We start from the raw sequence: 144179 nt of genomic DNA, 5'->3' as shown, positions 1-144179 counted from the left end.
TATGAACAGGCTAGAGGGCGGCTAATGATTCTAAAGTTCCTAAAATAGAAATATAGTTCTCTAAGAATAGTCTCTACTTTAAGCAGAAGATGAGTGTCCCGAAAAATTGTAAATAATTTTTGGGGCCGCTGAAAAATAATGTTCCGCTGTCCGTAAACTGGAGAAAATTGTTCATGATACTTTATTATCAAAGTTGAAGGCCAAATTCATGGTGTTGGGAACGCCGTGTGCTAGCCTGCTCAAAAGCCATTATTTCTGCTCTGGTGGGAACATCATATCATTTAGACTCTCGAAAAAGCTGTCAACAGCTTCCTGTGAAAGTTCCATTAACTCGGAAAAAGATGTTACCATGCATTCGTGAGCATGATTGCCTTCATTGATGTTTGGATCAGCATAGCTGACAGAAGGTCGTACCTGATCGATGCTGCTTTCATCTTGAACCTCACTACCCCTTAATCGTAGTGGTGAAGTCTCCACGAATGCCGTCATCAGGATTGGTAGCCGCTGGGGACAGCACAATGCATGAGCCGTGACCGGACCCAACAAAGTTTCTGCATCCATTGGCGCATCCGATTGTAGCGTCAGACAGGTGTCCAACACGCATTCTTCTCCGCATAGCAAGCACCTTAATACAGGTAAAACACAGCTTTGCCACATTGGTCTAAATGAAAGAAACCAAGTCATGTTCAGGTCTCTAAGCCGGGACAGTCCAAGGATTTTAGATATCTGGTCCCGGTATCCAATGGCTAGGATTGTTTCTTCCCTTGTCGCAGGTGTTTTGTCTGTGACACGGTTTGCCATAGCGAAATAACAGGATCAAAAATAGGATTCCTGCTTGAGGTGATGACTGCTGTGACTGGTGTTGCCCTGCGGCCGGAGCCACGACGGTGTCTGTTGAATGTGTGGGAGCCCACTGACTACTCTGTAGCCCAGACCAGATGGGCTACCTTGGGTTACATGATTGCGAAACGGGATATTGCGCAACTCTGGGGCGCATCCAGGCCCCCTGTGGTCTCGAAATGGGAGGACAACATGGACTGGTCCATGTTTCGTGAGAAGTCTGTATATGTGGCTAGGGGCAGACCCGGGGCGTGGACGAGGATTTGGGGCCAGTGGAATGAATATCGTGGGGATATCTGTACCCCTCCCCTTGTAGGCACTACTGATGTTGTCCTATCTCCCTAGGCGAACGTTCCCGGAACCTTTTCATACTGTTTTATGAATTTCCAATTCTCCCCGCTGCCCCCCCCCCCCGACCTTGTTGGAGCCTCAGGGCTCTTGGTATGTTCTCCTGATTGTAGACCATCCCCTCCGTTCTTTGGGCTGACCTTGATTACTATGCATTCGCCTTTTTAGTGTTTGTTTTTCTTTTTGTATAAAACAAAAATTCAATATGCTCTGTGATATGTTGGGAGTAATGCTTGGTACTTGATTTGTGCCTGACCACGGGAGTACATTTCTAATTCATTCCTTGTGCCTTATTATTAGCGGCCAGCCCGTGAGGTTGTAGGCCCATTCTTGTAGTTTTCTATGCTTGCTCAAATAAAGGTTTTTGAAAAAAAAAAAAAAAAATAGGATTCCTGCCACTAGTCCCAAAAGGAGAGGAAGTCCACCAAAGACGGAATGGACAAAGTCTGGAAAAATACCCAGAATGGCTTTAAATGGTGTTAGAGCCCCTGAAAACACTGTCTTAAATACATTTGAGACCCCACTGGTATCAGAAATATTTAAGATTTCGTTCAGGATTTCTGCGAAATGTATGGGGGAATTAGTTCATAACAATGAATGAATCTCTGCCGTTGTCCTTGCAACTTGGAGATCATACGTTTCTTTTGATGACGTGAGCCTGGTCGGCGTCTGAAGGAGCACTGTTTTCATTCTGCTTAAAGTATCGACTCTAATGGAAGAAATTTTCAAATTCGGCCATAACCTTGCCTCCCTGTCTGGCATTGCGCTGGGGAACAATACTCGTTCACAGCACATGACCTTCGCAGTCGTACTTATGAGATAAGCTACTCCGGGCACCAAGCTACAACATCTGCGGTCTACGATTATAATGTAACTCCCGTTCGATAGTCTCCTAAAGAATGGTTCTATTTGTGTCGCAGGTGTGCCTAGCTGGTGACATGAAAGGTTATTTGAGGACCCTTCACAGGCTCCGTGTAAACTAATACCATTACACAGAAGTGTACCGCTTAGTGACATGGCACAATTATTGCCACTAAGAAACACTTTCCGGCCTTTATTACTGACACAAGCATGTGAATAGGGCAAGTTCCATGTTGACTTAATGTACCCTTTACCCAATTTTTCGTACATGCCAGCCTGTATATATTTTTGGCAGTATTGAAACCTGAAAGTAGATATTGGAATATTAATTATTCCATGTATTATCCACTCACTGACAGGTCGTTCTGACATTGTCAATGGTAATCTCTCGAGTTTCTCAATGCTCAGGATTGTATAATCAGCACCCTTCTGTGCCATACTGATTTGTTTATCAGTAAGGTTAAAGATATTGAACAGTGACGTTGTGTTGATTAAACGCCAAGGCACATAGCCTGAACGCAGATTTTGTAACGTCCAGCCAAGTTGTACAATAGAACGCAATTGGGACTGACCGTGTTGTAACAACAGTAAGTCTTGCGATATTATGTCGATTGCTGAAGACACAATGCTGTCCAAAGAGTATATTCTGGAGGACAGAGTCATTAACCCATTGTCCACTACAGAAAGTGATTTTTCCAAATTAATACGGTCAATTTCCCGTATTCTCTCTGATGTTTCAATTTGAGTTATTTTCCAGGCTTCGTTATAAGCTGCATATACAGAGGCTGCTATGAAGCGTTTTTGACGCTGTTTGCGTGGTCCCATATGAAATCACGCAAGTCAGCACCATCAGTAAGTAAAGTTAGGTGTTGCTTAATTTCTGCCAGTGTGGATGTTTGTAGCCATTGAAGGCAGAGCTTGCCCACACTGTACGTGGTAATTATCCCTGGGTGTTGTCTTTGGGAATATCTAGGGTCTGGCCTGGTCAATTTGAACCCCTGGATTTTGTTCAGGAATCTGTCTTGACAGTTATTAGTATCTGTGGGCCAGATCAACCACTTCTTCCAATCTGGATGTGTTCTGTTTTGGCTTAATATATGGTTTACGTCTATCTCCTCATCTGTCGAGCTATTACTGTTTATCGTTGGCTTTGGAATAGACGGTTTGTTTAAATCTTTGATTTTGGCTAGGCCAAGACAGGTAGTTTGTTGAACAGTGTCATTCAAAAATATAATTTGTTCTGGGATCATGCAGGCTCTTAAAAAATGATTCTATACCTTGTACTTGCCATTCCTTTGTACCCCAAACACTTTTTACTTCAACATTTTTGTCCCAGTATTCAAAACCTAACGTACTCATTTGTTCAAAAAACGAGTCTGAATATACCAATTTAGTGTTTGTAAGCATGGTTTTTGTACCTGTCTTGTTTGATAATTTGAAATAAAACGTTTCTGCATTACTTGTGTTGAACCCTGAAAAATATGAATATTTGTCATAAAAGGTTCTTGAGCTACCTTTTGGAGGGGTTGCACAGTGTTCCCATTGATTATAATTTAGAACATTTCTAGGTTGTGCAGATTTATGCAGATAATGATTACTATAGTGATTATAGCAGAACATTTTATCATAATTAGATGAACCCTGCAAATAATCATGTTTTGTAAATTTAGCAGACATCACTATGTCAGACATCATATTATTAATGCTTTCCACGTCCCAATCATCAGCAACTGAGCTTGGTTTTACAAAGTCACTCAATGAGATCTTGATTTGGTGTGGATATTTCAGGATTTCAACCGGACCATAGATTTCATAATCAGTATTGTCCCATGCTACCCCACCGGGTATAGGATTGGCTGTGAAGTTGACTGAAGAAAGTTCTCTTTTCTCGACGTGTGAAGACGTGTGTGGTTTGAGGACCAAGTTGATTTTCTGGCTTGCTGTGTCCATTTTAGCATATTTTCCCTCAATGAAGTGTCCCAAACATAGTACCATGATGAGCCAAAGTATGAGGATAAGTGCACCTAAGGCCACCCAGAATTCAATCCATGGAGAAATCAGATAGGTTTCTTTCAGTTGTTGAAAAAGTTCCTTAGCTTTGTCTTTAAAGGTTTTTGTTGATGTTTGTTCCTTTGATTCACTCAGGTTTTCAGATGAATCGCTGAAGTTGATGAAGTAACCGGATGCCGTTCTGTCTATTGTTCCAATAGTTTCAGGATTGATATTTGCTTTATCCGTGTGTTTTGTTGCAGCAGCATAGTCATTTATTACTTCATTGTAGATTGGTGTGTCTCTGCTAAATGTTTTTATTTGGGTTTGTAGAGGTTTAAGTTCCATAGCATTGTTGCATAGACCTTGTTGTTGTTCTTTTGGCATTTCAAACGTGAGTAGCCTCTTAGATTGAACCTCTGTGTTTGTAGCAAACCTTGGTGTTCTACTACTTATCGGGAGTCCACTTGGCCTACTGTTTGTTATCGGCCACATGATTGTGGTTTAACCAGGTCGATGGATACAACTCGGTTCTCCTTTTTACCAGCAAGGGGCGGTAGTACTACTGATCTTGTCCCGTTGATAGACAAGACAGGAACTGCTTTTCTGTAAGAAGGCCCAAATTCCTTCTTTACCGCGATCTTTTCTCTGACTAGATCCCCGACTTTTGGAATCCAGACAGGTCTTGCTGGGACAGGTGGTTTTTCTTCAGTGGTCGTTGGCTGTTGTTTCAACGTTATGTTGCTCAGGTCTTTCCTTGTTTCGTTTAAGTCCTGTAAAATAGCCAAACGATCTTTGATATCAAAGCTTTTTTCTTTAACCACTGAAGTCTGACTGTCAAGATCTAAGACCATCATTCTAGTTCCAAACAATAGTTCGTACGGACTGAATCCCCTCAGAGAATTTCTTGGCAGGTTATTTAGACTACGTTGGACACTTATTAGATGTTTGACCCACCCAGCTCCCGAACCTAATACCTTCGCTGTTATAGATTGCTTTATGTCACGGTTTTTTCTTTCTACGATTCCGTTTCCCTCGGGATGAAATGGACAAGAATACCGCAATGCAATGCCCATGCTGGTCATGGCCTCCTTATAAGCTCGAGAGCTAAAAGCAGGACCCTGATCAGAATGCAACATGCCAATTGCGTATGTGCCGATAAAGACTCGCAAATCTCTTATAACAGTTCTGGCGTCAGCCGATCGCTGGGGCCACATCCAAATGAATCTCGTGCAGGAATCCACTGCGACCATGATATATTTATAGTTGCCATCCCTTTGTAAGGGACCACAGTGGTCCAGGTAAACACACGCTAATGGTTTATCCGAGACTAGAAGGGGCGTCTGAGCTGGTCGTCTCACTGTTGATACTTTCATTTTTTGACAAATTTCACATTCTATAACATAGTTCCGTGTTTGTCTTCTCATTTGCGGCCACCAGTATCTCTGTTTTAATAATGATACTGTGGCTGAGACGCCAGCATGTACAGAAGCAAGTCCTTCGTCTGCCGCTATGATAAGTCCTAACCTATGTTCCATGTTTGGAATTGCCCTATCCCCCACTCCAGGGATTCGAGCAAACGGAACATTGTTTGTATCAGTTATATATGAATACTTCACTGGAAAGCCTTTCGGGAGTGTTTCTATCGAATCTTTTTCTGTAGCGCTGACAGCTTGTAATATATCGCTGTCTATTTTTGTTTTCGACCGTGTGATGGCAGCTACGGAAGCTGTTTGCACAGCTGCCTTCGCGGCCTCATCAGCCAATGAATTCCCTGCAACGTGAACGCCATCACGTTGATGACTCAGTGTATGTATCACGTGAGTCTTTGGTAGTTCTTTTTGCAAATGAACTACTTGTTCCCAAAGCATTTTATGCTTGATTGTGCCTCCTTTTGCATCCTTAAAACCATTCTGAAGCCAGATCTGCAAGTATTCATTGTAAGACTGAACGCAATAATACGAATCGCACACTATGAGTGTGGGGAATTCTCGATCGGTATTTTCAAGCGCCATCTTGAATGCCAGTAGTTCAGCTCGCTGAGCTGTACAATCTCCTAGAGATTGTGTTTTAGTGACCGCTGGTTTAAATTTCCCTTCGTGCCAGCGACCTTTAACAATCGCGCACGCAGCACTGTAAGCTTGTTTACCCCCCACTGCGGGTTGTGCTGATCCGTCTGTATATATTATACAGCCGTAATGTTCTAGAGGCAGAATTTCGGTCGGCGGGGGACATTCGAAATCATATTGGAGAAATTCTTGTGTTTTTAAATTGGGATCAAATTCGTGTACCACGTCTGTTTGTAAAGATCTCAAAATTTCTGTGTGTTTTTGAGTCCAATTGATTCTTTTAAAATCTGGTTTTATTAGATCATAAAGGGGTTTGATCCTTTCTGCGTAATTTGCAATGTATGTTCTTCCGAAATTTAGGAAGCCTAGAATTGATTGTAAGTTTTTTAGTGTTCTAGGAGCTTGGAGTACTGCACATTTCTCTAGGAAATTGTCAGTCAGGCTTTTGCCTTCACTTGATAATTCATATCCTAAAATCAGGACTGTTAGATGGGCAATTCTTGATTTTTTAAAGTTGAATTTGTAACCCTCTGCTGCGAACCCAAGTATTATGGTGTTCACTCTCTTCAAGTGAGTATCCAAGTCATCATCTGTTAGGTAAATGTCGTCGACATATGATAATGCCTCGTCATCGTATGTTTGTAGTAATTCTGTTACTCTCTTTGAGAATAATCCTGGGCTATTCTTGTGCTCCTGGGGTAAACGGCAGAAACTTTTTTGTGAGCCATTTACCGAGAACGCAGTCAAATATCTGCTTTCTGGTGCTATATTTTGACAAAAGAATCCATTAGAGATGTCTAATGTTGTTTTGTATTTTTTGCGTACTATGTTATTCATTAGTGCAGCACTATGTGAGTTTTGCACTGCAAAAGTTTTGCAACATGAGTTAAGGTGTCTGTAATCCAAAACTAGACGATATGAGTTGTCTGGTTTGGAGACAGGAAACAAAGGATTGTTCATTTGTGAGGTGCAAGTTTCAATCACCCCCTGGTATTCAAGTTGATCTAGGATCTCTTTTACCTGTTTTTTAGCTTCTTGCTTAATTGGGTACTGCCTCTGTGCAGTAGGTTGTGATTTTAACTGGATTTTGTGAGGAGGAGAGTCCTCATCCCATACTACATGATTTTTATATAAAGCAGGAGCTTGAGCTACTGCCCACTTTCTAGCAAGTGTATATTTTTTATGAATTGGAATGTGATTTGAGAAGGCAGGCATAATTATTTCTTCGCCATGAGGGCACTCTCTGACGAACTCGGGTGGCCAGTCTTTTTCAGCTAGAAGGATGTCATAGCCCTGGGAGAGATTATCCCAAAATAGTCCCCCTATTTTTCTAGTCTTATCCCCCTCTATACGCAATGTAATTTCATATATTTTGTGAGGTTTGCTAACTCTGGTGTCGGCAGTTTCCACTTGAATATATTCATTCGTGTCTACTGTCTCCAGATGATTCATAAGGGCTTTGCGAGCTATGCTCACTTCTGCTGCGCTGTCTAGCATTGTCTGAGCCCATTCTCCGTTTTTCAGCTGTGTCCTCAGTATTCTCGGCATCTTTGATTACTTTAATACTGGCTACCTTCTTTTTTGGAAATTGTAACTTTTTATTCGGATAAGCAGGTTCCTTGTTTTTGGACTTGACGTGCTCTTCCCTGTGTTCTGATCGTCCTCTTCTTTCCGATTTCTGCGAGGAAGTCTGAAAAGATTGAGAGGGACGTGTATCATTATCTTGATATCTATCAGGTTTCTTTATATTATCCCTATTTCTAAGGTTGTATTTTTTCCCAGAGGGCTCACTTTGGGGAGACCTGCGTCCTTGGTTCGGAGATCTTTCTCTCTGCCGAGGAGACCTTCCTCTGGACTGGAATCTTTTTTCTTTAGGATTGGATTGTTTGTTTCCATCCCAGCTCTTTTTTTGAGTGTTTAAATTATTTTTAATAAATATCTTTTCAGGACTTTCAATCAGTTGAGGTTTTACCGGTATTCCACCCAGACTATCTCTTCCTAGTTCTTCATAGGATTTCTCTATGATTCTGGCAATTTCAGTTGGTTGGTCTGCTATATCTGTCTCTTTTAACCTTTGGCGGATCGCCACGTTTGCTGCTTCTCCCTTTATGTTGGCTAATAATATTGCAGAGACCTGCTTGAAATCTTTCAGTAGTTTTATACCCAGAGTTAAAGCAGGTTCTGGACCATATTCATCTTGAATTTGTTTTAGCACATCTGGTATTACTGACATGGATGGTACACCATGTGTTTTTGTGTATATGGAAGCAAAGACTGTACCCCAGGTGTCACAGTCCTCCACGTGTGGTGCGATTCCCATTGGAAGACAGATAGTCAGAATCCTGTGTTTTTCTACCGGGGTGGTGTCTGGAAACACCGCCTCTATCTGAGTGATTTTTTGTGCTAGCCAGAAAGGTATTTGTTCCCGTTTTGCGGGTACTTTACCCAGACAGGACTGTATGTTCTGTGGTGTAATTTTATTTGTGTTACCCTGATGAGGGGTCAGCTGTGGAATTTTATTTGCTGGTTGGATTGTTGAAGTCCGCATTACATATTGGACTAATTGTCTATGTATTTTGATTAGTTGTTTTAGCTGTGCTAAAAGATCTGGTGCAGACATTTCTTCAATGTCTGGATGTGGTGTATATCCGGCTAGGTGATGCCTGGTGATGTGATTATTATGTTTTAGGGCGCCATTAAACGAGAGCAGGTGCTCTTGGAATTTGAGTGGTACTTCCACCTCCTCGAAAGGAGTGTAGGTATCCGGTGGTTCCTCTATTTTATAATAGTGGAACTCTTTTGTTACAGCGTTTGCTGCTGGAAAGTTTATCCATGAATAGAATACCTCTGTCTGCCGATATTCGTGTGCCTCAATTACGAATATGACTGTACCACCTCTCGATGTTAGTCCATTTTCTATAAGTTTTAAAGTTATAGATTTTCTTATGTTGACCGGGATGAGTTTTGCCTCCGGGTCATTTTGCAGCAGAGTATTGTCTGCTACTAGGAGTTCAGCTGCTATTCTAACTGTCTCCCTTTCTTCATCACTGTCTATCATTTTACCGACAGGAAGGTTATTCTGTTTGTTCGCAGATCAGGTTTCTATGGAAACAAAGATTAGATGCACAATATTTTGGAACAGTGTATCCTTCAACGTTGAATAAACCAAGAACCATACATAGGAGTCTCCTCCTGCGAGGTTTGGCGGATATGACCTTTTACCCACTCCAGACGTCTTTGGAGTATTATGGGAAAAAAGGGGTTCTGTGTGAAAAAGCACGACTAAGTTACTCTAATGTCTTGCGTTAGTTTTATCGCCTATCCAAACGTTGGGCGCCATGTAGTGTAGTTCCTATTATCCCAATAGGCTCTGCGCATTGGAATAATATCTTCAATAGTATAGATCTAGGGCAGAGGTTAACTAGGTCTTCTACTGACGATATTAGACTTAAAGTTTTTGGTTTTGCCAGCTAGCTCAGAGTTCACTAGAAACTTTCTCGAATAGACAAGGAGGAGTTTAACTTCCCTGGATAGACAAGAAGGGATTTAGTTTCTGACAACCATAGAACATGACAACTTTGCTCTCCCCCAATCAAGAGTGTATCTCTAGAGTCGTGTGAAAACAAAAGACAACTTATTTTACTCAGTCAGTACGTGCATTCTTAGTTTCACCAGTTTGTAGAGAAAAGGAAGGGACGGGCGTGTTCAATAAAAGATGTTATTTATTGATCAGTCTCTTTTCTCGTACAAGAGAAATGAATCGATATTATTGTGATACTTATGGTTAAGTAAAGTGCATACAATAAAAGCAGAAGTATAAAATAATACTGCAGAAGCATTGATATGGTTTCTAAGCCATATGATAGTTAAAATTGATAAAATAGATACATACATATATACATTTGACTAACCGTACTCAACTGGTGCTTCTAACCACGCCTACCCCAGTGTACCTGACCTAAGCCTAATACGTGGGCGGGAGTAGATAAGTAGCAGTTTAAGTTAAGTTTGTTTTGCCAAGTGACTGACTCAAGAATTCTCTGCAAGGGGTTGTTCAGTTCTGTACCTGAGATCTAGAATGGTTGAGGGCTGGTATCTCTCGTCTCTGGTCTTGATATTCCAGCTGCCTGCGAGGGCTGCTTGAAAGCGCCGGAGCTGGATTTCTCGGCAGGAGAAAAGCAGCGTCTCGTTCTCAGCGCGTCAGGAAGGCGGGGCAGCGCGTGTGGGCTTCGCTCTCTGCTGGGCTCCTCAGCGCGTCTCGCTGCTCCGATCTCGTCACCACCGTGTGTGTTTGCTTAAGGCAATGTCGGTAATATTTATACCTGTAAGGTGTCGAGATTGACGTAAGGATGGACATGGATACGTCAATAAGGATGTCATACGAACGGGCTTGTTCGCACATTCTTTTGCTGAAGTTCTCGGTGAAATCAAAACAATGGCCGCAGGGATTTTCCCAGGTTGTCATAGGTTTGATTTGTTTTGAGAACTCCGTATGCCTTATCAGGGGCTGGAGGAATAGTGCTTGTCTAATTAGATGGCATGCGTTATTACCTAATCAGATAACATGTTTCTGTGCCGTGGTGTGGCTTAATCAGATAACGGTTTTGCACCGTGGGTCGGCTGCTAGTTAAGTATTAACCAGAACAGGGCCGGGAATAGGGGAATCGATACAGAACCTATAGGAATACATCACATTCTTAAATTGTATAATAGTGGAGTAGAAATTTGGTAGCACACTCGATCTGAGTGTATCCAGTAGTGAACACTCTTTCTAGGACTGTTTTGCCCTAGAAATCTTCTTCTTTCAGAATCGGTGGTAGGGTGGAACCACCTGACAGGGTGAACACCAACAATGATTAATTTGGGTTTCGAAGTTTACTTTGAAAAGAGTTTAAATGCATCACATCTGTCTTTCTTGCAAAACTTTCTTAAAGTGCCATTTTTATATTTGGGATCAAAACCCCAACTTTACTATTCAATTAGGCTCTTCTCCATGATTCCAAAGATACCAAACATGACATAGCTACCAGCTACCCGTTGGGAATTTTAGTTTATTAAATGTAATAAGAAATCTTCAATGTTATCCTATGGGAGACGTTGGTCTCACAGTAGTTAAAAATTGATTTCGGAGTTTTTCACTACCAGGATATGCAAAACATAAAAATACATGTCCAACCTTTTAATTACACAGCACCCTGCCCTACAAGCTACCTAGAGCCTACCTTAGGGGTGACATACATGTAATAAAAGGGGAGTTTAAGGCTTGGCAACTGAATTTTAATGCCTAATCAACGTGGCAGTTTAAAACTGCATCAGGCTGCAGTAGACATGTCTGGGACATGTTTTATGGTGCTATTTAGGAGGGAGGTACAATAAATGCTGCGGACACACAACTAGCATTTAATTTAGACGCCCTGAGTATGACACTCTACAAGGGACTTACAAGTAAAGTAAATATGCCAATTGGGTGTAAGACAATCAAACCAAGTTTAGGGGAGTGAGAACAAACACTTTATCACTGGTTAGCAGTGGTAAAGTGCACAGAGTCTTAAGGTCAACAAAGATAAGTCCAGCAAAAATGAAAGAGATGAGGCAAAACGTTTGGAGGAATACACCCTAAGGCTGACAAGTAGGGGTGGGCGGAATTTGCATTATCGCGTGATGCAAATCTCTGCAAAAACGCAGAAATTCCGCGAACATGCGGAATTGCTTGTTCGCTATGCTTTTTTACTGTTTGCAATCGCTGTTTGCGTGCTCAGAAGGAAATATCTCGCGAACACGCATTTGCAAACACGAACAAGCAAACAATTTCGCAAAGTTGAGGAACGCAGAATTTTGGGCAATTTCGTGTTCTTCGCGGAACGCGAAATTACTCAAATTCCGCTAGCGGAATGGAAGTTACTGCCCATGCCTACTGAGAAGTCTAACACTCTCCCTCTGATGAGGGAGAACTCAGGGCTTACCTCTATGCCTTCAGCTCCTTCAAAGGACCTCTCCTCCTTCCAGCATATGTTGTTATCCTAAGCCTGGGGTCACATCCAGCAGCACTCCACAGCCCTCAAGGCAAAATACCCTCCCTGCCTGCACATTTCTGGTCCCAAGGCCCTCAAGGGCCACTTGTAGGGCATCAGTTTTTTTTGCAGGAGTCGGGGTGCCACCCTATGATAATGGTTACCCACCTACAGGCCCAGTTCTCAAGTGAGCCCTTCTCCTCTAGGGTCTCCTCAGAAAGTCTCTATTCAGATTGTATGGGGGTGCAACTGGCCCAGGAGAAGTAGATCCACAAAGTTCCATTCAGTCAAAGTCCACGTGTTTCAGCACCTCATACAGGGGTTCGGTCTCTTTCAGGGCCCTGTGAAGTAAAGTTAGGACTCCTAACTTTAGGACTCCTAAATGCCTTCTGTGAATACAGAAACTCTTAAAGTTAGGATTTTTCTCAGTTAAGGAGTCGTAAAGTTAGGAGTCCTAACTTTAGGACTCCTAAATGCCTTCTGTGAATACTGAAAGTCTTAAAGTTAGGATTTTTCTCAGTTTAGGAGTCCTAAAGTTAGGTGTCCTAACTTTACTACTCCTAAACTGAGAAAAATCCTTCAGATATCTCCCCAGTTGAAAGGCTATTCCTGGAAACCTCAGAATGAACCTGCCCCAATATATTCACAAAAGCTGGGCTCTGAAAGAGACAACGCAATGGAATTCTTAAAAGAAACAGTCCTCAATAATAAAGTCTAATTATCCTAATCAACATGAACAAGTACAACTGTCCAGAGGGGAAAATATGGAAGGATAGAGTGCACAATAAACTATACCATGGTGAAAATTCAAAATAGATTTTTAAAAACTTTGGAAAAAAATGATGCAGTGGTTCACTAAATCAGCCTGTATGTTAGAAACCTCATGATGGCTTTGAAAACACCACAATGCCAAATTCTGTGTGTGTAATCTTGACCACTAGGAAATGTCTCCTGTTTCCCACACAAAGGGTTGTGTAATACATCCATGAAAGTATGAGGTTTGAAGAAGTAGATTTATTGATAAGCAGCACAGCAACAGGAGGTAACAGCCAAGCCGTGCAGTCAGTCCAGTATGATAACAGACTTCTCCAGCTATGGAACATTGCAGTTCTAATGGAATCATAGACAACCAAAACATAACAAGATGTATTTAAAGATACAGTAATGCAATTCAATAATGTAAATGTAACACATCTTCCCCAATAGGAGAAAACAAGAAAAGGAGGATAGGAAGAGAATGAGAATAGAGAAAGAAAGTAGTGAATGAGATGAGAAAGAGTACTAAGAAACAAAGTCAGAAAATCTAGTGGGAGCAGTTATAGGGCGAGTAAAGGACTTTACTCTAGAAGCAATAGAATCACAGCATTTATGTAGTGTATGAGGAACAGAGTTATCCTGAACGGAATCATTGTGGGAATCAGGACATTTGGCAATACGTCTAATGTTCCATAATTTACCATCCTGTGTAATCACACTATTTGTAAAAAGTTTAACCACTTTCATGGGCTTACCAAACTTAGGTGAACATTTAGCAAGGAAACCCGGCCTTCTAACTCTGATCCAATCACCTACAGATAGTTTGGAAGCTTTGGCATTCCACTTACTGTCATACAAAACTTTAGATTTGGCTTGTTTATTTGCAACCTTGTGAGCCACATCTTCAATAGCTACTTCAGATACAGGTTTATCAGCACATTTCTCCTTGATCCACCAAGGACAGATATTGGAAGCAGGCTCACGTCCCTTAAGAAGACGAAAAGGACTAATTTCAGTGGTTGAATGTGGTGTTATACGATACAACCAGAGTTTTTCTCTTAAATTATTTTTCCAATCTGACCCAGACTTAACATCAGAAACAAAACCTTTCAAAACCCTGTTGAAGCGCTCAACTAAACCATTTTCATGCGGTTCATAGATTGAGACAGTGTGATGAGAAATATCCTGTTGTTTAAGGAACTCCTCCATTTCTAAAGATGTTAATTGGACCCCATTGTCTGAAACCAGAGTTGAGGGACAACCTTCTCTAGAAAATATTTCTTTAAAGAACTCAATCACACTTGATGTAGAAGCTGAGGAAACAAATTTGACCTCAGGCCACTTAGAGTGATAATCGATGAGCACCAGGGCATAACGTGAGTCAGAAGGTAAACACATAAAAGGGCCAGAAATGTCAAACGCTATTTTTTTCCAAGGAACTGTTGGCCAAGGAGTTGTTTTCAAAGGGGGAACATTAACTTTTAACATTTTTTCACTCCCCATACAGACAGAACATTCTCTGACTTTTCGATCGACCATGCGATCCAAACCTGGCCACCAAAAGTAATTTCTTATTAACCGCTTCATTGCAGACATCCCTGGATGCATCTTGTGAGCTAAATCCAAAATCACAGTTTGCATAGAAAAGGGGGGAACACATTTTCCAGACTTGAAAACAAAATTGTTCTCTAACTCTAATTCATCATACACTTTAAACATAGGCATAAATTCTTCTGCAATATTTTTCTTTTCAGGCCAACCTTCTAAAATATATTTCCTAATGGTCTGTAAAGACAGATCTTGTGCATCAGCAAGTGACCATGATTTCTCCGAAATATCCTCAAAGGTACTCAGCAACACATCTTGCAAAGATGTGACAACATCAGTATCATCAAGGATATCATTTGAGGACACTTGACAAGGAAGACGAGACATAAAATCAGCAATCACATTTTTTTTTCCAGGAACATATTCTGGTGTAAAACAGTATTCTTGTAACCTAGAAGTTAATCTGGCAATGCGTGCAGTTGAATTCCACCCCCCACCTGGAGATAGGATATTAACAAGGGGTTTGTGATCTGTTTTTAAAATAAATTTACTACCCCATATATAGTTTCTGAAATGTTCAATTGCCCAGACACAAGCTAATAGCTCTTTCTCTATGACCGCATATCTGCGTTCAGTATCATTCAGAGTCCGTGAGGCAAAACAAACATTCCATTCTTCTTTCCCAGATCTCTGAGATAGAACAGAACCAATACCATACATGCTGGCATCTACAGTAATAATACAAATTTTGTTTAAACAAAATGGCTTCAGTGTGGGAGCATGTAAAATTTCTAATTTGATGTTTTCAAAAGCAGTTTGTTGTTCAGAACCCCATTCAAACACATTGCTTTGTCTGAGGAGTCTCCTAAGTGGTTCCATTTTTGCTGCGAAATTATTAACAAACTTACTATAATATTCGCACATGCCTGCGAAGGAAAGTAACTGTTCTTTGTTGGATGGAGGGGGGGCATTGGTGATACCCTCAACATTGGATTTTTTTGGTACAACTCCGTCACCCGACAATGTGTGACCAAGATATTCAACGGAATCTTGAAACAGTTTACACTTATTAGACTTAAGTGTGAGACCACTTTTCCTCAGCTTCTCGCACACACAACGGAGATGTACAATATGTTCTTCAGCATTAGTAGAAAAAATGAGAATATCATCTTGGAAACACCTGACAAACTTATCTACATCCCTGAAAATATTAAACATGACTCTTTGAAATACAGAGGCTGCGGATGCCAATCCAAAGGGCATCCTAGTGTATTGATATAAGCCCTGAGGAGTAATGAATGCGGTGAGACTCTTGGAATCCTCAGTTAAGGGGATCTGATGATATGCAGACCTTAAATCAAGGGTGGAAAATACCTTCGCTCCTTTCAACATGGATACAACTTCATTTATGTTAGGAAGCGGATGACAATCCACAACAATGGCAGCATTTAAAGCCCTTAGGTCTACACACATTCTCAAACTTTTGTCATGTTTCCTCACTAAAACAATGGGCGAAACCCATTCTGCTGATTCAATAGGTTCGATGATTCCCTCCAAAACTAAATCATCTAAATTTTTTTTTAGTTCTTCTCTGACATTTATTGGCACGCCTCTTAACTTTTGTTTTACTGGGGATGCCTCTTTTTTGAGTTTTATTTGATGGGAAAATGACTGTATCTTGCCTAATTTGTCAGAAAAAACATCTTCAAATTCTGATTGGATCATGTCAGACTTATCTTGAGACACTACTGAAGAAACATAACTGCCTTCAAACGTGCTATCTAAAGAAATGGGATCCTTAGCACGTGGATTAAGTATTATTCCAAATTTCCACTGGTCCTTCCAACCTACAACATTGACACCCTTTATTGCCACATATAATTTGACCTTTACACACCTAGATCTAAAAATGAGATCAACCAGAAAAAAACCTAAGACATCAATCCTAGTGCTATTAAAGCTTAACGGAGATATATCAGGCGGTACAATGTTATTCAATTTAATAACTGAACTTAAACGTTCCATAAAATAGTCCTTAGTCACTATTGTCCACGGGGAACCTGAATCCGCCATGAGATCAATTTTTACACCCAACACCAACATTTCATAAATTGGCTTTTTGATTGGAAATTCTTCCAAACCTGCATTTACACAACCAATATTATCATAAAGATAGACAACAAAACCTTTTTTTTCGTCAGTGCACGACGAACTGGACTCACAAGAGCAATTGCATGTTTTCATACTCTCTTCAGAAGTATACGCTATTTTGTTCCTATTGTTTTGCACGAAACTTCTCACATCTCTACAAACAATAGAGAAATGACCGAGTCTGCCACATTTTTTACACTCTTTGTTAATGGCAGGGCACCCAGCATATGATGCAAAATGTCCTTTACTTCCACACTTATAACAAGTAACATTCTTATCAAACCTCTTAAATTGTCCTGAAGTATTCACTTTAGAAAATTTTTGTGAAATTTGTGAACTTCCACCAGTTTGAGAATCTAATTGTTTAACTACACAAATCTCATCAGGAATTGTGTTAGATTTTTGCTCCGAATGTTTTTTTACAGTCAACATCCACTTCTCTGATTGTTCTAAAGACTTAGCTATAGCAATTGCTTCTGATAACTTAGGATCTCCCAACTCCCACAAACGTTCTTGAGTTTTCTTATTTCTTACATGAACAATGATTTGGTCTCTTATCATTTCATCACATATACTACCAAAGTTACAATGTATAGATAATGATCTCAATGCAGTGATGAAATCATCAAAAGATTCCAAATCATGTTGTGCACGCGTATAAAATTTATACCTATTCAAGGCAATATTTGAAACAGGTTTAAACCTTTTTTCAATCCTGAGCAATGCCTCCTTATATACATTTGAACCTTCACTCTCTCCTTCCGCTGGTGCGATGGGTGGTAGAGCCCTGAATACCATTTGTCCTTCTGAACCTAGGCAGTGTAATAAAATACTTTTTTTCCTTTCGGAACCCATACGTTCACCATCGATGGCCTTCATATAATTGAAGAACTCTTCTTTCCATCGTGTCCACGGAATGGGAGGATCACCCTTATTCTGCAGAAATTTTTCTGGTGGGTCAAATTGCATATTTGTAAAGTTATCAGGGAATTGCAGGTGTAAATAGATAAATTACACCACGAAATGTCATTCAATTGAATTGTTAATTAAAATAAAGATTTTTCATGCCATAAACATTGAGGTTTCAAAATCTTGAGAAAAGATATATATATTGAAAATTAAAATGAAATTTCACACTGTCTCAAACTCACTGTTTATCCAACTGGAATTTAGTTATTCTAATATCTTGGTGAATAAATAAAATCTTGTTCACGAAGGATGGCTGAAAGCGGGACTTCCGCTAATTAATTTAAAGTATTCTGAAATGTTGATAAATAATGGAAATATTCACGAAGATTATTATAAAAACGGCACCTCCGCTGTTTGTTACTAGCGTTTCCCGGGTTGCTATGGCAACGGTGATGCAGTGCGCATGTAACTTGATGAATACGTCAAATAAAATGGCCACCAGATGACGCGGTGCGCGGTGCGTGATGACGTTTGAAGGAACTTGTCCTTCTTCTGCTCATGCGCTGTGGAAGTCTTGCCACAGAAGATTCCACGGGGCTCCGGTAGCGGCGCGAGTCTTCAGGTACAGCGGAATTTAAAAGTATACAAAGTCTTTGAGGTTGTGAAACTTGTGAAATCAGTGAAAATTGATTAACTCACTGTTGGTTCGATCAAAATTTCTCCGATTTGCAGCGTAGTGTGACGATTGAGACGGGCAGTGCTCCTTCATTCCATCAGGGCGTCTTCAGTGACGATAAGGTTCACACAATCGGGAAATATAAAAATTGTTCCAAATTTGGATCTACTCCTGTGCTGCTTGGTAGAGGGGTTCACCTCGTCGCCATATTTTGTAATAAATCCATGAAAGTATGAGGTTTGAAGAAGTAGATTTATTGATAAGCAGCACAGCAACAGGAGGTAACAGCCAAGCCATGCAGTCAGTCCAGTATGATAACAGACTTCTCCAGCTATGGAACATTGCAGTTCTAATGGAATCATAGACAACCAAAACATAACAAGATGTATTTAAAGATACAGTAATGCAATTCAATAATGTAAATGTAACAGGTTGATAACCCCCTACCGATAGTCTGGAGCCAAAGCTGGGAAGAAAGGACTTGCGTGCACTTCAAAGACCCTTCTTTGAAGTCACCCCCACTTCAAAGCCACAAAGCATTCAGGATGGAAAGGGGGCAAAAACAGACAATTGAACAAACAGAATCTTCGCATAAGATACAGAGAAAATGTTGTTAGTGTTCCTGTACTATTCTAGTGGATCCACAAAACCCTAGCACCAACCCTAGCAAAAACCCATCAAGTGAAAAATCCAAGAGCTGCAAATGATTGCAAAAAATACCAGAAATTATCCTTACCGAGCGCATAGTGCAATAATGCTCAATGTGTCTCTCAATACTTCAACAATCTCCAGCACATGGATTGTTGAATACAATTATGTAATTACACCTGAGAGGGACTGACTGCAAGGTAGGATGAGGAGACCCCTATCCTTTTCCTGTAATGAGCTCTGACCTGATGTTGTCCTAGTGCTTGGACACATTCATCGCCTGAGTTTTTCACTGTATGGGGAAGAGAGTTGTTTAGTTTCCTTCAGATAATGCCATCTCAGAGCTAACAGTAGGCTAAAAATGAATGCCCATCACAACCCTCAAGATTCACAAAGAAGTTCCTGTGTATGACATTGTGTAACACAAAAAGAGCAAAATCAATGTTCTCAGTAAGTGTTCTTTTCAATGGAGTGGGAAATTCTTGTGATGGTTTGATTTTAAAAAGGCAATGACTCTCTACATTTTGTATACTTGAATCTGTAAAGTAATTATGGTGCAAGTTCACAAACTCATGAACACTTTATCCAGCATACCAATGGTAGTCGTACATGTAACTGCGTGGTCTACATATTTATTAGCTCTCACCAACATTGAAGAAAATAGGTATGGTGATTTTTATAAGAAAAAAGGGATCACAAACCTCATCTCACTTCCATATAGGACATAAAACACATGTTTTGCTATTGAACAAACCTTTCAAAATGGAATTTAGGCTACTGTTTAGAGAATGACCCATCATCACAAAATGGGTTCACAACACATAAATACCCTGGTCAGAATTCACAAAGATTTTTCTGAGAATAGAGTGATTACTCTTGATCGACCCTGAATTCCAAGGAGTAGAAAACTTGCAGTGAAAAATGGTTTCTGAAATGATACCCTTTGCACAATCATTGAGCTTATCATAAATACATGCACAGCCATTGGCAGGGAGGCTTGTGGTTTTGGGTCATGTTGAACCTGTTATTTGTTTATTTTGGCACACCTCTCAAAATTGGGCATATGGGTCCTGCAGGGCATTGAAACAAAAAGGAAATAATTGTATCCACTAAATCCTTATTGAGTGCTCAGTTAAGGGAGATTGTAGAGACCTTCTGGATAGATGGGCATATATTGACAGTTTCAAAATACATTTATGTCATAAGAAAGATGATCACATCAGGGGCCATATTAAATAAAGTGAGCTTCGGGAGAGCTCAGTTAAGAGTTAAGCTGAGTTAAGTTTCTGCCAGAATTTTGAGTTGGCTAATGTGTTGAAAAAATGTTGAGAGTAGTTGAAAATCCGGAGCAACACTGTGCTATTTCACAACAGATACCCACCAGGGTGAAATTGTACTTTACAAATCAACATAACATAGCCTTTCAAGGTATTTGCTACTTTTGGCTGCAAATTCATCAGCATTTAAATGTAAAGTTTAATGTGATATCAAGTAAACAACAAAACATAACACCATAGCAAGCACATAATAAAACAATACAAACATAACAAGACAAACCCAACAAAACATATCCATCTAACCAGATGACAACTTATGCATCATCTGCAAATGAGGAAAAACAAAGAAGCCAAAAGAACAGATAAAAGGTTTCAAATGTGCTTTTATATGTTTGGTATAGTCTGATGTCATGAATGACAACACAGACCCAATGGTCCTAGGAGCAAGTCTTGAGAAATTCCACAAGGAGGAGGAGGACATTATGTAGAGTGAAAGAGTGGAAAACTGATGGCCTGAGAGAAGATTTTAGAAATGAGGAGAGACAGGAATGAGCATGTGATCTTATGCCCATCTCAGCTCACTTGTTCATCAACAATAGGGACCAGATTTACTAACATTTGCAGCAGCACAGCAAGACAACTTGCTGCTCTGATTTAAATGAGGATAGCAGGAATATGCCACATTTATTAAGATATGGTGCATTCCTGATTTCTCTCTGTGCTGGCACACTGAATGGTGCCTAATCCTAATGCAGGCACACTAGTAACATGGTGCAATGGTGCCTACCTTACAGGCAGGATTGTTTTTCCTCAGATGTATTTTCCTCTTTCTATGTGTGCTTCAAAATACAGCACACATAGAAAGAGGAAATAACAAGGAAAAATAAACCTATTTCCCCTCTTTACAACTCTGTTGAAAATGCTAACCATTTTGTCCCAATCTCAGTTTTACTACCCTTAGTAAATCTGGGATTGAACCAAAATCCATAGGTGGGAATGCCACCACTCCACCCATGGATAGCATTCCCAATGTAGAGTTACTTATGGCAGCGATTTGGGCTGCATTGCATTACTCTTGATTTACTAAGCCATAGAGCCATGCAGGGTGGTTTTGAGTGACTTTGTAAATATCACTTATGCTCTTGTATTGCCAAGCGTCGCATTGCGTGATGCATTGGCAACACAAAGGCTTACTAAATTTGGGCATGGATGACTAGTGGTTTCTCATGCTGCTTAAGGTAGGCATCACAAAATCACACAAAAAAACAGGATTACTAATAGGTCATCAAATGGAATGACTAAACACCTGATTTAGAATTCAGCCGATAGGTTTCTCTGACTCAAACGTGACAGATAGCCCATCCGCCATATTACAAGTGCATTATATCTAATGGCTCTTGGGATATGGTGGACAGAATATCGTCACATTTTTGACTGAGTAACCAAGTCCACCAAACTCTGAAACAGACTCTAAGACTGATCTGAAACCTCTTTGAGCTGTGTCAGAAGTTGTTTATGTTCCACAAAACAGGTAACTGAGAATATACTTCTTATTTTGGCAAGTATTTGAATGAGTGATACAGGTAAAACATTTGTTTTGAGTGAATGGTCAGCCTACCGGTTTTGTCATCAATTGCACTATTATCCCCTTTTACTCGAATATCAGGCACTTTAGATGTCCCCAGTGAAGAATTTCATTATGAGCCTAAAGCTGACACAATAGCAAAAACAACTTTTTCAATAGTTTGGTCTAATAGAGGTCCAGGGCCAGCAAGAATTAGAAGCAAGCACACGGTTCGCACAGCTTCCATCACAAGTGAAGATAAGGAAGACAGCAAACAGTCCTTGATTCAAAGTTCTGCATTTTCCATATTCCCAACAAGTATGACATTAGTAGACAGCAAGAAGATTGCCTTATCTTATCAATCTTATCATCCTCTGGGCTATACTTCATGTCCAGAGGTGTTTTTCTATATTGCTTGAAGATTTTGTTTTGGTACGATTGGTGAAACAAACAAAGAGACGATGGAAGGAAAAGCATAGGTGTCAAGACTTTTAATGCAGGCATATCAGATGAGATCCAGACATTATGAAGTACAGTACTGGTAGAGACATAGCCAGCCAATGCAAAATATTCCTTCAGATACACAATAAATGATAACCTATGCTCACCCTCTAATAGCTAGGCACAGAGCAGTTAGGCTTATCTAAAGTGGCAATCTGTAAACTATTTGTGGAACCCACAGACATAGTAACATAATGGAAACACCTCAAAAATACTCCACATAGAGTTAGAAAAATAGATTGGAATTGTATGAGTAAAACAAGACCAAGCCAACACAAATCCAATAATTAGAATTGGTGTTATGAATGTTTTAAGATTAAATCAAAATATAGTACTTAGGGTAATAAAGCGCCAACTGGGGACATCTGGTTGCGGTAGACTGGGGTAAAACTAAATTCAGGCCAACCAGGATGAAGGCTGACTGGCTACAGGACTCACGCAGGTCCTATTGAAAAAGTACCTTGGATGGAGGAAGCGTCGATTTCGAGAACCCAATGCGAGGAGCAGAAGAGGCGATGCGTTGTTGTCGACCCTGTGGATGCAGGTGATGTGGCAGTTCTGATCCGCACAGTCAGAGAAGCCTTGTAGACAAATTGCTTTGTAATCCAGGTGATGTGTGGTTGATGTGTTGTTGTCAAGCAGCATAGTTCATCGTCGTCGAGGCGCACAGTCTGTTGAAGCAATATCGTCGGGCAGCAACTACATCGGCATTGCTGGGCTACTCATCAGTTCCAATAACCGCAAAGTCATTGATGCGTAGATTCTGCTGGGTCAGCACAGAAACAGGCACTTCTGAACGTCCAGGACTGGATTGACACCACTTGGCAAGGCAGGACTCACAGATGGTGGAGTCCAGGTGCTATAGCAGGGTTGGAGGTAGTCTTTGATGGTCCTGAGATTCCAGAATAAGTATCAGGCCAGCAAGCCCTTGGACTGACTCTGGGTTCAAGTAAGATGGGTCCAGTTGTTTTCCTCAGCAGGGCATAGGGTGGCAATCAGATGCAAACAGCCAGCACATCAGAGCATAAAGCAGTTCTTCCAGAGCAGCAGTCCAGCAGAGTGGCAGTCCTTGTAGCAGCATAGCAGTCCTTCATCCTGGTAGACTGTTTCAGATGTCAAGTAGTGTACTGTCCTGTTATGGTCAGAGACCCCTTACTTATACCCAGTTGTGGCTTTGAAGTGGGGGATGAGTGACTTCAAAGCAGGGTCTCTGAAGTGCAGGCAGGTCCTTTCTTCCCATCTTTGGCTCCAGATTAACAGTAGAGGGTAATCAGCCCTTTGTGTGGGAAACAGGAGACTGCCTATTAAGGTGTCAGCTCCCTTATCCCTTCCTACTCAGGAAGAGCCATCAGAATGCAGCTGAGTATGCAGACACAACTAACCTTCCTGTGTTTGTGGCTGTGTAAAGCGTTTAGCTGTCACCCACCTGAGACATGTATGGGAGACAGGCTGCAGGCACACAGAGCACTAAGTTCAGAGAAATGTCCACTTTCTGAAAGTTTCATTTCTAAAGTAGTAATGTTAAATCCAACTTTACCAGTAAAGAGGATTTATCAATACCATCCCAGAGACATAAAACATGATGCAGCTACTCCTTTCCAATCAGGAATTACAGCTTAAACGTATTTTAAGGAATCCCAATTTTAACCTATGAGAGGAGTAGGCCTCACAGTAGTGAAAAACAAATTTGGGTGTATGTCACTACCAGGACATGTAAAACTTAATAGTACATGTCCTACCTTTTATTTATACAGCACCCTTCCCTTTAGGGTACTTAGGGCCTACTTTATGAGTGATGTATGTTTAATTAAATGATAGTTTAATACTTGACAAGTAGTGTTAAATGCCAAGTCAAACTGGCAGTAAACTGTACACACATTTCCTGCCATGGCAGGCCTGAGACAGGTTTGAAAGTATACTTGTGTGGGTGGCACAATCAGTGCAGCAGGCCCATTAGTAATATTTCGGTTACAGGTCCTGGGTATATTGTATACTACTTTACGAGGGACTTACAAGTAAACAAAATATGCCAATTATATACACCAATGTTACCATGTTTAGGGGAGAAGCACATGACTGTAGCACTGGTTAGCAGTGGTAAGGTGCTCAGAGTCCTAAGGCCAACAAAAATAATCAGCAAAAATAGGAGGTAAGCTGGCAAAAGGTTTGGGGGAAGACCACCCTAAGGATGACAGGTCTAACAAACACCCATTAAAGTTGTATTTTGTTATTTTGCTATATGCCCACTTAACATAGGAGAATGCTTAAAGATGCCAGAATAGTGATTTCAAGGTTAATTATAGAAGATATTGTCCGGTGGGCTGACAGCAGTGGAGGAAAAATGCATTAATGTGTATCAGAAAGTAGAAAAGGTCAGTTCTAATATGTGACATGCCATATGATTGGCCCAACTATCCGATATTGAGGCCTGGGCATAGCACAAACTTCGATTTACAACTATACATGTAGTTAGTCGCTATTGTCCACCTAAAGTTTAAAGACTTCAATACAAATGCAGGAACACTGGTGTAAAATAATATTATTAACAGTCAAGACTATGAAATGAAATGATTACGCACTTGTATAGCGCACGACTACCCGTAGGCATCTCGGCGCTTGTACGAATACCGCCGAGGAACCCTTCCTGGCCTTTCCCTGTGAGGAGCCCACTCCTGGGCACCCCCAAGGTGAAGTCAGGCATCCTCAGCGTTGTTGGGGCCGTTGTAGAGATTAAGCAAGCTACTGCCCAGAGGTGCAGAGTGGGACTCATGATTAGAATAGGCACCAAGGCAAGAATTATCAGGTCCGAGGAAATTGAGCCTGAGACCCGCCGAGGCGGGAATTGAACCCTGGTCCCGGCCAGACTACTGCATCAGGGTCTGCCGCTCTAACCATTGAGCCACACTTCTCTACTATCTACTCTACTATCAACATGGGACAAAAATAAAATTGGTAACTTTGAGATCTGCTATAGTTATAGTGGGACCACCATTTCTTTTGGCTGGTCATCGAAATTAATGAAAATAAAGTTGATAGGCACAGTAAATGCACAGTAAGTGCTTTTCACAACATGTTCAGGTGACATTGACTGCGGAAAAAGGCCTTTGCAACTCACAAAGTGCACTTTGGGACCAATACTAAACTGAAGAGGAAAAGGATGATTATAACGGGGAGCCCCCTCTACATTGTGAACCGGTAATTAATTTATCAGTGCTCTGCAACCTCACTAACAGCAGCCAGCCATTGATCTGTGACTAACTCCTGAAAGGGAGAGGTACACATTTGCAGAGTGGAAGCTGTCCTAAAGGAACAGCTTTCACTTAGTGAGTGATGGCTATATGACGTTAGAGGAGCAAACAGTGGTTAAAAAACTCGAGCCATTCACTGAGAGCAAACTTTACTTTTGAATGCGGTTTCTGTGGCCGCGAAGGTCTGTTTTACTCTGCTGGTTCCATCCTTGCATTTAAAGTCATTTATAGGCAATGACAAAAGAGCTTCTGCCTCCTACAAAATGTATTGACAACTCCCCGTGAATTGATATTTTATGTTGTGACTAATGAGTACATAGTCAAAATGCTAAATAAAGGTGGAGTAGCAAACTAGTTGGTGCTCAAGAATAGTAGCAATCTACACAAGAATCAGAATTCAATGATGGGCCCAGGTGCCTTATAGAATTCCAGTTCAAAAATAACAATTGATGGACGGAATGCTGAACATTGTCAAACATTCACCCCCCACTACAGAGATCTGTAGCTAAATCCATTGTGTGCCACTGGATTCAAGCTACCTCGCTGACGAGGGGTGATCCCCGAAACCAGTCCCAGAATGCTTGTTTCCTGTCCAGCGGTGACCTGGCTTGGCAGTTCAGGCTGGACTGTTCCCATGAGGAGCAGGGTCAAGACGGATTTGCATGTGGCTGGGTACAAACTGGGGTGGCATGGTGAACAAAAGAACGATGGATTTAACCCATATCTCTTGGCTCAGGGTGAATGTTTGATTTGTTCAGCATTCCGTCCATCATTTGTTTGCACAGCATTTTAAAATTCCAGGGCTTGTCTATCTAAAGATCATAGTCACCAAAGAAATCCTATTATATTTTAACTGCTTTATCTATCTAACCATGGAAACTGGGTGACAGGTAAGCATCCTCCACGGTATACAAATTGAAAGGGAAGAAAGCTACCTTGCAAACCTTCCTCCTAGGCTGGATTTACTAGAGTATCATCATTGTTACCAGCTCCACAGGTTGCAACAATCCACCAGCTCAAACCAGCATAGATTAAATTAACATGGTCTCCTTCCATGTTGCGAGCTCCTGCAACTGCTCTCTCTACAGGTCAACATCACACTGGTGCCCCAGACTATACAGTCCCTTAGAGAAGGGAAGTATTTATTTCAGTAGAATGGGATATTGGTGTGCATACTCCTTTTGCATATGAAATTGTACTAGTAATACTCCGAAAAATCTACTTTTTTCTTTTAAGCCTCTTAACCAATGAAAAAAAGAGTGGATAAGGAAATATCTTTCTCAAATCACTTGGCTAAATATGTTTCAGCTCCTATGCATATGTCACACACATTGTTCATAACCCGCTGGGAAATGCTGCTTAAAAACATAGGGGCTGATTTATATTTAGACAGACAACCCATGTGTCCGCCATGGGGACTGAGTAAATTACCTGTCAATGCATTTTACTGTTTGATACAGGGCTGCGTTGGAAGGACTCAGCCCTGTAGCAAACAGTATTCCTGTTTTCATTTTCAAAAAGAAAATACCAAAACAGGTTTTCTTTTTGAAAAAAAAAAAGTTATGCTCCCCTCACCATGGGAGGCTTCTCCCGAGGCGGGGGGAGCATTATAATGGTTTTACTGTTCCTTACCACCACCAGGTTTTACCTGGAGATTAGAAACAGTATAAAATGACGTCATGTGTGTCCATCTAAACTGGGCGGGGGGACAAGTAGCCATTTCTCCAATGTCGCTTGCTTTCCAGGGCAGTCAGAGACGTTTGTTGACGACGGAGACAGAGTAGTATCGCTGTGCTTAAACTTAAGGCCAGCCCATAATTAAATTTGGCGGGTATACCACTATATTGGAGGAGAGGAAATTCCATCACTGCTGCAACAGAGTATCCTCTCCGTCAATATATACATCAGGCCGTAGTGACCATTGATATTAGTCACAGTACTTTGTAGTGAGACTTCATGTTAGTCAGCATTTCGTTTATTCCAGGCAGTGTATCAAGATCACTTCATCACCCACCACGCCGCAATGGGGAAAAACAGAGCCCAGTCTGATTCTCTACTCACATCAACAAAGAGTGTTAACTTACAACCCCAATGCTTTCCCCTAATATCGCTCATGCAAAATAGCTATCTTAGAGAAAAATGCAAGTAACATATTTAACAACCACCAAAACAACAGTACAATTAAGAATCAAAGCAGGGGATTTCTAAAATCAATTTAGAGAAAAGGAGAAAGAATCAATAATAAAAAAAATGCCTTGATGGTAAAAATTTGCACGAAAATGGTGAAATTGATTACTTTTTCGAGTCAATCAGGTTTCTGCTTTAGATGGCATTGGTACACTGGTAGTTAGATAGTACATCATTATGACCTGGAGAAGTCTCAAGGACACCATAAGCTAATTAATTGTGCAATGATTGGGCTTGGAAATAGCAATGTTTTCAACAGAAATTGCTACACAGTTGACAATACCATTATTACATTTATTGATCAATGGTTCAAAGGGACATTTCTTTCACATATATATATAAATGAGATGAACAGATAAACATTCATATATCACATTGATCCTTCTTAGTTTCCAACAGCAATGGTAATTCTCTTGTTACAGAAAAAGAGAGTCATTAAACTCCATAGTTCATAAATCTAAACTTTTCCAATTCATAGTTGTTGACATGGCATTTTGGCATGGTTTTCCCCCTAACGTTTTGCTTTCAACCCTCCTGTTTTGCTGACTACGTTTTTGCTGGCCTTAAGACTCTGCTCACTTTACTACTGCTAACTAGCTCTAAAGTACGTGTATTCCCTCCTTAGAACATAGTAGAATTAGCTTATACCCCATTGGCATGTTTAATGTACTTATAAGTTCCTAGTAAAGTGGCACTACCTGTGCCCAGAGCCTGTAAATGAATTGCCACTAGTGGACCTGCAGCACTGATTGTGCCACCCACTTAAGCAGCACTTTAAACATGTCTCAGGTCGGCCTGTGCTTGCAATTTTTAACTTTCATTTCAACTTGACAAAGTAAACCTTTTGTCAGTCCGAAACCTTCCTTTTAATACATGTAAGTTACCCCTAGGGTAAGCCCTGGACAGCCCACAGAGCAGGGTGCAGTGTATTTAGAAACACAATGCAGGTTTGCGCTAGAAGCATACATACACACGTCTTCTATTAATGCTACAACTGCAATTCCAAGACAGTCCCCGAATGAAGAGCAAACATTGTTTGACAAAGACGCTATAGAATATAAAGCAACATTGTTTTCCTCATAACATGATTAGGATAAATGACATTCGAAAACATGATTAAAAAATAATTAAGTAGTATTACACTGTAGCAAAGGGATCCTAAATTATAACAATGTTCAGAGGCCTATTTTTCATACCAATACATTGTTGCAATGAATTAAATCAGCAATATAAGGTAGTTTAGTGATACTGATAATACAGTAACATGGTAATTAAACATAGAGTGCTAGAAAATCTGGCAGAGTCACTTATTTTGTAGCTGGGTTTTCTCAGTCACGAAAGAACCTTTAAAAATACTTATTTACAATATACTGTGAATATTTAGTTTTAGGATATTGGTCCTTAATATGCCATCCTCCTTTGAGCTTTTATCCCTGTCTCAAGAACAATTGGCGTTTCACATCCAATTCATGGCTACATTCGTTACTGATGACTTTCCAAATGAACTCAGATTTGTTTGGGAGAAATATGGCCTAGTAGGTTTACTGAGGGTTGCGCGTGAGCTTGAGTGCCACCGCTTCCGCACAATTCTGCAGCCACAGCATGATTTAATATAGGCAAGAGAATTGATGCTAGGGTGCTGCGCCTGTGCAAAACTTCTACAAACAACCCACACCCATGTTCTTATCTTTTATATGTGGAGCGTGACCTTCCCTGAAACTGATCTGAATCACACTCAAGGCGAATGACATAAAGTAACCTACAGTAAATCTTTTAAAGCAGTGGTTTGCAAGTCTCAAAACCGCGCTTGCGCACCCTGTGCGTGTAATTTTTACTTCATTTTGAAAACCTTTCGAACGTTGATGAAAAATCTGGCTCAAAAGACGACTGAAATGAGCTTGCATGAATTGAAAACCGTTTCTGTCACAATATATTATCATTTCAAAACACTGTAATGGCGTTGCTTAGTAACTTGTATATTACATGGCAATGGGCGACAGCATTAGGCTATGAAGATTAAGAACAAAACCCATCTTAACATTTCATTTTACCAATTACATTTAGATCAGTCTGTGATGGAACCGCACGTAAACAAAGCCGACCCTGTAATTTTGCACGGAAATGACACTGACAGGATAAACAAAATGAATTTAACTTGGAAGCACGTACCCGCTCTTACATGTTAATAGAAGAACATCTTATGGGAATCTTCTGGCAGATATCAGCTTGTGAAACCTCCGCGGGGCTGCAAAATAATGAGAACATTCCAAATATTTGTTTATGCTGATATACCACACGTTTGGACGAGAATTTCAGCAAAAACCGTACGTACTGTTATATATTTATGTTCCGTGCAAGGTGCTCCACGCGTTGGGGTCCAACCATGAGCTCATGACCATGCAAGCACAAATGCAAAAGGAAGCAGGACCCAAAAGGGCTCATACTTCTGTGGGGTGCTCCCATCCACTGAAACCAACCCTCTATTCTTCACAAGGACGTGGGTGCAATAACCCATATTCTTTTGATTTCAAAGTATTTTATTAAATTTTACACACAGTTAATCGCGCTTTACCATTACAGGTTATCGGCCCAAACTGGCTGTCTTTGCCACGGTTACAGGTAGGTGGTATACAGGGCTCGAGTCGGGGTACCACGCGGGTGGACGGCGTCCCCCCACTTATTTTACAGAGTGGACGCCGTCCCCCTGCCAAACAGCTGGACTTCACCCTTTTGGCCTCTCTGGGACGAGATCGGAGCCCCCTTTCGTGACGCCACTTCCTGTTGTGACGTTACTTTCGGTGACCGCGTCCACCCACTTCTCTTTTTACGACTTGTGCCCTGGTGGTATACATGTTTGGCTGTCCCCCTTTCCGCTGTCTGTGTAACTTTTCTTCAATATCAAAAACTTTTTTTACCTTTAGTCAAAGACCCCAGAACTCAGCTATGTGAACTTCACCTGAGCAAAGTTCTGGTGCGATCTGCTGACAATCATTAGATAGATTATATAACCCACCATCTTTTGCGCCCTCGAGAACAGGAAGTCGTCTCAGAACTTTTTTCACCACTCCAGAATGTGTCCCACACACTTGCAGACCCTCTCCTTTCATTCATGGCACTATCTCTGCTTAAGACTATCAGCCTTTTTGAAAGGGTCTTGTACATTTCATTACACATGGCTTTTTATTCACCAAATTCTAATGTATTGAAACCGCTATTACCGCAGGTAAAATTGTGAAAGAGTATTAGCAAAACAAAGTGTGGGCTTATCTAAACACGCCATACTCACCAAGTGTCACACACTTCAAATTGTTGAGGGGACAATCGCTTTATGGAAAATGTTCCTGCCTTGGATGGATGCGAAATATAAGTTTCAAAAACAGCAAAAGAATGGGTGAGAACATGCTTTTCATGGGCATTTGATACCCCTCACCACCAGTTACTCAAATGCATTAGATCGTTAAGAATGGGATTCGAAGTCACAGTACCGAACTGCTTTAAATTTTTCTTGTCCTCAAGATCACAGATTGTAAAATGACTCTTATTTGAAACTCCCACAATCCAATATAAATGTGACGTCCATTAAGACTACCTTCACGCCATACCTCTTCAACCTCTAGAACCCCCAGCCAATATAATCCACAGCAAATGCATGTGAATAATGTAATATGCTGATGGCATGCATCTCCACCTAAGGTTCTCTAACCTTGTCAGCATATACAACCTGAAAATCTTTCTTGAAAAGTTAACCAAGTGGATGTTCTCTTTCTCTGTAAAATTGAATGCAAATAAAATTGAATTTGGTCTCTTTTGCTCCAACAACTTTCACCGTGTACACAAGATGCTAGAATGGGGTTATTCCCCACTCTGGTACCTCATATCAAATCTTTGGATTTATTTATAGATATATCTGAACCTAACAGATCGCATAACCAAATTGAATAGATCGTCCTCGTTTCACATCCACCTACTTAGCAAACTCAAACCATACATTCATCACTGGGTCTTCAGACCAACAATTAAAGAACTTTTTTGAGTTATTTTCATGGTGGACACGTAGTTGTGGTACCAAATCATCTCTGGTTCCTCAAAAATGAGTACTACATGTAGCTACCTGCTTAGTCATGGGAGCCAGTAAGTCTGATCACATTACTCTCATCCTGAAATGCCTCCACCAGTTCCCACTACAAGCAAGAATAGCCTTCCAATTGCCTCTGTCAATTCATAAGATGTTGAATAATGGCCTGCCACCCTTCTTGACGGATGAGGTTTAACTGAACAGAGGCAGGAGAAACACCAGGAACATAAGCCAACTACTCCTGGAAGCCCCAGCATTCAAAAGACCAAAAACATTCCAGTCTATGGAACTCTTTTCCTGATCATATTAGAATTAATTTGAACATCCTTTTCTTGCTCATTAACCTAAAAACTCAGCTTGTCAAAACATATCCTCCTAACAGTTACCTATATCATCTTCTGCATCCTACTCATCTACGTATATTATGTGTTCCTTTTCCCCGTTGCTCTCTCATACCCTATTCATGGACCACCCTCAAGATCACAAAATCAAAAGTGGTAACCTACTTTACTCAGCATTTTTTTGTCGAAGGTATCTCGGGTACCCCCTTTACTTTTGCCCCATCCCCAAAATAAAAGCAAAATTGTTCTTAAATGTATTCAAATTAGATGCTGCACGTTCACTCATCATTCTTTTTTCTTGCTGGGGCTGGGACTGCTAGTTTGCCATTCACCTGAAGTCAATGACGCTGAGTGGCACTTCTGGCCTGGGCGGACCAAAAGTCTGTAGTATTTGCCGGGCTGATGATCTCACATCCCTGAGGCCTGTGAGGTAATCAGCTCAGCCAACACATAACCTTGAGGTGCAGGTTCCACCCCCTGCTGATGTGGGGGTAAAATTAACCCTGGGGGTATTAGACTGAAATCCTGTAGTGCTGGGGCTTCACGTAAATCAGGGAGTGGAGAGCATGGTCGCCCCACCCTTTCCCAACTCATCACAGGGGGTTGCGTGCCACCCTGTGATGAATTCGGAAAGGGTAGGATAGAGGCTGCAGGCAGGCGGGAAGCTGAAAAATCGAGATGTGTGCTTCCCATGCTGCAACTTTCTGAGGGACCCTATTAGCTCTGGTGTATTACTCATGTATGTTACTGTCACTGACTTTTTGGAAGCTTGGAGCAGAATTATTGATCTGGTGGCGGTTTGGAGCAAAGGTGGTACAGGTGCGTACTGCAGGTGTGTGTAGCTATTTACTGTCTGGTCAGCTGGCTGATCCAGCTTGGAGATTCCAGACGGTGCCCTGCGACCCCCCTCCTGTGGATCATGAGGTGAGAGGTTTATAGTTTACGACTGTATCTGTCCATGAAATGTTTAGATCACCAATTGTGTGTCCTCTTCATTCAGTTTTAGCGTAATATATGAGAAGAGCATGAGAGCTGGTCTGGGGAGCATGAGTGATGATGGCAGTGGCATGAGAGCACACTTACTGTAGAAAAGTGAAGCACGTACTGTAGAAACTTTATATGGAAAAGTGGCACCTTACATCGATGTAGCAGGCTGATTTGATCTCACTGAGACCTCAAAAGCCCCTGTTTGAAGCCCTATAGGTCATCTTCTGGTTTGTTTAAAATTGGAATTCTGAACAGACATATTTGAAAGTACTTTCAAACACGATAATAAAGGAAAAGAGCATTGGTTCAATTAAATGCTTGCCTAGGATCACACAATTAAGTGGGTAAGCTGCGGTTTATCCACTTTTTATGGTTTAACTTTGTACAAATCAGCCAGTAATTGGGTATCTATTAGTCTTTCATTGTGTTAACACTTTGGTTTTTACCTCTTTGGACATTTTTCTGCAGTATTTTTTAAACTGACGGCGAGAACTCGACACGAAGGCAGCACACATGTTTTTTCTACAACTGACATTGTAAAAGTACATATTTGAATGTGCTTTCATTGGCAATAATGAAGGAAAGGAGTTTTGGTGAGATAAAATGTTTGCCTACGATCACACAATTAAGTGGTTAAGCTCCAATTTATCAACGTTTTCTGGTTTCACTTTGTACAAACCAGCCAGTAATGGGGTATATATGAGGCTTCTTAATGTTAAGGCATTGTTTTTTACCTCTTTGTGCATTTCTCTGTCGTATCTATAAAGTGACTGCGAGAACTTGTGAGAGATGGTGCCCACTTAAACACTCCCTACTCAACCAGATGGTCTTTTTAGTTGCTTGAGAGGTAAGAGGAAGGAAACAATCACAATTTTAATTTCAATACAGTGCAACCAATTTAGTCACACAATAATCCATTCAACAACTAAATCTGAGACTAGTAAGTTTTAATTATTTATTCAAAAATAGATTTATTGAAAATTGATAAAGATCAATCTCAGTAGAGAAATAGAGAACAAACAGAATTAATCCAAATCTCCTGAAGAGATTTACCCTATATAACAAGAAGCATACTAATTCAGTTATGATGATACAAGTAATCGGGAAAAAGAATTGAACATTAAATTGCATCAAACAATTCTCAAAAGAAAGCATCAGCACATTATCTCTCCCTACACTGCCTTAAAAGGCACAACCCTAAACTAAGAACATTGAGTAAGTATGAATAATAGAAAGGTGTCAACCGTCAGAGTCTTCAGTAGAAGAAACTCCAACCAAGGGTCAAGTAGCATGAAGCCACACAAAGCAGAAGCAGAGGTCTGTACTTGAAATCCTAAAATGTCTTACCCTCACTACATTACAGCATAAGACATTAGCTGCACTCAAGGTAAGTCCAGTGCTCATCTCCAGAAACTTTCCATGATTCTAGCACAAATTGGTTACTGGCACCACCTTTCCCACATTCATAAGTTGTTACTTCATTCGTCCTTGGCCATTCTTCTCCTCCATGGGAACTCTCCTCCTTCCTCTTTATCGTGCTTCTTCTTGCCAAGATCCATCTTCACCTACCTTGCTATCCAACTAAAACAAAAACCCTTCTTTTCTAATTAATAAGGCAATGTCCGCACCTCCAGTAGAAACAAAAATGGAAACAAACACATTCTACTTTAAAAGTGTGATACAAATTGTATGTTAGACTTTAAACTGAAACAATTCTTGAAGCCCAAACATCAACTTAAAAGTGCAAAGGATTACAATTGTGCGCATTTCTACTCACATGGCAAATGCAGTTTCTTGACACATGAATAAATTGCCAAAGATTACAATGTTATTTCAAATACACCAATATGAATATAATTTCTTGTTACACATAAAAATGCTTAAATATTAGTCTACACATACATCTTATTTCATTACCTTCACAATGAAACACATCTAAACTTTAAACTCTTCGCGAATTTATTAGTCACATTTCTCAGCACAAACTTTATAAGTCCCATTAGCTTCCACATGGAGTACTCTAAATATATAATACCCCATCTTTTGTTAGTAACATTAATTAAACAGAATATACCAGAGTACTGACTACACATGATTATGATGAACTCTTACAGAATCTTAAGATGGGATAAAAAGTATGCTGCTCCAAACTTGATCCAAAGTCAGCGCTAATTAGGTATCTATTAGTCTTTACTTGTGTTAACTGCCTGTCAGCCAACTTCTTACCCACCATTATGCTTGTGAAATTATGATTGTTTTGTTGGAAATTGCAAGTTTGCATCAGTGGCGGCTGGTGACATTTGAAAGTGGTGTGGTATAAAAGTTTGGTATGACGCGTTTGGCAGAGTCACAGGTGAGCAGGGGCTGCTGGGAATTGTAGTCGGGCCGTTCCCCTCACAGCCAGAGATGGTAATTTTCAGCCGTTCCCCTCACAGCAGCAGCAGAAGCTGCTTGTCGGTGTCCGGTGCCTGTGCTCCCTCTCTACACAGCAACCAGAGGAAACGTCAGTGGTAAGGCCTGCACTTGTGACAGCCTGAAGGCTCCACAGGCCTTGAGCTGAGGAAAGTCACCATACAAAAGTAGAGCCGCTAAAACCGCCTCTGGAGGTATTCAGAGTCCCAGCGTGGCACTACCGGAATCCCTCGTGTAGCAGGCGGACAGCACACTCAATCCTGTGGCCACAACTTACTTTGTCCGCTCTCCGCCACCGCAGCTGTGGCTTAGCGGTAAGGATCAGCTCCGGTCATGCAACATGCCGCCAAAGGCGCCCAAACTTCCGAAGGACTGCCCGGGGAATGTAGCTGTCAGGGCTTCAAGCGGACCTCCAACTGTCCGGAAAACGCTTATTGCAGAGAAGTGCCTCCCTGGCCCCGCCGCTGTGCTTTGCCGCAGAACAAGGCAGAAGTGGGACGGCAAGCGGCAGCTCGTAATTTGATTCAAAATATTATTAGCATTTAAAGTAACCAAGGGTCTATATTTCAGACTGTATTTTAATATGTTGAGATATTCCTAATTTGCAAAAAAGTAATCACAGAGCAATGATGTCTTATTGCTCCTAAAAGTTGTTCATGTTTAATGAAATGTAGTTCAGAGAAGTGCAAAAGCTAGATCTATTTTTCATTGTTTAGGCCGCAGTTGCACTTGTGCTTTGTGATCTACCCTTTCACATTACCTGCAGGGTGTGGCAACAGGCATTGCGAAGTTACAATTGCATTGTAATTAATTATTACAGTAGCGTTTTTATGTAATTTCCTCATTATAGGTAACCAGTCATGTAGCAATAAGACTCTAATGACAAAATTGCAGGCACGTGTTTATCTATATATAGCAAGGATAGGATATACATTTATAAAGCGCATGAAGGCAACAGCGGCTTGGCGCTAGTGTAAGTGGGAGGAATGTCACATGGTTACCAGGCTATATTGGTGAGAACAGCCAGGTTTTTAGATCCTTCCTAAAAGATATATGGTTAGACTGCAGTCGCATGGCAGTTGGCAGTTTATTCCACAGCTTAGCTGCACGGTGGGAAAATGTTCTTCCACCCCATCTCACTCTCCCAATTTTGTCTACTTGCATGAGGCATGCATTGCTAGACCTTAATGTCCTTGCTGGGATATAAGGCCTAAATAGTCTCTGCATATCCTTGGCCCCTCCCCCATAATACACTTTATGGACAATACCTAAAGCCTTGAATTCCACCCTTTGCTGTACGGGGAACCAGTGGAGAGCTCTGATTCCCTTAGAAATTGAACTGCCTTTGGGAATGCCTAACAGCAGCCTAGCAGCTGCATTTTGCAAGGACTGCAATTTGTTACTCTGGTCTTTATCAGTTCCCAGAAGCAGCGGATTACAGCAGTCCAACTTGGAGAGCAAAAGACCCACTACCACTGTCTTTTGCAGAGCCTGGCCAATGAAAGGGAAGATTTTCTCAGCTTTTTTATAAGGAAGAAACAGGAGGAAGTAAGGCTGCTTACATGAGCTGAAAAATTAAGCTGAGTATCAAAAATCACCCCCAGATTTCTGACTTTGGGCACCGGCTTAGGGCATTCCCCTGCACTTGTTGGCCACCACGAGGAGTTCCACAGGGATTGTACTTGCCCAAATTTCATGACTTCCGTCTTATCAGTATTAATTTTTAGGAAGCCATGATTCATCCAGGTCAGAATCTCCAAAAGGCACCCATGGAACTTAGCAGCAGTGTCCTCAGGTTGTTTAGCCAACAAGATGATTAACTGAGAATCGTCTGCATAGTATACCATAGCGAAACCGAGCTTCCTAACAAGTCTAGCCAATGGGGTGACATAAATATTAAAAAGCGTCGGTGAGAGTGCTGATCCCTGCGGAACGCCACAAGGGAGACCAAACCCATCTGATTGCAATCCCTCCCAATGCAGTCTCTGTTCTCTTCCTTCAAGGAATGATGCAAGGAGAGCCAAGGCTGAGCCGCCAATGTCCTGCAACCATTGAACTAACACCGAATGATTAACGGTGTCGAAAGCTGCTGACAGATCTAACAAAATGAGGATCATTTTGACCCCTCTGTCGACAGTTTTCCGGTTCTCCTCAGTTTCTACCGTGGGGCAGTTTCTGTAGAATGATGAGATCTGAAACCGTGTTGGGTCAGATCCAACAGATTGTTAGTATCAAGATACTCTGTTAGAGTCTTGTTCAATGCTTTCTCCAAAACTTTAGCTGCTATGGGAAGGACCGCTATTGGGCGATAGTTTTTAAGTTCTGAAGGGTCGAAAGTGGATTTCTTCAGAATAGGTCTAATTATCGCTTTCTTCCAAGCAGTGGGGTACTTCCCAGACTCTAGCACCTGATTAACCAGAGATGTTAATTGACCTCTGATTTTGCTAGCCGCTAAATGCATAATTGTTGGGGGACATGGGTCCATGGGAGAGCCTGATTTTATTGAAACTAGTATGTCAGAAAAATCCTCATTTGTGGCTGCAGGGAAGCTAACTAGGCTAGAATGGACTGGTTCTGCCTCAGTTTGTGATTCGTTATCCGTATCTATATGACTCTTCAAGAGGTCATCATAGATAAGGCGGACTTTATTTTGAAAGTATGTGGCCAGGTTGTTACACATATCTTGATTCGGCTGAAACTTATCAGCTTGCTGAGGTTTAGATAAAAGTGTAATTGTCTTAAACAATTCTTTGGCAGAATTACCAGCTTCCTCTATCTTATGTGTGTAAAACATCATTTTTGCCCTGATGATTGCCTCCTTATACTGTGTAAGGGCCTGATTATATATCCGTTTACTGTCCTCATTGTAATTTTGCCTCTAGAGTCGTTCAGCTCTCCTGCATCTGACTTTCAAGCCTTTCAGCTCTGGGGTATACCATGGTGCCGAGGGCTTGAGCCTCTTGCCCGTCACCAATTTCTCTGAGGCCCCAATACCTGCTGCTGACAGAAGCCACTGATTAAAGGCTGCTACAGCCCTATCATTGGTCTCACCTGCCCAACTCGTGGTTGACCCAGCGCAGAGTCTAAATCATTTGTTTGGACCCTATTACAGCATCTGATTTTTTATTTCACTGCAACATTCTGCGTATGATGCCCAGGCAGAGAGGTATTAAACTTAAAATAGACTGCTTTGTGATCTGACCAAGGGAGGGCATTCACCTTGGTCACATTAATATCTACATTATTTTAGAAAATGCCATCCAGTGTGTGGCCTGCCTGATGGGTGGGTTCCCTAACCAGTTGGTCAAAGTCGAAAGCTGCCATATTATCTAGTAGTCTTCCAGTGTCAATATTATTGGTTAGTTCAAGATGATAGTTAAAATCACGAGAATTATCATGGAATCAGAGTCTATGCAAGATTCTAGATATGTCATCAAAGCTTGTGTAAAAGCAGCTCTAGGCCCAGGTGGACGATAAATAAGAAGTCCCTGGAGCTTCCAAAGGTTGTGTACTTTTATAGAAAAATAAATTGCCTCTGCTGGTAGGTCTGTCACAGCTTCAATATACAATTTTAGATAATCACGATATTCAATTGCTAGCCCCCCTCCTTTATTGACCTCTCTGTCCTGGAACATCACAGCTTATCCCTGTGGTAATGCTATGTTCCAGTCAGGGCCAGAAGCATGATCGGTCCAGGTCTCAGTTAAAAAGAGAATGTCAGGCGTGGTGTTTTGAATCAGATCTTCGATCTGATATTTATGTTTCCCTACTGACCGTACATTTATTAACACACACTGAATCTTCTGTGTTGTAACTTGCATATGTTTCCCGTGTGTGTCGGAAATTAAAGTATTAAATGGCATAACTTTGCCATCACGTCTTTTAAGAGCGTAAGGAAGTCCTCCAGCCAACAAGTCCCCCTGTTTATGGGCTTGGTCAGATCTATTAGCTCTATTTGCTGATCCAGGGTTGGTACAAACTGACTTTCTCAGGTCCTTTTCTTGGGGCAAAATACGAAATGGCCTGCAGGCACAGTCCAGTAACTGTTGTTTACTATAGGAGATTACCTAAAAACGACCAGGAATCCTGGCGCTGGGCGTGTTCCGGGCGCTGACGGGCGCAGACGGACTTGCCCTTGGTGCGCATTCGGCACGCCCGCTGCGCACGGTCGCCCCATGGCGCTATTTATGCTTCCTGGAAAAGAACTAGCACATGAACCCAGGTGCAGTGCCGCCCTGTTTAGCATCCGGGTACCGCCAGGGTCGAGCAGGCTAGGCCCTTAGCAGTTACAAAGAGCAATAGGAGGTAATGGCAGTGAATAGCAGCAGCGATATGAATTAAAAGGTATGGGGATAAAATTAAGAGTTTCAAAATCACCTAGTAATTTTTAAAAACAGTTCTAAAATATATCAATCAAAACGCTCAGGTACACATGAACCGCCATAAGTAAAGTGTTACAAATACCAGAGCAACAGTCCCACAACTTACAGGCTGCGTGGTTGCCCCATGGCGCTATTTATGCTTCCTGGAAAAGAACTAGCACATCAACCCAGGTGCAATATGGCCCCGTTTAGCATCCGCGTACCGCCAGGGCCGAGCAGGGTAGGCCCTCAGCAAATACAAAGAGCAGCAGGAGGTAATGGCAGTGAATAGCAGCAGCGATATGAATTAAAAGGTATGGGGATAAAATTAAGAGTTTCAAAATCACCCAGTAATTTTTAAAAACAGTTCTAAAATATATAATTCAAAACACTCAGGTACGCATGAACCGCCGTAAGTAAAGTGTTACAAATACCAAAGCAACAGCCCCACAAATGACAGGCTGTGCAATCGCCACATGGCACTCTTTATGTTTCCTGGAAAAGAACTAGCACGTCAACCCAGGTGCAGTGCGGCCCCGCCGCCAGGGTTGAGCAGGCTAGGCCCTCAGCAATTACAAAGAGCAGCAGGAGGTAATGGCGGCGAATAGCAGCAGCGATATGAATTAAAAATTATGGGGATAAAATTAAGAGTTTCAAAATCACCCAGTAATTTTTAGCAAGTATCCGAGTATTAACCCCCTGGCCGCGGCCGGAATTATGCGCCTGTGCGCACATTCCGATCGTGGGCGTGGTCATGACAGCTCCCGGTCGTCATCAGCACACGCCCACCGTAACTGATGACGACCGGGAGCCGTCATCAGCACCGAAGGGGTTCAATATGTCATGCAACTACAAAGAAAGAACATATGTTATATTAATGAACAAAGAAGTGATCACCCTTGGTACTGTTGTGTGAGCCTATCCTTCATGCATTTTCTCACTGAAGCAATATTTGCATGCATGTTACTCAGGGTTTGAAGTGGGCCGGGTCCTGCCTGTGCTCAGCACATGCAGTTTTTAAAAGCAGGTGCCGCGACGGGTCCCTATTGGGCTCTCCATTCCCTTAGGGTGAGGAAAAAAACGTAACTCTGCAATAGCACAACCCATCACTGGCTTTGAAGTAACTTCAGAAAGACTTTGGGGCATATTATCAAGGACTGGTGTTAAAATTATCGCCGTTTTATCGGCAGGAAACTGCAGATGAAACGGCGATAATGGGCTTGATAATACGCCCTTGTTAATTCCCATAGAAGCCCATGTTAACACAAGAACATGGGCTTCTATGGGAATTAACAAGGGCGTATTAACAAGCCCATTATCGCTGTTTCATCGGCAGTTTCCTGCCGATAAAATGGCGATAATTTTAACACCGGTCCTTGATAATATGCCCCTAGTTTTCCAGTAGTATATAGCACAATCTTGGAGCGCTTTCATGAGCACCAGTTACGTTACACAAGGACATATATATTTTTTGAATCACAGGACGTCAGTCTCAAACCTGTGTTCTCAGCTAGAAGGTCGGCTTCTCTAGCCTTATGTCAAAACCTCATCAAGGAGGCCTAGTAGTATTTTCAATATTATATACAACGAAGTGATAGCTGTTGCTTACTTATCTTATGGATCTTATAACCATTGACAAAGCCAATAGGCCTGACTTGTTGTAGGTGTAATATTACTTGTTGTGTTACATATCTGAATGAATGGACAGAAGCAGCAAAATACCAGTGACACAGCACACTATGCTAAGGACACATTGTTAGCTTAAGAGTTTTAAGGCACGCCCTTAATAAAAGCGGCCACGGCCCTATGAGAGACCCCCCCAGTTTTTTCATCCCTCTTAATACCATGATGTTATTCTATACTGAGGTGAAATGGTGAACATGGGAAGACAAGTTACCATTTCTGTGGTGGCATGACAAGCGACTCGAGAGCCCCTCCTGGAGTGCTGCTGCGTACATTTTATCTGTTCAACTAACATTATCCCCACACACGGCAGAAGTCTCTGCTCTGAATTAAATATGATGGGTCAACGGCAGAAGGGTATGTTAACTAATCTAAATGAAGGGGAATCAGCCAAACTGTTCTCACAAAATGGCAGATTTCCCAGTTCACCGGCCTTCCGAGGCAGATGAAATATTCTGTTACATTAGTTTTCAATTCCAGCTCTCTCAGCCGTCACGCTCCTGGGTGGCATATCGTCCAGGAGTCTAGAAACATTCCTGCGCGCCATCTGCCTCACTGGTCGGCCATATTGAGCATCAACACTAGGGCCAAACATCTGTGGCCCAAGGACACCAAGCTGCCACCAGTAAGTGCACGAGGGAGCCTTTCAATTCGCCTTCCTTTCGCCTGGCTCATCAAGACGTTATGAGCTCGGCATACAAAATGTGACTTACCCGGAACTGCAGGTTTATTGCTTATTTTAGACAGCACATTCCACTGGTATTTCAATTCCGACAAGAGGCTGTCGCGCGGCCACTCTGCCTTAACCACCAGTTTTGTGTCCCGCATTGGTCCTGATACTGGTTCCACAAGCATGGGGGAGGGGGAGGGGGAGGGGCAGTATAAGTATAAAAATAAAAATGACAGAGAATTTGATAAAAAAGGACCACTAAAAACGTTGGGGTTAAAATAATCTGGATACGTGATCGCCGTGTAAGTGATGCCATATTTCCCCACTACTTGAGGGGTTTTATTCTGTACACGACCCCCCCCCTCGTTTGTTTATCGCCACAGTAAAACAGTTTTAAGGCAGTAGGTTAAGTCTATTAATCAAATCCATTTCCAATGCCCGCTACATAGGTTTGGCACTCAGTCAATGATGCTTCACAAAAAACGTGTCTGTAAGCATGTTATATCATCTTATAGGTAACAACATAGATGTACAGAGCATGTGTTCGATGGCTAGGGTGACCAACTGGCATGGGTGCACATTCAGGACAGTGAGTGTAAAAAATCAGGACAAAGGGTCAAAATTCAGGACAAAAATTCAGGGCAGGAGGTCAAAATTCAGAACAAAACGTAAGTTTTACAGACACATCAGAAGAGGTCACGCAATAGTATATAAGTAAGTAAATAGACAACCACTTCTGTTTAAGTGAAAATAAGTTTATATTAGGTTGAGACAATTGTGCAGTTCCTGTTTTTTCAGTATGCACGTAGCTTTCAGAAAAGCGCAAGATTTTTTGTGGTAACTCAACGCCCCCCACCACCTTTCCAGTCTCCCAGGGAAACGCCTTATGCCCGGCCGGGCTAGTCCGGCCTTGCTACCATCCTCCAAAGGTGACCCTCCTCTTCACATAGACCCTCTCTCATGTGTATTTAATTTATTTTATAGTGCTACTCATCCCAAGTAAGTATGACAGGGTGTCGGAGTGCATTACATCACACACATATTAAATAGAGACCATGACTCATATAAATGTGAAAGTCAATCTATAGGATATGTACTTAAGATAATGGGGGTTACAGGGTGTAATTGATCTTTCATCCATCATTCAGTCTTTCACCATTCATTCTGTCCTTCCATCTGTGTGCCCCTCCAAATAAATATTCAACCATTTGCATCATCTATCCTCCCATATAAATATTCAACCATTTGCATCATCTGTCCTTCCATCCATCCATCCATCATTCCACTCATCTATCCCTCCATCCACTCTTTCACTCATCCATTTCTACATTCATTCTGTCACCTTATCCATCCGTACACTCATCCATCCACACTTTCACTCATCCATCCATTCACCAGCCGCGGTCGGTAGGGGAGTACCTGCCGGGGCGGTGATGTGGGTAGTGGGAGGGGCAGGGTGGGGGTTAGTAATGTATGGATAATGGAGGTTTGCAGGTAGGTAAACATTTAAATAAATCAAACGAATTTCGTTTCGCGCACTGCATTGAATTTGGGGATGCAGTGTGCGCAACCAAATTCGTTTGATTTATTTAAATGTTTACTTACCTGCAAACCTCCATTATCCATACATTACTAACCCCCACCCTGCCCCTCCGACTCCCCATGTCACCGCCCCGGCAGGTACTCCCCTACCGACCGCGGCTGCCATTCACTCATCCATCCCGCCATCTACCCTTTCACCTATCCAGCCATCCTTTCATTTACTCATTCATCCACCCAGTCACTCATCCTTCCACCCATTCACCCTTTCAGTCATCCATCCATCCATCCTCCCTTTCTCTCCATCCATCTTTCATTTAGCCATGAACATCCTTCCAGCCACCCATCCATCTACTCTTCTCATGAAATCATCCATTGACCCTATCACACATTCATCCTTTCACTCATCCATCCATCCTTTCTCTCATCCATCCACTCTTTCACTCCTTCACCCATCCATAATTTCTCTCATCCATCCACTCTTTCACTCCTTCACCCATCCATCCTTGCTCTCATCCATCCACCCTTTCATTCCTTCATTCATCCATCCATCCTTTCTCTCATACATTCACCCTTTCACTCCTTCATTCATCCTTTCTCTCATCCATCCACCATTTCACTCCTTCCCTCTTCTACCCACCTTTCTGTCCATCCACCCTCCCTTTCACTCACTCATCCAGCCTCACATCCACCCTTTCACTCATCCATCCATCCATTCACCTTTTCACTTATCAATTCATCAATCTATCCAACAGTTCACTCATCCATCCACCCATTCACTTGCCTGTCATCCACCCTTTCACTCAGTCATCCATCTATCCCTTCACTCATCCATCCATCCTTTCACCTGCCTATCTACCCTTCCACCCACATGCTGTAAGAGACTAAACTGGCCCATTGTCATTCTGTATTTGGAAATCAGCCGCAGACAGAATGATAATGGCTGGGGTGGGGCTGCTCTTGTGCTCAAAGGAGTGCAAGGTGCCCCCACCAGAGAGCTGAGGCTTCTGGTAGGGGAACAGTGATGTTTCCCAATGCCCAAAATTACGGACAAAAGGTGTCCGTAAAAGGGATCGTCATGGACAACAGACTTGAGATCCAAATTACGGACGGTCCATGAAATTTCCGGACGCTTGGTCACCCTATCGATGGCTAGTACTGCCTCACAGATTTGTGGGAAGAGGATGTGGAGTAACAGCCAGAGTTGCAGACAATGGAACTGGGGAAACAGGTTCTAGTCTCGGCATCAACTCAGCACCCGGTGACTCTTGGCAAATCACATAATCTCCCTGTGCCTACCAAACATGAACATGTCCTTGTGTAATTAACTGGTGCTCATGTACCTTCGGGTCGAGCTCGCGCAATATAAAACTTTAAAAAAAAATCAGATTTCTGCTACCTTTCTGCATTGGTCTCGAGGATTCTTTCACACTCCTGAGCCTGATTTCTTTGATCCCTCTTCTTACACAATGTGTGTGGTTAATATGATGCTTTCGTGTATGTGTTTGGACATTTGCGTCCTTTAGTGGTCAGGAGTGTTTGGTGGGGGTAGCTAGATGAATATGCCCCCAGGAAGTATTGGTATGTGTATTGTTCATTTTTAAGTATGCACCTAAGGAAAATGAATCACTTTATGACATTGTCTTGTGAAACCACAATAGACCTTTGATGCTAACTGTTGGGTGGCCCCATTTATGTGTTGGTGTGGAATCGAAAATTGCTTTAAGAAGAGTTAAGTACTCTAATAAACCAGTGAACAAACTATAATCCCAGTGTTATAAACACACGTTTATTAAACAAAGCTGATAGCAAGCAGTACTAACTACAATTGTAGTGCACCATTAATGAAGCACCGTGCTGTTGAGAAATAGGACATTTACATTTTTACGTACACCTGCAAGTTCAATCTAGGAACTTTGACAATCATGCAACTAAGTATTTGTTTAAATTGGCTTGCCCTATCCATAAAGGGACTGGCACGCGAGGCCCTTGAGACTTGGGGGGGGGGGGTGGGGGGGGAGAAGGGAGGAGGCATACTCGTGGCGGATCTCAGAAGTGCAGTTTATCATTGTTGAGGCGATAAGTGCGGAGGCTCTTTGTGAATCAGGCCCTCTGAATGTAACACATTGTGTCCAGTTTCATAAGGCTTATGTCTGAAAGCCTCATAGCTTTGTAAAGTAACAAGAAGCATCATTTCGAAAATGTTTTAATAAGGGATTTTTCTTGTTTTTGTATTCAGTGTGTTGCACACATTGTATACATGACATCCTTATATAATCTTCATATTTATATTTAGTAGTCTGCTGAGCAAGAATTAAGGCAAGAAACTGTTTTTGATTGCAAATCCTGTCATGAAGCACCAGACTTTACATTCAAAATGCATGCTGGGAATTGCAGTAAGCTAGGACTACGTGAAGATGTTTGTAGTCTAATGTAGGTTTATAAAGCACGCAGTCACGTTACGCCGCAATTTCATTGAAGCAGCTCACCTGTGATCAAGGCTATTGATGTTAGCGGAAATGCTTAAGGACTTTGAACGAGGCTGTTTTTCTGTGAATAAAAGTGTAAGTTAAATCCTGAAATCTGGCGGGCGTGCTTCTTTTAATTTGAATTGGAGTTGTGCTGGATTTACATGAATGTTAGGAAAAAAGTTGTCGTAGTAGGGTATTTCTAACATTAGCTGCCATCATGTAATAATCTCTGGTGAAGATGTAACATATTTTCTTTTTGAATTGATTTAATTACATTATGTTTGATGTTGATTTGGAGTTTATTCCATTTAAAATATGTGATGCTAACTTAAAGGCATTTTCAAAAATGCTTTTTCTCTAATGACATTTTTAAATGCTTCTTCAACGTTCACAGTGAAATATTCCTGTGGGAACAAGAATTCAGCAATGGCTAAACATAGTTACTTTGTATCTCTTTTCCACTGATGGTAGACCTATGTGGACTCTCAAATATTTTGTCTCTCATTACCAGCAGGGGAAAGCATCACACTGTTGCAAGTGTTCTAGGTGACATTATGTGAATTTGACCATATGATTGTCTTTCGATGGTGGTGTGATGATACATCACTGGGACACTGTTAGAGACTTTAGTAAAGAAGAAACCCCACAGGAGGGGCATCGTAGAGGCTGTTGATTTTTGCTTCTTGATGAGTCACCATACTTTTTCTTTTCCTTTGTGAGAGGATGCTATGCTGATTGATGTTTGGGAACTTTTCCCTACTTTGCACTGCCTTGCTATGCAACAGTGGGTAGCCAATGGACTGAAACCTTCTTTGCCGAACTATCCTTTACTTCCTAGCTCTGTGCTATTGGACTCACCCTTAAATGGACTTTACATTTGAACCCTACCCCCTTTTTCATAGGATTTCAGCTGTTAGACAATAAACTATCCTTAATGGTGGTGGGACTTTATGACTCTATAAACTGATTCTGATAACTATCTGATTAATCTTGCTTATTACATGTTTGGCGTTTTTATTCAAGCTTTGATATTCTTGACTGAAATTCTCTTTTTTTTAATTTTATTTATTGAGAATATACTGGTACAAAAAAAAGGAAAAAAATCCAATACATAAATAGTTCATTGTCATATAGTTATACAATTAAACTTAAAACGACAAAGAAAAAAGAAAAGAAAAAGATAAGACTTGAGATCTTGAAATCATACAATATACAAAGAAAATAAGAAGATTAAATGGCAATTCATAGTATAATAGGCCAATCTATGGTACCCTATTTGTACCTCGCTGCATACCATAATTACAGCAATTAGCTTCAGTTTTTAAATTAGATTAAATTTATAAATCAGATTAAATTTGTCGGTCCCTCCAATTTTTAATGGGGCCACATCTTTAGACCCATCTCCCGTGTTCTCCACCCCTTGCCCTCATACAGGGAGGATTCAATATTGTGTATACCAAGGAGTCTCGTCAGCCATACTGGCATAGATGGTGCGCATGTGTCCTTCCAGCCCGCAGATATAAGGATCCGTATAACAGAAATACATAAAAACACAAAATCTTCCACCTCTTTCTGTAGCTACAGCCTACTGTCACAGCCCAGTATCATTAATGTGGAGGATATTTCAACCTTCTGAGCTAGTAGTTTTTCCCAAAATATCTCAATTTCCCTAAAAACTGGTTTCAGTTTTTCACAGTCGTGAAACATATGCAATAGGTTAGCTGGTCCTTGCATGCACCTAGGACCTTTATTGTCATCCCTTTTGCCCCACTTAAACAATTTATCTGGTGTGTAATATAAATTGAACAGCGTTATATAGTGTTGGGCCCTTAGATTTGAGGACAAGAGTATTTTTTTGTCTAGGTGCAATGCCTTATCCAAGTCCACATCTTGATTATCCAATTTCTGCGCCCAGGAGACCTCACATTTCTCAATGTCATCCTGTAGCTCACTCATTAGGATCCCATAAATTATTCTAATCCTGCTACCAAGGAAGGAAGTCCAGTAGACTGCTTCTAATCCCCAGTGATATCCGAGGTCTCATAGCCTTTAATGTCTGGGATACCTGTATTTATTTGAACCTCTGATTATCAGTTATACCAAATTTCTGTTGTATTATTTCAAAACTAAGAATTGCATTACCCTGCATAATATCTCCTATAGTTCTAATGCCTGACTGTTCCCATTGTCTCCACATACCATCCCTACTAATTTGTGGAAAGATCCCAGATTGCCACAACGGTATAAAGTGGTTGATTTTAGGAATTACACATAACTTTTGTATCAATTTCCAGACCTCCCATGCACTACATATAACCTTATATCTAGTTTTCCTGTAGTAGCGCCGCTCTGTTTTCCTCAGTAGTAGCCCATACACCTCCCTACCTAGCAATAATTCATATATTGACGGTGGGCTTTGATTCCTTATGGGTATGTTGGCCCCTCCAGTAGATGGATCAAACAGTACCGCCATCTGGGAGATCAAGCACGCCCAGTGGTAATGTCTGAGATTGGGGATTCCCAGCCCGCCCTGTTCCTGAGGTAGGGACATGAATTTCAGAGCCCTCCTAGTCTTGCCATATTGCCACAGAAAGTTCATAAATATTGTTTCCATTGATTTTAACATAGCTTCCTCGATAAAAAACAGTATTGCTCGGAGGATATACAGAATCTTTGGGAACATCGTCCTTTTTAAAACATTTGCTCTACCTATAAGGGACAAGTGTAGTACATCAATTCTTTTAAGATCAGCAGCGATTGTTTTTAACAGTGGTGTAAAGTTGTCTCCTATAATTGATTCAATAGCTGTATTTATTGTAACCCCAGGGTAAACTGCAGATTCAACATATCTGGCATCTGATTTGACAATATTGTTAGTACAGATTATCTGGGTTTTACCCTCATTCAATCGGTATCCTGAATTTCCGCCGAGCTTCCCAGTAATCTCAACAATTGCCCGCATTGCCGAAACAGGTTCAGGGGTGATTACTGCTAAATCGTCCGCATAGGCCTGAAGTTTAGTATCAAACCCATTAATGGTTATCGGCTTGATGTCCCTGCATGCCAATAGCTTCCAAATCAGTGGGTCTATGTACAGTGCGAAGAGTATGGGTGAGCAGGGACACCCCTGGCGTGTCCCCCTTGTGATGGTTATCTTCTCAGAGCTCTCACCCAATAACTGTACCCTGGCCGTTGGATGGCTATACATAGCTTTAAGAGCCTTTTGTATTTTTGGTCCGAACCCCCTCCGGGCCAATACTCCCCACAGATATTCCCATCTTACATGATCGAATGCCTTTTTAGCGTCAAGGAGGATCATAGCCATCTGTCCCCCCTTGGCAGCATGGAAATCAAACAGAGTGATGGCACGTCTTATATGGTCAGTTGTTCCGCGGCCTGGAATGAATCCATGCTGCCAAGGGGAAACAAGACCGCCCACGACCCTCCCCAGCCTCTTGGCCAAGATCTTAGCATAGACCTTAGTGTCCACGTTTATCAGGGATATCTGTCTGTAAGACCCAGGGTTTTCTTTGGGTTTACCTTTTTTGTGGAATACGACGATATTAGTCTCTTTCCATGTGTCAGGGATACAGCCGGTATATATTATTCCATTAAATAGGTCTAAGAGTATTGGGGCTAATTCATTTGAAAGATTTTTATATCTTTCCAGGGGTATGCTATCTGGCCCTGCCACTTTACAATTTGCCAGCTCTTGTAATGCCTCACATACCTCATTCATGGACACATCATGCTCTAAAGATTCTTTATCAACCTCATTGAGTTCAGGGCCTACTTCCCCCCCTTCTCCATTAGATCCCTCTGACACCCCCTCTTCCTGGTAGAGTATCTGATAAAGGTTTTTAACGGAAATTCTCAAGAGATTATTGTGGCAATGAACTTTGAATCTTTAATACGATAACCACATTAATCTAATATCTCTCTGACTGTATTATTGAGTCATTTTGTTCATTCATTCAAACTGTCCGGTTTACTAGGAAATTTAATGTGTCGTAGAGTGAAACAACGAGCTCTGTTAGATCATCAAGTGTTACTTCTTTTGCCTTGCTGTTTCAAACTCGACGTAACATCTTCAGGAGGTTGGGTCTTCCTGTTGCTATTCTTTCGACAGAATGGTTTTAAGAATGGTGTACCTAAATCTGATCTCAAATTTGTGTGTTGGCTATCAATTAATGATCCTCATTGGACAGCTAACATGGTGTTTGGCTACCCTAATATTCCACCCTTCCTATTGGTGGAGAAAGATTCATCATTGCCTCTATGTTAAAGGGAAGTACAGCAGATTGTCTAATCATAAAGGGCCCAGTACTGTTTGAGTAGTAAGTAGAGTAAGCGTGTATTAATACAACTTTACCTTGCTAGCTCTGCAACAATAATAAATTGCAAAGTGGAAGCTTTCTCACATTGACAGGTTCCACCTGTGCATGAGCGCAGTGTCATTGTGGGTGGTACAAAAGGGGGTGGTGATGGACGGAGCATCAGAACCAATCAAAAACTCACACCCAGTCAAAAGATCCGGGTTTGATCCATCACCGTTCTTTAGCCCACTCTGCCACCCCAGTTCAGACATGGCTATATGCAAATCAGTCTGACCATGTGCCTCATGGGAACAGTCCAGCCTGAACTGCCAAGCCATGCCTTCCCTGGATTGGAAACAAGCTTCTGAGGACCGGTTTCTGGCATTCCAGCCGTTTTCGGCCCGGCTTGCTTGAATCCAGTGGCAAAGTGAGCAAGGGACTCACGTCTGAGCATACCCTGCCACACTTATGGCGGCCAAAAGCGGTACAAAAGGGGGTGGTGATGGACGGAGCATCAGAACCAATCAAACACTCACACCCAGTCAAAAGATCTGGGTTTGATCCATCACCGTTCTTTAGCCCACTCTGCCACCCCAGTTCAGACATGGCTATATGCAAATCAGTCTGACCCTGTGCCTCATGGGAACAGTCCAGCCCGAACTGCCAAGCCATGCCTTCCCTGGATTGGAAACAAGCTTCAGAGGACCGGTTTCTGGCATTCCAGCCGTCTTCAGCCCGGCTTGCTTGAATCCAGTGGCAAGCAGGTTCATGGGACCTCTGCATGGCTTGCTCAGTGCTATTTGCAGAATGACACTGTTGAAAAATTGGGGTATTGGTTAAGGAGAGTGGAAGCCAGTCTCAGGCAAAAACCACAATACTTGTCAGGGTGAACCGCAAAAAGTCTCTAAATTAACCTGCGATTAACCATCTCGCAGCTTGACACAAAGCACACAGGCTTAACTTAGAGGCAATGTATAAAGTAGTTATGCAGCGCAAAAACAGTAATAAAGTGAAAAAACAACTGAAGACAAATCCCAAACCAATTTAGAAAAATATAACAACTTTCAATAAATAAAATGTCAGTAGACCAACACATATCCAATCAGTAGTACCTGAGATATTGCATTTTAAAATTTCTAATAAAATTAGCTCAGAGAAGCAGAAATCACTCCTCGCAGTTAGCTGGTCACGCTAGACTAGAATAGAGTCACAAGTTCAGTCCAACCATAATGGAGTGTGGACTGGATACATGGATACATGGATCAGGTTAGTCCAAGTGAAAAGTTACTTTCTGAACTTTCGGCTGGTGCAATGAGCTCAGTTCACATTAAAGGAGGCTTTTGGCAGGGAGCGCGGAGTTGCAGACAGTTGTTGCTGTAGCACAAAGAACGAGTCGTCACTGGAGCGTTGCATTGGCAGTCAATCAATCAATTAAAATAAGCTTAATTCGAAATCACATGGTGAATCATAATGTCGAGTTAAAAATCAGTTAAAAAGTAATTAAAACACATAAGATAAAAACACTGAAGCATCCCCTGCTGGTCAGTAAGATTTCTAAATCTGCTTTCTTTATCTTATTACAGCCAATAGAAATTGTGGCAACACAGTGCATATATACAAACTCGGAAGGGATTGCAGGGGAGAGGAGTTGGCCTAATGGCTAGGGTGGCTGACCTCAAATCTGGGGAACTGGGTTCGAGATTCGGCAAGGACGTGCAACATCCTGTGATTCTGGGTAAATCGCTATTTAAAACACCGTAAAAAAAAATGAAAGCTGGTCGACTGTCGTCGTGGGGCATATGCGGGCCGGAATAACAGGCGTGGAGGCCGTATGTAGTGGGCTATGTCTTTTTATTGGTTCGTGCACAAAGTCAAGGAGAGACAAAGTATGGATGGGGGTAGCTCCGATTGGGAAGGTGCTTGGTTGAAGGTCCCAATGATGGCTCCTGGATGTGGGCGGTAACACGGCTGGACGTAGAGTGGGGCGTCGTCCACCAGGTCAGTCCGGCTCCTTCCTCGGGTGGTGGTTCCTCGGAGGCGGGCAAGGAGAGAGAGAAACAAAAGGGCCGTCAGTCTGACCGTTCTGAACGGTGTGGGCACCTATTACCGTCACCAGGAGTGCAGAAGAGAAAGCGGACAGTGAGGGGGTATGGGGAGGGTAAGGATACAGTCGGGAAGGAGAGGAGGGTGCCGGAAGGCAGAGTCAGTGCAGGGCGTATCGTACAAGTGCCGGTGATCATGAAGGGTTGCTTTATATTATTTACAGTGATTAGTGAGACCCAGGGAGGCGGTGTCAATTTACTCTAGGGCTATTCACAGTCTAGTTACACAAGGGGGTTCGTTACTACATGCCCCCGCCGTAACTCTCCCGCGAGTTACGGCCGCTCTCCAGTGTCCTCCACAGGACTCCACCAGTCCTCTGTCCAGACCTCGTCGTCTTCTCCTTCTTCGTTCTGCTTCACAAGGGTGCCGCCGTCCGTCTTCTGCCACGAGTCGAACTCTCTGCCCCCACCGCCGTCGTCGCTTCCTGCTTTTCCTTCCTCTGTCATCGGGTAGGGGGAGGGACTTCCGGGGTCACTCGGGAGTCCTTCCGGTTTCTCGTCCTTCCGGATTGGGTCCTGCAATGAGGGAGAGAAAAATGGAGTCCGGGTTGCCAGGGACGCCGTCGGATCGGCCCGCGAGGCTCGGGACCTCGAGGGAAGCGTCGGGTCACTCAAGGTAGGGACCGCATTCTGTTCACATCGACATTGCACAAAACCTAGTTGTTTTAACAGAGGCTTAACAAAAAGTTTTCTTAAGTCTGAATAAAATTGACAAACAAAAAGAGAATATGTATGGTACTCTGCATAGAATCATTGTCACATGGGCATTTCACAGGCTTGAGCAACTAGATATTACTGGTGGGGAAGCTAATTAGGTGGTGGAAAATGTCCAACCGGAACCTTGTCAGCACAAATCTATGGCGCAAAAAATGTACACATTAGCTAGGTAGGGTTGCAAGTCATAGCTAATCAAGATCAGCTGGTTTTTCAGAACAGAGGGTTAAAGTTTCCCTTTGGTTGTTAATCAGGAGCTCAGGATGGGCAAAAAACCTGGGATGACAAATGTCAGCCAAGAAGTCACAGACAAATCTCAGCCTTGGGATTTTAAAGGTAGGCGAAGATCTAAGACAGTACTCTATGATGGAACGGTCAAACACTGTGTATTCAGAGGACCAGATCATATGCCAGAGCAAGACTGGCTGGATCTTAATCACATCTCCGTATTAGGGAACCCCCAATTCAGAGTAGCAGACAAAGGTTGAACAACTTTTTAGAAGAACAAGGAGGTTCTTAAAGAATACCTTTTCTGCTAGCTGAAGCAAGTCAGCATTCGCATAACCCCAAAGCTCACAGCCATACATGGCAATTGCTCTACATTTGGCCATATAAATGGTCATCATTTCCCTCAGATGTTTAATGTCCAGCTTCCTAGCGAAGTTCAGTAAGGCCATAGTGCTTTTAACAAATTGGAGCCTCCTTGACTTGATTGCACTAGTCCAGTTCCCATATTTATTGAATAGAATGCCTAAGTATGAAAATGTAGGCGTAAACGAAATCTTAGTGCCCTCAATAAAAATGTCACAGCAGTTAATAGCTCTGTTCCCAAATTTCATTACAAAGGTTTTACTGATGTTTATTTTTAATCTCTGGTTCTGCATAAACTTGGCAAATTCATTGACTAAACACTGTAGTTGGAGAGGAGTGCGCGCCATTAGTACAGCGCCGGAATCAGACGGTACCCTATTTGAGGTAAATCTGTGCACCTACTAGCAAAGGTGCTGCCTAAGCTATTAAGGAAAAGATTAAACAAGAATGGCGCGAGTACACCGCCTTGACAACCTCCTCTTTCATTATTAATTGGCTGGGTGCATTCGCCATTTATGCTGTATCTTACTTTGCACAACCTGATGTATACAGATCTCTAAGAAAGTTCACAATTGAGTGATCTATGCCCAAGTTGACCATATTTGACCATAGTTTTCATGCAACACGAAGTCAAAACCAGAGGTTAGGTCTATGAATGTTAAAAACAAACTACCTCCTTTAATGTGCATAAATTTACAATAATTAAATTCAAGTTAACAGACTGTTCAATGGTCCCCACACCAGGTCGGAACCCATACTGCAAATCCGAGATAATACTGTTAGACTCTGCCAAGTCCTTTAATCTGCAGGGAAGGATTCGTCTGGCCACCTTAACCAAAGAGTCCAGCAAAGAGATGGGTCTATATTGTGATGGACTATTGCGCTCTCCCTTCTTGAATATAGGAAGTATCAGGGACTCAGGCCATGTGCTTAAAAAACCTTCACTCCGGCAGGCTCAGAAGAGCAGCATTAACAAAGGGCCCTATTAGGGCATTAGATTTAAATAAATCAATAGGGATCCCATCAGCGCCCGGCGCATTACCACCTTTGCTCGCCTTCAAAGCCAGGATCACCTCATCTAAAGAAAAGTCAGGGTAGATCTGATCAGACCGGGATGCAATAGAGTTGGGGACACTCATAGGAGTTGTAAAAGGAAGGGCAGTAGCAGTAGGCTCCAGAACTGAATAGAGATTAGTAAAATGAGTTAGCCATAGAAGCTCTGTGATAGTGATCTCAATACGAGGGCTAACTGCTGAGTTAAAAAAAGGGGAATTAATAATGTGCCAGAAATTGATATTATCATTTGTTGTACTAGCTTAAACTAATTGATCCCAGGTGTCCTCCTTCAGACTTTTTTTTACGGCATTGGCAGTCACTGCGGCCTGTCGTTGAAGTGCAGGTTTCATATTGGCAATTATGGTGGCTGGTTCTTGTGGCGTTGAGAGCAGGTCTTGCTGGAAGTTTGTTTTGGCGGTCATCACAGGTGGCAGAGTCTTGGCACGAATGGGCCTGTTCACAGGCTCAAACAACCCCAATTGTTTACTTTTCTTCAGGAGGAGTGCACTCTGATGCTAACCAAGGACTTCATTTATGGCATTTTGGCATAGGGAATATTTTGGCTTTGGGCGGCGCACAAAGGCACCTTGCTGCGCTGCCCTACGCCAAAGTGAAAGGGCAGGAATCCACCGTATTTACCCAATACAGTGCATTCCTGTCCTTTTTTGTCTGAAATGATGCCGTTTCGACAGCGTAGCGCCAACATAGGCACCCTTGCGATATGGTGCAAGGGTGCCTCCACTGCAGGCAGGATTTGCCAGCAGGATTGTTTTGTGCAATAATGGGAATCTTCCTGCTTAAAAACAATCCTTCGAGGCATTTTCCTTTTTCTATGTGTGCTGCAGAATGCAACACACATGGAAAGAGGAAAAACAAGGAGAAATAGACATATTTCTCCTCGTTACGACTCACCTCAGGAGGTGTACAGATTTGGCGCTTCCCCAGGTTTACATCACTTTGTAAATCTAGACGAGAATCAAATTCTGTGGGTGTAGCATGGTAAAACCCACTGCAACGCCCGTGGGATACCTACCGGGTGCAGAGTAAGGTGACACAAATCACTGCCAAGCAGGTCCAGCTGCAGCTGGTCAGCCTGGCAGTTGGAGGGAGGCCTCTGAAAGCTTGCTGTCCTTGGAGTCACTCTGGTGGTACTGGGTTCAAGGGAGCAGGTCCAGTTTTTCTTTCACAGGTAGAAGGGAAGCAAGGCTGTCCTGCTTACAGCAGGCCAGCAGTGTGTTCATGGGAGCAGATCCAGTTTTCCTTTCTCAGACTGGAGTGAAGCAAGACCTTCCTACTAACAGCCGGGCAGCAGCACAGTCTTCTGAATCTTTCACAAGCCCAGAAGTAATCTGATTTGGGGTCTGGGAGTGCCACCATTACCCCCATTGCCAGCTTTTGTGTGGGGGGGCAACCTAGTTTTGGCTGGTTCCGTTGTCTTTCCTGGATTCGGCTACTAACTGTCTAGGCGTGGTAAAAGCAAGAGCAGGCCTTCTACCAGCTTCATTCATGTGTGTTTCAGGCAATGCCCTTTGAAATGTAATCAGGGCTGGGAATCACTCCTTCCCTAGCAATCCTGCCAGAATGGCCCATCCTGTCTACACATAATCCTAAACCTAATCAAAAGGCACACTTGGTTGAGGCACACACATTCCAATGTTCTGTAACTTATAAACAGACTTTACCACTAAAGAGGGTTTTAAATTGCAATCCAAAAGAGTCCAAGAAGTATTTCTCTTTCCGATCTGAATCTGACATTGACACTTTAATATATGTAAAGATGTAACTCCGTGTTAGTCTACAGGAGAGATAGCCTTACAAAAGTGAAGGCTTTTCACTGCTAGGACATGTAAAACTTAAACCTGCATGTCCTATATTTCAAATTGCATTCACACTGCTCTAGGACTTTTAGGGCCTACCTTAGAGGTGCATGTACTACCACCTTCTCGGGATTACAAGTACATTAAATGTGCCAGTTTTGCCATATTTTAGGGAGAGATCACAAGCACTGTAGTGGTAAAGGGCACAGTGTCCTGAAACCAAAAACAAAAATCAGCAAACAGGATGGGTGAAGGCACACTGTTTAGTGGACTATCATCCAAGGGTGTCGGCTCTAACAGACCATTTTATTATTCAGTTACTGCCTCTTTTTTAATGGAGTCTCTGTTCCTTTAAGTGACCGGAGTTGCATTAGAATGTAAGTTGGCATGCAGTGAGTACGGGTGGCAAGAGAGAGGTCAGCTGTTGTAGTGTAGTTCCTATATTCCCAATAGGCTCTGCGCATTGGAATAATATATCCTATAGATTAGACGTAATAGTGAGGTCGACTAGGTCTCTATCTATCGAATATATTAAACTTAATAGTCAGTGCCAGCTAGCTCAGAGGTCACTAGTAACTTTCTCGAATTCACACGAAGGGATTAGTTTCTGACAACCGCATAAACATGACAACTTTGTTTCCCAAGAATAAGAAATGTATCTCTAGAGTCGCGGAAACAATAGATAAGTATTTCACCTAGTCAATCGTGCATGCTTCGTTTCTACAGAGTCGCAGCGAAATAGAGAGACAGGTGTTTTCAATAAAAAAGGGCTTATTGAACAGTCTTCTTCCTCATACAAGAGAAGTGCACTACTATAATCGTTAAGCAGACTGCGAAGTATAATGCGTACGGCGAGAACAATATTATAAAATAATACTGTAAGAGCATTGTATGGTTTCTAAGCCATATAAAAATACATACATAAATAACAATGACTTCTAAAATACGCCTACCCCAATGTACCTAACCTAAGTCTAAGTATTGTGTAGCATAGGTTTTGTTTTCTTTGCCAAGAATCCATCCAAGATTTTCTCTAGGTTATAATCAGCTCCATACCTTAGTTTAGAATGAAAGAGGTCTGGTATCTCATCTCGGGACTCGATTTCCCAACACCCCGCAAGGGGAGCTTGGAAACACTGGAGCTGGATTCTCGGCAATAGAAAGGCAGCCTCTCGATCAGTGCATCAGCTGGAGGGTCGGCTTCCTTCGGCACTTGCAGTAGCGCGCTGCGTCAAGCAAGTAGATAGTCAAACTGCTCCGAACCTCTGTGTCTTGCGAGAGCAAGTGAAGGTATATTTATACCTTGAAGGTGTCTAGGAATGCCATAGTTTGACGTAACACCGGGCATAATAACGTCAGGAAAGAACCCCCAGGGAATAGTCGTTCTTTGCAAAGTACATGAGTTCTTGGACAAATCAATATTCCAGCAAGGGGAAGGTCCTTGACTGCTTAAGCCGATTTTCCAAGAAATCGTTGTGACGTTTGGTACGGGTGGAAGTAGCCATGCCTGTATTTGGTCTGCAAGGGTTATGTCTAAATAAGGGCTTGATATCTATGCCTATATTAGGGCAATGTGAATTGTACCTATAAAAGGGCATGAATCAGGAAAGTTTACTCGGAGCCTAAAACGCCACACAACACTATATCTTTCACGCCACCATCCCTGAATTCACAGTTTGCTCAGTTTGATTTGCAAAAAGAACCCACCCTGCTAATATACATGGTTCTTAAAATCCTAATGAAGGCTCATTATTGTGCTGTTATGGACTCAACTCACAAATCAGTTCCTGTCAGTGGCATACAAACTTGAGGGTGGGCCCCCTGCAAAGTACATAGAGGCCCCCCTCCAGACTCACTTAGGAGCTCTCAGGCCAAGGTACTGTGCTCAGGGGGCCACCTGGAGCTTGAGGGCACCCGCACAGTGGTGACTGCGGGGACCTTTGTTACAACACTGGTTGCTATTTTTACATAGAAACTGTTTTGGCAACTGAGCATAAAACATCAGGGGTCAGTAGGTTCTGTAATAAATTATAAAAGTGACGCACCAGCAGTGCAAAGGACTTGTAAATAAGCCCACAGTATCTGAAATACTGCAAAAAATTCAGCAGTTCAAATAATAAAACCTATTTAATCCTAAATGATTTTACTGTAATCTAGTGACAATCACAGTTAAAGTTTCAGCATTGATTCAAACGAAGCAGCTCATCTGAGTTAAGGCTGGGTAGCAGAAGGTAGATAAATGTTCATGTTCAGTGGCAATGCACAGTAGATATCAGTATTAACAAACTTGTGTAGAAATTATGTGGTGACTTCAATGGCATGATATGACAGCTCCCACTGTTTCTACATATGTAGTGCCAGAGGCACTCCTATGTATTGGGACCACGTGATGACCTTCGACTAGCAGTGTGTTATTTGACTTTACGTGTGTTGTATTTACTCAAGCTTTTGAATGTACAGCATCATTTCTACGGATGTGCATGCTGCAGTGAGATTTCATTTTGTGTCGCCTTGTAGCTTCAGAATGGGAGTGTCTCACAGAGTAGAACAGCGTTGCCAGTAACAGAACGTGTGGGATGTGCCTTCAAGAGCATGAGAAAGAGAGATGTGTGGAATGTACTTCTCTGTCTTGGAGTGTAGTGTTATATGCAGTGGAGAATTTCTTGTGTGGCTCGAGGCTAGCATAAACATATTCGGACCTCTCCTGAGGCCACTTTGAATATAATAGGCAGGTTTCTTCCTTCTGCCCTGATCTGTACCTTCCCCGTCTACCTGCCTTGTATTGATGTGGGGTCCCCCTTTCTTTGTGGTTATATGCAGTGGAGCCCAAATGTGCATTATGTTGTACATTGGGAAATTGAGGGTTTGGTGCTATAGGCAGTGGTGCACTATGTTGTACATTGGGAAGTTTTATGAAGTTTTTACAATTGGCGTTGACATGCCCTCATGCCATCTTGAATTCTGAATCTTGAGCTATGCACACACAAGCAGGCTCCCAGGTTACTCACGGTATTTGGGTTATTCACGTTCAAGATTGTTTTCTGAACTTTTGGAGATGTTTTCTACTTTCTCAAGCTTCACTAAGATAAGGTGCTTGAACATGTGGGAGTGCAGAGGAATAAGTTATGTTATGTTATGTTATGTTATTTATTTTTTTTGTATAGCGCAACGGCTACTCAGAAAGAGTGTCCCAGCGCTTTAGGTAAAGGAGAGCTGCATCACAATAACACAACACAATTAAAAAGAGAAAACAAGACAGATAGGCTTAGGAGGGCTGCTGAGAGGCCTACTCGGTAAAGAGCCAGGTTTTAAGGCCTTTCCTAAAAACAAGAAGACTGGTGGCCCCCCGGAGTGAGAGCGGAAGAGAATTCCACATCTGTGGAGCCAGCAGACCGAAGGAGCGGCCGCCCAGGCGCGCTCTCTTCACTCGCGGAACCGCCGCCAGGAACAAAGATAAGTGAGAACTCCTTTGCCTTTGAAATGCTTGTGGGATATTGGCCAACTCCAGTAAGTTTCCTTGGCGCAGAGGAGGTCTTCTCGGAAACTTCTATTGCATTGAGATTATAAAACTGGGGTTTCTTGACTTGGAAAGTGGGATTTTGTTTTGACCTGCAGAGACGGGCGTGTCTTATTCATTGAGGCACTTCCCGGCTTGCTGAGTCTCTCGACACCGGCTGTGAATCCCCCAGTCTGGTGAGGGCTAAGATGAAGCTATTGCAGCCGGTGAGGTATTTTCTCTGATTATTGGCATTGTGATGTGTGAGTGTTTCTGTGTGCACATTCAAGTCTCCAATGGTCATAATCATCTTATGTATTCTGTGTATATATCTTTATATCCTTTCATGCTTTCATTTGATTCCTTGTGTCTGATGACTTGCATTTAACAGTGCCTATTTCTTGAAGTGGAAATCCAGTATTATTATCTGCTTGTATTTTATCCCATGCATTTAATAGTTGTATTTGCTTACTTGTAAGTGTGTTATTATTGCTTGCACACGAATATATACATAAATGATGACATATATAATGATGCTGTTATCGGCCCGCCTGTTAACATTAAGAAAGGCGAAAGCCGAAATGCATTTGTTGCACACTTTCCATCAAAAATAATTGATTAATACATCGCGAGAGTGCCAACCTCATTTGTGAAAGGAGTGGATGTATATATATATGTAGTGTCCGCCAAAACGCGTCAGGTCGTTTTGGAATAAATTAATCTTTGATTCTTATCCCACGGAGTCGGTGCCTGCTTTATATTTGGAAAAACAGGATTGGAACCATATATATATATATATATATATATATATATATATATATATATATATATATATATATATATATATATATATATATATATATATATATATATATATATATATATATATATATATATATACATATATATATATATAACCTACTGGCGGTCGCCAGTAGGTAGTTATAGTTAGGATTGATTTCCATAGGGAAATCGCAACATTCTATTTGGAATAACTTTGGCGCCGGTTGAGGAATCAGCCTGAATTTTTCAGCAACTTTGCCTCGCGGCTCTCCGCTCCTTCTTTGACAGTTTGGGGGGGATTCGTCAAGCGGGGGCCGAGATAAAAGGGGGGTCCCAAAACGTGTTTTCCCCATGTTAATTTCCATAGGGCGGTCTGTCGCACTTTTAGCCCGAACGGCTGAATGGATTTTCACCAAACTTGGCAAAATTGTAGGGACTGGTAGCCCGATGTGCCTTTGCTATGTCTCAAGATATGTGCTCCAGAGGATTTTGAGTAATTTAGGTTCAAAAAAATGTATATATCTATGACAGCGCCCCGGTATGCGTACCGGGGAGCGCTCCGGGCGCGCCACGCGACTTGCGCACGGCAAGCTGATTGGCTCTTGGGTGTCTGTAAACATTCGAAACAGTCTGCAGCGGCCGCCATCTTGTGTCTCGGTAGGATCGAGACACAAGAGGTGGCAAAAAACAAAGGGGGAAATGACCAAAAGGGGGCAGGGTAGACCCCCCTGACCCCCTAGGTTTGATGTGGGGGCCATAAAAGGGTCCCGCAGGGCGGAATTATTATTATTATTTTTTTTTTTTTCGCGGGGGGAGTGCCCGGTACGCGCACCGGGGAGCGGACCGGGGAGCGTACTACGGGGAAAACAGAGTGAAACAAGAAAATAATAATTCAAAGTGATTAGAGGTAGGGTAGCGCTGCATAGAGTTGTTGTGTTGTTTGGGTGTTTTAAGTACCAACATGTAGGTACCAATGTAGAGTCTTAAATTCAATGTACACCGTTTCCTCTGTAGATATCTTGCATGTTGTTACAGAAGTTATTGTGCTATATGGAATCCATATCATAGTCTGTCAGGAAAGCAGAAAGAACATGGAGGCAGGAGATGAAAAAGAGATGTCAAATACACATTGGAGATAATATAGTGGGAGAAAGGAAGTATCTATGAGCAAAATTACTATGTAACACAAAAAAGTTGCACAGTATACTATAAGTCTGACTTTCCATTATAATCAATTTGGTACTAGTTTAAGAATTACATATAAAAATGAATAATGTCTCAAACAATTTTCAAATTATTAAATATAAATTTATTTTTGAGATTCATTTTCCAAATTAAATATAACGTCTAACATTTGACTGTCCGAAATGTCCTCATTTTGAAGGAGGAAATCCACAGATTCTACACATTGTAGAAGTTCATGGTCTCGTGATTCGTCCATGAATTCAATGTCATTTGGTTCAATGTTTTCTTCATTGTTCTTTGCAAGGACAATTTCAAATGAAACTTTTTGTTCTCCTTCCATTTTGGCTGAAATTTGCATAAAAAAAATATATATCAGTAGAGATAGGGCTCTGTTGGGTTTAATTTTAGATAGGTCGTTTTTAACAGTGACTTTATCTTTGGGCATTGTATGGTATCAGACTGGAAGTAGAAATATAAAAAAGTGTATGTCATGAAACCTAAGTAAATTTATAATTATACAAGACAAACCTAAATCCATCCATAACTATAACAAAGAAGTCTATCTCAATCTATAACTATTACAGGGGGATAGTATATAACTATCAGAAAAAGTTTTCTATATTAACTTAAAGTGCACAATATACTTCAGTTTTCAAAATAACAACTTACCATTAAAAAGAAGTTGAAGTTATTAGTGAAAATCCTTTTGAAATGTACACCAGGAAGTAGTACTCAAAATGGCTGTGTTTCCCTCTCTTTATTTATATATATTCATGTACATAACCAATCAAATGTCTGGTAAAAAAAGTAGAAAATGAAAGTAACATTTTAATTGGTTGTCAATTCTAACACTTCAGATGTGTTTTTGTGAAGTAATTTACCTCAGGGAATTTAGAGAGGTCTACAGGCTAAATGGCTCAATGGAGTTCCATTGAATTTGGGAAAATGGTAGGGATTGGTATGTAGTATGAGCTATTCTATATTTGGTGAAAGTGTCTCCAGTAGTTTTTATGTAAATGAACTTAAAAAAACTTTTTTAGAGCGCTTACCGGTGCGTGCCCCGGTACGCGTACCAGTAAGCGCTACGGGAGTCCTCCATTTTGGGTTTCGGTAGATTTGAGACAGAAAATGGAGGACAAACAACGTTGGGAATAGGTATAAGGGGGCATGGTAGGCACTCCCTGACTCCCTAGGTTTTCTGAGGGGGGCTTAGGAGGCCCAAATAGGCGGAAAAAAAATAATTAATTTTTCGCGGGGGGAGCGCCCGGTACGCGCACCGGGAAGCGCACCGGGGAGCGTACTTTGGTGAAAAATAGTGAAAAAAGTTAGAAAAAGATAATCATTTGGAGTGATGAGAGGTAGGGTAGCCCTGAAAAGAGCTTTTGGGTTCTGTGGCTGATTTATGTACCTACAAGTAGGTACCAATGCACAGTCTTAAATTCAGGAGGAATATTCTATTCCCCTCATCTGAGAAGTGCACACCATCTGCTCTGTAGATATCTTGCATGTTATAACGCAAGTTGTTGTTGTATATTGAACCCATTCCATAGTCTCTCATGTAAGCAGAAACAGATTTATTCACATGTTTCCGTGCTTTCTCAAATTGTGGACAAAATTGGTTGGACCACTTCCATTTCTGTCTTTGGCATATATTGGAATATACCAAGGCAGTTTGAGGAAAAAGTGCCATCAATTGTTCAAAGGTGTCCTTTAAAAGCATTTCCAGACCTACCCCAGTCAAAGTGCCCAAGTCATTTCCTCCACAGTGCACAATTAAGAGGTCAGGGTTAAGAGGTCAGGGTGTGGCAAATGCAAAAAGGTTTTCACCAATGGAATCAATTGGTGACATTTTAATCCTCTCTGGCCAATCCATTTAATGTTCACATTTGGTAAATCAAGGTTGTGAAAATTTCTGTTAGCTGCATACCTTTGAGCCCAGTGGATATAGCTATGTCCAATAATCCAGACAGAATACATGGTGAGAGGAGATTCTGATGCAGTCAGATGAAGTGTGGGAAAGAAATGGCAGTTGGAACAATAGGAGTTTGCAAAAAAAAAATATAGACTTTCAGTGCTCTTGAATCAGAAGCAATGATTGGTGGAATGAGATAGTTGAAAACTGAAAGTTAGGGTGCATGGTTGTGGTCTGTGTAAGAAGTAATTTAAATGGTTAAAAAAAAGTCATTTAAAGAAACCTTGCACCAGATAAGCTGGTGTGTTCGCAGGTCAAACATCCTTGCTAAGGTGATTTGCAACATTGTAGAATAAACTTTTCAACCTGAGAGGTTAGTGAGGAGGGAGTTGCTATGGTAACAGGTAGAAAGGGCTGAGGGGGGGAAGGGTGTTGGTTTGAAAATACAGAGGGAAGAGTTTTGATTGGTTACCATGAGCAATATGTGTTTAGAATTAGAGGTTTTCTGTGCCACTAATGGTTGCAGTGCCTGGAGAACATACCTTTTGCTCTGCTAAAGAAATATTGGTGTGTGTATCTGACACTGTTCTGAATCTCCTAAAGTATTTGTAAAGGTGGGTTATGATTTATTTAATATACATAGAGACTTGTTATACTCTATGGAGAAGATTTGGAAGCAAATTGTGGTTTTTTTAATGTTGCTTTGTGTCATGGTTTTTGATAATGCTTGGTAACATACCTTTTGCTCTGCTAAAGAAATATTGGTGTGTGTATCTGACACTGTTCTGAATCTCCTAAAGTATTTGTAAAGGTGGGTTATGATTTATTTAATATACATAGAGACTTGTTATACTCTATGGAGAAGATTTGGAAGCAAATTGTGGTTTTTTAATGTTGCTTTGTGTCATGGTTTTTGATAATGCTTGGTAAAAAGTTTTTACTGCATAGAGGAATTGTATTTTATAAAATTGTGAAGTTTTAGTAGTGACATGGAATGCTTCTTCATAGGACCTTTGCTGTGTTTTTTAAATGTGATGTCAAAAACGATTTTGAGAAAAATGAATGGCTTTTACATTTTTTAAAAGGAATAAAGAATGTATGCATGTTTAAAGAAATAAATTTAACAATTTACAATGATGTTACCTGGCTTTTACATTTTTGAGTATAATGTGGCGCAGAGGTTTAAAAAGTGACGCATCTACCTACATGCGTCATTTTTTAAATATGGCGCAAAAAGGTACATGTTTTATGCCGCCAATGCGTCACAAAAAATGACGCATCAGCAGTGGAAAAATGACGCAGGGGCCTCTGTGCTTAGGTGTCAGAATCCTATCACATGGGCAAAGCTCCATGTGAAAGCGTTTGCCTCAGTCTTATTCCTGCTGTGAGGCAGATGCTTGTACATAGGATCTGTGCTGTGTTTCCTAAATGTGATGTCAAAAACGATTTTGGGGAAAATGAATGGCTTTTACATTTTTGAGTATAATGTGGCGAAGAGGTTTAAAAAGTGACGCATTTACCTACATTCGTCATTTTTTAAATATGGCGCAAAAAGGTACATGTTTTATGCCGCTGATGTGTTATAAAAAAATGACGCATCAGCAGTGGAAAACTGACGCAGGGGCCTCATAAATGAGGTTCTTTTTTTTTTGCACACTACTCCAGTTTAGTCCTCTCCACTGCACTCTTCGACACAAGCCTCAACTTTTGTGCTCCCCTGGACAGTCTTCATCTCATCTGCACTCGTGCTTAGGTGTCAGAATCCTATCACATGGGCAAAGCTCCATGTGAAAGCGTTTGCCTTATTCTTATCCCTGCTGTGAGGCAGATGCTTGTACATAGGATCTGTGCTGTGTTTCCTAAATGTGATGTCAAAAACGATTTTGGGGAAAATGAATGGCTTTTACATTTTTGAGTATAATGTGGCGCAGAGGTTTAAAAAGTGACGCATCTACCTACATGCGTCACTTTTTAAATATGGCGAAAAAAGGTACATGTTTGGGCTTTCCTGGGGAGCATAGATGTTGAGGCTTGTATCTAAGAGTGCAGTGGACTAGGCTTCATGAAGCCTATCCCCGTCTGCATTCTTAGACACAGGTGTCAATTTGACTCTTTACAATGATGTTACCTGTGTTAACTCAGTGTAGGAAGCATATTGACTTTGTTTGCATAGAGGAATTGTATTTTGTAAAATTGTGAAGCTCCATGTGAAAGCGTTTGCTTCAGTCTTATCCCTGCTGTGAGGCAGGTGCAAGATTTTGATGTAACAGTGTCCTAAAAGTGACGCAGTGAAATCTCATAGATTTTACTGCGTCATTATTAAGAGGCTTTTTGCTGAGAAATGACCCCTCTGTGTACATTACATTTGACAGAGGTATAATGTGGTGTAGAGGTTTAAAAAAATGACGCATCTAACTACATGCGTCATTTTTTAAATATGGTGCCACAAGGCACATGTTTTATGCTGCCAATGCGTTACAAAAAGTGACGCATCAGCAGCGCAAAACTGACGCATGGCTTTATAAATGAATTGTATTTTGTAAAATAGTGAGGTTTCAGTAATGACATGGAATGCTTGTACATAGGAACTGTGCTGTGTTTACTAAAAGTGATGTCAAAAACGATTTTGGGGAAAATGAATGGCTTTTACATTTTTGAGTATAATGTGGCGCAGAGGTTTCAAAAAGTGACGCATCTACCTACATGCGTCACTTTTTAAATATGGCGCAAAAAGGTACATGTTTTATGCTGCTGATGCGTCACAAAAAGTGACGCATCAGCAGTGGAAAACTGACGCAGGGGCCTCATAAATGAGGTTCTTTTTTTTGCCCACTATTCCAGTTTAGTCCTCTCCACTGCACTCTTCGACACAAGCCTCAACTTTTGTGCTCCCCTGGACAGTCTTCATCTCTTCTGTACTCGTGCTTAGGTGTCAGAATCTTATCACATGGGCAAAGCTCCATGTGAAAGCGTTTGCCTCAGTCTTATCCCTGCTGTGAGGCAGATGCTTGTACATAGGATCTGTGCTGTGTTTCCTAAATGTGATGTCAAAAACGATTTTGGGGAAAATGAATGGCTTTTACATTTTTGAGTATAGTGTGTTGCAGAGGTTTAAAAAGTGACGCATCTACCTACATGCGTCACTTTTTAAATATGGCGCAAAAAGGTATATGTTTGGGCTTTCCTGGAGAGCGTAGGTGGTGAGGCTTGTATCTAAGAGTCCAGTGGACTAGGCTTCATGAAGCCTATCCCCGTCTGCATTCTTAGACACAGGTGTCAATTTGACTCTTTACAATGATGTTACCTGTGTTAACTCAGTGTAGGAAGCATATTGAGTTTGTTTGCATAGAGGAGTTGTATTGTATTTTGTAAAATTTTGAAGCTTCATGTGAAAGCGTTTGCTTCAGTCCTATCCCTGTTGTGAGGCAGGTGCAAGATTTTAACATAATAGAGTCCTAAAAGTGATGCAGTGCAATCTCATAGTTTTCACTGTGTCATTATTACGAGGCTTTTTGTGGAGAAATGACCCCTCTCTGTACATTACACTTGACAGAGGTATAATGTGGTGCAAAAGGTTTAAAAAATGACTCATCTACCTACATGCGTCATCTTTTAAATATGGTGCAACAAGGCACATGTTTTATGACGCCAATGCGTCACAAAAAGTGATGCATCAGTAGCGCAAAACTGACACATGGCTTTATAATTGAGGATCAATTATGTCATCTGTGTTACCTGAGATTAGGAAGTAGATTGTGCAGATGAGGTGAGGCATGTCCAGAGGGACAGAGGAGGTGAGGTTTATAATCAAGACTGTAGTGGGAGAGAGGCCTTTCCCAGGAAGCATAGGTGGTAAAGCCTGTGTATAAGAGTGCAGTGGACTTAGACACAGGTCTCATCTTCTTTGTACCTGTGGACAGAGCTGTCTTCCACTATACTCTTCAATACAGGCCTCACCTTTTGTGCACCCCTGGAGAATCTTCACCTGATCTGTAACCCTAAATAGATTGTTTGTTTTTTGTCATTGCTTTGTTGTTTGGTAATAGTGATCTATAATGTGCTATTTTTTTCTTTAACACAGATTGAAATCAAGATTTGAAGAGTAAGCAAACATGCCCACAAGGGAAAGGAAAAGAAAAGAATGTTATCGCCAAAAATCAAAAATAGCAATGGAATTACAGCACTCTTCCACAACAAATACTTCAAAAAACAGGAACCAAGCTCCTGGTAAGACAACTAAGTATTTTATACGGAACATATGTACTTTAAAAAAAAATTAATGACATTATGTAGAAAAAGAGAATGAGAAAGTACATTTGAAAAGGAAGGAGAGAACCTCAAAGAATCCTACAACTGGAGCAGGAGAGAATAATATGTATAGGAATAGAAGGCAGAATCAGTTTAGAGACATTCGTAAACGAATGTTTCGCAATAGGGTGGTTTTAAATTTGTTAAAAAACATTAGGAAAGGTAAACAGAGAGCTGCTTTTTATAAGAAAAAGAAAAGTGTAGAGAAGATTGTTGATCAGGCTTTTGAAGTTAAGAAAAAATTATTTATTTTAGTAATCAATAGAATTAGGACACTTAACAAGACAATTGATGTTTTCAAATGAAACAGTAGATGGAAAAGAGTAATTAATCGGACTAATTTTTGTAAAGTTTTTTTGGGAGAATGGATGCACAGTTTAAGTTGTGAGCCATTTTTTAATGAGGAGAGTTACTTCCAGGATAATGATTTAGTGCATGCAGTTGACACCAGTGGTCGAGCTTATGAAGTGAAAGACGGTTGTCCGATTGAAAAAGAGAAACTTGTGCCTAGAGAACTAGAAGAGGTGTTGACTGATGAAGTTTTAGGGAGACGTACTAAGGGTCCAGTGTACACTTGGAAGTGTAGTAGTATTTGTAGTGTGCGACAAGAATCAATTGATTTGTTTAGTAATTTCTTACGTACATATAGTAAGAAAAGTCTAAAGCAGAAAGTGAAGTTGTTGCAAGACTTAGATCCTTGCAGAGTGAGAGAAAACACAGGTTTGCAAGGCCATTCACTGGCTTGTCTTTCTAGAAAAGTCTGTCAAAGTGTTTTTCTTCATTTTAGGATATTAGCAGTGCATCATACCAAAATGAGAAAATTAGTGAGAAGGTTGTATTATGCAAAAAGTCCAGCACTTAAGCTTAAACAATTAAACAGTGCTCTTTTGCATGGAACTGAATTAGATGTGAAGAAGATTTGTGAAGAAATTGATATTTGTTATTTTGGTGAAAAAGAGGACAGTGTAGAAATTGAGACAGGAATTCAAGGTAATGTGGAAGACAATGTACAGATTTCAAATACAGAAAAGTTTGAGCAGGAAATTACCAGGTTTAAGGTGAAATCAAGTGAAAGGCCGAATTTTACTTGTGTGTGTTGTCGACGAAGTCATTATAAGCATCAAACTAGATTAGTTGATTTATATGTAAAAAGTGAAAAGATGAATAATTATGAGTGGAAAGATTTTGCAACTTATTTGTGGGTGGAGAATTGTTTTGATTTGAGTTCTGATCAGCGTATGTGTAAATATTGTTATGATAAATTAAATCAAAACAGAATGCCTTCTAGAGCTGTTCATAATAATCTGGAGTTGGTAGACATTCCTCGTGAATTGATGGATTTAAATACATATGAGTCTATTTTGATTCAATGTGTCCATCCTTTTCAGGCAATTGTTCGCATGGAGCCTAAGATAGGGAAATTGCCTCCTACAGATTTGCAGAGAGGATTAAAGGGAAGAGTTGTTTATTTGCCACTGGATTTCAAAAAAAATATTGATATAATTGGTATTGAAAAAGTAAAAGAGGAACCTTTAGTTATTCTAGTTAATGGGGTTCCGACAAAGAGTAAAAAAATCTTGCAAGATTTAGTGGATGTTAGGAAAGTCAAAAAGGCAATGTTGTATTTAGTCAAAAACAATGAGTATTACAAAGATGTATGTGTTGCCGCAGAAGAAGCAGCAGCAGATGAAGACAGTGATTGTTCAGGCGGCCAAATTGAAAAAGTTGATGTGTCTAGAAGTGAAGAAATATATGAACATTATACTGTTCATCCTTTGCATTCCAAAGAAGTAATGGGGAATGCAATTGAATTGTTTCAAATGAAAGCAGCAAAAGGAAGTCCCATTAGTGTATGGGAACAAAGTTTAGAAGCTTGTTGTTTTCCACAGCTATTTCCAACAGGTCGAGGTGGACGATATGACAATCGACCACTTGAAATTCCTGCATCTGAATATCGAACTGTAAGATTATATGCTGAAGATCCAAGGTTTCGTCAATGCATTCCCTATTTGTTTCATCTACTGTATGAAAGTGACTTATCTGGGCTTTCTTATGCAGTAAACCATATACTGAAAAGTGGAGCACATCTGCAAAATGTTTCGGCGAGGGACTTTATGGAGAAAGTGAATCTGCAAGATAATATTTTAGAATCTCATCTAATCAATCTCATGGCATGTCAGCGTGGTACAAACGAGTATTGGTACCGTCGCCATGGGGAATTGAAATGTATGCTAAGAAACTTAGGAACTCCTACATGGTACCTCACTCTTAGCTGTGCCGAGTATGCATGGGAGGACTTACTTCAATTTCTACGAGAGGCAAATGCAAATATACAAAATATAGAATTCAAAACACCTGGAGAACTGTGTTCTTTGGATCCAGTGAATGTATGCAGATATTTCAATCATAGATGTGAAGCTATGATGTCTTTTATTACCAACAAAAAAATCCTCCCCCTGGAGAGGTTTTGGATTTCTTTTGGAGAAAGAAGTATCAAGCGAGAGGTGCTCCTCACATACATATGTTGTTATGGATTAAAGATGCACCCAAATTTGGAACAGATTCGGATGAGACAGTGATGAGCTTCATTGAAGAGTATTCAACATGTGCTGTTCCAAAAACTACCGAAGAAAACAGTTTAAGGCAACAAGTTTTACGCTTTCAATCCCATCGTTGTGGAAAGTACTGTCGTCGAAAATTCAGAAACAAGGACAAGTTCTACACAAAATGTCGTTTTGGCTTTCCACGACCAGTGATTTCTAAAGGAAGAGTAAATAATTTGATGTCTTCTCTGCAACATACTGTGACGAGGAAATCACCAAAAAATACATACAATTTAAAAAGAAACGAAGAGTCCAAGTACATCAACGACTACAACCCAGTGATTTTGTCCATGTGGAATGCTAACATGGATATTTAGTTCGTTGCTGACAACTCTATTGCTGTGGCTCGATATGTGACGTCTTACATCACAAAAAAAGAAAAGACAGAACTGAAGGAAATGTGGGAGGACATTTCACATGAAAAGAGCCTAAGCAAGAAATTATACAGTTACAGTCTGAAGATGTTGTCGCATCGAGAAATTGGAGCATATGAATGTTCTGATCGATTGTCGTCAGAAAGTCTCTATGCCAAATCTAGAACCATCATTTGGGTGAGTCTAGGTCTTGCTGCAACACGAAATCGAGTTTTGAAATCTGTACAAGAGATAGAGTATTTGGCAGAGAAAGAACCAGAAAGCACAGATATTTTGAAGACAAACATATTGGATACATACTATCCAAACGGAAGTCCTCACCTTGAGAACGCTTGTCTCTATGAAGTTCTGCAAAGATATATTTATAAGAGGAACATCAGAGAAGATATCAATAATGGAATATATGCTGTCATTGGATGTGAAGGATGTCTAGTGAAACAGAAAAAAGGTCATTTGATTAATCATCGAAAATTGAGTTGTGAAAATCCAGATAAAAGAGAATTTTATTATTTGGCTCTTTTGCAACTCTTTAAACCATGGCGAGAAGAAGAGGAACTACTTGGAGATTTTCTCTGTTATGAAGACTCTTTTAATGCTACGAAGGATACCATAGAATGTCCTGTTTTTCCAAATTATCTGCAAATGTTGAACGAAGAAATAGAGCAAGAAGCCACAATTGCTGCAGAGATTGCGAGAGACAGTTCTCAAGGCAGTCAGAGTTCTGCTTCATTGAGTCAGGATCCACTAGGAGGACCAATTATCCAAAATGAAGCTGCCACTGCCATGGATGAGGTGGAAAGAGCTATGGAGCAAGCTCAAGAGGATGTAATTCATTTAGAAGATTTGGTGAAACAAATAAACCTTGAGCAGAAACTGATATATGACGAAGTCACAGAACAAGTTGAACATGGATTGAGTCATGAGAAGAAAGAGTGCTCATGTACATCATTTAAGCCTGTCCGACTGTACGTGAGTGGAGAAGCGGGAACTGGAAAAAGTTTTCTGATTAAAGCAATTGCATCTTATCTGCAGAAAAGGACTGAATCACCGCTGTCTTGTGTTGTTACCGCTCCAACTGGACTTGCAGCACATAATATTAAAGGGATTACTTTACATCGTTTACTGATGCTGCCAGTGGAGCATGATAACAAATTGCAATATCACAAGCTATCTGGAGATGCGTGTTCCGAAGTTTCGAGAGTCCTGAAGAAAATGAAACTTCTTATCATTGATGAAGTAAGCATGGTGTCAAATATAATGCTTGCTTTTGTGCATTTGAGAATGCAAGAAATTCTTAGAACAGACTATGATGTTTTATTTGGAGGAAAACATATTATTGTTTTTGGAGATCTTCTGCAGTTGACTCCAGTGAAAGGACAACCTGTGTTCAAAATGCTCACGCATGAAGATACCAGGAAGTGCCTAGGAAGCATTGGACACGTTAATATATGGTTAAACTTCAAATATGCAGAACTGCTTCAAAATATGCGGTAGGCAAAGGATGAAGATTATAAAAATATTTTACAAGATGTAAGAGTAGGAAAAATAAGTCAGCAAGGGAAAGAAGCTTTACATGGACGGTTAATTTCAAATTTGTACCCAAATGAAAACATTCTTCCAGAGAATATTTTTAAGAAAATTAACGAGAGGAAATCTGCCATATGTTTGATGCCAACTCTGAAAGAATGTTCCATGTTCAACAACAAAAGGTTAAATTTAGAAAATGAAGAGATAGTGAAACTGGAAGCTACAGATAAAATAGAGCATATGGGAGCAACAATTGTTTTGTCTGAAAATTTGAAATCAAAATTGGATTCATTAGAGAAGAGTATATCTAAAACTGCTGGTTTTGAAAAGACTCTGAATATGTGTTTGAATTGTCGTGTCATTTTGAGAAGGAATTTAAATGTTGAAAGAGGCCTGGTAAATGGAGCAATGGGTCATGTTGTTGGTTTTGTGAATTACAAAAATAGAGATGGAATTGAAATTTTAAAAATTAAATTTGATGGCATTGATGAAATAGAACAAATTTGTCATTGTTCAGCTAGATTTTTGCTCGTGAAAGACTGATATGTTCGCCGAAAACAGTTTCCTATTTGTTTGGCATATGCAGTGACAATTCATAAATCTCAAGGTTTAAGTGTAGATAGTGCTTTGGTGAACATTGGAAGTTCTGTGTTTAAAGAGGGTATGGCATAAGTGGCATTATCACGAGTCAGAACTTTATCAGGATTGTACTTGATTGAGTGTGATGAAACAAAGATTTGTGCAGATCTAGATTGTGTTAAAGAATACAATAGGTTAAGAAGAGAGTATGCTCCACATTTGCCTCAATATCCTCTGATTGAAAAACGTGTGGTAGGCCGAAAAAGAATAAATGAGAGTAATTGCAGTGAGGTAGTAGCAAAAAGACAAAAAGTAGATGAAACTGTAATTGTAAGCAGAAGGAAAAAGGATTCTGTTGAGGATGTTGTTGGATTTCAGTTTGAAAACAGTTCTGGTGTCAACTGCTATTCTAATGTAGTAGTTAATGTTGGTTTTTTTCTTCAAAATTTACAAAAACAGATTGTCGAAAATCAGGAACAAACATTGTGCTGTTTATTGAATTCTGTGTTAGAGAAATGTAGTAGTGATAGAGGAAAAATAGAAAGTGTTTCAGAAATTAGGAATCTTGTAGACATATGTTCAGGTCAAAATCAATTTTCACAGATAATTCAGCAGGATTGTCAGGAATTTTTAATGTATATGTTTGATGTATTGGAAGATGAAGGAGTAGATATAAAAAATCTTTTTAACCTTTCTTATCAATGGCAACATGACTGTGATAACTGTGCTTCATCAAGTACTACTAGAATAGACTCTGAAAGATTTATATATTTGACTTTACCAGACTGCAAATCAGTGCCTTTTAATAATCTAGTTAAAGCAGCTGATCACAATATGGTGTGTACCCAATGCAAGTCTACAATGCTGTCCACATTATTTCTACAAAGTTATGGTCACTATGTCATTTTAATGTTCCAGCGATGTAGACCTGATGGAACTAAATTGACAACTTCTATTAAAAATTTCGTGGCATCTCAGTTATCGATATCAGGAAGAACCTTTGCAACTGTAGCTATTATTTTTCATGATGGTCCTTCTACAACATCAGGGCATTACACATGCTATTTAAAAACTTCTAAAGGTTGGACCCAATGTAACGACACTCATTTGACTTTCAAACAACGTTTGCCTTTTGGCTTTATAAATTCATACCTAGTGTTTTTACAGCCAAAATTTAGGTAAAAGTAATTGGCTACTGAAGACGGGAGCAGTTAATAAAGGTTATTTTGCTGTTTAAAAATATATTCTGAGTAAAAGTGATCCAGGCAATATAAAAAAATGACTTGTCATATAGGTATTGTAAGTGGATCTCATAGTATTTGATGTTAGTATTATACAAAATGATGAACATGAGTGAGTCCGAGATGGTTTTACAAATACTTAAATATTGTGAAAATGTTGTAGAGCCTTTCTTACACAACATCGGGAAAAAGGTCATTTCAGAGTGCCTTAGAATTAATTTGTACATATACTCATACATCTGACACTATTTGGCCAAATGGAAAGGTGCAGGAATGAGTAAAGAGTCATGACTGAAAAAAAGGAGTATATGAAAATATTGAAAATATTTCAGATGTTCTTGTTGCTTTTCTTATAGAAAGTCGATGAAATGGATTTTTAAGTGAACAGCAAAGTACTTTCCAACGAGAAAAGGACCACCATGATGCAGTATTTGGCCTCAAGGAAAAGTAAGTCAATCTAACTTTAGCGTACATTTGTCATTTGTCAGTATTTAATTTTTTTTTAAAAACACAATCTTTTAGATTGTGTTTTTTTTTCCCGCTGTCATATGATGAGTAATTTGAACTCACTGTTTTAAGTGAAATTCAATATATTCTGAGAACAGCAAAAATAAACTATGTAACATGTTGTACAAGTTATTTTATACTTTAGATTGTGTAAATTAAATTGTATTTCCATTCTCTGACACTTATTTTCCCTTTTCCATCCTCTTTCAGCTCTTTTTACTCACTTATAATGTCTTTATCTCACTCTCTGTAACCCCGTTCCCTTACTCCACTTCTTTGACAACCCCTCATTTTTATTTCAACTGTGTGTATCCCATCTCTCCGTTGCATAACTTTTCAGCTTTCAGTCTCTCTGCTTTACTTCTCTTTTCCGTATTTTCCTCCTTTGCTCTTTTAGTAATTCCTGTTTACTCACTCAGCAGTATTATTGCACTCTATCACTATAAATCACCCACTCTCCCTAGCTTATCTTTGTTTGCTCCTTACTTTTGACCTCTTCTCCCTATTTTTCGTTCACTACTTCTATGTCCTCAGTGTGTCACTCTACTTGTGTTATTTTCACTTGTGTTTATCTACCTTCTATCACTTCTTTTACAACAACTTCACTGCTCCTCTCTCATCGTTCTTTATCCCATTTCTTTTACTCTGGTTCCATTACTATCCCTCATTTCCTTTCTTTCAATGTCCTTCTCTTTACTTTCATCACCAAATTATTTTCTCTCAGTACCACTGTTTTAGTCGTCTTCTCCTCTCTTTCCTTCTTTTTGCTCCCTTACTCATTTCCTTTTCTCACTCATTGTACTCCACCTCACTCAGTTTTTCTCTTAGTGTGTCTACCTACTAACTTCCTCAGTCCATTTCCCTCAATCGTTGTATATTATCCTCTCTCCCTTCATCCTTTCACTCTATGACTGTTCTTCACTTTCTCTCAGTTATCTTATATTCCTCATTCTTCTAAATGCATCCTTAATTAGATTGTTTTCTGTCCCAGTCATTATCTTTTTACTTACTTCTGTTTCCTGATTTAGTTTTGCCAACTCACATTGTTTTAGTATCTTTCTTACCTTCAGTTAATTTCTCTGTTCTTCTCTCTCTTTTTGTCAGTGAATCTATATGCCTTACTCTTTGTAATTTCCTCTTCTTCTATTTCTTTTTCTCTCTTTTTGTCCTTCTACCTTGCTTTATTTCCCTTTCTGTGTTCTTCACTCTAACTTTATTTCTAAATAGAGCGTTATGATTTTTAACCTCTTCATTTGTATCTTTTAATTTAAAATACATATTTTACTAATTATAACTTATTTTTTCTTCTCTCTTTCACAGATACAAAGTGTAGTTAAAAAAATTAATTAAAGTTTTATATATTATATGGTAAGTATGGCTAAGAAAATGTAGTTTGTAATCACCCTTTGCTTTAAGCTCACTAACATTTTCTCAATCTTACTCTGCTTCCCTCACTTATTCTTATTCTACATGTTTACTCTCCTTTTCCGATTTCCCATCTCATATTCAACTTCTTTCAATCCCTTTTCTTTACTTCACTTACCCTCTGATCCCTTCCTTTGCTTCTTCACTCATTCTCTTTTTCTTAATTATTTACCTTACTCCTACACGTACACCTCATCCCCCTTCCAACACATACACACACCTGTAACATACACTCCACACACACCACACACACACCTCAGACATACAAAAAATCCTCCCACACACACTCCTTAAACACACACACACATTCTATACACACACATACATCGCACACATTTACACCCCACACTCATACACTCCTCACACATATTTCACACACCCTCACCTCCACCCACACCGAAACATCCCACACAGCCACACCCACAGACACACCTTACACACCCACACTGCGACGTACACACACTGACTTCCTATAAGTCACACACACTGCATTACTTATTTTTTTTGCTGTTTTACTCAAGCCCATTCAGGTACTGTTTCCTTTACTCTCTTTGTCCTTTCTCTTTGTCACTCCCCATGTGTTATCCTAATTCAATTTTTCTCCCTCTTTCACCCCTCTTTACTTATACTACCTGGTCTTTTCTCACTTTCCCTCATTGTTCTTTATTTATCGTGATCCAGCCACTACCATTCATTCTCCATTTTTTACTGTCCTTTCTTTTTCTTTTAACAGCCAATCGCAGTCTCACACTATCTCTACTTTAGTGTTCTTCCTCGCTCTTCCTTTCTTTCGCTCCTTTAGTCATTTTACTTTTTTCACTTTCATCCAATTACACCTTCTCTATTTTTTACTATGTAATAAACAATCCCTCTGTGGTCATCTTGTAGCTCTTTTTCTCTTAACATAACTCTGTTTGTGTCCTTTCCTCATGCTAACTGCTTCATTAAATTTTTTTTTTCTTTTTGGGGGGGGCGCGCCCCGGTACGCGTACCCTAAGGACAAAAAATTGACAGAGATCCTTTAAAAATATAGGTTTAATTTTATAAATGTGAGGTAGTTCTGAAAAGAACTTTTTTTTAATTCTTTTTGTTGTTTTATATATATTTTTTTTTTTCGAACATTTTTTTGGGGGGGGGATTTTTGAACAATTTAATATTTTTTTGTGTTTTTTAAGGGAACAAACAAAAAACAGGGAAGTGGAAATGGCTCAACAGGAGCAAAAAAAAGAAAAGAATTAGTGCTTCCTTTTCTTGTTGCATTGGTGGTTGTCCACAGCATTATTTATTAAGGTGACACTAAGTTCACCATAACATAATGTTTTGCCACAGAAAATGCAAACCATTTTTATGGTGCCAAATTTTTGTTCTATATTTGGCACCATTCGGCGTGCTTCAGGACCAGAAAGTGTGTCATCAGTAGAGGAGGTGCTGGCCACAGGGGGTGGGTTGTTCTGAAGTTCCTGTACTTCAGCGTGGGCTAAGTTATTGGGATGAAACCTCTCCATGTGGCGCATCATGGTAAAATTACCAAATTAATATTTCTTTAGGGGATTGCCCCTGGAGAGGACTGAGCCACAAATTAGACAGGTGACTTTGGGGGCGTTCACCTTTTTTTGGCCTTCAGGGATAGAAAAGAATTGCCAAATAAAATGCACTTTAATGTGCCTTTGCCTTGGTTCTTCATGCAGGAAGCGCCTTGATTGTTCCTCATCCTCCTCTTCTTCCTCCTCTTCTTCTTCTCCTCCAAGGAACTGTGGTGGTGGACCTTCTTTTCTTGGTGGTGGTGGGGGTGCACCAGCTGCAGCTACAAGTGATGTCATTGCAGTAATCAAAAATAGCTCTTGCTCTCTCAATGAAGAAAGTTAGAATGAGGAAAAAAGGAGGGGGCTTTCATCATTTGGAGAAAAAAAATGATGAGAACCAATGAAAAGTGTTATTTTCAGCTCACATGACCTGACACATGACCCGATGCGCTTACGTTACGCGCTCCGGCGCGCTTACGCTATGCGCACCGGGCCGCGCTGCGGAGCGCTTCCGGGTGCGTTTACGGAGCGCGTCATAAGACACATCCCGCGGCAACGCTATACGTCGCGCTTACGCGACACGTCACGATGTGGTTTTTTCGATCGCGGCAATAGCGCTAACGCTATGCGCACCGGGCCGCGCCACGGAGCGCTTCCGGGTGCGTTCACGGAGCGCGTCATAAGACACATCCCTCAGGAACGCTATACGTCGCACTTACGTGACGCGCCATAAGATGCATCACGGGGCTACGCGATACGTCACGCTTACGCGACGCGTCACGATGTGGTTTTTTCGATTGCGGCAATAGCGCTAACGGGACGCTCCCCGGTACGCGCCCCAGGGCGCGCCGCAATATTGCGCTTACCTGTGCGTTCACCGGTACGCGCCCCGGGAGAGCCCCGGGGTTAAAAAAATAAATTAAAAAAATGACACAATTATACAATATAAAATTCACTTTAAAATGTATTATTTTTTTTAACTAAAAAGATTTGCTATTAAAAAAAACATTGAAATTCACTGAAAAAACCATAGGTTTCACACCAGTTGTGGTTAGGAATTAGCATTAAAAACAACAATTATATTAATTTAAAAAACCATAGGTTTCACATCAGTTATAGTTAGCTGGAAGTTTTACTCGCATAAAACCAATGAAATTCCCACGTTATAGTTAGTTGGACTCACTATAACTTGCGCGTGCAATGCACTGCTGATGACGTCACATATTACATCACTCATGACATGGTCAGTGACATCACTCATGACATCACTGATGACACCATCCTTGTGACAGAGTGACAGACCTCCTTTCACTGAAATGTAACCCTTGAAACACATATTCAAAAATAAAAACTAACATTTTCAAAAAAATGGAGATACCCATACCAGTTACTACAACCAATTGAATAATTCCATCATCTATATACACATGCACTGATTCACCAACAGTTCTATATAGTCACTCATACATATACTCACTCATCATATGTAGTGATACACCTATACATCCTGTTACACACCGACAGTCATCCAAAAGTTACTCACACACATACTCACACATGCAAATAAACTATTGAACATCCATTTATTTGCATATACAGCTATACACACACTACCACTTTACTTCAAAGAAAACTTACACATATTTACTCTCTTCAACAATCACTTATAGAAACACATACTTATTTAAACAGGAACTCTTACAATCTCTTACTCTCACATATATTCACTTATATACATCAATATTCACATATACTAGATTAAAACATATGTAGTTACTGATAAAGACACTAGGGAGACAGTGAATCACTCACTAACACCCACATATACGCACTCATCCACCCATACAGTCCTGCACATATATTGTCTTCAAAACACATACAAACAGAGAGTCAGTTATTCATGCATCTATGTGCTAAGTAATACCCCCACCAGACCATACAGACACTCATACTGATACTAAAAAAAAACATATAATAACCCATATACATACACATGTAGCTACTCACCAACCCGTGCAGTCACTTATACACAAAGTGAAACACTAATACATATATTTAAATATTTAAATATTACTCACTAATATATGTATTCATTAAGATACACTTAATAAGCCAGTTAACCAATTAATTTCTTTTTAAAAAAAACATCCATGTAAACACTTATTTAAACATTTATTCTTCCATCAACTTTTACATTTACATATATAACACATATTTATTTCTCGGAAAGACACACATTCACTGGATGGTTTCATCAGTGATGTCATGAGTGATGTCACTGACCATGTCATGAGTGATGTAATATGTGACGTCATCAGCAGTGCATTGCACGCGCAAGTTATAGTGAGTCCAACTAACTATAACATGGGAATTTCATTGGTTTTATGCGAGTAAAACTTCCAGCTAACTATAACTGATGTGAAACCTATGGTTTTTTAAATGAATTTAATTGGTTTTTTTTAATGCTAATTCCTAACTATAACTGGTGTGAAACCTATGGTTTTTTCAGTGAATATATATATATATATATGTATATATTACCTACTGGCGATAGCCAGTAGGTATATATAGTTAGGATTGTTTTCCATAGGGAAATCGCAACATTCTATTGGGAATAACTTTGGCGCCGGTTGAGGAATCTTCCTGACATTTTCCTTAACTTTGCCTCGTGGCGCTCCGGTCCTTCCCTGAAAGTTTGGGGGGGATTCGTCAAGCGGGGGCCGAGATAAAAAGGGAGGTCCCAAAACGTGTTTTCCCCATGTTAATTTCCATAGGGCGGTGGGACTCACTTTTAGCCCGAACGGCTGAATGGTTTTCCACCAAACTTGGCAAAATTGTAGGGACTGGTAGCCCGATGTGCCTTTGCTATGTCTCAAGATATGTGCTCCAGTGGTTTTTACGAAAATTAACTTTGAAAAAATATATATTGGGCTACATTGGGCTATATATATGTTAGAGCCTAAATGTAGCCCAATAAAGCCCAATGTAGCCCAATGTAGCCCAAAGATGGCCACCAGAGACAAAAAAAAACAAATGTAGCCCAAATATCAGCCAGATGTAGCCCAACTATAGCCCAATGACAGAATGTCCCAGAGTGTTCTAAAGAACAACTAGAGCGCTAACAGTCTTACTTATGACAAAAGTATGGCACACCTGAAGTCATCTTGATTGGAATAAAGTGTTAACACTTAAAACATTTAATTTGCAAAGGAACAAAATGAGGGGGTTCATTTTGCCATAGAAATTAGGATTAGTGCTGAAGAAAGAAAAATTAGGGCACATTTTGAGTGACTTCTCAAATCCTCTTATATTTCATTAAAAAAAATCTGATATGCAGTCTCCCAAGATGGCCACCAGAGACAAAAGAGCCTGTGCTTAAAAACTCTGTTAGCAAAGCAGGCATTTTAGATTAAAAAATAGTTAGGATTGTTTTCCAAAGGGAAATCGCAACATTCTATTGGGAATAACTTTGGGGCCGGTTGAGGAATCTTCCTGAAATTTTCCATAACTTTGCCTCGAGGCGCTCCGGTCCTTCCCTGAAAGTTTGGGGGGGATTCGTCAAGCGGGGGCCGAGATAAAAGGGGGTCCCAAAACGTGTTTTCCCCATGTTAATTTCCATACGGCGGTTGGACTCACTTTTAGCCCGAACGGCTGAATGGTTTTCCACCAAACTTGGCAAAATTGTAGGGACTGGTAGCCCGATGTGCCTTTGCTATGTCTCAAGATATGTGCTCCAGTGGTTTTTACGAAAATTAACTTTGAAAAAATATATATTGGGCTACATTGGGCTATATATATGTTAGAGCCCAAATGTAGCCCAATGTAGCCCAAAGATTGCCACCAGAGACAAAAAAAAACAAATGTAGCCCAAATATCAGCCAGATGTAGCCCAGCTATAGCCCAATGACAGAATGTCCCAGAGTGTTCTAAAGAACAACTAGAGCGCTAACAGTCTTACTTATGACAAAAGTATGGCACACCAGGCATTTGAGATTGTTTTAATATATAAAAACGTTATCCGCTAATAGAATTAGCATTTAAAAAAACTTGCGAATTCAATGAAAAAACCATAGGTTTCAGGCCTTATATAGTTAAGAATTAGCATTTAAAAAACCTTGCGAATTCACTGAAAAAACCATAGGTTTCAGGCCTTATATAGTTACGAATTAGCATTTAAAAAACCTTTGAAATTCACTGAAAAAACCATAGGTTTCAGGCCTTATATAGTTAGGAATTAACATTTAAAAAACCTTGCAAATTCACTGAAAAAAACATAGGTTTCAGGCCTTATATAGTTAGGAATTATCATTTAAAAAACCTTTGAAATTCACTGAAGAAAACCATAGGTTTCAGGCCTTATATAGTTAGGAATTAGCATTTAAAAAACCTTGCAAATTCACTGAAAAAGCCATAGGTTTCAGGAGTTATATAGTTAGGAATTAGCTTTTAAAAAACCTTTGAAATTCACTCAAAAAACTATAAGTTTTAGTGGTGTTATAGTTAGCTGGACATTTTACTCATACAAAACCATTGAAATTGCTCCTATATAGTTAGTTGTACTAACTATATTTCGTGCACCCGCAATCCACTGCTGATGATGTCACATATTAGATCATTCATGACATGGTCAGTGACATCACTGATGACATCTCAAATGACATCACTGATGACATCACTGATGACATCATCCACGTGACAATCACATACACCTTTTCATACACTATTACAATTTTTCATCACTCTTTGTAAAATACAGAGTATCATATTTAAATCCATGTCACAGCAATACAAGTATCTAAAAATCCACTCAGTGATTCATAGATGTATACACACATCTAATCATTTACCTATGGATTCACTCATACATGCTGTCAATGAACAATAGAACACTATCAAAAATACTTATACATCTATATCGACATTAAACAACAGCACGCATCCTATTCACATATGAAGTCATCCTACTCACTTATGCAAACAATGGATCATACTTACATATTTACTTAGCAAAACACTTATACAAACACCACTTCTTCTATTCATTTAGATAGTAAGTCATACTTAGTGAATTATAAAATCATTATTACAAGTATACAGTTATCCTTACAGTCACTCACACAATCATTGTGTCTTATGTATACTTATTTATATACAACAACTGACACATACACTGCCTCTTATTTTTCTAGTTTGTTGGACCTGTACCATTGAGAAATATATTTGCTCATCACCACACCCATAAAGATATTCACTCACCCAAACAACTGTTAGAACATGTAGTTTTAACTTCATATATCTACTGAATCAACTATTCACACATCTTTGGACAGTCACACCCCCCCCACCGAACCACACACACTTTCACATTCCCATACAAATACTCAGTTAACTAATCAATAACTAATATAGACTTTCACATAGCTAGTAACCAACTGTAGAATCAGTTTACACAACAACTGACAAAGTGATACAGATATTCACACAGTTTAGTCACTATCCACTATATTTAGTGAGACATTATAAATTGGTCAAGTAAACAGTCAATTACACTGCTACTAAATCCTCCATCCAAATATTTATTTATATATATCCACTTATTCTTCAATGCAAATTGCTATATATATAATGCATATTTAAATAACGAAGCAAACCACATTCACTGGATGATGTCATCAGTGATGTCATCAGTGATGTCATTTGAGATGTCATCAGTGATGTCACTGACCATGTCATGAATGATCTAATATGTGACATCATCAGCAGTGGATTGTGGGTGCACGAAATATAGTTAGTACAACTAACTACATAGGAGCAATTTCAATGGTTTGGTATGAGTAAAATGTCCAGCTAACTATAACACCACTAAAACGTATAGTTTTTTGAGTGAATTTCAAAGGTTTTTTAAAAGCTAATTCCTAACTATATAACTCCTGAAACCTATGGTTTTTTGAGTGAATATACATATATATATATATATATATATATATATATATATTACCTACTGGCGGTCGCCAGTAGGTAGTTATAGTTAGGACCTAGTTTCCATAGGAAATCCTCAACATTCTATTTAGATTAACTTTGGCCCTGGTGGATGAATCTTTGCGAATTTCTCAAAGAAGATGGCTCGGTCCGCTGCGCTCCTTCCCTGAAAGTTTGGGGGGAATGGTGAAGTGGGGGCTGAGATAAAAGGGGGGTCCCAAAACGTGTTTTCTCCATGTTATTTTCCATAGGACGTTTAGACACGGCTACAGGTCGAACGGCTGAATGGATTTATAAGAAATTTGGCAAAACTGTAGAGTCCGGCTGGCAGATTACGCTTTTTTTGGAATGGTGTAAATCTGTTCAGTAGTTGCTGAGAAAATTAAAGTTAAAGTCAATTATATATCTATAAGCGCGCACGGGTGCGCGCACTCAAGCGGCTGTGCGCGAGCGGAATTTTTTTTTTTGCTGCGTGGCGTCTGTTAACGTTCGATTCGAAGGAAATCAGGAAGTGTTGACCGCCATTTTGTCACTGCGAGTAAATATATTGTAATTTCAAAGCGTTGGAACATGGAAAGGGGAGAAGGTAGAGATTGTTTTGCTGCGTAGGTTCTCTCAGGGTGTGCAGTAAGGCCCTTAAACGCGAAAATATATGTATATATATTTTTTTTTTAAGTTGCGGGGTGCGCGCACTCGGGCGCGCACACCTATTTACAAGAGTGTGAAAATGGAGATAAATCAGAAGTTTGAGTGCTTTGATATAAGGTGGCTCTGAAAAGAGCCCTTGTGTTAATTGAGTTTTTTCTGCATTTATAAGTAAGTACCAATGCAGAGTCTGATGTTGCAGAGGAAGATTCTGTTTCCCTCATCCGTGAAATGAACACCATCTGTCCTATAGATGTCTTGCATGTGGTAACGCAAGTTGTTGTGGTAAATAGAACCCATGCTATAATCTCTGAGGAAAGCAGAAACAGATTTATTAACATGTCTCCTTGCTTTCTCAATCTGTGCACAATGTTGATTGGACCAATTCCATTTCTGTCTTTGGCATATATTGGAATATACCAAGGCAGTTCGAGGAAAAAGTGTCATCAATTGTCGAAAGGTGTCTTTTAGAAGCATTTCCAGACCTACCCCAGTCAATGTGCCTAGATCGTTCCCACCACAGTGCACAATTATAAGGTCTGGTTCTGGGAGATGCATAAAAGTTTTCACCAATGGTATTAATTGGTGACATCTTAATCCTCTTTGCCCAATCCACGTTATCTGCACATTTGGTAAATCAAGGTTGGAAATTCGTCTGCTTGCTGCATATTTTCCACTCCAGTGAATATAGCTGTGTCCTAAAAGCCAAACCTTCATTTTCAAGGTAGATGCACTCGTACTCCGATGGGTTCTGGAAGTGGAATGGCAGTTAGAAGCTGAAAGTCAGGATAAAAAAATGGATGAAGCTTGGTGTGGTTGAAAAACGAAAAATGATTGGTTGATTCTAATACGTGAAGATTGAAGACTACGTTGCATGTTAATGTTATGTAAAAGAAAAAGTAGTATTGGGTGTGAAAAAAATGACATGTAACAGAGCTGTGGATAGGCAGGTGTTTCTGGAGGGAAAACAGTGTTGTTAGTTTGCTGTAGAACGTTGAGATATGAACTTTTGACCTGTGCCTTCAGCCAGGTGCAGAATGAGGTGTTACCATGGAAACAGCCAGAGATGGCAGTGGGTGATGGGTGACTTTTATGTGACATTGAAAATATTCTGAGGGACAACCAACTGAAATGTAAATTTGAATACAAAATTTTGTGGGAGGAAATATGATTGGCTGAAGAGACATATATGAGTCTGTATTGACTGGATATCTGTGCCATTGAATTTTGGTTGCAGTGATAGCAGCATAATTGAGACTTCCGTCAAACGAATATCTATTTTGTGACTGTCACTGTTGTACATCGTACAAAGCATTGGTAAAGGTAAGTCTGTAACTGTTTGTTTTGTCATGTACCGTAAAATATGGTTTACTCACAAACAATGATTGATTTTCCTCATAGTTTGAAACTAAACTAATTTTTGGCTGTCATAATGTGTTGTATTTCTAAAACTATTTTTAATTTAAATGTGAAATATGAAGTTTAAAATATGTTTAATATAAAGAGTAATTATTTGTGTGATTTTGAAGCCTTTATATATAATGAGAGAAGTTGTTTAGGAAGTGAAAAAATGATATTAGCAGAGAGACAGATAATGCAGATAGAGAGAGAAATGGTAAATTACATGTGATACCATCGTGAAAAAATGTTAATGGTTAATGAATTCGTAAACTTTCTGTCACACGACAAAATTAGAGTGCGGTTTCTGGACGCGGCCTGCATTGGTGGGTGTAGGGTGAGAGGGGCAGGTGGTTGAGTGAAATAAAATGAAAAGTTGGTATATTACATGTGATACCGTGTTGAAAAAGTGGTAATGTTTAATGAATTCTTAAAGTTTGTGTCAGATGACAAAATTATAGTGCGGTTTGTAGCCGCGGCCTGCGATGGTGGGCGTAGGGTGAGAAGGGCAGGTGGTCGAGTAAAATAAAATGAAAAGTTGGTACATTACATGTGATATCGTCTTGAAAAAGTGGTAATGCTTAATGAATTCTTAAACTTTCTGACAGACGACAAAATTACATTGTAGTTTGTGGCCGCGGCTTGCACTGCTGGGGTGAGAGGGGGAGGTGGTCGAGTAAAATAAAATGAAAAGTTCTGACCATGAGGTTGTACACAGATTTGTGCAGTAAATGTGTTCGTAAATTGAGGTACCAAACGGAGTATAAAAATATCTCTCTCACTCCTGCTGTTTGAGTGCATCTTCATCTCCCTTCTGTTTTCCGTCTCCGTTGCCCTGTGTTATCTTATTGTGTGTGTATCTGTCTGTGTCTGCCTTCAGTCCGGGTTGAGGAACTTTGCTGTGGAGGCACACACAGATAGTCTCATCAAAGTAGTTGGAACGTTTTGAAAAAACTATTTATATAATTGAAATGCTTTTTTGAAGCGCTAGTGAATGTTTTCTAATGTTAAATGAATTCTTAAAGTTTGTGTCAGACGACAAAATTATAGTGTGGTTTGTTGCCGCGGCCTGCGATGGTGGGCGTAGGGTGAGAAGGGCAGGTGGTCGAGTAAAATAAAATGAAAAGTTGGTACATTACATGTGATATCGTCTTGAAAAAGTGGTAATGCGTAATGAATTCTTAAACTTTCTGACAGACGACAAAATTACATTGTAGTTTGTGGCCGCGGCTTGCACTGCTGGGGTGAGAGGGGGAGGTGGTCGAGTAAAATAAAATGAAAAGTTCTGACCATGAGGTTGTACACAGATTTGTGCAGTAAATGTGTTCGTAAATTGAGGTACCAAACGGAGTATAAAAATATCTCTATCACTCCTGCTGTTTGAGTGCATATTCATCTCCCTTCTGTTTTCCGTCTCCGTTGCCCTGTGTTATCTTATTGTGTGTGTGTCTGTCTGTGTCTGCCTTCAGTCCGGGTTGAGGAACTTTGCTGTGGAGGCACACACAGATAGTCTCATCAAAGTAGTTGGAACGTTTTGAAAAAACTATTTATATAATTGAAATGCTTTTTTGAAGCGCTAGTGAATGTTTTCTTTCACAATTACCGCTCGGTTGTTTCCATAGAGCAGAGGGTATGTTGTATTTCACTACTTATTGCCTCTGCATCTGCACTCTGTTCTCTGGTGGCTGGCGGAGAAGTGTTTGTTATTGTGGAGATTAAAGCATGATAAGGAGTGAAATACGACATAGCGTCTGGTCTGTAGAAGCGTGGGAGCAGTGATTAACACTGAGAGAAGCGGAACTGCGGTAGTGCTTGGTAAGAGTAATACATTATTTTTTTACAGAGGTACAACTGTGTGCATGGTGCGCGACCTACTAAGAAAGGGTTCACGGGCTGTTATAGGCCTGTGGGTTCTAGTATGAGTAAATCAGGTCGACAAAAGAAAATATTAAGTTAGTACAGCTGAAGTTACGTGGAACACATGAATACTGTTTCAATATACAATCATTTTAGTTGAGATTATGGATTAAAAGAGAGAACGTGTATATTTGAAATGTTTATTCAGAAATGCACTGTTTTCAAGGCAAGTTTCTTATCTAATACGAGTACAGACATTGCAAAAAAGAAAGTAATCGGTATAGCCACTAGTACATAAAATACAAACGGTATAGTTGATGAAAAATGAATATGGTTTAGCAAAATTAATTATACACTCTTATGAGGAAGTATATTGGGGCAGATTTATGAAGGCCTTGCGCCGCCGGTGCGTCACTTTTAACATGGGAAAAAGTGACACACCGGCGGCGCAAGGCCTTCATAAATAAGGCTCATTATATGTTAATAAATGGAAGAAGGTCTCTGGCCTTTCAGTTTAGGAACGATACATGAAAATGCTAGTGGTTAGACAATATGTCTTTATCAATGAGCTCTCTGCATGCGAAGCACTATCACGTTTCTGTTATGCTATTGTGTAAGGGAAAAAAAACGCGCCAAAACCGACAAAATGGCGAGAGGTGCATGTATGTAATGTGTTGGATCGTTCGCAAATCAGTGTTGAGAAGAACTACTGTATTGAGATATTTTTTGAAGGTTGCAGTATTGCATTTGAAGTACAGTATGAAAAACAATGGAAATATTATTGAAAGAACATATTTTTCTCTTATGTATTAAAAAATATTTTAGTTTATGGAAAATTAAACGAGCAGAGGTGTGTGAGGCGGAAATTATCAGTTCAAATGCGAAATGGCGTTTACAGTTATAAAAAACTCATTCTATATTGACACATTAATTAGGGCACATGTAGCATATATTACCGAGTTTTGCTTCGAGTACGTTTGAAAGAACATAAGATAAGATATACAATAGAATTGTTGAGATTAGACTTTAATAAAAAATAAAGTTCAAAATCGAGTAGCTGAAGAAAAAACATTTTGTCCACAGAAAATATCAAAATTTAACCAGCAGGAAATCATAATGTCCACTGTTAGTAAAGCCAATAGGTCTGTTCATGTTAAGAAAATATCCAAGAAAACGTGAAAAAGATAGGGAGGCAAAACTAAATGTGGACGTCAATGGCTTGTATAACAGTTAACCAAGTATTGTATAGGCGAAGTAGGCAGCAACTGCTTCTAACAGGAAGTCACTGTTATGATCCGAAAACATGTCAGCCATCCAATTGAAAAGAGGAAAGCAGCATTCATGATCTGTTATTATCGGAGCCTCTAGTACCATCAGAGGACAGCTCGGTGGGTTTTCAATGTAGCTGTCTGTCAGGAAATCTTGCGCCGCTGCGAATATATTCCAATGACCTAGAACTCCTTGTATCGCTGCAAAGGCCATAATCCCTCCGTTGCAACATAGCTGTTCATGATCAATTAACGGATTCATGAGATGATTGTAATTCACTTCAGGAGGTACCAAGTTGCAGAGACATAAGTCCAGGGCCCACATGAAATCACAGCTCAGGCAATGAAATACAGGCTGTACACAGGTGAAATAGGAATATCAAAATGATAATCGATATGAAGTATTCAGAGTCGAGGGTGCTAAGATGCCGTAGTAGTCAAGCATCTTCTGGCGAAATAGTTCTAAGTGTTCCGGCTTGTTTGCGAAGACAGGAGGGACATCCATTTTGAAATAAACGAGATGGGAACACAAACGTCGCAGCACTGGCAGTTCAACAGGAAGTCCACAGAAATAGGTCGCAGAGCATGGAGTGAAGAGTAGCAGAATGACTTGATATAATTTTTGGCAGTCCGGTCACTAAACCATTGCTTAGTAGTTATAAAAAAAATAGCCTGCTTGAAGTGGAGGATGCGTTTAAAATTAAGGGAGTCACCTCAGTACATTGTAAAGGAAGGCCACTCTTTTATAAGGAATGGTGTTGTCTGTGAATATTAGCTAAGTGAAAGATATGTTCGCGAACAGATGCTACGCTAACTTCTTTTTGTGACAATAAGGCTGTTGTTCATGTCTTGTGATTCAAGGCCGGAATTCGCTGCCAGATGGAAACATCAAGGTTCAAATGCGTGGGGTAGATAAACTACATTCTTAAAGGGAAGCAAATGCAGAGTGATTTTTACCGCGTAAGCTTTGTCGTTTAAGAAGTCATAGTGATTTTCATTATATGTAAAAAATAATATCACTGATGAAGAATGAAAAAACATCGTTATAATAATAGGCACTGGTGTATTTTTGGAAAGATATGCAACATTACAGGGATTCCACTTAAATAAGTCATGTAATTGAAAGTGCCTGCATGTGGACGACTAAATACATGTTTGGGCGTTTAATATGCAGCTTTGAAAAAAAACGTTTGTATGGTTTAAAAATGAAATGTAAAGGTTTAAAGCAGGAGTTTCCAAAGCGGTCGTGGAGGGCCAGATGTATGGTAGATTAAAAAAATTACTACATGATTTTCAATTGAGTTATCTAAAAAATATGTTTCATTATCTACTGTGTAGTTTTTCAGCATGTTGCTTATTGTTTGAGTTTTACTATTGCTGTGTCTTATACATTTTTAAGGGGCGGATCTAGGGTCATGGTGGCCGTGGGCAGGAAGCGTAGGTAGGGGGCCCTGTAACAGGGGGTCCGGGCGGGGCGGAGTGCGTAGCCCAGTGAAGAGGGGGGGGTCAGGGTGTTTAGAAGTGGAACAGAGCCAGAGGACGCGTAATTCTTGGCATGGGCCATCACAGAAACATGTATCTATTGTCAGAGAATTATTATATTAAGGATATATATTGGCATGGTGGCCCCTGGGGTTTGGTGATCCAGTGCCGGTGTACAGCTTGCATATGCCTAAGGCCAGCTCTGCATTTTCTGTGTATGCAGTTGTTGTCCGTTACATGGGTTTTTACAAAACGTGTGTGTGGTGAAAATGAAATGTAAAGGTTTAAAGCAGGAGTTTCCAAAGCGGTCCTGGAGGATCAGATGCATGGCAGATTAAAAAAATTACTACATGTTTTTCAATGGGGTTATCTTAAACATATGTTTCTTTATCTACTGTGCAGTTTTTCTGCATGTTGCCTATTCTTTGATTTTTACTGTTGCTGTGTCTTATACATTTTCCAGGGGCAGGTATAGGGTCATGGCAGCCCTGGGCAGGGAGCGTAGGTAGGGGGCTCTGTAACAGGGGGTTTGGGCGGGGCGGAGCGTGCAGCCCACTGAATAGGGGGGGTGGATCAAGGTGTTTGGAAGTGGAACAGAGCCAGAGCACGCCAAATTCCTGCCATGGGCCGCTACGCAAATATGTATGCATCCTTAGAGGATTATTATATTAAGGATATATATTAATATGGTGGCTCCTGGGGTTTGGTGGTCCTGTGCAGGTGTACTGCTTGCATATGCCCAAGGTTGGCCCTGTATTTTCTGTCTATGCACTTGTTCTCCGTCACATGGGCTTTTAGTTATGAAGGCCTTGTGTCGCTGGTGCATCAGTTTTAACATGGGAAAAAGTGACATATCTGTGGCGCAATGGTTTCATAAATGAGACATTTTGTATCTTATTGTAATGATAGAGAATCTTGGGGAATTTATCTGTTATGCTTGTTCTTTGCTATAATGGCTCTATGTTGTGTAAGAAATAAGTCTGTAATAAGTTAATTAAATTTTATTATTTTCTTTTTTACAGTGTTTGGTGGTGAAAAGCAACAACCTGCCTTCTGAATTACACAATTTGAGGAATTATATTCTTTTTTTCAGGTGAGTTGGTATTTTTGCATAGGCAATTTTTTTGGGTGCACATGAAAATAATGAAGAAGATTTTTTTAAATGTTTGTAAAATTTCATTTTGAAATATGATTTTATTTTGAATTATTCACATGGGTTGTATCTGCTTATACTAGATATGTATTTTGAGATATTCTCCACTGACAGTTGAAATTATCTTTTAATGGGCTTGGTGCATGTGTTGTTTTTGATGGAGTTCAGATTTATGGATCATTGGGGTATAATTCTTTCATGTTTCCATTACTTAAATCTTGTGAAGTGCTCATGATTTTTGAAATCTTGTTGCATTATGTTTGGCAGTCTTTCTCCTTTGTTTACAGAGAGGCATTATGATATGGTTCTAGGTGTGATGGGTATCTTTCCTGCATATCTGTGATTATACTATGTATAGGTATTGTTTTACATATTCATGCAGAGGTTTATTATGAGGTTGTTCTTCATGCTTAGTATGACATTTTGTATATGCTATGACATTTACATGGTGAGTATGCTGTTGAAACATAAAAGGAACTGTCTCTGTGGAAAGTAGTAATCTGTTAAGTGAATGCTATGGTTTGTATAGTGTGAGCCTTCTCTTCAGAGTGCATATAGTTTACATAGCTCTTTGTACTGGTGAACTGAAAAAATGGGTCTCTAAAAATTAATTCTACAGTTAATCAATATTTGTGATATCTAGAAAATCTAAAAAGAAATTTTACTGTAAAATGTCTTTTAAGAACAGTAATTATTTAATGGAAAAAAGATCAGTGTTAATGTTTAGGGTTATAATGCCAATTTCTTTTCAAAACAAGCGGAACGTGGTATCTTAATATATATACAGTTAATAAGTTAGAAATGATAAAAATATATGTAGTTTAAAAATTAGTAAAGGTACTTTTAAGTTATACATTTATGAAAAAAGATATAATTTAGTCTGTATATTTTTTTAAAAGGATACAGAAGAATAAACTGAGTCTAGTTATGGAGAATTCCTCAGAAGAGAAACAAATTCATTTTGAAATCATTAACGAAGTGATGGAGGAAATTTTAGATGCAGTCTTTGAAGAGGAAATTGATGAAAATAATGATTTTATGGACATGTCTTTAGACTCAGCTTACTTAGAGATGGTAGAAGGAGATGAGGACTTTGGACTTGAAGAAGTTACTGATGATATAATGCTGGAAGTTCTACTAGATTATGAACTTTTCAATGAATAAAACATGTTTTGATAGTAAAGCATTCTTGAAGACAGTTTTCTTGTCCTATTCATCGATGATGTGCTTTATGAGAGTGATAAGACATGTTCTCATGAAGTGTAAAAGAGATTGTAGTAAAAAAGGTTAAAACATCTACGATGACCCATAGTTCTTGAAAAAAGTGTACTGTTTGTATGCTTTAAAAATTAGAATTAAAAACTGTCTATAATGTTGAAACAGATATGGAGTGTGATAAAATTAAGAACCAACATTTACTACAGGATTTCCTACTCTGTTCAGAGACTTTCTGTTATTTTCTTTATTCTACTTAGAAAATGAATCTGTGGTTTAAATTTGTACGTTATATGCTAGTAGTCAACTATAATATTTGTTATGTTTGTGTTTTACAGATTGAGAATTTCATCAAAATCTTAAATTAAGATGCTGACCAGAACTGAAAAAAGAAAGCTCTATAAACGGACTTACAATTTGAAGAAGAAAGGAATTGAAGAAGTATCAAAAGAACATAGGACGGATAAAAAGAAGAGTGCTTCTGGTAAGCAAACCAAAAAGTTTTTGAGAGCAATATGTGGAAGGAAAAATGTTAGTATTGAAGTCCACAAGGAAAAAAGTATACCAGAATCGAGAAGGAGACATGGAAACAAAGATAAAAATGTTTCTGGAATCAGCAGACAGGAAAATCTGTACAGTAAAACTCGGATGAATCAATTTAGCCAAATCAGGAAGCGTATGTTTTTCAACAGAGTAGTTTCGAATTTATTACAAAAGGAGAAAGTTTCTAAAAGAAGATCTGCTTTTCTTAAGAAGAAACAATATATAGAGGGTATTGTTGAGCGCGCGTTTGAGACAAAAAGAAAATTATTTATTTTAGTACTTAATAGAATAAATACGCTAAATAAGGCAATACGAGTTTTAAAAGCTAAAAGTAAATGGAAGAGACACATAAATAGGAGTAATTTTTTATAAAGTGTTTTCTGGGAAGTGGATGCATACTTCAACTTCTGAACCATTTTTTAATGAAGAGAGTTACTTTCAAAGTAAGGATTTGTTGCATGCAGTTGACACCAGTGGTCGAGGGTATGAGGTGAAGGAGGGATGTGTAATTGAGAAAGAGAAAATTGTGGTTAGAAATGCAGAAGAGGTGATGGCTGGAGAAGCTTCAGGGGGACGTCCTAATGTTCCTGTTTACAGTTGGAATTGTAGTAGCATTTGTAGTGTACAATTGATTTCTTTCGCAATTTCTTACGTAAGTACACTAAAGAAAGTCTTAGAAAAAAAATTGTTATGTTGCAAGAATTAGATCATTGCACAGTGCGAGAAAAAATAGGTCTGCAAGGTCATTCTCTGGCTTGTCTTTCTAAAAAAATATGCCTGAGTGTGTTTCATCACTTCAGGATGTTAGCAGTGCATCATACTAAAATGAGAAAATTAGTGAGAAAGTTGTATTATGCAAAAAGTCCAGCACTTAAACTTAAACAGTTAAATAGTGCTCTTTTGCATGGATGTGAATTAGATGTTAAGAAGATTTGTGCAGAAATTGAGGTAAGTTATTTTGGTCCAGAGGAAGATAATGCAGAAACTGATATAATTATAGAAGGAAATGTGTTAGAAAATGTTGGACATGTTAATATTGAAAATTTTGAACAGGAAATAATAAAGTTTAAGGTAATTGCAGGTGAGAAACCAAATTTTTCTTGTGTCTGTTGTCGACGCATTCATTACAAAAGTCAAACTAGGTTAGTTGACTTATATTTAAAAAGTGAAGATGAAAGTAATGGTCAATGGAAAGATTTTGCAACTTATTTGTTGGTGGAAAACTATTTTGATTTGGGTTTTGAGCAACGTATTTGTAAATATTGTTATAATAAATTAAATGAAAATAAAATGCCTGCTAGAGCTGTTCATAATAATCTAGAGTTGATAAATATTCCATCAGAATTGATGGATTTAAATACTTATGAGACTATTCTGATCCAATGTGTACATCCTTTTCAGGCTATTGTTCGTATGGAGCCTAAGACTGGTAAATTAAATCCTTCAGATTTACAAAGAGGATTAAAGGGTAGAGTAGTATATTTGCCACTTGATTAAAAAAAAAATATGGAAACAATTGGTGTTGAAAAGAAAGAGGAACCTCTAGGTATTCTAGTTAATGGTGTACCTACAAAGAGTAAGAAAATCTGGCAAGATTTAGTGGATGTTAGAAAAGTCAAAAAGGCAACGTTGTATTTAGTTCAAAACAATAAGTACTATAAAGATGTATACGTAGAAGAAGAAGATGTAAGTGAAGAAGAGGAGAGTGATTTGTCTATTGGACAAATTGAAAAAGTTGACCTATCCAGAAGTGAAGAAATTTATGAACATTACAGTGTTCATCCACTGCATTCCAAAGAAGCAATAGGGAATGCTATTGAATTTTTTCAGATGAAAAAGGCGAAAGGAAATCCTATTAGTGTGTGGGAAGAAAGTTTGGAAGGTCATTGTTTCCCGCAGTTATTCCCTACAGGTGAAGGTACACGATATGATGATCGACCTATGCAGATTCCTGCATCTGAATACCGGACAACAAGATTATATGCAGAAGATCTGAGGTTTCGCCAATGCATTCCATATTTGTTTCATCTTCTGTTTGAGAGTGATTTATCTGGTCTCTCTTATGCAGTAAACCATATCTTAAAAAGTGGAGTTCATCTGCATAATATTTCAGCAAAGGAATTTATGGATAAAGTGCAACAGAAAGATAGTGTTTTGGATTCACATCTAATTAATTTAATGGCTTGTCAGCGTGGTACTAATGAGTATTGGTACCGTCGTCATGTAGATTTGAAGTGCATGCTTAGAAACTTAGGAGCACCAACATGGTTTTTAACTCTAAGCTGTGCAGAGTATGCCCGGGAAGATTTACTTGAATTTCTTCAGGAGGCGAATGCAAACATAGAAAATATAAACTACAAGACACCCGTAGAACTGTGTTCGTTAGATCCGGTTAATGTTTGCAGATATTTTAATCATAGATTTGAAGCTATGATGTCTTTTCTTACAAACAAGAAAAATCCGCCTCTTGGTGAAGTACTGGATTTCTTTTGGAGAAAAGAATACCAAGCAAGAGGTGCTCCTCATATTCATATGCTGTTATGGATCAAGGATGCTCCTAAATTTGGAAGAGACTCGGATGAGACTGTACTGTCTTTTATTGAACAGTATGCCACTTGTGACATACCTAATAGTACAACTGATAAGGGCTTAAGAGGAAAAGTGTTACGCTTTCAAAGTCATCGTTGTGGAAAATATTGTCAGCGAAAATTCAAATCAAAGAGTAAATTCTACACCAAATGTCGTTTTGGATTTGCACGACCGGTACTTTCAAAAGGAAGAGTCAACAATTTGATGTCATCTTTGCGACATAATATCAGAAGAAGGTCACCTAAAAATACGTACAATTTAAGAAGAGGTGAAGAATCCAAATATATAAATGACTATAACCCAGTCATTTTGTCCATGTGGAATGCTAACATGGACATACAATATGTTGCAGACAACTCTATTGCTGTGGCTCGATATGTAACGTCTTACATCACAAAATCTGAAAAGACGGAACTGAAGGAGATGTGGGAAGACATTTCTCATGAAAAGAGCCTAAGCAAGAAATTGTATACGTACAGTTTGAAGATGTTGTCTCATCGAGAAATTGGAGCATATGAATGTTGTGACCGATTATCATCAGCAAGTCTTTATGCTAAATCAAGGACTATTCTCTGGGTGAGTTTGGGTCTTGCAGAAACACGAAAACGTGTTCTAAAACCTGTGCAAGAAATTGAATATTTAGCCCAGAAAGAACCAAACAGTACAGACATTCTGAAAACAAATATGTTGGATACATACTATCCAAATAGAAGTACTCTTCTAGAAAACATTTGTCTGTATGAAATACTTCAAAACTACACTTTTAAAAGGAATGTTACAGAGAACGTTGATAAGGGTGTATACGCTGTAATTGGACAAGAAGGATGTCTGGTGAAACAAAGAAAAGGACACTTGATTAATCATCGGAAACTGAGTTGCGAAACACCTGACAAAAGAGAAGTTTACTATTTTGCTCTTTTGCAACTCTTTAAACCATGGCGTAGAGAAGAGGAACTACTTGGGGAGTTTCATAGTTATGAAGATTCATTCAACGCTTCTAAAAGTAGTATTGAATGTCCTGTTTTTAGTAATTATCTCCAAATGTTGAATGATGAAATAGAGCAAGAAGCGACAATTGCAGCGGAGATTGCAAGAGATAGTTCACAAGATAGTCAAAGTTCGGCTTCATTAAGTCAAGATCCACTGGGACAACCAATTATCCAAAATGAAGCAGCCACCGCCATGGATGAGGTGGAAAGAGCAATGCAGCAAGGTCAAGAGGAAGCAATCAACTTAGAAGAATTAAAGAAGCAATTTAATGTTGAGCAAAGACAGATATATGATGAAGTGACAGAGCACATTGAGCATGGCTTTCGTCATGAGAGAAAAGATTGCTCATGTATGTCATTTCAACCTATTCGATTATATGTAAGTGGAGAAGCTGGAACTGGTAAAAGTTTCCTAATTAAAGGAATTACTACATATTTACAGCAAAGAACTCAGTCAACACTGTTGTGTGTTGTTACTGCTCCAACTGGATTGGCAGCACATAATATTAAAGGTATTACTTTACATCGTTTACTGATGCTGCCAGTTGAACATGAAAATAAATTACAATATCACAAGCTATCTGGAGAAGCTTGTTTGGAAGTTTCTAGAGTGCTTAAAAAAATGAAACTTCTTATTATTGATGAAGTAAGCACGGTATCTAATTTAATGCTTGCTTTTGTGCATTTAAGAATGCAACAGATACTTAAGACAGAGTATGATGTGTTATTTGGAGGTAAACATGTCATAGTTTTTGGAGATCTACTCCAACTAACTCCAGTGAAAGGACAACCTGTATTTGAAACTGTTACGCATGAGGAGACTAGAAAGTGCCTGGGCAGTATTGGATATGTTAATATATGGTCACATTTCAAATATACTGAACTGATTCAAAATATGCGACAGGCAAAGGATACTAAATATGGAAATATTCTTCAAGATATAGGGATTGGAAAACTAACTGAAGATGCAAAACACACTCTACGAACACGATTACTTTCCAAGCTGTTTCCTAATGAAGATAATGTACCTGAGAAAATATATAGTAAAGAGGTAGCAGATAAATCAGTGATATGCTTGATGCCAACTGTGAAAGAATGTTCAGTTTTTAATGAGAAAATGTTGAATTTAGAAAATCAAGAAATTAGGAAACTGGAAGCTAAAGATAGAATAGAGCATGAAGGTAGTACTATTGTTTTGTCTGAAAAGTTGAAGTTAAAATTGGATTCTCTTCAAAAAAGTATATCTAAAACTGCTGGTTTAGAGAAAAATCTGTATGTATGTTTAAATTGTCGGATAATTTTAAGGAGAAATTTACATGTAGAAAGAGGATTGGTAAATGGAGCAATGGGTAATGTTGTTAATTTTGTCAATTATACAAATAGAGATGAGATTAAATTTTTAAGAATAAAATTTGATGGAATTGAGGAAGTTCAGAAAATTAGTCGCTGTTCAAATCGTTTTTTGCTTGTGAAAGACTTATATGTCCGTCTGAAGCAATTTCCAATGTGTTTGGCATATGCAGTGACTATTCACAAATCTCAAGGTTTAAGTGTAGATTGTGCTTTGGTAAATATTGGAAGCACTGTATTCAAAGAGGGTATGGCATATGTTGCTTTATCGCGAGTTAGAACTTTATGTGGACTTTATTTAATTGATTATGATGAGACAAAGATTAGTGCAGATTTAAATTGTGTGAAGGAGTATAATAGGTTAAGAAGAGAATATGCTCCAAGTTTACCTCAATATCCTTTAATTGAAAGGCGTATGGTTGGTCAGAAAAGGAAAAATGAGGAGAAATGTGCTGAAGTAGTTGAGAAACGACGAAAAAAAGATGTAGCTGTTGTTGGTAGGCATAAGAAAACGGTTAGTATTGAAGAGATTGTTGGATTTAAGTTTGAAAACAGGTCTGGTGTCAACTGTTATGCAAATGTAGTAGTTAATGTTTTTTTCTAAAAAATGTTAAGGAACAGATTGTAGAAAATCAAGAGCAAACATTTTGCTATTCCTTAAATTCTATATTTGAAAAATGTAGTAGTGGTGAAAGTGAAGTAGGAAGTGTTTCAGAACTAAGGAATGTTTTAGACATATGTGCAGGAGTAAATCAATTTTCACAGAATATTCAGCAAGATTGTCAGGAATTTATTATGTATATGTTTACAGTTTTGGAAGATGAAGGTGTAGATATTGATAATCTTTTTGGCCTTTCTTATAAATGGGAACATAAGTGTGATAATTGCTCATTTTCAAGTAGTACTGATATACACAGTGAAAGATTTATATATTTAACATTACCAGACTGTAAAGAAGTGTCTTTTAATAAACTAGTAAAAGATGCGCATCAGAACATGGTCTGTTCTCAATGTAAGTCTGAAATGTTATCAACTTTATTTATCCATAGATATGGACAATATGTAATATTAATGTTTCAACGATGCAGAGCTGATGGGAGTAAATTGTCAACTTTAATTAAAAATTTTGTGGCTACTCAAGTATCTATTTCTAGAAGAACATTTGTAACTGTAGCCATCATTTTTCATGAAGGGCCTTCCACATCATCAGGACATTATACAGCTTATTTGAAGTGTGGAAGTGGCTGGACGCTTTGCAATGATACCCAATTGACTTTTAAGAAACGTTTGCCTTTTGCCTTAACTAACTCCTATCTGCTATTTTTGGAACCCAAATTTCAGTAGAATCACTTGCTGTAGGAAGATTAATTCTGTAAAGATATGAAACTTTCTTGTTTACAAATATCATGTGACTGAGTGTCTACAAATCTATAAATGAAATTTGTGTTTGGTATAGTGATAACATCAGGTAGAAATTTAGTTAATGTTTGATGGTATAAAACATGTTACACATTGTTACTGTAAAGGTTCACAAAAGAATAGATAAGATTAAGATTAAGAAATTTCAGAAAAAAACTACTTAACTCATAGTATTTGGCCATGTGGAAAAATATGAGAGAAGAAAATGAGTACTTTAGATAATTATTTTAGAACATATATGGACGCAAGTTTTTGGGAGAGGTATTTAAAAGATAATGAGTTAACTTATACAATTTGGCCACGCGGAAAGGTATGAGAGAAGAAAATGTATAGTTAAGATAGATCTTTATAGGAGATACTTGCACGGTGTTTTTTTGAGATATATTTAAAAATAGGTCGTATAGTTTTTTTTAGTTTTTTTTTTTTAAATCTCTTTATTAGCATCAGATTGGTCCGTGCAAGCATACAATCACATAGTAAACTGATTACAATGAAAACTCGAGTGGTCATTATACAAAATAAGTAGTCGGAGGACGTGACCAATAATATTACAGATATTGCAAAACATTCTAGAACTCTTATTTTCCTTATTTCAGTTCTTAATGAAAATCGCACGTGTGGAATGTTAATGCAAAGAGAAATAACCACTTTCAAACATGTAAATGTAAATGTAGTATACTTGTAAAGCGCACAGCTGCCCCAGCAACGGGGCGTCCCGGCGCTGTATAACTCTGGGGAACCCGTCCTGGCTTTCCCTGTGGGATGGTCCCTTGCTGGGAGTCCCCAAGGTGGAGCCAGGCATCCCCGGAATTGGTGGGGCCGTTGTGGAGATTAGGCAAGCTAATGCCCAGAGTTGCCGAGTGGAACCCCTGATTAGAGTAAGCACCGAAGCGAGAATTATCGAGTCCGCTGACCAAGGTCCACGACCCTGCCGCGTCGGGAATTGAACCCTGTTCCCAGGCTGACTTCTGCTATCAGGCCTGCCGCCTCTAACCAGTGAGCCACACTACTCCACGAACATAACGAAAATGAACATGCCTTCGTGATAGAGAGAGCGACAAGCAACACATCAAGTATGTGCAAGGTGGTGGCAGCACTGGCAGAGGCAGACGAGGATTGATGGAATAACAAATGAAAAGACGTGGGTAATGCAATATTATCAATTGGGGCCAAATAGGCAAGGAAACAAAAGAGAAAAACATCCCGTACTCAACCAGTATCCATTCTGGAATCAGCAGCTCACACCTCACCCTTCCCAGTAGTATTTGAATGCTAAGCCCTTCAGAACGCAATAGGCAGCGCTCAACCGTCCTACTAGAAATATCTAGCCCACCCCCTCTGGGACAATAGAACTAGCTGCTCGTGATTGCGTAGCCCGCGTTAACTTTCTAATGTACTGTCGATATGGGCCCCAGATGTCGACTGGGCGTGAAGCTGTTGGGACCTGCGTGGAGTATTCCACACTGTTGGTATTGCATTGGGCAAGGCTGCGTAACCATGTCTTGGAGTTGGGGATTCGTCTGGACCCCCAAAATAAAGCAATTTCCCGTTTTGCGAGCAAGAAACCTATGGCAGCAAGTTTCCGCGCGGCACGGGGGAACTCAGCGACATACCCAAGCAGCGCAATCTCTGGTCTGGGTTGTAGCTCGCACTCTAAAATGTCACCCAAGATGCGGTGTACCTGCAGCCAGTAATTGTGTAGTTTTGGACAAGTCCATGTGAGATGTGCAAAATCGGCATGTGGGGCTTTGCATTTAGGGCAGCAATGAGGTCTGGCTGGGTCGATTTTGTGGGCCAGTGCCGGTGTGAAGTATAGTCGCCTCAAGAATTTAAAATGTATTAGCTTATGCCTACTGTTGACTGAGACATCCTAAGTGGCGTGGCAACAGGCAGCCCATTGGTCGTCCGTGATAGAACCGCCCAGATCAGTTTCCCACGCTGCACGGACCTTCGCGTCCGAAGAAGGGAGGGCAGCCACACAGAGTCCGTACAGCCTGGAAACCATATGTGCTCCCGTTTGTGACTGGATTAGGAAAGTTAGGGCAGCCATGTCATCTGGCGGAAGCGGGAACGAGGAAAACTGCGCTCTAAGCATGGATCGCAGTCTGGTCAAGACAAATGAATCCATAAACGTCCGGTCCGTGAATCGCGGATCCTCGGACACCGAAAAAACATGTCCGTCTGGGAATAGGTCTCCCATCGTGGCGAGCTGGTATTTGGACAACGTTTTGCGGACCACCGTCTCCGCGGTGATGGGGAGCCAGTGCGGGTTCGGTAGTGGAAGAGCCGGAGAGTACAGCACGTCTAACTGGAGTAGTCTACGTAATTGCATCCGAGCCCACGACGTAGTGGACACAGTTTGTATGTCTAGAGGGTCTCGTGGTAAGCCTTTGGGTAATATCGTGTTGAGGGCAAGCGGTAGTACCAAGTCTGCCTCTGGTCTCAGATACGGGATCCGAGCGTCCGGATGGAACCAAGGATGTGCATAGACACATTGCGCGACTAGGTAGTACAGAAATAGGTCGTATAGTTTAATTAGTTTGTAACTGTGGAAGATGTAGTGTGCTTACTCAAGAAATTGCGAATTTGAGAAAAACATTTAAGATATGTTTTTTTCAGGTATTTATAATATGTATGGAGATTTTGGATGGGTTTTTTAAACACAATCATTTTGATTGTGTTTTTTTTTCCCCGCTGTTATATGATGATTAATATTGAAATCACTGTTTATAGTGAAAATCAATGTATTCTGAGGACAGCAAAAATAAACCATTTAATATGTTGTTTGAGTTATTTTGTTACATTAAATTTAGAAATATGTATTAAAACATATTTTTTTACTGTCTTCCACAGATATTATATTTATAAGGTAAGTACAACTAATAACATCCGAGAGTTTTCTCTGCCTCTCTCTTATTGACTCCTACTTTTTTTTATTTTATGAAATGTACATTATAATCTTATTTTTACTTTTCTTCCACAGGTACTACGTTTTTAAAAGAAATGTACTTTACTTTTTTACTATTTTTTAGGTAAGTATAAAAAAATAAAGAAACTTTTACATCACTGTGTCATTTCTTTGTCTATCCTGCTTAAAGCAATGTCATGTTTAATATAAGCACTTCCACATAGGATTGGGTGCATTGTTATAAGGGATGCTTTAAAAGTGATTTAATGAAATGACCGACATTTTACTGAGTGAGTTCAGCAACACTGATATATGAAAACATTGGTGGGAAATGATATTAAATGTTACATGTTGTTCTTTCTAGGAGTTTAAGTCCTTTGCTGCAGTGGCAATTCTGCCTCAGCATTAGGGGGCCGGGGGGCTGAGTGGTACTTCTATGCTCATGATAGAGGTACTCCTTCATGAGCCACGGTTGAGATCTGTTCATGATACAGTGGTTCTGTCATGGCTCTGCTTAGTCAATAGAACGTGTCATGGAGGTACAATATTAGTGCTGTGCAAGCACAGCGGCAAGCTCTTGACAAAACTGGTCTATTCTGAGGACAGCTGAGGCAATGCTCGTGATGGAGCGGCTCTGTCATGAGCATGGAAGGACTTAACAGGTGTTAAAAAAACATGAGGGGTCTCTTCAAAGAGAGTGTTGGTTGTAATTTAAAGGGCACTTTAAAACACATTGTAGCAGCTTTATGTTGACGTTGCGTTTTTTTGCGCCACAATTTCGTCAGTTTATTTAATACAATGACAGTGGAAATAATGTACCATATTTACAACGTTATGGATCTAGGAGATATGTCACATTCTAAAGCCCTGCACCATAAGGAAGTGTTCCTCTGAAGGAATGCGTCTTGAAAGTGGCTGACTGTAATGCATGATATTTCACTCAGTGACTTTCAGACCTATGCTGTTTCAAAACTGTGCATGTGCTTGAAGCAGGCGTAGGTATTGACGCAGTATTGTGAACAATAGTGCATTGGTGAGCCTTGCTGGAGCTGCATCACACTTGCGATGCAACTCTAGCAATGTATTACTTTTTGAGCACAGATGTGTTACGCATGTATGGTGTTTTTGTACCATGGTGCGCCACATTTCAAATGTGGCACACCATGGGTAACGGAGCACTAGCATACTGTGGTGCACATTAACTGGTGCATATCTGGGTATGAAGTAGTTAACATAAATCTGCCCCATAGATTACAAATCCGCGTTTAGTAGAGTGTTCGGCCTTTGTAGTGTTATGTTTTTTCTGTTATTCTATGTAGGTATGTAATATTGCAAGATTTTTGTCACGAAAAAGAAGCCATGAGTATTGGGTTTGTGAAAGATTGCAAGATTTTTAAAATTAAAAAGCAAGAACCATGGCATTGTTTAATATAGCATTGTAAATACTTATCTTTAATAATGATGAGAGAGTAAAAAAAGGTTAACCTGATGTTTTAAAGTTATTCACAGGCTTCTTTAGAGGAAGTGTTCTATATGATTGTAGCGTGGGTGTTTGACTTTTATATAGGTAATAGAATGCATTTTGTATGCTGTAGCAGGAGGAGTACTACATGCTTGAATATTCTTCAGTGCTTATTTTCATTTCGTAAGTGGTATTGAGACCGACACAGAACTTCAATGGATCGGAGGGGCTGTTCCTGTGCATCTGGAGGACTGCCAAGCCGTTGCAGCAGTGGGAGTGAGGCCTCTCACGACAGAGAACTTCAATGGATCGGAGGGGCTGTTCCTGTGCATCTGGAGGACTGCCAAGCCGTTGCAGCAGTGGGAGTGAGGCCTCTCACAGGGGCGTAGCGCAGCTCCTTTTGATGCTCACAATTGCAGATAACAGGGTAGAGATGTCTGTGGAATTTATAGATGGTTAGTCACACTAGAGTGTGGGCGGCGCCCCTAGCACTTCATTACGGCACACAGGGGAGCCGCGTTGCACAGTTTGAGAATCAGAGACTTAGGAGATAAACCTTCATAATAGGAAGGCTTCTAAGTGATAAAAATCGCCGGTGCTCGGCGTTACAAATATCACTGCTATCGGTGGAATTTTCCACGGTGTTAGTGCTTCAACAGAAATGGGCACCATTAGATTAATGGGGTGTCACCCGCAAAATCAAAAGGACCTGGGTATATATGATATAAGAACAATGGTCCTTGACTATAGATTTAGATTGATATTATCAATAAACCAATTTCAAGTAAACAATGCGAATAGATCTGCATTTGAAGAATGAATCTGTATGGGAGAAAAAAATTATCTTATTGCTAGACTCTGTGTATGACATACAGAGACAGTACCCAGGGTGAACAGCTATATTCACAAGATTAGGAACCAAAAAGAAGGGCACAGTGTCCAAATTTCAAATTTTATCAACAAAAAGCAGTCACATTTATTTACAATACCAAAAAGGCAATACTGTTGGTATACGGTGCAAGTGCTATAAGGAAAAGAAAGAAAAGGGTGCTCAAGTGTCAGGAAAAGAATAGAAAAATCATGCTAAAAAACATTTTCAATATTTACAACAATACAAACAAGCGGTAACTTCCCGCAAGTAGTAATACAAAGGGCCTGTTCAATTCCTTCCAGGGTGAATAATGGAAGGGGGGATGGGGACGGGCTAAACTAAGATACAGGCATTTAAAAAGTGGGCGTCGACGTTTCGACCCTATTGCTCGTGGGGATTTTGCTTCCTCGGCTGCGGGTCTTCTTCAGGACATACAAGGCAAGGGGGGGGGCGGATGGGGTGAAAAGCTTGGCCGCAATTCACTAAAGTTCTGGATCACCGCCAATTGAGCTTGTTTGGTCCAAATTCCGCCAATTTTAGGGGTTCACCTACTATCTACAGGTCAATTTGACTACCGGTGAGTTGGCTCATTTAGCCAGGAGATGCAATCAATGTATATTGGTTCAAGGGCTGTAGTTTCCCGGCGCCCCCACGGGCAGACCGGTGTTGATTTTAGTTTACTGCGCCACTTCTGTCTATTTGTCCAGGTCTAGGCGTGTTTTCGCTGGGCGCCGGGAAACTACAGCCCTTGAACCAATATACATTGATTGCATCTCCTGGCTAAATGAGCCAACTCACCGGTAGTCAAATTGACCTGCAGATAGTAGGTGAACCCCAAAAATTGGCGGAATTTGGACCCAACAAGCTCAATTGGTGGTGATCCAGAACTTTAGTGAATTGCAGCCAAGCTTTTCACCCCATCCCCCCCCCCCCCCCCCTTGCCTTGTATGTCCTGAAGAAGACCCGCAGCCGAGGAAGCAAAATCTCCACGAGCAATAGGGTCGAAACGTCGACGCCCACTTTTTAAATGCCTGTATCTTAGTTTAGCCCGTCCCCATCCCCCCTTCCATTATTCACCCTGGAAGGAATTGAACAGGCCCTTTGTATTACTACTTGCGGGAAGTTACCGCTTGTTTGTATTGTTGTAAATATTGAAAATGTTTTTTAGCATGATTTTTCTATTCTTTTCCTGACACTTGAGCACCCTTTTCTTTCTTTTCCTTATAGCACTTGCGCCGTATACCAACAGTATTGCCTTTTTGGTATTGTAAATAAATGTGACTGCTTTTTGTTGATAAAATTTGAAATTTGGACACTGTGCCCTTCTTTTTGGTTCCTACTCTTGTGAATATAGCTGTTCACCCTGGGTACTGTCTCTGTATGTCATACACAGAGTCTAGCAATAAGATAATTTTTTTCTCCCATACAGATTCATTCTTCAAATGCAGATCTATTCGCATTGTTTACTTGAAATTGGTTTATTGATAATATCAATCTAAATCTATAGTCAAGGACCATTGTTCTTATATCAACAGAAATGGGAACACATATCTGATAGAAAATCCTGTAACAATCTCAGTATTTCACATTATCGCGTGAAAAGAAAGTCTTTCGAAAGATGTTGAACGTTGTTCTCTTTTGAGAGTAGAAAAGATAGTGAGATAAGTGGGTGGAGTGCTCCGTGTAAATTGCAGAATAGAAACTACTAAGAACCAATTGGAAGTGTTGTTTTCAAGTCACATGACTTCACATGCGCGTCTCAGGACGTGTACGCGGTGATAGTATCTGGTCACGTACGCCATTTGGAAGTAGCGGTCTAATTCAGCGAAGTTTCAAACGTGAAAAGGAGTAAATCCAAACACATCCGGATTTAATATATCTTCTGAGCTCGATTCAAGCATACAATTGTTAAAGTATAAAACCTTTTATATTTTTTTTTTAAAATACCAAGGTGTGTACATTCGGTCACGCACGAAAGACATTCGGCTCCATTTAATGAAAATTTTCATAATAATAAAAAAGAAGCCTAGGTTTAGTGTCTTTGACGTAGTATAAGTTCTTTGATGGGTCTATGAAGAAATTTAATAAGTTGCAATTGCAAAGTTTTCATGAAATATATAGGCGGGTGCGCGCACACGGTCGCGCACGAACGAAAGCCAAAAAAGCGGTGATAAACCCCCTTTATAATATGCTCCTGGAGCTCTTTTTGGTAGAATGAGTTAGTTCTGAAAAGAAGTTTTTTTTTTTTTTTTTAAAACAAGTGTTATGTTGTTTTTGATTTTTTAAACTTGCAACAACATTTTCATGTGTGACACAGGATCAAAATGAAATGAAGAAATTTATCTTTTCTCGGGGCATTTATGACTCTCAATTTTTAGTTTAGTTTGAATGAGGCTCTGCTCTCCGTACAGAAGAATTTCTCCACACTCGTTGCATTTCATGTGCACCTTTGAAAGATATGGTCTCAAGTCCATCACAGCACTCGATGGAGATACAGGTCGTCCACCAGAAGATGTGCTGCCCACCTCTGATGGTAATAGCGTGGCCAGGGCTCTTGTCGATGCCTTTGCAAATTCCACAGGGTGCACTTGTTTGACATGCCGCACCATGGTATGTATGGAAAAGGAATATTTTTTCTTGGATTTCCTCTTGAGAGAACCAAATTGCATATCGTGCAGGTAACTTTCGGCGCATTCACTTTCTTTTGTTCTTCAGGATAAGTGAAAAATTGCCAAATAAAAGATTCCTTTTTTCTTTTTAAAGGTAGTCGCTCATTTCCTTCAGATTCGGAAGAGGAATGCGGGGCGGCAGCCATTTCAGCAAAGTCTTCCGAAGGGTGTTGAACGTCGTTCTCTTTTGAGAGTAGAAAAGATAGTGAGGGAAGTGGGTGGAGTCCTCCGTGTAAATTGCAGAATAGAAACTACTAAGAACCAATTGGAAGTGTTGTTTTCGAGTCACATGACTTCACATGCGCGTCTCGGGACGTGTAGGCGGTGACAGTATCTGGTCACGTACGCCATTTGGAAGTAGCGGTCTAATTCAGCAAAGTTTCAAAACGTGAAAAGGAGTAAATCCAAACATATCCGGATTTAATATATCTTCTGAGCTCGATTCAAGCATGCAATTGTTAAAGTATAAAACCTTTTATATTTTTTTTTAAAATACCAAGGTGTGTACATTCGGTCACACACGAAAGTTTAAAAAGACATTCGGCTCCATTTAATGAAAATTTTCATAATATTAAAAAAGAAGCCTAGGTTTAGTCTCTTTGACGTAGTATAAGTTCTTTGATGGGTCTATGAAGAAATTCAATAAATTCATATTGCAAAGTTTTCACGAAATATATAGGCGGGTGCGCGCAGTCGGTCGCACACGAAAGCCTGGAAATGCGCTATCCATTTTATTGAGAACTGTTGCCGAGAGTGCGCACACCGGGTCGTGCACGAAAGTTTAGAAAGGCTATTTTTATTTACAGGCAAATTTTAATGCGTTGAAAAAAAGGCAAGGTACAGACTTTCTAATTCTGTATCGCTTTACAAGGAGTCTCTATGCAACTTGAACAGTGAAGAAAACGGCTTGTTTCCGAAAAAAATATTGCCAGAACTTTATTGACAAAAGTATAGGTTGTATACACGAGATATTTCTGAATTAGCATTTTAAAAACCATAGGTTTTACACACGTTATAGTTAGGAAGTAGCATTTACAAAACCTATGAAATTCACTGAAAAAACCATAGGTTTGACACCAGTTATAGTTAGCTGGAAATTTTACTGATATAAAACCAATGAAATTCCACGTTATAGTTATTTGGACTCACTATAACTTGCGCGTGTAATGCACTGCTGACGACGTCACATATTACATCACTCATGACATCACTGATGACACCATCCTTGTGACACAGTGACAGACCTCCTTTCACTGTAATCTAACCCTTGAAACACATATTCAAAAATAGAAACTAAAATTTTCAAAAAAATGGAGATGCCCATACCAGTTACAACAACCAATTCAATAATTCCACCATCTATATACACATGCACTAATTCACCAACAGTTCTATATAGTCACTCATACATATATTCACTAATCATATGTAGTGATACACCTACACATCGTGTTACACACCGACAGTCATCCAAAAGTTATTCACACACATACTCACACATGCAAATAAACTATTGAACATCCTTTTATTTGCATAAACAGCTATACACACACTACCACTTTACTTCCAAGGAAACTTACACATACTTACTCTCTTAAAAAATCACTTATAGAAACACATACTAATTTAAACAGGAACTCTTACAATCCCTCACTCTCACATATACTCACTTATATACATCAATATTCACATATACTACATTAAAACAAATGTAGTTACTGATAAAGACACTAATAAGACAGTCATTCACTCACTAACACAGACATATACACACTAATCCACCCATACAGTCCTTCACATATGCTGTCTTCAAAACACATACAAACAGAGACTCAGTCAGTCTTGCATCTATTTAGTAAGTAATACCCCCACCAAACTATGCAAACACTCATACTGATACTAAGAAAAACATCTAATAACCTATATACATACACATGTACCTACTCATCAACCCATGCAGCCACTTATACACAAAGTGAAACACTAATACATATATTTAAATATTTAAGCATTACTCAGTAATATATGTATTCACTAAGATATTCAATAATATATACATATATAACACATATTTATTTTTCAGAAAGACACACATTCACTGGATGGTGTCATCAGTGATGTCATGAGTGATGTAATATGTGACGTCATCAGCAGTGCATTACACGCGCAAGTTATAGTGAGTCCAAATAACTATAACGTGGAATTTCATTGGTTTTATATCAGTAAAATTTCCAGCTAACTATAACTGGTGTCAAACCTATGGTTTTTTCAGTGAATTTCATAGGTTTTGTAAATGCTACTTCCTAACTATAACGTGTGTAAAACCTATGGTTTTTTCAGTGAATATATATATATATATATATATACAAAGAGATGTATTTGAGGGCTATTAAGAATGGTGACAGGGCGTACCCAGTAGCCCGACACTTTGAGAAAGCCCATTGTAAGGACATGAGGGGTTTGTCATACTATGTTATTGATTCTGTAAAAAAGAATGTGAGAGGAGGTAACAGGACAAAAGAACTGAGAAGGCTAGAGTCCCGTTATATTATTGAACTCAATTCTAAACAACCAGGGGGGCTGAATATGGAAGAAGACCTACATACACATTTGTAAGATAATGAAGAGTTTCTAGCGTCAGTAATGAATTCAGTAGTGAGAAGTTTTTAATATGCAAATATTTTAATATGCACATTAGGTGGAACAGACTCATTATTTATGAAGCATATCTAGAGTTACATAGTCTAATGATGGCCAGCCCACTGGGGCGTAATTCATAAGAGGCTAGAACGTGAGGATTTGATGCAGAATAGAAAGGGAAAACAAAGGCAGTGCACTAGCTCACTTGAGCGTGATTACGAATAAAGTTGTGTTGAAATTTGTCAAAAACTGTCAAGCAATACCGTGAATGAGTATGCGTTAAGGGCATGCAGATGCAATTCTATGCGCAAATAGTAAGCATATTATGGTGCTATTGCCAATTATGTACGGTCATTTGCAAGTGTGAAACGCCATGAGAATGTATTTGTTTTCATTGCACTCTGTTTAATTGATTCAAAGGGCAATAATATGGGGCGAGCAGTCCATGTATGTTAAAATGTTTATTTAAGAGGTTCTCACAATACTAATTTAAGTTTGAACCTAAGTGGCAATTGTCTGAATGAAACTTTATTGTGGTTTCTCTGTAAACATGTTGAAAAACTACGAGTCTATTTTCACGGCAGTTACTGTTGTAGTTTTAATGGTATACACGTCATGCACTTTAAAATGGCCGCGCTTACAAGCTCATTTACCAGTGAACAGGACTGCGGGGCAGTTGAAATGCGTTTGGTAGCGGCAGCAAATAAAGATTGCTAAATTGCACACGGCGTCGCCATCTCTTTGTACATATTGAAGAGTCGGCCCTTTAGGGGTCCTTTCGACGACGCAACTCTCGCTAGGAGGCAAGGAATGCTCGAGTAACACGAGGTATATATATATATATATATATATATATACACACACACACACACACACACACAGATATACATATATATATATATATATATATATATATATATATATATTTCCTTTTCAAATGTTTTCAACAAAAGATCACCGTATGTCATAGACGACTATGCCAAATGAGGACTCAATCACTGATGGTGACAACACCACAAGTAAATTGAAGAATACAGTAGTGCAAATACTATATGGAAGCATACAATGACACTCCAACTCGATAATTAAAAAGAACTAAAAAGAACAGAGTATCAAACAACCATCTCTAGTATTGGGGAACATGAATGGAAATATATCCAGGAATACTCACCAAGAGATAAAATGTACATTCATATATGTGACTATTAACATATCAAATCCCCTGTATGATTAAATTGGCAAAAAGACTTCAACAGTTTGAACTTTGGTAACCGAGTACTACAAGTCCCATAATGCCTCATAATGTGCTAATATGGTCGTACTATATATAGTGGTAATAGAGATAAGGACTCATGTAACCGTGAACAAGACCATTTCTTGGTCAAAATGTTGGTGGTGGTGTTGGTGGAAACTGTGCTGAATAAACCGTATTTAATGAACAAGTGACTTGAGGAGTGCGGCTATCTTTTGTTGAAAGTAAATTGATATGTGAGCTCAAGTCCGACCTCGACGCCTGGCACCTGCTGTGAAAGCGCGCACTGAATCGGGACTGTTTGCGTAGGAGAAAAATATATATATTATTATATATATATATATATATATATATATATATATATATATATATATATATATATATATATATATATATATATATGAAAGAAAACAATCCTGCTTCAGAGAAGAAGAGGCACGTACTCGAGGTATGTATGGATCAGGCTTCTTTATTGTTTTTCAGGTCTCCCACGACCCCGCAATGAAAGAGAGACGCGTTTCGCCTGCGCAGCAGGCTTTATCAATCTAATTGGCGCCATGACATTTTCAGAATATATAGCCCTCCTCCCTCCTTCAGGCATAAATGGACATAAAGAATAGACTGCATGGTTGACAATATAGGTGGAAAATATACTGGCCTTCGACAAATGCATACATTGCAAAGTGCAAGACATTCAAAGTTATAAATAACTGCATATTGCACTCTAAGCATATAATGCCAACAATTAAACATGAACTAATTCAGGATATATACAGAGAAAATATTATATACATCAGTCTGTTCAGCCTGAGATATAAACAAGTCATAATGACATGCCGAGGTACTTTTATAATAAACAACGTTATGGCGCCAATGCTCTCAACATATGCTGCCTTCCTGATAATAAATCTAGTAAATACTGAAAGATTTAAAACTGCTTTAAATACAGTTTTATATATATATATATATATTTGCATAGTGTTTCGTTTGACATCTGGGAAAGCTTTTCTGTTATAGAGTGTTGCACAAATAAAACCTGACGCTTTATTCTGAAAACTGTCTTTTGATGTGCCTCATTTTATGAGATTGAAACCCCTTTCCAGGTGTTTTCTTGCTTCGCCGTGTGTGTCCCTCCATGTGGGAGTGCTGTATTGCCTTTATTTGGGAGTGCGAAGCAGGACTACATACTACACATCCTCAGAATTGTTTTCAAATGGATCCCCAAAGTACCAGGTGTATTATCACTCAAGCTCTAGTTACCAGCAGACTAGACTACAGCAACACACTATTTCCCGAATCTCCAACTACCTCCTCAACTATCTTCAGACCATCAATTTTAATCTGGAGCATAATGAATTTTTTAAGTACTTGGAGATCAGCGATTTTCTTGGGAAAAAAAGGGGTTGGGGCATCAGGGTTTTTCAGGGTGGAGTTAGTGGAGATGATGATGGAAAAGAAGACCTCAGTTGGGTCATTATATCGAGTATTGAATAGCTTAATGCCGGACGATATTGACAAACATGATAGATGATGGCAAGAGAAGGTGCAGGCTGGAAATGATGTTTTTTTCTGAATCTATGGAGCTTGCTCAATTTATGTTAGTGTTGGTGAATATGCAAGTCCAGCATTTTAAAACATGCTTCAGTCTATATTACACCCTGGAAAGAATCTTGAAATGGGATGGGTCTATTGGTTCGTACTGCACCTGATCTCAACTCCACGGTGCCGATTTGATTCATATGTTTGTAGGATGCCCTGCTTTTGTGAGGTTAAAAGAGGAAATTACTGAATTTCTGGTGAAAAAAATGATAAAAAAATTGGGATGACTTCCCAACTTATTCTGTTAGTGGTTCATAATGAAGGTGTTTCAGGCCATGCTCAGTCATTTATGTTTGTTGCAATGAGAGTCCTTAGATTATGTTTAGCGATGGGATGGCTGGATATCCCCCGCTTCGGTTCACCAATGGTTAGCATGGCTATTAGCTACTTATCACATTGAAATAGCAGTGTATGCATAAAAAGGTAAAACAGCTGACAACAAAGTATTAAGGGTGTGGGCATCTATTAAGGAATGGATTTCATTGATGTCAGAGGGCTAGGAAGGGAAAGCATTTTGGAGGAGGTTGTAGGTTGGTGTAGAAATTCATATATTTTTCTTTTCCTATAATATTTTTAGAGTATGGGACAGAATGTATCAGAGCCTTTTTGTATGATATAATATATGCACTTTATTTGATGAATTCTCTACTGTTTAATATTAGTATTTTATTATTATTATTTTATGGACGTTATGGTACTTAGTACTAATAGGTATTCTATCTTTTTATGCTCAGCTGCCTTTGTATCAGTTGTATCATGAATTGTCTGGTTGGGTGGGGGTTTTAAAAACGTGATAAAGATAATTGTTTTTAAACTAGAAATTTACTAAAAAACACGAGTTAAAGTAATGTTCTAGTTAACTAATATAATGCAATTTTTCCTTACATTAAAAAAATCCTCAGAAATGCAGTGAAAAAACAAAGGTTAAAGTGATGCTTAAGTGTTGAAATAGGTTGAAAATTAATGCTTAAAAAATGGAAATTCGCCAGTTATAATAAAAAAAACTAGAAATTCAGTGAAAGAAACAAGAGTAAAGTGACATTATAGCTAGATATGATGATAAGAATTTACCTTGCATAAAAAAACTAAAAAAAACACCAGTTAAAGTAATGTTATAGTTAGGGAATGTAATAAGATTTTACCTTACGTTAAAAAAACTCAGAATTTCAATAAAAACAAAGGTTCAAGTTATACTTAGGTGTTTAAATAAGTTGGAAATTAATGCTTAAATGCCAAAAATATATGAAATTCACCAGTAGCAATTTACTAAACCTTGTATATAATTTGTGTCCCTGCCATGCACGGCCTATGACTTCACATATTACATCACTCATGACATGCTGAATGACATAATTGATGGCATTACTGATGTCATTTCAAAAGACATTATTGCAATCCCCAGAACTCCTGATAGGTTTCCTATGTGATGTGTCCTATGCATGTGCAATGTGAAAACCCGCAAAAACAATACCCTTGACAATAAGTTCAATTTACTATGTGTTCATGCATAATTCGCATAATTTGCCCAGATACTTATTCAAGTATCGTGTATGGCTCCTTTATTCAATGGAAAATCCTTTGTAGTCCCCAGAGTGTAGTAGGCAATTGTGTTGGATTTGTTTATTTATCTAAACTAAAATTGGATGGACAAGCAACCTCCTATTTTGTAAACTATCATGACCCAGTAGGCAACGTTTACCTTATCTTTCTATATACTGTAAGGTACAACTCAGACTCAATCCAACCTCGCTTTTAGTCCCTCCTCCTTCGCCCTGGTATATATATGTCCAAATTCTCCAGGATGATAAAAGCTGTCCCTATTTAGTCGAGCCACTTTAGTCCATATTAACCCATTGTGGATAATGACAATACAATCAATAAAAGGGTAGAGTGGACCAAATGATGGTGGGTGGGTGGTGCTGCCTGAACAAGTTATTCCAATCAGACTGTGTTATCTACAATTATCACATCTCGGATGTTTCATCATTATATCTGATATTGCTGCTCTTCCCCAAGCCATAACACTAAGCCTTATTCTTTTGACACTTTATGCTGTCCTTACAGCATGCCAGTAATAGTGCCATTTTACCTTGAGAACCATGAAAAAACCCAACAAAACCATATATCAACATTCATATAAATGAAGTATAAAATGTCAGACAAAAGCAATTTAGAAAACTATACAAAAGTATTTCAAATTCTCCATCCGTTCGTCAATGTTTCCTCTAGTCCTCAGATGCCAAATTGAACAACAAGTTCCTCCTCTTTATTCAAACGGGCATACTTTTACAACGCCTACCTTTACAACGCGGTTTTTACCACGCATACCATTACAACGCATAGCGCTTTTGGGGTGCTGGATAGTGAATAGTTTAATTTACTATTCCAACTCCAGTCCCCGTGGATAGTAGGGAAGGTTATTGGATAGTAAATTAACCTATTCCCTATCCTAGAGCGCCCCCCAGAGCAATGCGTTGTAATAGTTTGCGTTGTAAAAGTTGCGTTGTAATGGTAGGTCGTTGTAAAAGTTTCGTTCTAAAGGTTGTATACCATTCAAACCATTCAAATGCTTTGTGTTGAGTTAAAAAAGTGAGACATGATTCCAAGACACACAATTTTCTCTTGCGATCTCCTCCATGTTTCATCATGGGAATCCTATCAATGGCAAAGTATTTCATAAGATCAGATTGACTATGATGCTTATCCATATAATGCCTTCCCCTTGGATAGGTTACATCCCAGTTTTTGATTGCCTGGAGGTGTTCAAGAATCCTCTTGCAGACAGGAATTTTAGTGCTCCCAACACACCAAAGTCTGCAGGGGCATTCTAACACATGCACACAATAATCTGAGCTACACCGTTAGGAATTTCTCAATTCTCTTCCTTTTCCCAGTATGGAGCTGAAAGTTCTGTATATTCCACTGGATGTCCACACCGGCTGGAGGCATCTCAATAAATGTTCACTTTCTGTGCTCCTGATAATGGCTATGTACCAAATAGTCTTTCAAAGATTATCCTATTCTAAATGCAATGGGTGATTGATTATTCACTGATGAACCAAATACATTGTCTATTCGCAAGCTGCTCCAATGTTTTTGAAATATCTGCCTGATCTTATGTGAATGATTGCTATAGGTGGTAATACATCGAACCTCATTATTATTCTGGCTCTCGGTCTTTGAATAAAATGTTATTCTCAAGATCTCCTTAAAACCTTCTGAAATGCTTGATGTAATGCCTTTCATGGGTACCCTTGTGCTATGAACCATGCAAGAATTGTAGTCTCTTCTTTATCTTTTAGGATTCATTGTTGCTGCAGTCACGCTTTGTGTGAAGCAATTCTCCATATGGGGTACTCCATTTTAACTTATGTATATGATGGCTATTTGCTTGAAGGACACTGTTTCCTGTAATTTATTTCCTATAAAGCTGCATGGTGAGTTGTTGTCTTATACCACTGAACAGATATCTAGATATTCCAACATAATCTTATCCATTTAATATGTGAAACTCTAGTTCAATGTAAATGGGATCGGATGGATGCACAGCAATTTGAAAGATGATCACCCTATTTAGATGATGTTATGGTAATTTTGTGGTGCTCCGCAAGGTGACGTCGAGTGCCCAACGGCGTCGGTCGATATGCGTTGAAGAAGTGAAACTAGAGGATCTCTAGTTTCATCCCTTGGCAGGCACACATGTTGTTGTCTTTTCTAGTGATAAAAAGACTTCCACTCGATAAGTTTTCTTTAAATGTCTTTATGTTTCATTGCGTTTTTAACTTCAGTATTTCAAAATTAGTTCTTATGTCATCAAAATCATTGTGGACAATGTTTACTTCAGGCAATGTCTTTTGAAACGTGTCCAATGCATTTCGGGCATTAACATCATGCCCTTCATCATGAAAGGTAACGCTATCAAACTAAGAGTCAATGCCACCTGTGACACCAGCAATCTGATCTATGGGATAAGATGCCCATGTGGCAAGATGTATGTCGGTAAGACAGAACGACGCATCAAGGTGCGTCTCACTGAACATAAGTCTAACATCCGACTCCGAAAACTACCCTGGATGATATCAAAAACCAAATAGAACGTCATTCAAGAGAAATTAATGAACGCAAAATCCGGAAGTTTAAGAGGGACACTTTGGATTACAGACTTGGTGAAGTCTATACATGGGCTGACATTTATGCCCAAAAACGCAGGAATCGCCCATATAACTCCAACACTGACACTTCATCAACCGACAGCGAACCGAGTCAAAAACCACGCAAAACTCAACCCACCCGGACATCACAAGATCAAACATCAGCTGAAGTACCAACTACCAGCAGAACACCAGACATCAATCCTTTTTTAGAACAGGGTCAAGCCCAAAAAGGAGACCCAGGAGAGGCAAAAGAAAAGGACAAAGAAAGAGATCCTCCAACCACTCGGAGTACGACAGCAACAACCAAAGACAAGGAGAAGGAGAAGAGACCCAAAAAGAATCTACCATAGAACAATTAGTTATCAACATCAGTGACCAAAACTTTAGTACCTATGAATTGGGATTACTTCAGAAGGGAACCTCCTTCGTTCCTACTACTTCCACAGACCATCTATAACTGGAAGTGAGCTTCTTCAAGTTAATGCGAAAACTCAGACTAAGACACTTCTTTGATAACGTTGTACCGGAGCGTCCACAACAAGAGAAAGATCAACTGTTGGGATTACGTCCCCAGAGCTCTTTTCAAGCACCAATAAGCCACAAGACATTGGATTTATTTGAAACTATAGTCAAACAAGATCTCAGTAAGATCAAACACACCAAACCTAAATCAAGGAATATGACACAAAAGGACCTTGATACATTGCATAAATTGGCAGCTAATGACCGAACAACATTCACCAAAGTGGACAAGGGCGGAGCGATTGTGATCATGAACACCACTATGTATGAGAACAAATTGATGGAACACGTCACAGACATTAACACTTACTGTAAACTGGATCACAACCCGACAGCAGAGTATTCGAAAACATTACAGATCATTATCAATGGAGCTCATAACCAGGGTGTTATTACCGAGAGAACAAAAAACTTTCTAACAACCTCCAACCCAAGAAGCCCGTCATTGCGAATGGTGCCGAAAATTCACAAAAACATCAGGGACCCACCAATGAGGCCAATCGTCTCCACGCGAGGAAGCCTACACGAACCAATAGGACAGTTGATTGATAAATATTTACAACCTACAGTACAATCTATGCAAACCTACATCAAGGACACCTCACAATTCTTATTGAAATTACAACAACTACCATGGAATCCAGATGAAAAAGTGATCTTATGCACTGCAGACGTGTGTAGCCTATACACGAGCATACCCCATGACATGGGGATTGAAGCTATGGAAGCAGCACTCTTGAACTTTGAATTGGACCAAGACTTACAGATGTTTCTAATGGAACTCATGTGTTTCACTTTATACCACAGCTATTTTAAAGTTAAAGAAAATTGGTATCAACAACTCACCGGGATGGCCATGGGCAATTCGGCCGCACCCGTGTATGAGAACATTTTTATGCAGTGGTACGAAAACCAACATATTCTCACGAAAACAGCATGGACCAACAACTTGAGAATGATAATCCGATACATTGATGATTTTTTCATCATTTGGAATAACACGGAGGAGACACTACGAACTGAACTTACAAAGTTCAATGAAATAGATGAACGAATCCAACTAACCTGGGATATATCAGACATCTCTGTCAATTTCTTGGATGTGAAAATATCTTTAACCCAACATGGTTTCAGAACGGAACTCTATGTCAAACCGACAGACAGAAACAACATGCTACTACACTCGAGCTTTCATGAACCAAATCTGATAAGGAATCTACCATTCTCACAGATGGCCAGAGTAAAAAGGATTACCTCGGATGATGCAATCCTCAACGTAAGTCTTAATGAAATGACCAATAAGTTCATCAATAGAGGTTATCCCCAAACCCTAGTTGAAGAAACCAAAGCAAGGATCACCAATATCGATAGGTCTAAGCTTTTAACTCCCAAAGCAAAACCTGATCAAACATGAACTGTGGTGGTTTCTAAATATTCAACCGTCAGCAAGAAATATAAACAAGTTATATTGAAACACTGGCCAATATTAAACATTGAACCCGATTTCAAACAGTCATTTAGACAACCACCCTTATTCGCTTTCACTAGGGCAAAGAACTTGGGAGAAATCCTACAGAATAAACCTACTGAGACCATAGTATATTCTGGAACAAAACCTTGCCTTAACTGCGGCAATTGCAACAGTCTAATCAGAGGGAACATTATCCATCACCCCATGAAAGGTAACGCTATCAAACTAAGAGTCAATGCCACCTGTGACACCAGCAATCTGATCTATGGGATAAGATGCCCATGTGGCAAGATGTATGTCGGTAAGACAGAACGACGCATCAAGGTGCGTCTCACTGAACATAAGTCTAACATCCGACTTAAAAATCTGAAGTCAGCACTATCTTCACATTACGTTGAAGAACATCACAATGTTTCGCAAATCAAATACATCATCCTTGAAACTGTTCAAAAAATGGAGGGGATTGATAACAACAAACATCTCCTAAGAAGAGAGAACTTCTGGATTCAGAAATTGTCGACTCAAAAACCGATGGGTCTGAATGAAAGAATTGAACTGTCCTGTTACCTGTAAACATTTGCTCCATTGACTGTAACTTGTGACCACTGTGTTTGTTCATGATTAACACTGACACTTTTACTCCCCACCAGCACCCAACCCCTCAATTTTCATCCAGTTTTTTCACACAATCGACACTAGCCACAGCGCTAGCAACAGACTCATTTTTATCCCATACTCCCACAGTTCGATCCTAGACCCGTGCATGTATATAACATTTTTTCTTTTAATAATGTTGTTCGTCTATATTCCATTCAGCCGTTATTCTCTAACATTTTATTAATTTGCACTCAGTCTGCATTACTGACTAGCCCGTCATCCATTCTTTTCTCACGACCTTTCCATATTCCACTCGATGACACGATAGACTCCTATAGTCTTTTCACTATGTCAGACACGTGACGTGTCACATGATCGGCTAATTTCAAAATATCTAAACGCGGCCAGAACCCTCTGTGCCGGCGTTTCTGGAGACGAATAAACGGACCGTAATACTTCTCAACCTCATTTCAGGTTAGTCACCGACACACGATAGACTTAACTCCCGAGCGCTTCACCGAAGCACCTAATTATCATGCGCTGACCGCATCTTTATCGTTTCTTTACAGAATTGATCAACTTCCCCAGACAGGCATGTAAGTGACACGCCGCCCTTACATTCACATTTTGTTTACTCCAAACCGCTCCCACACGTGTAGGACCATGCCCACCATTATGTACCACCACTTAATCATGTTATTTTCATCCGTATGTGCACAGCACGAAATTGGGGTTAATACGATTATGTTTAGGAATACGTTTGTTTGTCTATTTTCACATATGTTGACATTGATAGTAGTTACATTAATAGCTATTTATATTATTGTTTCACAGTGTCGATTCCCTGATGAAGGGCATGATGTTAATGCCCGAAATGCATTGGACACATTTCAAAAGACATTGCCTGAAGTAAACATTGTCCACAATGATTTTGATGACATAAGAACTAATTTTGAAATACTGAAGTTAAAAACGCAATGAAACATAAAGACATTTAAAGAAAACTTATCGAGTGGAAGTCTTTTTATCACTAGAAAAGACAACAACATGTGTGCCTGCCAAGGGATGAAACTAGAGATCCTCTAGTTTCACTTCTTCAACGCAAACTCTAGTTCAAGACATTGTCTTTTAGTTGCTCTATAACTTTAACAGCCTCCCTCATTTCTCTATCCCAAATGAAGAAAAGGTCTTCGATGTGGCTTATCCAAATGGGTATATATGATGTCCAGTGCGCAAACCATTCTCTCCAGGCCACTTATTCCTCCCACCAGCCCATGAGCAAGTTCACGAAGCTGAGGGCGAAGCAGGTGCCCTTTGAAGTCCTGGTAATCTGGCAATAATACACATCAAGAAACATGAAAATATTTTATGTAAGCAAAATTCAATCATCCTTCCAAGCATATTAGTATATTCATAAAGGGTAATAGGTTTCCCTCTGCATACAAGCCATAATGCCCTGTTCCTGCTTAATTGATGTGTATAAAGAGTTTACATCCAATGTGACTAGAAATTCATTGAACTCCCACCTGAATTCATGCAATCTTCTAAGGAAACCGGTGGTGTCCCTACAATAAGATGGCAACATGTGGAAAAACGGGCCCGAGAAATTATTCAAATGTATGGCTGCATTCTCCAAAAGGCTACCATTGGAGGACACAATAAGTCTACCTGGAGAGTCTTTGGATGCTTACGGATTTTAGGTAAAAAATAAATAGTAGGAGTGCAAGGTTTATCAAATTTTTTTTTTTTACTCATCGTGATCTATTATTCCCTGCTTATTCCAAGCCCATAGCATATTATGAAACATTACTATTGTTCTACAATCTTCTGTCATGGAAATTACTTCATAACACCTAGAATCTACCAGTTGTCTCAGAGCATCATTCTAGTATATATAAATCTTTATTGCATGATTAAATAAAACCATAGCAATAAAAACTTCTTTACATTACTCAGTATGTAACAACTGTACCACAAGCATTATTAAAAATATTACCAATTCAACAATAGTTTTGTCATGAAGCCGGATAAATTCACCATACATTGAACACATAAAAATTGATTATAAAATCAGTCAAGCATGGGCTTAATCATGCATAGTTAATTACATTGGTAGCACATATAAAATACATCAATAATTACCATAACAAGATATTGCACATATTGCATTTTAAAGTGCCAACGTTCAATAGATACTAATTACAATATATAAAAACTAAATTTAAATGCAATAAAAATACATCAATAGTTTCTATAACAAAATATTGTACACATTGCATTTTAAAGTGTCAACGTGCAATAGTTAATAATTCCATTATATAAAAACAATAATAAATTACATCAATAATTACTGTAACAGGACTTATATTGTCACAATTCTAATTGTCGCTCTCCCAGCTAACAAAGTAGCAAGATATATATATATAATAAAAATGCTCATAGGTTCCAGGGAAATAAATATGTTACATCTTAAATCTGTAATGTTAAACATTTTTCGGCTGCATTTAAAAATGTTATCAACTGGAATGACAACGGGATCGATTCACCAGATAGTGACCTAATTAGTGCCTGGCAAGCTGCTCTAACCCTGATCCTCAAGAATAGTGCTTTCAAAGAAAGGTGCATCGGATGTTAATCAATTTTGGACACACGCACACTATATGTACCAATGTCTCTTGTGGCCAACCTCATAGTCTACAGTTAGAATCTGGCCACTGCTGAATCTATGACTGTGTGCCCTCTTTTGTGGGATTTATTACCATACATAATTTAAAAACAGTATTTTTTATTTTTGCTGAAAAATAGTCAGATATGGCTGGGTACATAAAGATTGGTATGAGTTCATCACATACCCTGCATAATTTCTCCCCGCTAATGCATTTTTGTCCAACCTGAGGGATTTGGCTTTAATCACTTTTTTTTTATATTAACTTGTAGTTAGGCTTTTTCAAGTCTTGGAAAGCTATTTGCACACCGAAATCCCTTAGGAAGGTTAGGATGTGGGATCTCCATTTGTCAGCATTGGCAGACTTATCGACTTCTAGCCAGCAAATGTTCCGTAGGGAAGCAGGAACTGATGAAAACATAGAGTACATACATTTAAAAAATGCTCCTTCTGATGCATAAAGCACTGTCTCTGGAGACTAAATTCAAATCTTGGTCCTGCTTGGCCTACTGATCTGGGAATCCCAAAAGTTGCTTTAAAAGCCTCAACTACCAATAAGTCCAGGAGCTTTGCATCTTTCCCTCTGGTAATGGGTGAGTCCTATTGAAAGGTTGGCTGTAACTTGACTTTCATGACTTTAAGAATATAGTCATATGTTGACAATTCAATTATTGTTTTACGCATTTAAAAGCATGAATTAAAATCACAGTTTTAGCCCTTAGCTCTTTGAAATGGTATTTAAAAGCATCTCTATTATCAGACTCCACCCATAAATTTCTATACATTTTAACAACTTCAATTGGACCTGCTCTGGCCCTCCATATAGTGAACTTCTGCTTTACAGCTCCAGGTTTCAAAATTTCCGTTTTTTTAACATTCAGTTCATGCCATTTATTTGTATGTAATCTGCAAAGGCATTTATAAGTTTTTGAAGGCCAATTGGAGTGTGGCTCAGGAGAATAGTATCATTAGCATATTGAAGGTATCTGATTTGCACTCCTCCCAACCTTGGGGCATGTGCATTAATAGAATCAAGATGCCATGAAAGATATGATAGAAATAGATTAAAAAGGCAGGGGGCAAGAACAGAACCTTGCTTTAGGCCATTATATGTTCTTATTTTCCTTGATAGGGAACTGCCCTCACCCAACCTGACTTGAACCTGGGTGTCCGTATACAAACGGATGATAGCCTTCAACAATTTCCCTGAAATGCCCCTTCCAATCAGTTTTTTCTATAGTAAATTTCGAGGCACTGAGTGAATGGCAGCCTTTAAATCAATGAAAGCAATGTATAGATTTTGCTTTTTCAAGTCAGCTCGCTCAGCAAGTAAGGTGAGTCCAAGCAGGTTGTCAGTGGTAGACGGGCCCATTCGTAAACCAGTTTGGTTAAATGGAATAATGCTCTCCTGTGTTCCCCACTTTTCCAATTCTTTCAACAAGACGGAGGCAAAAACTTTTGCATCAACATCCGTCAATGCAATTAGACGATAATTGCATTATTTATCTACCAAACAGCTTTTAGAAATAGGCTGCAATATGCTACCTTGCCATGATGCTGGAACAATTTCCAATTTCAATATTTCATTGAACAATTCATACAATATTTCCGCCCACATATCAACATTGGCACGGAATAGGGCATTAGGCAGCCCATTAGGACCAGGAGCGCCTTTTGCGAGAAGCCCATGTAGCAAGGTCAATACTTGATTACAACTTATGCGATCTAAATTAAAATTCAAGTCAAGGCTAGAATGGCTAGGATTGGCTATGGTATTCATCCCCTGGCACACACCACACTCCCTATTGATAGTTAATATACGGATTTCCCCGTAACCAATACACATATTTGTTTGGTTTATAGCCTGATCCATTGAACCATACAGATTAGTGATAAAGGTTACCCAGCTGGTTTCCGAAATATTTACCAAAATGCCCTACAACCTCCCCTTTCCAGCTTGTTAATTCTTGTAGTCATCCACATTCATAGGCAGCAATATTCAATATGTGTGTGTGTGTCTGGATACACTATATTTCTGTATGTCAATATTTTGCTTGTATTTTTGTCATTTCAGGAATAAGTATAGAAAATTGATATTTTGGTTGTAAATATTTTGACCTCAATATTTCTGTAAGTTGCTATTTTGAGCTACAACTGCTCAGGGAAGCTTTTACACTTGCTCTGCTGCTGCAGTCAACTGTCTTGTACCTGTCCATTGTGTTAAGAAATTTTGAACTTCTGCTTCCCGCACTGTGCGCCTACTGTGTGTTAGTGATGTCTTCAAAAATGTCTTTACTGCACAATACCCACAATGACTGGCTAATTTTCATGCCCATCTTCCTGTATGGTCAAGGAAGGCCTTATTGTGACTGGCATGCTTATACGAGAAAGTCATTCCAACTCATCTTTGTGAGTTAAATGCTTGCAGCTAAACACACAGCCTCCGATTCAACTAAAATGCCTCCTATTTTCTATTAGGTGAACACAGTTATAAGTAGACATTGCTGTGTGGAAGTAAGGAGAGCAAACAGAATATCCACTGATTTGTAAAAGTATTCAACCTTTACCTCTATGGCTTTCCCTAACAGTTTAATTGTGTGCTGGCCATGGCTGTGTGCAGCAGATCAACTCTGCAATCTCCCTCACAGTCCCAAAGGTCACGGATATCATGCTGTTCTGCTGCATTCTTCTATCATATCAATGTGCACTGGAGGAGACTAACATTAATTGCCTGTGACTGTAATTGGTTTTCTATTGGTGGCCAGGCCAGTGCCTGGGAAAACACACTCCAGAACAGCTGTCAAACATGGAGGATGGCAGAAAGTAATAACATGTCAGGAGTGTTTCTTAAACAGAAATGACAGGATCCTAAGCCCCGCACAAATAGCCAAGAAACATATCGCCCAGTAACCAGTTTATAAACAGTTTCCGATGAGAATGTAACACTTAATTGTATAAAATGTGATGGGAATTCTTTGCTAATTTGAGCGGAAAGGAAATAATCCTCGAGGTCAGTGCTGGTGGATTAACATTACACTTGGAATGATGTTATTACAACGAGTTTATTGCTTCGAAAACAATGTAAAAATGCAACTAGAAAATTATATATGTCATCGTACAAATGATTGTGTCCTTTGCAATGTTATAATGAGGATGGAACCAACCTAAGATGAATGTTCTCAATATATATGTTTCCATGCTCATGTACTTTATTTATATACTATAAGTGTTTTTGTATGATAAGCAAGTCAGTGCATGAGCAATTGAGAACATTTGCCAGTTTATGAGCAAGTAAGGGGTAGATTAAATTTTGCATGGCCCAACTTGTAGGTGCATAATGCATACTCAGTGCCTTATTTATGAGTCCCTTGCACTGCCGGTGCATCACTTTTTGTGATGCACCAGCAGCAAAAAATATGTGCCACACAGCAACATATTTAAGCAGATGTGTCACTTTGTAAACCCATGTGCTACACTATACCTGCATCAGGTATAATGTATGCAGGGTGGGCGCTGCCCCGCAAACAAGGCTTTTCAAAGTGTTGCAATGACAACTATGAGATTTCGCTGCAACTCTTCTAGGACGCCACTGCTCCAAATCCTGACGTCTGCAACACTGCAGGTGTAAGACTGGCGCAGGCCCTTTCACACGGGGGGTTGCCCCATGTGAAAGGACACATTGCTGGAGTTGCGTCTGATTTCAGATACACCCCAGCAATATGCCACTTTTGCCACTACAGATACATGAGGAATACTGATATATCTGTAAATCCTTGTGACATGGTGCGCCGTACAGCAAATACAGCACATCCATGGTGTCGCAAGGATGGTGTACCTAAAAAGGTTACATCGCTGTTTTCATGCAGCGATGCAGCAGTTTTCATAAATGAGGCCCTCAATATCCTCTAAACATGCTGGTATCAATGGATGAACTAATAGACTTCATTTGAACAACACTTTTAGGTTGGTGTTCTACCACTATAACTAGTTTGAAATATTGTCCAGTCCAAATATTGTTTCCAGAATATCAGCTACCACAGTAATGTGAGGTTTATTACATATAGGTAAGTATAGATTTACTATACTTAACTATATTTCTATGTACCTTAATGTAGATGTGGAGTTAAGAATAGTAAATCTAGACTTACCTATATATATATATATATTGATCTTCAGGGTTTGAGTGTCCTATAAGACAATCAGGCAATGCCCGACTGGCTGCTCTGACAGACCTGTGTGAGGGCTGTGTGTTAGTTGGCTGTTTGTGAGCCTGTTTATGATCTGCTGGGCTTTTACTCTTGATTTTCCAGATATTAAAAATAATGGCAATGAGAAAGCTCAAACCCATGCAGTACTCCGTACCTTATAAAACACGTATACAGCATTGCTTTACACGTTCAAAACTGCCCCATTTGCAAGCATGGGCCATTATTTTTAGCTATCTAATTCACTAATGGGGGGCCGCTTTTAGTTTGCTATCAGGGAGTATATTCCATCCAAATCCCACCCTGCTTATCTTCACAATATTCAGGATACAGTTTTATTGAAGGCCAATATTCTGTCATTTAATCTTGTGATGTATATGCCTTTTGGTTTCTCAGAAACATTCTTAAAAAACATTATAACATCAAACTGCCACAGTAAAGCAAATTGGCACAGTGAAAACATAACAGAAGTGAAACAAGTTGTACTGGAAAAAAGTCAGGGCGGATGGGAAAGGCGGTGCCGGTTCACATTGAAAGAACGCAAATTCGGTTCTGTAGCTAGATGCAGTTTGGCACAAGCTGAGATCAATGGGAATCAGACTGCACTTGTTGTCTTGCATTACTATGCACATTTTATGCAAATAGAGTCCACAGTGGGACTCTTTTCAGAAAAATAAGCAACACTCAAAATGCATACCTCCACTAGCAACTGAATAGGGGGCTTTCTGTCACCATACAAAGTATCTATGACCTCCACATTGTAACTGCACTCAGCTTGGAGCCAGGGCAGGGAAGTCAAGAAATTCAGGGAACTACATGAACATTTAATCATTCTCACACAGGAGACCTTAAAGATTATTTTTGCTTTTTGGGGGAAAATAATTTGAATGATCGAATTAAGATATTTCCAACGGGGACAAATACAATTTGGGTCTTGTCTTTTTGGGCCTAGCAAATGCTTATAACACGTACAATCTGAGACATAATACAGAAAATCTTGTTATATACTCTCGGAACTACCTATTCAGGTAGTTCTTCGGTAATCCAAACCAATGAAATAGGTGAATGACGTCTAGAAATCAGGAAAATTATGGTTGCAAACGGTCTTTAACTGACAAATCATTTGGAATCAAGAGCATGTATAGCCACGGTAAGCTTTAAATTCTAAAAAGCCTTGAGGAATTAACTTGATGTGACGAAACATCTGTCGGCTGTTACGCATTTGGATCACGACCACAAAGCTACAAATACCTTTTATGAACAGTCTCTTCAATGCCATACTTATTTTAGGGACAATGTTTCTTGTTCGGTCTTGTTTGAAAACTGTGATGTCATACATAATGTTTTTCTAAATTAAAAAGAAATTTTTTGTATGAATCCAAATCTGTCTGTCGCCAGTGATATATTGATACTATTCAATGCGGTTTGCTTTAGTTACATATAAGCACAAATAGGATCTTTACTTTTGAGTGCCGAGATATCTGTATATTATATTGCTCTTCACAGTGAATGCGTTGCAGGATCTGTGTATTTAGGCACCTAAGGTAGTAAGGTGCATTTTTATCCGGAGTGGCACCACGACCAATTGCTTTCCTGTCCTTTGTGAATAACAACATTGAGAATAGTATTTGACTACCCAATCTGATTAAATATTCATTTGAGGTGCGTTCCATTATACATTACATGGAAGGGCATGTATGGATGGCGCCATATGATTGATTGAGTATAGGCCATTCATATCCAAGGGTTATGCCCCACAGGAAAGTAACGTCAGCATTTGTGGGCAACATGATTCTCACTCATGCTGATGGCACTATGCTAGATCACCATGTATGCCTTGGAGTGACCTCCTGCATATTGCCGATAGTAAGGCTGCGAAAATCACACCATAATTACACTCTGCATCAAGGCGGTGTTTCTTGTGTATAGCAGTAGGTGTTAACATGCAACACTCATTTAGTTTGACACTGAGACAGGTGATGAGACTCACATGACACTGGGACAGTCCAAAACTTGACAGACATCCCAAGTAGAGCTAGAACATGGATGTATCAATTGATGTAACGTTGGTTCCCCTGTTTCCATTTGTTGTGCATGCTGTTGCTCACTTTGGCCATGTAGAACTATTCCATGAATGGTTTATGTGCAGCGAAGTGTTGAGAGAGCCCCCATATCCTGTTGTGGCACACATACATTGGCTGTATGGCCTTGTATGTGGAAAGATATGTGTGGGCCATGCACATTGCAATTGCACATTGTCTTTACCACCAAGCATAGCCTATGATTTGTGGTTCATAAGGCCAGCTTGTCTAGTCACAACTAGTCAGGTGTAGTGTAATCATAAATTGGGACCCATCACAATATGTTTCTATGTTGTCTGGCAACTAGAAGTTTGGTGATGGTGATGCATTCAGACCGGAAGTTCCCCTACAATTTTCTAGCCACATTGTATGCCTTGGAGTGACCTCCTGCATATTGCCGATAGTAAGGCTGCGAAAATCACACCATAATTACACTCTGCATCAAGGCGGTGTTTCTTGTGTATAGCAGTAGGTGTTAACATGCAACACTCATTTAGTTTGACACTGAGACAGGTGATGAGACTCACATGACACTGGGACAGTCCAAAACTTGACAGACATCCCAAGTAGAGCTAGAACATGGATGTATCAATTGATGTAACGTTGGTTCCCCTGTTTCCATTTGTTGTGCATGCTGTTGCTCACTTTGGCCATGTAGAACTATTCCATGAAGGTTTATGTGCAGCGAAGTGTTGAGAGAGCCCCCATATCCTGTTGTGGCACACATACATTGGCTGTATGGCCTTGTATGTGGAAAGATATGTGTGGGCCATGCACATTGCAATTGCACATTGTCTTTACCACCAAGCATAGCCTATGATTTGTGGTTCATAAGGCCAGCTTGTCTAGTCACAACTAGTCAGGTGTAGTGTAATCATAAATTGGGACCCATCACAATATGTTTCTATGTAGTCTGGCAACTAGAAGTTTGGTGATGGTGATGCATTCAGACCGGAAGTTCCCCTACAATTTTCTAGCCACATTGGAACACCATATCTTGTGGTGCATCGATGCAGGGACCTTGGGTGTATTGACCTTTCATAATGTGATATCTTGTGCCCAATTGTTACATATTCTGAATCTGGGTGTTGTGTGAACACATTCACAGTAAGACTGTACTGAAAGGAGTGAAGCCATTGCTAGTATCTGAGTGCAACACACCAACATGGTAGGCTATATCCCTGTTTGCCCCATTGGCATCTTAGCATAGTGGGGCAAGTATGGCTGCATTCTCACTAGGTAGCCACTGTTGCACTGGCAAAGCATAGTATGTAGCATGTGTGTATGTGATATTAAATCTAATGGATTTCATTTGTGGATACATTTTTTGATGTAGAATATGTAGACTGTAGTTTTGTGACTGTGTTACCATGCACATACTATGTGGATCACTTCACAGTCATCATTCTATGAGTGGACTCTACTATCATTCAAAAGTATGACGCCATACAAATGACCAGCTGTAGGAGAGACACACATACACCCAGTCATAGCACACTATCTACATCACCACACCATATTTATTTTGGCTGGCAATAGCGGACTATTTGATGCAGGTAGTTTCCATACACACTATTTTGTTTGTACCAGATACTGTTCAATGCTGTTTGTTACACATAGCTACATACAATTTCTTTGTGGCAATTAGTAGCAGGTGTGATGCAAATGTTTTCATGTTTACTGTGACCATGGAATCAAAATGCATACACAGTGGTAGCGCTCATATATCTATTTTCAAATATCTGTACACAGTTACAGCTGTCATCATTTTGTGGCTTCATGTAAGTCACTCATGCATCAGTGAAAGTTTTTCTAATATTATGGTCCCTCCGCCATGTTGCGGCTAATGATGGAACTGTTTAATGTAGCTCCGCATCTTCCTCATCCTCATTGTCCTGCTGTTCCTGCTCCTCATTGCCATCAGCCCATTGTACATTAGTAGTAGTAGTATTGTACATTTGTCCTTCCACAAATATTGTGCACTATGTAGCAAACAAGAATAATTTTGCACACCATTGCTGGCAAGTACATTAATCACCTCCCCAGACAAATCTAGGCTCCTGAAGCGGGATTTTAGTACACCGAATGTTCACTCAACTATTGACCGGGACCTGCTTAGCACATGATTGTGCTGCTGCGTGGGTTCTGTGTGCTTTTTTAAGAGGAGTCATCACCCATGGCTGCAAAGTATATCCTTGGTCAGCTGCAAAGACAGGAGGGGTAAAAGTAGTTAAGAGTCATGACAGGGGATGGCCCCACATTCCGTTATGTGTCCTGAATGACTCATATACTTTGCCTACTGTATGAGATGTGCTATGAAATTGTGTGGCATACATGCAAGTAGGAATTTGATATAACTGACACCGTTCTACATGTACAGGTGTGCTGTCCCCTCTGATTCACATAAGATTTGTCACACTTGTGAGTGCCAGGGCCATGAAGGTGATGATTTGTCACTAGTAAGGATAGTCAATTAGCCATTGAGTAGACACATTTCTCACAATCATCTATTGTGTCTGTCATTGGCTACTATTGCCATTCCTAAACTGATACATGTCTGATTGTACAAGCTGGAGCCGGTAATGTGGCGTACTTCAGTCACACTTATATGGCAGTGAGAGTTGGAGTCAATGTTGTTCCATGTATACTTCCGTGGAAAGGCTAGTGAGTGGATATCAATGTGGAACATTATAGTGTACAGGGTACAGTGCACTGTGTCCACTATGTTGACAGTACACAAGGAGTTTGAGATTTGTGGGAATCTTGTGCTGATCGGTGCAACTAGAATACTAACTACACTACACTACCACACAGCTTGAGGAAAGTGTAGGACATATTTTCCACATGATTCTGTGTCTAGGATTTGATGTCTGCGCTGGCAGAAAATATGCAACATTGCTCCAAGACAGGCACATTATTTCCAAGATGACTGTGTTGTTGCCTGTCATGGAAGATGTAGTGTGGGCTTGAGGCTGCACCTTGCTACACAGTCTGGATCTTTAGAGGACTGATGGAGTGGTTTGTGTGCTGCAAAACCGTGTGCACATAGGATGTGATGTGTGTGTATATGATGAGTGATATAATTTAGCATGGTAGACACAATCTTGCAAGCTTAAAATATGACTATATTTCTCATTTTCACAGGTCTGGGATACATCACATGCCTCATGCCCATGCAATATACCTGTGGACACACAGACTATCGACAGGGAATTCCTTACTTCAACACAATGTTTTTATGCAGCATTTCACATGGTGTTGCATTCGTGAGGCTGTTTCACACTATTGGATGCACACACAGGGGCTCATTTAGCAGTTGTTGCCACTGGGAAGCATGGATGTCATCTGGCTGCACTGGCCTGCATCCAAAATGAAGGGCTGGAATGTGCCATATTCCTAACATACAGCACATCCATGCTTCATCCACATATGTACCATCACATAGCGTGTGTTAGCTCTGTGTCCTCAAATAACTTAATTCCTTAAGGGACATGTATCTGCACCAAAAAATATATGCTATTTCCTCTTTCTATTTGTCCTGTGGAATGCAGTACACATAGTAATTGGACATGCCAAAGAGACATGTTATTATGTATCCTCATTTCATCTCCCTTTGGGAGGCGCACTATTTGCAAACAGTCCCAGAGTTCCTGAATCATGGATATGTGGAAATGTGTGAGATCTTCATTGGTGTTGCACAAGAAAAGCCACCGCAAGACCCATGGAACACTTTCTTAACACACGGTGAATTAATGCTGCACTTACTGCATATCTATGAGGCCATGCACAGGCATGCAGGTTGACTTTGCTTTGCCTCATTGGCATGAGTTGGAGACCTAACCAACTGTCAAGTGGTCTGTTATGGGCTTGAGAAATATTTACAAACCAGTAGTCATTCCCATATGTTCCATTCTGGAAGCTCTTATTAATGGGGGAATGCCAGAAGTTGAAAGGATCATGAGCACTGCCTGCATATTTTGCCAAGATATTGATGAAGATGTCCAGGTGGTCCATGATTGCTTGCATGTTCATGGAATGCATGTGCAGTACAGGCGTGACGTAGCTGCTGGAGGCACAAGTTGCACATGGGTGCTGTCCATTGCCCTCAATACATGTGGAAATCCTGCTAATGTATAAAAGACTTGCTTGTTTTCATATTGGTTCTGCGTTGTGTTGGGGAAGAAGAGGTACTTGGGTGTGAGGCTTAAGATGACATCCAAGACGGAGGGGAGGAACCTAAAGAAAGATGCCTGGGATACTCCTGTCACTTATGGCTGAGGTGGGTTGGAATGTTCCAGATGCCAGCATGTGACAGTCAGTAGCTTGGCCTGCAGAAGGCTGTTGGTGCACTGCTGAGATGTTGGCTGCAGCCTTGGTGCAATCTGTGCAGCAGGTGGGCAATGGACTCCCTCCCAACCTGTAGTGGGCAACAGCTTCCTCCTGCTTGAGGTCAATGATGGTAATCCTCTGGCTGTATGTCCGCTCCCATCTCCTGCGCTGCCTCTGTGATGATGGTGGAGATAGTTGTGGTGGTCCTCTTGGTGCTCTGAGCTGCAGTAAGAATAGGTGCATGGTGCTGTTGAGCTTGCTAGAGTGATTTGGGTATGTTCTGCTTTTATACCAGTGGATAAGTGTCATTTTTACGCCTGGTTTTCCGTACCAGGAAAATTCTGGTAAGTGGATTTATTTATCTATTTATTTTACATTCCCTATCCCGTAGTTTGTCACTTTCACCCCCCACCCCAGCCCCTCCCGCCCCACTGCGCTTACCTGCACGGGCCACTACAGAACAATGGTTGATAAAGTATAGAAGACAGTCCCTTAATGCTTAGCAATTGAGTACGCTGCTGTGAGGTTCCGTGAATTCTGAACCTGGGTCATAAAGGTCGTGGTTCTGTTACGATTTTGGTAACAGCGAACCGTAAACAGTGAGCTCAGCAAGTATGAGTGTTTTCATCATGTTATACCGATGTATTCACTGTGTATTTGAAGATTTCGTTCTGAATCCCTGGGTTCCATTTTGTGCATGGCAGCCATTTTGTAGTTGCCCTCACATAGGCTGATGACTTTAGCTGACTCTTAGATGACCTGAGTGAACTGACCCTGTTGCCTGAAGCTGACCTTGCCAAACCAGTTTTTGCCCTTTAGCTGATCAAGATAGAGATAAAAGAGCAGGACATTGCTGAGTTTATGGTACATGCACACACCCTTCTATCTTGCTTCTCATCTGTTTCTGTTCCTTCTTTTATGGTCTGTTTATGATATGGGTTGTGGTCCTTTTATTATGGGTTTGTCCGGATTGTGTAAGAAGGAATGTTGGGTTTTTTGCATGCTTGCAAAAGCTAGGACTGCCCCTTACTTTTGTGCTGAGTCATGTAACCCTAAACAAATAAAAGGCCTCTGTCCTCTGTATTCCTCAGACTACCTCATTCAGTTGCTACGGCTTCTGTGTGACGTGGCCTCACTTATTAAATTTAATAAAGATGTCTTTTCATATTTTCAGCTTCTGTACAAAGTTCTTTTTTATTAGTAAGTATTCCCTGAGAATGAAGATTTTCATTTCTTCAGCTGCTGACATTTGTTTAAATTATATCTTGAAGCACGAATAATAATTAAAAAAACACTTTATCTGCACGCACCAAGTGGCCCTAGTGAAATGCTCTTAAAACCAAGAACACAGGTGTCATTTTTAATACTTGATTGATGTCAGTGATAGGTCAAAGGGCATGTGACGTCACTGATGCCACTCCTAGCTTTTTGGTGTATCCACAACAATGGAAAGGAGTGCTCCTTTGAGAGAGCAGAGTTGAATGATGCTGCCAAACTGGCTGGTTTGTGGTCCAGCAGCCAGCGTCTGAATTACCCTTTAGGTCTTTGATAAAATACACATATCCAGTAAGCAAATTCGTAATTTAACTTTTACAATGCATACTTATGTTATTCACAGACGCTTGTGTCCACGCGTTTCACAACTTTACATTAATAAAACAACATAAAATCATAGGCTCTTGCAAATACTTTCACAGAAACAGCTTTATTCATTTATGTAATACCATCCTCCGAAGAATCCAAGTGTAAGCATATGTAACTTTTCATTAAAGTGAAAGACGCATTTATGATCTATCCTTTGATTTCGTATTTACAAGCAGATGATCGTAGTTTGTTTATTTATAATACAATATCAAGGAAATCATATTTTTAAAATAGAAATATAATGATAGGAAAAGTCCAAACGATGGTGCCATAATCCTATTAAAATTCAATCAGGACTGGAATCCTAAACTATGATCCAACAACAGTGTAGTCATATATTTATTTGTGTCGGGAAGGAGTTCGGTGTCAGCATTCTGAACAAAAAAGGAAGCAAATATAGAGGAAGGCTTTTGAATAAAGTGCTATAACCGTGAAGGCTGGGAGAGATACATGAACGGTCAATCTTTTGAGCACTGAGATCAAGGATAGGTGACATGTAGAAAATATTACACGTGGGCTCCAGCAGATACACAGATGTGAGAAAGGTGAATGGGCAAGAGGTCAGGGTTGGGGGAGACAGCACAGGCCAGTTTTATCAATGTCTTGCTGTGATGCAAAGCTGCTGACAAACACAATGTGTATCTGTGATGCCCTAAGCTTTGTGACCGAGCAGTGATGTCAATGTTCTCTGCAGCAAAACAAATTCCTGTTCAAATCTATGTTGGTTCAGTGCCGGATCGGCTCTAGCACTCAGGGTGCCCAGTGCAACAGTTTTTTTGGGTGCCCCCCAATAACCACATATGCCTTGAATTCCCTCCCTACCACCCTTTAACAGTCTCCATAACCACTCTCTCTCAGATGCATTTAATTAATTTTATAGCATCACTCATAAAAGTGAAGGGTGTCAGAGCACTTTACATAACACACATTACACAGAAACAATCATAGGTGTGTAAATCAGCGTATAGGAAATGTCACATAAGACAGAGGTCAACAAGGGGTGGATTCACATGTCATCCATACAGGTAGACAGTATAGTTGAAGAGTACTTAGGGGGTGATTACGACTAACAACTGGTGAGAGCGGCTGCTGAGGCTATGCGCTCCTCTGACTCTTAATTTTAAACTTTGTACAGTCTAGAAATATCGCTCTGTGTTTCTGTTTTATTTGTCACTTGTATTGGTTGCTGAATTGTTGACTCGCTAACAATTTTTGTACCTACCTGCCTCAGACCGCCGCTCCTCGGCGCAACGTTTTCCTTTATTTTCTGTACTTTGGCTCCAGGCACCGATCCGCCACGGCTTGTGCCGTTTGCAGCAGCGGTGGCCACACGAGCACGAAATCCCTCCCTCGCCCCGTTATTCTCACTTCCGCCCTGCTGGCCGACTGGCAGGTCAGCGGGCCAGTGTTTGGAATAATTATTACATAAAAGCAGTACGCTGCCGGCATTCGGCGCTAACAACTGGTGAGAGCGGCTGCTGAGGCTATGCGCTCCTCTGACTCTTAATTTTAAACTTTGTACAGTCTAGAAATATCGCGCTGTGTTTCTGTTTTATTTGTCACTTGTATTGGTTGCTGAATTGTTGACTCGCTAACAATTTTTGTACCTACCTGCCTCAGACCGCCGCTCCTCGGCGCAACGTTTTCCTTTATTTTCTGTACTTTGGCGCCAGGCACCGATCCGCCACGGCTTGTGCCGTTTGCAGCGGCGGTGGCCACACGAGCACGAAATCCCTCCCTCGCCCCGTTATTCTCACTTCCGCCCTGCTGGCCGACTGGCAGGTCAGCGGGCCAGTGTTTGGAATAATTATTACATAAAAGCAGTACGCTGCCGGCATTCGGCGCTAACAACTGGTGAGAGCGGCTGCTGAGGCTATGCGCTCCTCTGACTCTTAATTTTAAACTTTGTACAGTCTAGAAATATCGCGCTGTGTTTCTGTTTTATTTGTCACTTGTATTGGTTGCTGAATTGTTGACTCGCTAACAATTTTTGTACCTACCTGCCTCAGACCGCCGCTCCTCGGCGCAACGTTTTCCTTTATTTTCTGTACTTTGGCTCCAGGCACCGATCCGCCACGGCTTGTGCCGTTTGCAGCGGCGGTGGCCACACGAGCACGAAATCCCTCCCTCGCCCCGTTATTCTCACTTCCGCCCTGCTGGCCGACTGGCAGGTCAGCGGGCCAGTGTTTTTCTTCCTCTCACATTTAAATGACGCAATGGCGGAAGCGCAGCGGAAGAGCGCAGCGGGAGCGCCAACTTCGCGCCAAAGTCGTGCCAAAGTCCTGCCCGTCTGCGCCCGTCCGCGCCAGGCCGGGACCAGGCCCACGCCATCACGCCTATTTGCGTACTTATTCCCCGCAAGTATTATACTCCCTTCACGCTGGCTATTCATTAGATTCCGCCACACTTGCTAGTATTACAACACATGGTATTGCTCGTCCTGGCCCATTCCTGCCCGGGCTTAGACCCGCTCCTTCTATTATCATACCGCCTGCCCCTAGTCCATGTGCCCCCACCCCTATCCCTGCTATTTCTGCTTTTATGTTAAACACCAGATCCGCAGTGCAGCATCAAACTGACATCTTCCATCTGCTGGACACGGAGTGCCCTGACTTGCTTTTCCTAACGGATACTTGGTACCGCCAGGACTCCCTTCCTGATGTCCTGGCGACCCTTCCCCCCTCGTACTCTGCCCTCCGCGCCGACCGTTCAAACGGGAAGACGGGGGGTGGAGTCGCCCTAATATCACGCTCGGGGCTACACTTTCAGACGCTGGCTTCCTCCTCCTTGCCAACGTCAGAGTGCCTAGTAGTACGGTCTACTTCTTTTAAAACTCCTCTTACCTGTGTTCTGGTTTATCGCCCTCCCCAGTCTTCCCCAGGTTTTATTATTTCATTGCAGGAACTCCTAGGCACTCTGTCCATCAATAACACCTCAGTGATAGTTCTTGGAGATTTTAATTTCTGGCCCGGCGACTCCACTGAGGATGCAACATCTAAAGAATTTACCGCATTACTCCTCAGCTTGAATTTCCTGCAACATGTCCACACTCCTACACATAGGCAGGGGCACATACTTGACCAAATATGGTCCCTCAACATCCCCATCTCGGCGCCCTTGGTATTGCCTTGCGCTTGGTCGGACCCCCATCTCTTGTCCTTTTCGCTGGCCCTCAATACCCCAGCCCCCCCACGCCATCCTAAAAAAATTTGGACCCGGAACTGGAGTCGAGTCGACATTCCCACCTTGTGTAGCTCACTCCGTTCCTCCCTCCCGGCCTTCGAGGGTCTGACTTTACATTGTCAGGCTACCACACTAGATGATTGGCTCGCCAAAACCTGCGACCATATAGCCCCTCTTAAACGGGTAACCATCAACCATGTCCACAACGCTAATAAGTGGTTTGGCCCAGCCCTAAAAGCCAAGAAACTCACAGTGCGACAAGCAGAGCGCACATGGCGCCGTGCCTACTGTCCTCTAGCCAGGCAGCTTTATGTTACAGCTTTGTCTGAATATAAGCGTGATATTTTAGCCGCTAAAAAAGATTACTTCACTGGACGCATCCTGGCGGCTGAGAATCAGCCTCGAGAGATTTTTGCAATGGTCCATGAGCTGGCGGCTTCCGACAGGACGCAGCAAAAAATTCCTCCCTCACAGACTCTGTGCAATTCCCTTAATGAGTTCTTTATAAAAAAAAGTGGCTACCATTAAGGCAAATATTCCTCCCCCTTCACCCTCCTTTTGTGAGTGCCCCATCCCAACCAACAGCCAGTCTTTAGCCTATATTCCCCCTCTGACTCTAGACTCACTTCCCCCTCTTCTCAGACGGGTGAAATCTGGCTCCCCCGCTGATATCTGCCCAGCACGTATATTAAGTCAGATTTTCCTAGATTGCCCCTCCCCTGCCCTCACCCTACTAAATGAGTCATTTGAACAGGGCATTGTCCCTCTTCCTTTCAAGGCTGCTACGATCATCCCCATCCTAAAAAAACCCGGGGCAGACCCTGGAGTCCCGGCCAATTATCGGCCAATTTCCCTCCTCCCTTTCCTAGGGAAGATTGCTGAGTCCCATCTTACTCAGGTCTTAAGCTCCTTTATTGAGGATAGCAACTATCTTGCCCCCTGCCAAGCAGGCTTTCGCCCGCGCCATTCCACAGAGAAGGTGGTTATTTCAGTTCTGGACCGACTCAGGGAGGGATTGGACTCCAACGTGCCCCAGGCCCTCGTTTTACTAGATCTGTCCGCCGCCTTTGACACGGTGGACCACTCCATTCTTTTACGCCGTGTCAAGTCGGCGGGCATCGAGGGCCCCCCTTTGGCCTGGTTGGAGTCCTTCCTGTCTGACCGTTCCCAGGCTGTCCATCTGGCAGAATTTGCCGCTCCTTCTCGTGAAATTACCTGTGGGGTCCCCCAGGGCTCTTCCCTTTCCCCTTTACTTTTTAACTTATATATTTTCCCCCTCATTTTTGCTTTGCAGCACATGGAGGTCGCGGTGTATAACTACGCCGACGACCTCCAACTTATTTTTGATTTGTCCCCGACCTCGCCAGGTCAAACCAGCTTCCAGTCCGTGATGTTATTCATCCGCGATTGGATGAATACGAACCATCTGAAATTAAATCCGGACAAAACGGAGCTGGTTTGACGGGCGGTGTCGCCAATCCTTGGTCACCCCTTTTTTGGCCCCCTTCCTTAGGTACCCCTCCCACCCCTTCCTCATCAGTTAAAACGCTGGGCATCACTCTTAATCACCAACTTACACTTCATTCACACATCACTTCAGTTGTTTCCTCTTGTTTTTTTTCCCTACGAACTATTAGGAAAATATCCAGTTTTTTTTCTGTCGCCGCCCTTAAATTGATCATAATGGCCATGGTTTTGTCAAAAATCGACTACGGGAACATCGTCCTTAATGGTGCTCCCGCATACGCTTTTCACCGGCTTCAGCTGGTCCAGAACCAGGCAGCTCGCCTGGTTTATGGCCTGGCTAAGTCACATCACTCCACTCCCCTTCTGAAAGCCCTCCACTGGCTCCCTATTAAGCAGCGGGCACTGTTTAAATTGGGATGCCTCACTTTTCAAGCTCGAGCAGGCACCGCCCCGGCATTTATCAACTCTGCCGTTACGAACTACTGCCCGCCGAGAGCTCTCCGCTCCTCTTCTCTGGGCTTGCTGGCAGTACCACGTTTTAAGAAGAAAAGGGCTGGTGGTCAGAAATTCTCAGTTCTGGCCCCCACCTTTTGGAATGCCCTCCCCCCTTCAATAAGACTCCTGCCATCCTACATGGAATACCGCAGGGCCTTAAAAACTTTACTGTTTCAGCAAGCGTTCAATGATTAGCCACTGTTCTCTATTTTGCTTGTTTTTACCATTGTTGCCCCTAGCGCCAAGAAACTGCTTAGTACACGAGCGCTTTAGAAATGTTTTTAAATTCAAATTAAATTCAAATTTCAGACGGACTTAAGTCCATCCGCCATTGTTCTAGGGATTGGGACTGCCCGCCTATTTGGCGGCGGTCCCTCACATCAAATTACAATGCGGCTGCAACCACGATGCTCGCAAAAGACAGTTTAACGTTGTGGCGTTGCTACTGGCTGTAGTACCCGCTGCAATGTTAAAATTGCAGGTTTTGCTTTTCCATGGCACTACGTGGCAGGCACTACGCAGTGCCTGTCACATGGTGCAGGGAAATGTAGGGGGGGAACCATAGGTGCCCCCCAAAGTGCCGCTGTACAGGGGGGCCCACAAATGGCCCCCAAAGTCAATCCCCGCCAGCCTTTCCATGGCGGTTCCCCCACCATGGAAAGGCGGGCGGGGATGCAACTTCCTAATGTGGCGGATGGTGCCTGCTAGGCACCGCCACCATTCTAGGGATGCGGGGCAGGTACGATCGGAACCATGGCGGATGGGGAACAGCCTTACAATGGCAGTGAACCCACCAGTCGGAGCCTGCTGGTGGGGGGTTCATCGCCATCGTAATCAGGCCCTTAGTCTGAGGAAGCACAAATTCTCAATTTAACATTTTACACAATGGATTGGAGCATCGTAATCAGGCCCTTAGTCTGAAGATGCACAAATTCTCAATTTAACATTTTACTGAATGGATTGGGGATCTCTTTAATAACAAAAACTGCTTAGTACCCAAATAACCCCTTTTTTCAACATTAGAATAACGAAAGTTTAGGGAAAAAATTCATACGCTTGAATCTATACCTTTGAAGTCTGCACACAGTTCTTAGATGACAGTTAATAGCTCACTGTAAATTGCAACTTACAAAAGGAAGTCTAACAAAAGCAGTAACCCACTGATCCGCTTACATTGTATTCACTTTGTGATGTGCATGGTACATGTTCTTTGCAGCTGGCATATTAACCCTCTGCGCTACCTTACCATGAATCTAAACTTCCACGATTCAAAACTTCGACTACACAAAGCTCCGAACTCGCCAGGAAGAATATTAATCAATTAAGTGTTGCCTGAAAATTTCTGGAGACCAGGAATGCGGCAGCAGGTGATTTTAAGCACAATATAAACTAGCAAACAGGCGCCCCCACGCGAAGTCAGCACCGGGTGCGGAGGCACCGGTCGCACCGCCCTAGAGGCTGCCCTGGTTCAGTGCTTACCCCGTTAACCAATTAGTAACATCCATGAATAGAATAGATCATATATGAAGCTCTTTAGAAGATTGCCATTGTTGCTTTCCCTAGCAAATTAACACACAGGGTAAGGGTGAAATTACTGCATTGCTTTCAGAAGTTATTCCATTTACCCGCTACAGTGAAATGTAATATAACTGCAAAAGATTGCTGATAGGGCAACCCACTAAGGTACCTCTATGTATTTAACATAGTAGGCTGGAGGTCTTTACATCCGTATGAAACTGTGGCACAGTGACTCATTTTGTGTAAACAGATAGGTCAGTATGTTGGACCCTACACTACAGTGCCCTACAAGGTTGCTGTGAAAGGGCAGTGTAGTAGTTACTCATGTTCCATCGCGTGATACATCACGCGATGCTGATGTTGTCTTGTTATATTTTGAACATACATCCACGCGCACTGTGGTTGCATGTATTGTTATGTCTTGAGTGCGTATCCACGCACGATGCATGCGCTTGACGGTTGTCTTCAATGTGTGGCCAGTCACCGTTGGAGTTCGCCTGAAGACGGATGCATCGCGCACTGGGTGAAGTTATCTTAATGAAGAATAAACCTACTTCTTCAATTTGACTTCTGTTTCCTGTGGAATTCATTATCATAACATTTGGCGACGATCTGGATTTTAAAACTTCACCCATACCCACGCAAGAAGATTTCAACTAAAAGATTGAAAATTTAACAGAAACGTACCGAGCAGTTCTGTCATCGGTTTCAGTCCTTGAAACATTCCGGTGAGGTTTTCACCGAGGAACGAGGTATGTCTACTAACTTTATTTAAAACGCGCGATTGGCTGGAAAACTCCATCTCAAAAACGTGAGGATTGGACAGAAGGATTTGAATCGAGACCATAGATTGGTCCGCTCTCTATCTGTGACTCAGTGATTCGCTCCTGGAATCACCCAATAGCGATAACCCCCTGTTTTCCTGTTTACAACGAAGTATACACTATTGTCTGACTTTGGAATTGGACTTTCTTCAGCGCATCGTCTCAGCGATGCGCACGCTTTGCAAATCGTATTAATTCAGGGTATTTGGAACATTTGTATCATTGTGACCATTTTATCGAGAAGCAGCACGTTGCCATAGCGACGCGCACGCTTTCCTTGGTTTATCAATAAATCAGCGCATTACCACAGCAACGCGCACGCTTTGTTTGGTTTTATCATATATCAGCGCATTACCACAGCGACGCGCACGCTTTACTTGGCTTGACAGTATTTCAGCGCGTTGCCACAGCGACGCGCACGCTATCCTTGGGTTGTCATTAATTCAGCGTATTGCCACAGCGATCAGCACGCTTTATTCATTCAATCAGAACATATCACCACAACGAAAGTAAAGCAATTCACAGTAATTATTTTGTTTTAGTTAAACTTAATAGTTATTGCCATATTATTTAAAAGTTCTCTAGTTGTTAGTTTTTTTTTATGGCTAACCTACACTTACAACAAATCACTCAGCCTCCTCCCTTCTTGAGAAAACCTGGTTCACCCGAAATAATTTGGAAAGAATGGTTTGCTTTATTTCAGAATCATATCATTGCTGTAGATGCTGTGGATTTTTCTAATGAACGCAAATTTGCAATTCTTTTCGGGTGTCTTAGCCAAGCAGCACAACGCATTTTTAAAAGCATTCCTCCAATACCCCCTCCTTTAGCACAAAGTGGTGACCGTCATTGGAATGTATATCTTGAGGCTGTGGCTCGTTTAAAAAAACAATTTGCAGAAGAGCCAAATATTATGCTAGAAAGACATAATTTTTACGCTAGGAAACACAAAGAGGGTGAAAAAGTGGAGGAGTACATTTCCGCTCTGAGAGTGTTAGCAACAACCTGTGAATTCGGACCTCTTTGCGATAACTATTTTAGGGATCAATTCGTTTTCAGCTGTTCTTCACGAAAAATCAAAGAGAGAATTCTTGGTTGCAAAAATCCATCTTTGAATGAAGTAATTGAACTTTCCCTGAGCATAGAACATTCGGCTATTACAAGCAAAGTAATGGATGGCGCTTCAAAGGATGGAGTGAATTCAATTAATGACCCTGACTCATTTGAAAGCAATGCTGTATGTTCTGTGAATGTTAAAAACAAAAATGTCCTTGTTCTGAAAAAAAAAAAAAAAAAAAATGTCAAATTTGTTCAAAAGAAACAGCATAATTCTTGTTACAGATGTGGTTCAAAGAATCATCTTGGGAATTTTCATGGATGTCCTGCCATTAACAGACGTTGTGTCATTTGCAAGAAGATAGGTCATTTTCAGGGCGTTTGCAAAAACTCAAGAAAAACTCATACAGTCAGCTATATAGACTCTGAAGATGTTAATGATTGTACTAACTCCTTCAGTAATATCGTTGTCACATTAGATGATAATGGGCAAGTGAAT

Source organism: Lissotriton helveticus, chromosome 9 (genome assembly GCF_964261635.1).
Source record: "Lissotriton helveticus chromosome 9, aLisHel1.1, whole genome shotgun sequence".
In the NCBI taxonomy this organism is placed as follows: Eukaryota; Metazoa; Chordata; class Amphibia; order Caudata; family Salamandridae; genus Lissotriton; species Lissotriton helveticus.
Note: the sequence above shows the minus strand (reverse complement) of the source record.